Source organism: Mauremys reevesii, linkage group 6 (genome assembly GCF_016161935.1).
Source record: "Mauremys reevesii isolate NIE-2019 linkage group 6, ASM1616193v1, whole genome shotgun sequence".
Lineage (NCBI taxonomy): Eukaryota > Metazoa > Chordata > Testudines > Geoemydidae > Mauremys > Mauremys reevesii.
The window spans coordinates 120,133,556-120,264,686 of record NC_052628.1 but is presented as its reverse complement, the minus strand read 5'-3'; the positions used below and the strand labels follow the sequence as shown (position 1 = coordinate 120,264,686).

At 45.2% G+C, this 131,131-nt stretch overlaps 1 long non-coding RNA gene across 2 annotated transcripts; it reads left to right on the top strand.

The window, feature by feature from the left end:
- The first annotated feature begins 11,572 nt into the window (after positions 1 to 11,572).
- Positions 11,573 to 74,156, top strand: LOC120408536. 2 transcript variants are annotated; one of them, XR_005600763.1, is made up of 5 exons: positions 11,573 to 11,662; positions 17,646 to 17,879; positions 72,914 to 73,012; positions 73,600 to 73,672; positions 73,993 to 74,156. It is a non-coding gene; the product is annotated as an uncharacterized LOC120408536 (long non-coding RNA). The 2 variants fall into 2 exon arrangements; XR_005600762.1 differs by having other exon boundaries at positions 73,600 to 74,156.
- The last annotated feature ends 56,975 nt before the right edge of the window (positions 74,157 to 131,131 follow it).

Genomic DNA, 131,131 nt, shown 5'->3' with positions numbered 1-131,131 from the left:
TTTAAAAAGTACCTTTAGCACATCCTGAGGTGTCATTATTGCTATTAAGATTAAATCAATTAAACAAAGGGAAAAATTATTGCAGATGTTTTGCATCTCATCGGGTTTCTAAAGGCTATGACTTGCAATCACTATGACTTGGACTTTTGTAAACCCCATTTTATATTAAAAAATAAACTCGGCATTAGTTATTTGAGAAATTAGGTGGGGGGCAGGGGTTCTAGCTGCATTATCAATAGACTTTACAAAGTAAAAGTATTTAAATGTGTTTCTATTGATGAGAAAAACACATCAACCAGCTCCAAATTTGACACATGGATTCCTTGAGGAAACCGATCATGTGATCACTATCTAAAGGCACCGAGCTAACTCCAAAAGCAGCCGCTGTTTTGCTAAGGCTTCTAAAACGATTGCAAATAACGCTTCTGTTCTTCTTTGAGGAGCATTGCAGTGTACAACACAGGAACTGCCTCTCTTACTTGCTTTACAACTGTCTCAACCTCAAAGAGTGAAAATATTTAAGGTCAGTTGAAACATTCATTAAAATAAGAGGCCTCACTCTCGTTTTGTGCAAATAAAAACCAGGGTGTCTGGGGAGGAACATAAATCCTCGGAGCCCTCTAGTTGCACAGCAAACATTAAAAAGGGCTCCTTCCGTTACTGAAGGCAAGGAGAGAGCTGCCCTGATGCATCCATTTTTGTAGAGCTGGAGAGAGGCGGGCTTAGGTTATTTTTGCAATATTAAAATAGCCACCTCATTTACACATACACCCACTGATGCATGAGGCTGCCATGGCATCACCTAGTAAGGTTGCAAGCTGATAAGAGAAAAGGCACTAGCCATGTGGCAAGGGAATGGCAGGGACAGTAATCAGAGGCGGCCACTTTATGTTAACCCACATCTTTTCTGGCACGCCTCATTTCCCCAGTACAAAACTGCTAGTCTCTTTATTGTTGTTGCTGTCAGTTAGCCCTTGCATCCCAACTCTACAAGCTGCAATCTGTTTTGTTCTCCCCCTTATCCGATGTTGATTTCTCTCACCTTTGCACAGTTGTAAACAGGGGGAAATTTGCTCCATTCTGTGGGTTTAAGGCTGAAGCCAAGAGTAAGAAAAAGATCTGTATTTGTTTACTTAGATGCTCTAAGGTGCTCCTGTCCCCGTGCTCCACGCATGCCTGGCATAATGTCAACTTCCATCCAGAGTGCTGTAGTACAATACGATGTAACATAACCCACCACCAGCGAGCCAGGCAAAGAGGCCTTGTCTTCACTGCCAAATAAAGCTGTGCTTTTTACCTTGGGGTAACTAATGCATGCAAATTACCCCCAGGTAGAAACACTGTGAAGACCAAGAACCTGAGTTTACCTCTCAGCAAAACTCACTCTAGCCAAGGCCAGGCAGAGATGTTGGGCTGCCCTTGGCAAATTTACTGTATGGTTAGACTCAAGTGCTTGGTCTTTGCTGTGTTTTCACCTCAGGATAGCGCATATGTCTGAGGGAAAACACAACACCCTTCTTGGCAGTAAAGCCATGACCTTAGACACCCAAATCCTCCTCCCCTCCCTTACAACCTTCCCTCCCCGCCCCCAAAAAAGCCATCTGGGGGGGGGGAAAGCTGAGCTTTGCAGCATACCCTCAGGGGCATTCATCTGGGGCTATTTCTAAGCAAGAGAAGGGGTGAATTCCAACATGGGGCCAAGCAGGCCCTTCTCATGTAGGCCAACTGCACTGCAGCTCAAGCACCCAGCTGATCTAATGTGTGGTGGAACAGCACAGAGAGAGAGAGACCTATCTCAGATAGGCAGGTTCAAAGCCACCTGGGGCTTTAATGGTCCAACCCAACATTTTAGACTCCACCCAGAAGCCAGGGGAAGCCAGTGCAGATCCCAGAGCTCTGGTCTCTTACACTCAGGGTGACACACTTCACTTACCATGCATCCAGTCTACACTGGCTTCAGTTTTCACTCTCCACACTAATGGCCCATTGACTTCAATTGAAAGCTTCCCACTGAGTTCAGTGGGGTTTGGATAAGGCCCTAAATAATTGTCCTCAGAGAGCATTTCTTCCTGCTACAACAGAAGAGACCATGGAGGGTCCAACACTGGTCTCTCTCTGGCAGGGCCATGAGCAACCCGGGAATTGAGCAACAAATCAACAAAATGCCTTTAAGGGTACGTCTACACTACGGGACTATTCCGAATTTGCATAAACTGGTTTTGTAAAACAGATTGTATAAAATCGAGTGCGCGCGGCCACACTAAACACATTAAATCGGTGGTGTGCGTCCACGGTCCGAGGCTAGCATCGACTTCTGGAGCGTTGCACTGTGGGTAGCTATTCCGTAGCTATCCCATAGTTCCCGCAGCCTCCCCCCGCCCCTTGGAATTTCCGGGTTGAGATCCCAGTGCCTGATAGGGCAAAAATCATTGTCGCGGGTGGTTCTGGGTAAATGTCGTCAGTCACTCCTTCCTCTGGGAAAGCAACGGCAGACAAGCATTTCGCGCCTTTTTTCCCTGGATTGTCCTGGCAGATGCCATAGCATGACAATCATGGAGCCTGTTTTGCCTTTTGTGACTGTCACCGTATGTGTACTAGATGCCGCTGACAGAGGCGATTCAGCAGCGCTACACAGCAGCATGCTTTTGCTTTTGCATGACAGCAGAGATGGTTACCAGCCATACTGCACCATCTACCAATCCATAAATTGGTAAAAAGATGATCATGGCTACCAGTTGTTTTGCACCATTTGTTGCTGTCATAAGTGCCCCTGGCTGCTCTTAGCCAGGGGCGCAAAAGCCAAAATTGGGAATGACTCCCAGAGTCAATCCCTCCTTTTTGGTATCTAAAAATAGAATCAGTCCTGCCTAGAATATGGGCAAGTGTACTAGAGAACCACTGTATCAGAGAACCAGAGAGCACAGCTGCTCTGTGTCAGATCCTGCAGAAATTATGAGCTTTATGCTATTCACAGGGAGTGCTCTTGCAACAACCCCACCTGTTGATTCCGTTCTTCCCCCAGCCTTCCTGGGCTACTGTAGCATTGTCCCCCCACTTGTGTGATGAAGTAATAAAGAATGCAGGAATAAGACACACTGACTTGTTAGTGAGAAATGAGTGGAAGGCAGCCTCTAGCTGCTATGATAGTCCAGACAGGACAGTAAGGAGTGTGGAGGAGAGGAGCCCAGCATCCCTCTGCTAGTCCAGGGGCAATTGAATCTTTTTTTTTACACATGAAGGGTGGGGGCTGACAGAGCTCAGCCCCCTGTTGCTATGACAACAATGGTTATCAGCCATACTGCACCATCTACCAGGAAAAATTAGGGCCAGGCGCCCTTGATAGACCTCACCGATGCTAGTCAGCATGGTTACCAGCCCTTTTGCACTGCCCCATGTGCCAATAGGCTGATGATGAGGACGGGTACCAGTCGTTTTGCACCATCAGCCACCCATGGCGGGGGGGAGCAAGGATGTTGGTGTTCAGTGCTGCAGCATCGCGTCTATCTGCAGCATTCAGTAAAGATAGGGTGACATGTAAAAGAGTCAAGAGAGGATTGTTTTCCCTTTCACTTCTGGGGGTGGGTGGGGGGGTGCGTAAATTGCCGAGCTATGCCCTGACCCACCGCGGACACTGTGTTTGACCCTAGAAGCATTTGGAGCTCAGCCAAGAATGCAAATGCTTTTCAGAGAGACTGCAGGAAATGTGGGATAGCTTGAGTCCTCCAGTCCATGAGCGTCCATTTGATTCCTTGGCTTTCCGTTACGCTTGTCACGCAGCAGTGCGCTGAGTCCCTGCTACGGCGTCTGTCTGGAGATTTTTTAAAAATGTTTTTTAATTCGTCTTCTGTAACAGAGCGCTGATAGAACAGATTTGCCTGCCCTTACAGCGATCACGTCCGCATGGTCCATGCGGGAGCTCTTTCTTTATTTTGATTTTTAACTGCATCGCCACACATGCTGATCGGAGCTCCACACTGGGCAAACAGGAAATATTCAAAAGTTCGCGGGGCTTTTCCTGTCTACCTGGCCACTGCATCCGAGTTCAGATTGCTGTCCAGAACGGTCAGTGGTGCACTGTGGGATACCGCCCGGAGGCCAATACCGTCGATCTGCGGCCACACTAACCCTAATCCGATATGGTAATACCGATATTAGCGCTACTCCTCTTGTTAGGGAGGAGTACAGAAACCGGTTTAAAGAGCCCTTTATACCGATATAAAGGGCCTCTTAGTGTGGACGGGTGTGGCGTTAAATCGGTTTAATGCTCCTAAAACCGGTTTAAACGCGTAGTGTAGACCAGGCTTGACTCTCTGCTAGGAGTTGAGCAAACTGCTACATCACTTTATTTCACAGAGTACATATAACCATGCAACTATTATTTAATTGAATTGCAAATACTGTGCATAGTAATTGCTTGTCCCTGCAATTTACTTTACAATTACAATTTACATTACTAAGGAAACCAAAGATTATTTACCATGTATCTTGCATTTTTCAGATCTCATAATCCTCTACTTTACAAGACAGCAATAACCGCACAATGAATTACCCTGAGAATGCATGGTAATTACCATGTACTTACATGGTTAGTACCAAATAATATAATTCCAAACAGATCTATTTATCAGTGCTGTGAAATGCATGGCTCTTACTGGGAGTATAATATGTAGCATTAAAGAAGTTTAAGGAGCCTGGATAACTAGGAACACACATCTAACTTAGATTCAGTAATTGTTCTAAACAGGTTTATTGAAATATAATCTACTCTCTGTCTTCTTAATGTGCAAAATTGGTACACACAAATACACCCCTTATCCTAAGATCTTATAACAACAATGATCATGGCACTTGGTGAAATGTGGCTGAATTTATATTACTGTACTTTAAAAGGAAAATTGTTCAATTTTTAAAAAAAAAGAATCTTTCTAAAATTGGAGGTTTTTTCCTGGAAAAAACACTTTTGACCCATTGTAAAGTTCTTGATTTTTTCATTATTGTTAGAAACATGCAACCTGTTCAAATTTGTATTCCTATAACAGAGGAGGGCAATGATTACAAAGGGGACATGAGATGCTGACTGCAGGGAGAAGATAGAAAGCCTTGAGATGCTGGGGGTAATAAATTATTAGAATCAGAAGCCAAGGCAGGGGCAACAGCAGTCTCGAGAGAGCTATCATTTGGTTTCTGTGGAGCGCGGTGAAATGACAGTTCCTAATACATTAGTGAATAGGAGTCCCACATATTTTCCAGCTGGGCCTGATTTCCAGCTGATCAGCAGCGAGAATGGCAGCAAAGGTAGTTGTGCTTTAACCCAGCATATTGCACACGTCCATGCTTGTATTTCCTTTCTAAATTCACTTCTATTCCATGGTGGTGGATTTTCATTACTCCTCAGAACGAGTGTCCCAGTAAACAATATATGTTTTTGACTTATCACCAGCATAGCCTTCTTTATTCTAATGGGATGGAGCTTGAGATCACTGAGCGTCCTTGTGTTTGAGGCCTTGTCAGAAGACCTGACAAATAGCTATTACACCTGAGATCGGGTTTTTGCCTGATTGCTGACTGACAGTGATTTCTGCCAACTTGCAATAGATATGTAGATGCATCACATACCGCTGTTGATGCAGCTGTTTTAGACATTGAGGTATCAGGTTCAGTAGTTAATGTAGCAAGCTTGTCTGCCTGGATATTTGTTTCTGTAAACTTTACACCACTTTTGGCACTGGCCGTTATGCTTCACCTGGTCCCACATAAAGATAGTGAGGACATATATACCTATACCCCAGCGTGACTGAAGAATGTCCAGCTGCATTGATACAGCAGGTACACTTCTGGGCTTTGCTATAGGTAACAGACTCTACTCTGGGATTGGCTGACATGCTTCTTTGTATGCTGACAGAGGAAAAAATTAAAGAAGTGGCCACAGATAGCTGGCATTGTGATGCTATGTCCTCCATATATGCTCTAGCCTAACAAGTTATGGGACTGATGCAGGAATCACTATGGCTTGTGTTAAGCAGGTGATCAAAATATTCCCTGCTGGCCTTAGAATTCATGAGTGAAATTTTGACCCTTGAAGTCATTGGCAAAACTCCCATTGTCTTGAACGGAGACGGGATTTTACCCTACACAAGCATGGAAATGAAAAAGAGCTGAAGATGGCAGAGCCTGCAGATAGGAGATACAGGATGGTACCACTTTTTGCGTTCTAAAAGATGGACTGTCTAGGCTACTAGTGGTAGTGTCCTGAAATTCTTTTCAAGTCTGACAAAAAGCCACGTATCTCACATTGATTCTTTTCATCAAACCCGTCAGTGGGAAGGTCAGGCACAATACTGACGAGTTCTTTGCACTGTCTGGGGCTGATGTGACATGGAGGGGTAGATATCCATTGTATCACTGGTCTGCAATAACCGGTTTGGTGGAAAATGTATTTCTTTCAGGGGCAGTGTAGCAACTGTGATCTAATATTAGAAATAATTGGTTGCACAGATGCTATATTTCTTAGAGTGAGGGAAGAATTTATTTTGAGAGGTAGTTAACTATTGCAGCATTTTACCCATAGGAAATCCAGTATGCAGAGATTCGATGTGTTTTATGAAGGATATGAAGCATGGAGTGGGTCAGTCATGTATAATAAATAATATATTCGCTTCAGTGAATAAAGAAACTTCCAGATCATTCTGCATTATCTGTCGCATTCTGAAGGGGTGGGAAAGGTTCTTACTGTACATGTCCTCTCATTAAGGTGCCATTGCTTGTTCTAAAGCACAACAAGGAACGGGTCATGGTACAAATTGAGAAGCAGGGCTATCATTTAGAGTGCTTTGTTAGCGTTGCAAGTCAATAAGAATATGCCAGAAGAAAATTCACAGAGAGACACACAGAGACAATTTAAATTAAAATAGTTTGCCATAATTTACATTTTTAATTAAAAGCTTTTAAGGTTTAATTAAAAACTTTAATGAGTTTGCTTTATTGAAAATGCATTTGTGCTTGCATGATAAACCCAGTAAGATCTGTATTTAACTAGCTCCTCTCCCTTTCCCACACAACTCCTTTGATCCCCCCAGTTAAAACTGGAGAAGAGGCTCAAATGAACGTTGTAAAATGGCATCAAGACATTCTAAACTTTTTATCCATCAGCAGCTCTGGCAATAGCGTCCCCTAGCACCACTGGCTGGAAATGTAGCATTTCTGAAAAACCAGGATTACGGGCTAGCCTACACTACTACACCCACAGAGCCCCCTAATTGAGATGCAGCTTATCCCAGCATAGGGCGATCTTTTGTTGGCAGAGTTAACACATCGCCACAAACACAGAGTCCTGTCTGTAACGGTCTTGGGGTTCATTAAATAACAAACCCAGTGAATGAGAAAAGAATAAAACCTGAATAAAGCAAACTGGAGAGCAGTTGCTCCCAACCCCCGCCTCCAGGGCACATCTCCAAATTCCAATGTTCATAATACTGCCCCTTATGAGGGAGCGTCTCTAAATTATAATCTTCTACAAACATATCTCTAACTCTTCCCTCTTAAAAACAAACAAACAAATGAACTCAAATATATAAAACAGCTAACAACTATTTAATAACACATGCATTAAATTCTCAACCCAAGGAGTACATCTCCATAAACCCAATGTCTCTCCTGCCTAGTAAGGAGAGGTTACAGCACATCACTCTCGAGAGAGTCTTTACCACTCACTTTCCTCAAATAGCCATTCTCCAGGCAGGTTAGCAAGTCTCTGAGTCTTTCAGGGTGTTTAATCTCCCACTCTGATCTTTCATTAGAGTTGTTCTCTTGTTCCCTGACAGTTTCTTCTTTGTGCGCTGATTAAAAAGGATCAGTCAGATGGGAAATGCCAGCGTCCACTCTACTGTCAATGTGTTACTCATAAATACCTTTGATTACATCAAAATGTGTCCTTCTGGACTACATAATACCTTAGATTCACCTGTTCTTTAATGGTACCCCTTCAGCCCCAAGTATTAGAGGTATGATTCCTCCAGCACACTCTATCACCTAGGTTAAGAGATGGGAGATCATGGGCCCATTTGTCAAAATAATATTTCTACTTCTGCTTCTGATTTTCCTTCATCTTCTGTATGATTTCATTGTTATGAGATTTCAGCAAGTTATCACTAACTGGTAAATTACATCTGATTCTTCTTCCCATTACCAGCTGAGCTAGAGAAAAGCCATTCTCCAGAGGTGTACATTGGTAAACCAGTAACACTTCATACAAATCAACCCATACTGTCAAAAGTCTTTCATAAGGTTCTTTACTGTCCGTAGTGACCATTCCACAAGTCCATTTGATTGGGGGGTAATATGGACTTGATGTTTTGTGATGAAAATCCCAATCTATGGCAAATTGCCTAAATCTGCAGCTCATTATCACTAAAGACTTCATCTGGAATTCCATGTCTGGAGAAGATTCCCTTCATGCCGGCTATCACTGACTTACTATTAGCATTGCGTGGTGTACAAATTTCTGGATACAGAGAATAATCTGTGACTATTAAATAATCCTTTGATTGCCAGGTAAATAAGTCAGTGTTGACCTTCTCATAAGGCCTTTGTGGAACTGGGTGAGGTCTCAGTGGCTCTGCCTGTTGGCATGGCTTGTATCTCAAGCATGAAAAGCAGTTTCCTACCACATTAGTAATGTCATGATTGATCCGCAGCCAATACAGAACTTCTCGTGCTCGTTGTTTGCACTTCTCAATTCCTAAATGACCCCTGTGGATCTTCTGTAGCATTTCTTTTCAGAGGCTCATTGGAATTACAACCTTACTGCCCTTGAAAACCACCCCATCTATCACAGTAAGTTCGTGTCTGCAGTTCCAATAGTCTTATACTCAGAGAACAACTGCTTATTTCTTCAGGCCACTCTTTAATTATCACTTCTTTAAGGATTCCCAACGATTCATCTTTTCCACTTCCTCTCTCATATGTTGCAGTTTCCTGTTAGCTATGGGAATTGACTTTACAATCAAATCTACATAGGCTTGCATCTGTGTCTCTAAAGTCTTCTCCGGTTTCGTAGTGGGAGTCACTGCTCTGGAAAGGGCATCTGCAGTGAACATGAATGTACAGGGCAGGTAGGTCACAACCAAATCATACTTTTGCAGCTTTATCATCATTCTTTGAAGTTAAATCGCCTTCATGGAGCAGTCTCTCTTAACACATTGTCTTTAATGCCACAAATGATTCTATCTCTGGCCAGAGGCTCTGTCAGCTCACCAAAGGCAGAGGTTTTACTGAGTTTCCTTAATTCTGTGACATACTGTTCTATGCTGTCGTCAGTTTTTTGCATACATGTAAAAAATTTGTCTCTCTCAAAGGTGTCATTCCTTGTTGGCATGCAATGTTCCTCAAATTTAGTCAGTATTTTACTTCATGTTTTCTCCTTCTTCAAACTTAAAGGTGTCATAAATATCCAGTGCTTTCTCCCCAATAACATGCAAAAAAATCGATGATTTCACATTATCATTTTTCTCCTCTGCCCCTGTGGTTGCTAAATACAATTCAAATCTCTGTCTGAATTTTTTCCAGTTCTCTGCAATCTTGCCTGACAATTGCAGACTGGATGGAGGTTGCAACACACCCATTTTGGCCCCACCCCCTTCTTAAGCTAGTCAAGCTGCTATTGTGCTCACCAAATACATGCAAAAGCCTCTGTGCCTGGTGCTCCATGTGCTTCTCTGCTGCCTCCCTTTGTCTCTGCTTTCAATAGCAAACACAGGAATTACCACCAAAATGACTGCAGTTTCCTTCTCATTTAGCACTTGTGACACCATGTAACGATCGTGGGGTTCATTAAGTATCAAACCAGTGAATGAGAAAGGAATAAAACTTTAATCAAACAAACTGGCGAGCATCTCTGGTGAACTGCTGCCCACAACCAGGGGGTGTTCCCAACCCCTGCCTTCAGGGCACATCTCCAAATTCCTATGTTCATTATACTGTTCCTTATGAGGAAGCGTCTCTAAATTATAATAATCTACAAACATATATCGACACTTTCACCAATATAGCTGCATCGCCACAGGTGCTTGTGCCAGCGACTTGGCTTTAGTTGGGCTCAATTCTCCTTTCCTTACTCAGGTGAAGCTCCAGTTCAATGGAAATTTTGTCTGAGGGCTTGTCTACATGCAGAATTGCACTGGTTTCACCAAAGGGGTTATTTTAAATCAATTTAGTTTAACCAGTGCAAGAGACTGCATGGATATTATCAATATAAACCTGGCATATCGATTTAGCTTAAGTCAATTAAGGACAGGTTTAAGCTTTATGGCGCAGGCATCAGCACTCTTCAGTAACACCTCCGTAACAACTGCCCTGACTGCTGATCTGCCAAACGAGTAAGCTACTGAGTGATCACAATCAGGAGTAGTGAACTTCTGGATCACTTCTGGATCTGGTGGAGGGAAGCTCTCATGTAGGTGTTCCAGCAGGGCAGCTCCAGGGTGAGCACCACACAGATTTCTAGGAAAGTGATCTTTGTCCTCCTGCGGGTTCTGTCACTACTACTGGTTATCTGCATCGCTTCCCTGTCCCACCCGTCAATGCTAGCTGGCCAAGCCCAGAAGCAGTATCCACCAAGTGAAGCCACTCCAGGAAAAGTCAGCTGTTACGGGGCAGCAGTGGGTGTTTTATTTCAGTGTGAACACATGCTCTAGTCCTTGGCTCCAGCTGTCTGGCTTAGAGCAGCAGGTAATCCCTCTGCTGCTCCTCCTGCCTCCAGCCATCCCCCACCTCCCAAACATACCGTCTCTGGCAGCCCCCCATGACTCCCGCTCAGGCAGCTCTGATTCTCCAGCTCACTGGATCTCTTCTAACTCACTGGGTCTCTCCCTGGATCTGATTCTCTCTCGTGCTTTAGAGCCTCAGGTGCTGACCCACCCTCTTAATTGGCCAAATGGGAGCACCTGTCCTGGCACAAGTGTGCTGGACCTACTTTGGAGCCTGTGCCAGGCCGCCTTTGCACGCCACAATGCCTCCAGTTGCAATTCCCCCCCTGTGTAATTTAGAGCAACCTTAGGACAGCTCCAACTTGTGACAGCTTTAAACTGCACAAGGGGAACCTTCAACAGAGCCCCGTTAAGGCGGGAGAGGCCTCTGCATGAGCCAGAATCTGTCGAGATGAGTTTTCTTTCATCCTGCCTTTCGATTAGTGAATGGCTTTCTGGTGGCCAGGATAACTGGCTTTCTGGCTCAGTGTAAAGCCACTTCCCCAGTACAAGAGCACGACAAGGCAGCGTTTCGTTAGCATAACAGATCTAGTATTGATGTTTGTTGAGGGCTGCATGGATCTGCGATCTAGCTGACACCCACCTCCTCTTCCCCTTCCCCTCACCCAGGAATAGCTTTCAATACATTTTTACCCATGGCCAGGCTAATTTTAACTTCCACTCACGTTCGAGCAAAACTCCCAGATGAGCCCTTTTTAATGCAAAATGGACTATAGAACGAATCCTTGCCTAGCCACATAGAGAAGCCATTTAAAGCCTTCAGCACCATTTTTCTAACCAGCTTTCTTTGTCTTATCCTATCAGCAACTCTGGCTACACCCGCTCAGAAAATGGGTTTCATTGACAAGCCGAAGGTTTAAAGATGAATATGTTGAGGGAGGAATTTCCTTGACTGGAAGGTAAATATTTCGAGCCCAGCTTTCACTCCCTGTTGCACAGATTCCAACTCGAGTGAAGCCAATAGGTCTTCAAGAGTGTCAAGGAGAGCTGTACTTGTCTCTTGGGGACACTTTTGGGGGGGCAGTATTCATGGTGAGCACACAGCTACAGCCTACCAGGAGTGGAATGTTCCCTTGGGCTGATGGACACACAAGCTTAGTAGTGGGACAAAACTAGCTTTAATTTTCTTTTGTTGGCTTGGGGATGAAGGTGAGATAAACACAGCCGGGTGACCGAAACTCAAAGGGAAGATGTTGGCAAGCTCGTGCCTCTGAGGGCCAGTGCACACTGTAAGCTGCTTACCCTGGAAGGTGAATTTTAAAACCTAAAACTTGCACATGCTGCGTGCTCCTGGCACTGTTATCAGAGCGGAAACAGAAACCTCAGCTTCTGCAATGCACAGGACAGTACATTCGCTGCATCTATCGATAGGTTTTGTTTAGCTGCGTCTTCCGACACCTTTGCCAGAGATTTGTTTAGGCTGCCACATAGTTTGAGGGGATGCAGTAAGCAGGAGATAATGCAGTGCTCAGCATCGTGTCAGTGACTGAGGAAATTGCATAAGCACCTGTTTCTTATGCAGCTTGATCTAGTGGATCGGGCACTGGAATGGGAGTCTGGAAACCTGGGTTCTATCCTGGGGTTTTTGCCATTGACCTGCTGTTGACTTTGCGTGAGTCACTTCATCTCCCTGGGACTCTTTCCTCTCCCAAGCTTTGTCGGTATTCCAATGCCAGGTGCTTCAGAGGGAATAAATAGAACAGGGTAATTCCAGGAGCGGCGCCAGGGTTTCTGGTGCCCTAGGCAGAATTCGGGGGGCAGCATTTTGTGCGCTCCCCATGGGGCACACGGGAGCTTCCAGTTCCACTCCCATCGCGCTGCTGAAGAAGGACCCTCCACCGAAATGCCGCAGGCAACAGCAGCAGTCATTGAGCTGCTCAATTGCCTGCCACTGTTTTCCACTGCACATCGGCAGAAAGTCCTTCTTTGGCGGCGCAACGGGAGCGGAACCGGAAGCTCCCGTATGCCCCGTGGGGAGCACACAAAATGTCGCCCCCCGAATCCTGGCACCCTAGGTGACCGCCTAAGGTCACCTAATGGAAGCGCCGGCCCTGGGTAATTCCATCCAGTCCCAGTTTCTGGCAGTCAGAGGCTTAGAGGAACCCAGAACATGGGGTAGCATCCTTGAACATCTTGGCTAATACCCATTGCCCTATCCTCCATGAATTTATCTAATTCTTTTTTGAACCTAGTTATGATTTTGGCCTTCACGACATAGAATAATAGAATCTCAGGGTTGGAAGGGACCTCAGGAGGTCATCTAGTCCAACCCCCTGCTCAAAGCAGGACCAATCCCCAACTACATCATCCCAGCCAGGGCTTTGTCAAGCCTGACCTTAAAAACCTCTAAGGATGGGGATGAGTTCCACAGGTTGACTGTGTGTTGTATGAAGAAGTACTTCCTTTTGTTTGTTTTAAACCTGCTGACTATTAATTTAATCAGGCGACCCCTGGGTCTTGTGTTATGTGAAGGGGTAAATAACACTTCCCTATTTACTGTCCACACCATTCATGATTTTATAGATTTCTATCATATGTCCCCCCGCTACCCGAGTCATCAGTTTTCTAAGTTAAACAGTCCAAATCTTTTAAATATCTCATTGTATGTGTGACCGGTTGGATCACAGAAACTCCCTTGGGAGCTGCCACCTAATGTGCCAAAACTACTTCTACCCCTGCCTTCCCTGCCAGCTCGGGACCCCAGCACCCTGTCCTGCTGAGCCAGACACTCCTGTCTGCTCCAACAAAGACCCAGGGTCTGAATTACCTGCCCCAAAGCTGCAGGTTTACTGAAAGCAGCTGACAGAAGTGTTCCTGTCTTTAACACTCAGATGCCCAACTCCCAATGGGGTCTAAACCCAAATAAATCCGTTTTACCCTGTATAAAGCTTATGCAGGTTAAACTCATAAATTGTTCGCCCTCTACAACACTGATAGAGAGAGATGCACAGTTGTTTGCTCCCCCAGGTATTAATACACACTCTGAGTTAATTAATAAGTAAAAAGTGATGTTATTAAATACAGAAAGTAGGATTTAAGTGGTTCCAAGTAGTAACAGACACAACAAAGTAAGTCACCAAGCAAAATAAAATAAAATGCACAAATCTATGGCTAATCAAACTGAATACAGATAATCTCACCCTCAGAGATGCATCAGTAAGTTTTTTTCCTCAGACTGGACACCTTCCAGGCCTGGGCACAATCCTTTCCCCTGGTACAGCCCTTGTCCCAGCTTAGGTGGTAGCTAGGAGATTCTTCATGATGGCTCCTCCCCCTGTGTTCTGTTCCACCCCTTTGTATATCTTTTGCATAATGAAGGAATCCTTTGTCCCTCTCTGGGTTCCCGCCCCCTCCTTCTCAATGGAAAGACACCAAGTTAAAGATGGATTCCAGTGCAGGTGACGTGATCACATATCACTGCAAGACTTCATTGCCCACTTGCCAGCACACACATATACAGGAAGACTTACAGGTAAAACACACCCACCTGCAGTCAATTGTCCTGTTTAATGGGTGTCATCAAGATTCCAAACCACCATTAATGGCCCACACTTTGCATAACTATAATAGGCCCTCAGAGTTATATTTCTAGTTTCAGATACAAGAGTGGTACATTTATACAAATAGGATGACCACACTCAGTAGATTATAAGCTTTGTAATGATACCTTACAAGAGACCTTTTGCATGAAGCGTATTCCAGTTACATTATATTCACTCATTAGCATATTTTTATAAAACCATATAGACTGTAATGTCACAGTATGGAAGCTGTTCCATACCTCTGATCATTGTTGTTGTCCTTCTCTTTGCTCTTCCAATTCTAATGTATCTTTTTTGAGATGGGGTGACTAGAACTGTACACAGTATTCAAGGCATGGGCATTGTGATGGGTTCCCCCTGGGGTGCCACCTGGAACTGGGGTACCACTGAGCCCCCTTGACCCACCAGCCTGGGCTCTCTTTTACACTGTACTGCTGTGACAAACTGCCTCCAGCCTACACTTTCACTAGCATACATACAGGTAGGGACACATCCAGCTGCAGTTATATGCACACTCCCTGACTAGCCCCTGCATAGGAAGGCTACAGCCAAGGCAACTCCCAGCTCCCCAGGCACGTACCCCTTCTGGAGTGTAAACCCAAAATTATACTGTCTTGCGCTGCACAGGGAACTGTACAGCGTAAGCTCCTAAAATTCACCCCCTCCCTCAATGTGGAGAGGAATATGCAACAGCCTTTTGCCCCTGAGTTATGATTCCCACACACTGGTTCAGATAAAGCAAAAACAAATTTATTAACCACAAAAGATAGACTTAAGTGATTATAAGTGACAGCAAACAGATCAAAGCAGACTACCTAGTAAATAAACAAAAACACAATCTAAGCTTAATATACTAAAGAGATTGGATATGAATAGCAGATCCTCTCCTTAAGTGATGATACAAGCAGGTTGCAGATTCTTAAGGGCACAGAATGATCAGACACATAGATTAACATAATTTGGGGAATAGTCAACATGGTTTTTGTAAAGGGAAATCATGCCTCACCAATCTACTAGAAGCCTTTGAGGTCAGCAAGCAGGTGGACAAGGGGGATCCAGTGGATTTTGTGTATTTAGGTTTTCGGAAAGCCTTTGACAAGGTCCCTCACCAAAGGCTCTTAAGCAAAGTAAGCAATCTTTGGATAAGAGGGAAGGTTCTCTCATGGATTGGTAACTGGCTAAAAGATAGGAAACAAGGGGTAGGAATAAATTGTTAGTTTTCAGAATGGAGAGAGGTAAATAGTGGTGTCCCCCAGTGGTCTGTACTGGGTCCAGATCTATTTAACATATTCATAAATGATCTGGAAAAAGGGGTAAACAGTGAGGAGGCAAAATTTGCATATGATACCTAACTGCTCAAGATAGTTCAGTCCCAGGCAGTCTTCGAAGAGCTACAAAAGGATCTCTAAAAACTGGGTGACTGGGCAATAAAATTGCAGATGAAATTCAATATTGATAAATGAAAAGTAATGCACATTGGAAAACATAATCCTAACTATACATATAAAACGATGGGATCTAAATTAGCTGTTGCCACTCAAGAAAGATCTTGGAGTCATTGTGGATAGTTCTCTGAAAACATCCACTCAATGTGCAGCAGCAGTCAAAAAAACAAACAGAATGTTGGGAATCATTAAGAAAGGGATAGATAATAAGACAGAAAATATCATATTGCCTCTATATAAGTTCATGGTACACCCAAATCTTGAATACTGCATGCAGATGTGGTCGCCCTACCTCAAAAAAGATATACTGGAATTGAAAAAAGTTCAGAAAAGGGCAAAAATAATCATTAGGGGTATGGAACGGATGCCGTATGAAGAGAGATTAATAAGACTGGGACTTCTCAGCTTGGAAAAGAGATGACTGAGGGGGGATATGACAGAGGTCTATAAAATCATGACTGGTGTGGAAAAAGTAAATAAAGACGTGTTATTTACTCCTTCGCATAACACAAGAACTAGGGGCCACCAAATGAAATTAATAGGCAGCAGGTTTAAAACAAACAAAAGGAAGTATTTTATCACACAACGCACAGTCAACCTGTGGAATTCCTTGCCAGAGGATGTTGTGAAGGCCAAGACTATAACAGGGTTCAAAAAAGAACTAGGTAAATTCATGGAAGATAGGTCCATCAATGGTTATTAGCCAGAATGGGCCGGGATGGTGTCCCTACCCTCTGTTTGCCAGAAGCTCAGAATGGGCAACAGGGGATGAATCACTTGATGATTGCCTGTTCTGTTCATTCCCTCTGGGGCACCTAGCATTGACCACTGTTGGAAGACAGGATACTGGGCTAGATGGACCTTTGGTCTGACCCAATATGGCCCTTCTTATGGTCTAAATTTTAGGACTTAGGAAATTTCCTATCAAAATATCCCCCATGAACTGTTTGCTACTGACCTTCCTGGAGATGATCAGTAGCCAATATAAATAGTGAGTTTGATTCCCAGCCCTCACTTGCTCTTCAGTTACCTATGATGTAGCACTGAGCATATGGCTGCATATATTTGTTGACTAATAACTAGAAATAAAGGGTCATTACTATCAGGCAAGGGGGCTTGCGGATTTCCTCCAATGCTCACCACTCCCATTCTCCATCTATTGTATTGTAGTTAAATAAATTACCAAAATTATTGAAACCAGAGTAATTATATTTGCATTATTTTGACAAATAAAATATTCAGAATTTTGCAGAATTTTAAAATATTGTGTGCAGAATTTTTAATTTTTTGGCACAGAATTTCCCCAAGAGTAAAGTGTGGGATAGATTTACATCCCAGCTTGCTGCAAACTAAATGTAGACAAGCCCTAAGCTACTGAGGAGTTCTGCTAGTGCCCAGGCCCTAGCAAATTCACAAGCTTTTTAATGTGATTAAGCCACTAATGGAGGAAACACAGACCCTATGTTGCAGTGGCTGACGTTATTTGGAGAGCCGGTCGAAAAATGAGGAAACAATTTAGCAAATATTTCAAAGTTGCTTTCATTTTCCTGGGGTCAAGATGCACCCCTTTTCCATTTGTTCGCAAAGTTTTCTGCAATATATTTTAATCCACATTTTACCCATTTTTTTTCTTTGACGTGTTTATCAAAATTTTAATTTACAAAAACTCCATTTTCAGTCAGAAAACATGGTTTTCAGTAAATTAAAATGTCCGTAACAATTATGGTAAACATTTCAGTAAAAACCACTGTGAAAATGTCTTATGCTGACTTTTTGTGCGAAAATTTTTAGGTTGGTTTCTTTTTAAAGGCTATTTTTCTGTGAAAAAACTTTTCATGTGAAAAATGTCAATCCTCTTTGTGCCAATTTATATCACAATATTTTTTGACCTTCAGATGGATTTGGGTGGTGCTTGATCTGCAATGAAACTACATTCTTTTGAATTTGCCTTGACGATGATGACGGTGTGACTTCCTCCCTACTGGGAAATTCACCAATAAACCATGACATGAACATCCTGCCTTCCACCAACACTCCTGGTATCGCCCTTCTCTCCACCATTTAAACTCCAGTCTAAAGAAGTCTGATCCCCCCGCCCCTCCAAGCCTTTGGCAGCATCTTCCACCAAGGTAAGCAGAGATTCTGTTTTTCATTAATGTATTTCATTAATGTGCTGCCCGTTTACTTCCTAGGTGGAGGAGAAATGGGGAGTCTTTTTGCCTTCCATTTAGATCCCCAAAGTTCATTGTCTGTCCTCAGGGACAGTAAAATCCCACATCACTTGTTTTTTTCTGTGTCCTACTGATTTCATCTCCCCCTGTTGACTTTGTATGTAGATGTGTAACCATCATGTTGGCTTACAATGCTTAATCTCCATGTCAAACCTCTTTTGTCTGGCAGTAAACCTGCTTCTCCACCTCTGCTGTGCCACAGAATTAAGAACATATTTTCAGTAGACATACATCACTCCTCATACAGTGTCCGTACATACACTTCACAATGATATTGATCACCAGTGTGAGTCTTTCATTGAAGACCTCACGTGACAATCTTTGGTGAATGGGAATTTCCATACTAGGATCAGGATATTCTTGTCACCCCCTTGCCAGCTGGCATGGAGGTGTTTTTAGGTCACATCCAGCCAGGGACATGCTACAAGGACAGACATCCTGACCCTGCAGGGGCTCTGGCTATTACCACAGCAGGGTTCTCCATCAACACGACGTGGCTGGTTTTCTGCATCGTGGCGCAGCAGGGCATGAGTGGAAAACAGAACAGCAGCATTTCTACGTGGTGCTGGTGATGTGGGGCCTGAGAAACCATGGCCCCCTTTAGCAGCAGGGTCTGGACCAATCTTGGTGAGAGCAACAGCCGCTGTACAGTCTGCCTGGAGCAGGGCAATGCGTAACCACTCTCCCCCGGGAGCAGCCCTGAGAACACATGATGACTCGGAGCCACAATTCCTCCCCTGCTAGTGCCTTTGCTCTGGGAGGGCAGAGTCTGTCACCCTTCCCCGTGAGGCAACTTCCTCCTCCCAGTATGTGCTTAGCAGCTGCTGTGCATGTGGAGCAGCTGTGGTGGACAGGTGTAGGTGTGAGGCCAGAGTGGGGATTGGAAGGCAGGGCCTGGGGCTGCCAGCAGAGGGACAGTGAGCGGCTGGCTGCAGCGAAGAGCCGGCTCTGGTTTCTGTGGGGTTACGTAACTTTTAAGTGCAGTTGTTCAATACGAGCTCTGTCAGGAAGCAGGGCCTGCAGCAGAGCCAGGCTCCGGAGAACCTAACGAGCACAGGGGGCCTGTTGTGGGCTGCCTGGTTGGTTACCCCGCCGGATTGGCTGGAAGAGTCAGCAGACCGGCTCTTAAGCCCAGCAGCAGCAGTCTGGCGGCTGCTCAAAGAAAGGCTGCAATAGCTCCTGCAACTGCTTGTCCCCAGCCCTGCTGCTGTCTTGCCTCACTCCAGGTAAACCAGTCCTGAGCCTTGGTTCCAGTTGCTGACCCTTGGCTCTAACCACGGGGCCATGGGCCCAGCTCTAACCACTGGGCATGACCACCCACATCCCGGTCACTGACACCCTCGTAGCAATGAACAGCACTCTGCCCAGTGCATAGGAGGGGGTGGGGCAGAGCCCAGCTCCACCCATTCCTACCCCCCACCCATCTACCTCCCTACCATGGGGAGAATCAGGGAAGCCATCTCTGCTCTCGCCCAGGGCCAGAGTCTTTCTCTGAGCAGGGGCTCGACAGAGGCCCTGCTCCCTTAACTGCCCAGCACAGCGGAGAAGGGCCCATGACCATCCGGCCCAAAGGGAGAAACTCAAGTAACAAGAGGAGGTGGCAGAGAGATGTAGGCTGTCCCTCCAGTGTCACATTTCTCCCATGGCAGATGGTGTCCAACACAAGATGAAGGCAGAGGAGCCCCTGGGATTCCCAAGCTGCTGGGGCTTTTCCTTAATACTCTAGGTTTTTAATAAACCGCCTTTTCCCATCCACGTCAGTCCGGTAACTTTTCCCCTAGTGAAACACAATCAGCGTGATTTCCAAGGCCTCTGATCTCCACAGGCTGCAGCAGTCCCAGCCCTCTCTCGGCAGCCACACACTGCCCGCGGTGCTAACAGAGTGACTACACAGCCCGGGCGCACAATGAAAACCGTTCGCAGGAAGGGTCAGTGACATAAGGGCTTTGCTCAGGTTTCACGGGCTCCTCTGAAGCCCTCAAGTCGAGGATTTGTCTTTTGTTCCCATTTTATTTTGTGTGGAGCAGAAGGAAATAAACACCCTGGTTGGGAAACAAAACCCTGAAGGCGCCGGTGGGAACAATGGCTGGTGTTAAAGCTGCCATTCCCCCCAGAGAGGGGTGAAGTGCGTCGTGTAGAAAGGTGAGGGGCTACTTTCATCCCTGGTACAACTCCACCGCAGTCAGGGAGGTTACACCACAGATGGGCTTGCCTCAGGGTCTCCGTTCAGTCCCCAGCACAATGCCAAATTGTGTGATCTCAGAGCTAGGTACCGAGCTTCTGACCCCACAGGGGAGCTGTGCTGCCCAGCACCAGCAGACCGAAAAGTGCCGTTTCACAGGCTGCCTTCTGTGATCTCCCATGGCACTCCATAACAAATAACCTAGCTCTTATATAGCGCTGTTCACCAGAGCTCTCCAAGGGCTTTTCAAAGGACATCAGTCCCATCCGCCCCATTTTACAGATGGAGAAACTGAGGCACAGAGCAGGGCAGTGACTTACCCAAAGTCACCCAACAGGCCGTGGTCCATGCCAGAAATAGAGCCCAGGTCTCCTGAATCCCAGTCCAATGCTCTGCCCACTAGGACACAGAGCTGCAGTTTTTTAGTAAAGGTGACACATACAGCAGTGCTCTACCAAATGCAGAATTCAGCGTGGGAAGGGGAGCCATTAAAGGGCCTTTGCAGACATGGTAACTGCGCACATCACTGCAACAGTGGGGCTGAGCGGGGGTTGATGCTGGCAGTGGCAGATCCCCCTTCTACACACACAGCGTATGATAGTTAGAGATTCAGAACGAGACTGCAGCAATGGGAGAAGAGCCAGAGACTCCACAAAGTCGTCTAGGGACTTTGGGAATAGCAATTTTATTAAAGTAGAAGGCGCCCAGATGCTGTGATGAGGGGCAGAAGTACAAAACCATGTGACTAAGCATGAGGAGCCTATAATTCCCTAGTGCGAATACTGCTCTGATGGTCCCATGAGTGCAAGGCTGTAGCTAACAACGGTGCTAAGTTGGCAAGTCACCCCAGCTGCCCTCCACACTGGCCGTGGGGACTGGCCCCAAATGGATCAGAACACTCACTGTGATAAGGAGCAGCAGAACCCACCCTCTGCTGTGTTTGCCTCAAGCCCCTACTTGCCTTCCTTAACTAATGCAGAACTTTCTGCCCAGGTGTTTAAACTGAGCTGTGATGTAATTAAGCTCCGCGAGGTTTTGCTGAATGAGGCATGTGACTGGAGCTGGGGAATTGAAGGAGAGCAGCCTGAGGAGCCTTACTGAAAGGCTAGTTCTCACAGGGGGAGAAGTAAGGAAACGGGCAAGGGAAGGCACTTGGCTGAAGGGTAAATAAATGGCACAGGCAGTAGCTGTGGTTTGAACTGAGGTGGAAGAGATGATAATGATAATGAGGAGCAGTCATGGACCTGCAGGGCAAGGTGATTAAAGCAAGTCAGTTAATGGTTATGCAGATAATGGAGAAGCCTTTCAAAGGTTACAACACAGCTCCGGAGGGTTTCAGAAACTCTAATGAGGACGTCAATGAATAGCTAAGAAAGGGAGATCATTCCTTGAGGCAATACAGGGTGGTTTGCAAAAAAAATGTAGTACAGCAGCTAAGAAAATTTAGAAAAATATTATATCTTAGCTGGTGAGCTAACAATGACCTAACCGAGGGTTTCCCAACTGCTGCACCGTCAGGTGTGCCGTGGAATTTTGGAAAAGTCACTTGGGAGGAGGGGAAAAAATCTCATTTATTTTAGTGTCAGAACCAAATGGCATTTTGTGTTGTTGCTGTTCAGGCGTAGGTGTGAGAGACACACGTTACACCAGGCTACACTCAAATGTCCTTGCCATTCGCATGGTCTGACATGGGAGCCATGTTTTCTTGTCAGCCGTTAAGTTAGAGTGGTGAATTTTGAACTGAAGACTCAAAAACGGACAAATATTTGAAGAAAGAGATTCTGGGACCTCCACATCTACATTCATTGATGAAGCAGAATCTGAACTCAGAACAGTCAAAGCAGTGAGCTGATGTTCCTGTGAGAGTTATTTGCCGCTTGGATTGTCATTAATAGGGGATGCCATCTTGCCATCTTCCTCTGTATTGTGTGCGAGGGCCAACTCTCAAACCATGCAGTGGTGCCAAGTAAGTTCAAATGACACCTTACAAGCAAACATCCATATCCCTTGCCAATAAGGAGAAATATTTTTTCATGCGTTTGAAGGATCAGAATGAAAAATAAGTGCAAACGATGAAAGACTGTGTATCTGTTTCTGATAAAGTGCTGGAAGCAAGTGACTTGGTCGCTGAGCTTGTAATGAAGGCAAAAACGCTGCATATAATTGCAGAGACATTAATTTTACCACCGTGCAAAGAAATGGTGAGGGTAAGGTTACGTCAATGCAATCGCAGAAGTTCCCCTTTCAGATCATAGTGTTACCTGGCAACCTCCCAGAAAGAGAGAAACAATAGACACTCTACCTTCAGTGCGTATGCTGTGGGCATACCAGCATCAGAACTAGAAATGAAGGCAAAGCTCTAACAAATATATTAGCTCACAAGATAAGGGTTTAAAGTTCAGCTATATTTATTTTCACTTTTAATTCGCCTTTCTAATGAGTATAGTGACATTCATGGCTGCATGGGTCTCCATCATGAGAACTTCTTTCTAACCTGGAAATACTCTAACCTCACCAAATCATATGCAACCAAGGCACATGGCCAGACAGCTAGTGTGCGGAGATCGCTTCTTATTATACCAGACATGATTTGTGGAGAATTCTCCCCATTCCTGTGGTCCTGGACTGCAGTACTTCTCCACAGTGGGACCCAAGGCCTTTTGGAAAAGAAAGGGATACACCAACACAAAAACTTGGGGACACTTGGGCTGCAGGCACAAACCAATATGCTGGGTGTATATTATCTAGCAGCAATGTTAGAGTTAAAAAAACAAACCCACCTAAAATACTAGAAATCCTGGAAATCTGGGAGTAAGGTTACACCCTCACAACACATGACCAAGAACACTCAAATAATCACCATCACTTTAACTCTACCCTAGCACAGACTGCAAAACCCAATTTAAACCTAGCATGCCAGTAAAAGGGGATCAGGAAAAGCAAGAGAAGTGGCTGGGCATTTCTGCACATCTTGCTCACCTGGCTCCATTAAGGAGATCCAAGCCATTGACTCCAACGGATATTGGTTCATGGTCCTGGTGAGCAAAGTTCCCCTCCCCACAGTCACTTCCTGTTTGCAAAAAGGAGAACTTTAAGGCTCTAAATATGTGATTATTACATAGTGAGAAAAAGGCATAGGAATTTGTAAGGTGGAGACATGCCTATGCTCCTTATAACAATAAGGATGAGGAGAGCCTTGCTTACTGGAAATGCAATACCTGAATTGTTAATCACAATCTCTCTAGGCTGTTGGAAACCCAGGTCATTCTGAGCTATTGTCAAAAATAGATTGCAAAACAATTGTTTTTTTCCATCTGCATTTACACATTAAGCAGAGAATTCTCCCTGAGATACATAAGAACTTAAGTTTCATTAATGCTAACAGGTGTGCGGGTATACACATGGAGGGAGCGAGAGTTTAACTCTAGACTTGCAGAAGCATAAAATGAGGACTGAGAAGGTGTGGGCAGCTTTTAGAAGGAAGAAATGAGAGCAGAGACTTCTTTAGAGGGTGATGGGCACTTGTGAGCAGACTTGCCAACTCTTGCAATTTTATTGTGAGTCTTCTGACACTCAATGTTTTTCTCAAAGCCCCAGCTCCTGTAGTCTTGTGATTACAAGAAACCCTCAGCTTCCGTTTCTTTACAAAAGCAAGTGATTATGGAGAAGATGCTTGAAAACATGAACCCTGAAGGCTCAAAATCCAGAAAGCAAATAAATGCTTTCAACATTTCTTTTTTTTTTTTAAATCTTGTGATTTTTACAATGCTTGAGGTTGGCAATACCGTGTGACTTCTGTTTGGATCAGCATCTCAGAGTGCGGATATTTATCTCAAGTTTGTCCAAACGTATCTGAATGTCTTTGGTTTGCAGGTGAGGCTAGAAATCCTGTGAGATCAGGTTGTCTCAGGAGACTTCCTGATTTGAACCAGTTCTGAAATTACCAAGAAAAGTTTTTATAGCAGATTTCTGTACCCTTTTCTTCATTGCGGCTGAAAGCAGGAAGTGATCGAAAGAGAAGACCTATTAATGAGCTAGTCCTTCCCCCCTTCCAAAGGGCTGTTCTTTTAAATGTTGTCATAAAATGTGAAAATGGAACATACTTTTTCAAACTTAAAAAATAGTTCAGTTCTGGGTTGGCTGTCATTTGATCTGAATCAGTTTTTGCCCATCCCTAATCATAAGCTCATTAATGTTTAAAATTGAGAAGGTGCTATGAATAGAAAATGCACTTCCAAGTGTGCTAAAAGAAGTGGGAGTAGAAAGTGGAGCAGCTTAAAGAGCAATTGTTGCAAGCTCACTCGGCTTGGGAGAGATCTTTGCAAACTTAAAAGCAGCCAGCATTACATTATTCTTTTTAAATGATCTCGAGGACCCACCTGGAAAACTACAGTCCAGTTAGCCAGTCAGAAAGAACATTAAAAGTGCAAATAGGCAAACATTTGAAAAAAGCAGCATTTAATTAATAAAGCACGTGGTTTCAGGGAAAGTAGGTTGAGCCCTAATCGTGTTTTGGAATCCTCCAGGCTGTCACGGCTACTGTAGAAGACAGAGATTCAGTGGGAATCATGAAACCCTTAGATTTTCTGAGAGCTTTCAACATTTTGTACTAGGAGGGTAGTGTCAAAGGTGGAATGTGACAGAGCTAAGTGCCAACATTTGCAAATGGCTGTTAAAATCAGACGAAAGGGAAAGTAACACAGGATAGCCAAATGGGAGTCTTTGCAAGCCAGACTGATGTTTTCAGGGCCATAGCAGGGCTGACACTCCAATCTATGTAGAAATCCTTACAGTCAATTCCACTCTGATCATGGCAACCTCAGGAACATATGGTGAGCCCCACTTGAGGGAATGCAAAGCAGCTTTGACTGGTAACCAAGGGAAAGGTGTAAAAGCATGAGGCCGAGAAGAGGAAAAATCTCTGCTCCTGGAAATGTTGCTGTAGCTCAGGGAAAGCCAATGTCACTCACTGTGCAATGTGCAGTTGACAGTAAAGAAAGCAAAGCGGACGTTGGTTTGGATCGCTCAGAGCGTAGGGATGGTATAAATCAAATTAACACAGGTATTGCAGCACACTGAAAAGCTCCAATTACCTTTCCCTTTGAGCTCTGCCCATTTCATGGACATACAAGCCTATAAAATCAGCCACTGTGCACATGCGGCTGCGGCCCAGGAAATTCACTCTGGTGCGGCAGCCACAAAACCTAGTGCGCCATTAAAACCTCCCAATGGGAGAGATGCAGGTGGAAGAGAGCTTCACCATGATTAAGTGACTCCAGTAAGCAAGTGGAGGGGAAGGGATAGCTCAGTGGTTTGAGCATTGGCCTGCTAAACTCAGGGTTGTGAGTTCAATCCTTAAGGGGGCCATTTGGGGAACTGGGGTAAAAATCTGGGGATTGGTCCTGCTTTGAGCAGGGGGTTGGACTAGATGACCTCCTGAGATCCCTTCTAACCCTAATATTCTGTGAAGGGATGTTGCCACGATCATACCACACTGTACCTGCCTCCTGCCCCTAGGCAGGGCACATGAATTTACCAGTTCTGCTAGGGCCCTTCTGTGGGTGGGATGAATAGCAGCCTGGCTGCTTTGACAGCTGACTGCCTGTGACTCCCCACCTCAGCAAGGAGGCGCTCCCTCAGTCTGGGTGGCAGGGCATATGCAAGGGCTTTGTTTTCTCATGGTAAAAGACAGCCAGGATTCTCCCCCCCCCTTAGCATATGAGGGGACCCCACAGTCTCACAATAGGGCAGTGCCATCATCCCCACTGGTCAGGTGGGGAACTGAACACAGAGAGAGTAAGGGTCAGATTTTTAATGCTATTTAGGAACCTAAGGGAATTAAGCACCTAAACGCCTTCAAAATCTGTCCCTAAAGGACTTGCCCAAGGTCAGGCATGAGATCAAGGAATAGAAGCCAAGGGCCCACTCTAGCCACTGGGCCCCCTATACTCTCTGGTAAAATGAGGGGGAAAGCAGGAGTGACTTGGGCTTGTTCTCAGGACAAATCAAATGCCTCTTTTGGAGGAAATCTCTGTTCTGAAGGCTTGTGATGACTCCCAAGGGCAGTTAAATCAAATGCAGGCACTATCAGATATTACACAGGCTGGAATGTTGCATGCATGCAGCACCCAACAACCACATCCCTGTAGCGGGTCAGGCTGGTGGCTGACTGGCCTAGAGGTCAGGCAGTGGCTGCACAGTTCTCTTCAGTCTGCTCGTTCTAGAGGGGTCCTGCCAGGGCATATACAGCTGGCCTGTCCCTCCTTTGTGTCCCTTCTTCTCCTCTTAGGGTTCTGTCGGGGGTGGGGGGGAACAGGGGAGACGGACCTGGGCTCTCCCACTCCACTGGCTCCCCACCGAGGACCCTAACTCATTGGGCTACTCCAAGTTACACTCCCCCCGTGTGGCTTCCTACCAGGCTCTGCCTCCTGCGTTTGCGGCATAGTCACCGTCTTTGCAGTGTCCGTGTCCCCGCCCTCAGGGCTTCTCCTGGGTCCCCAACTCAAAACAGGGGGTGGGGAATTTGGATCATCACTTCTAGAGTGGCCTTACCAGTGCTGAAGTCACTCGTCCCACAACTCCAGGCATTGGCCTCACTCCCTGGTGCAGCTGGCACCTCTTCCCCTGCCCCCGGGCTACCGGTTACCCTTTAAAGCCACCCTCCACCTGGTGCATGCAGCTGAGAGGTGGGTGTGACGGATTGTCACCCCTGGGGTGCAATTTGGGAGCTGTGGGAGCCAGTGCGCCCCTTTAACCTGCCAGCGGGGCCGGCCTTTCCTACACTGCTCTGTTGGTGACTCTCAGCCTCTTGAGGCCTTGTCATTGCCCAACACAACAGCAGGTGGTGCCACACACCCAAACTGAGCTACCTGAGTGCCTTGCGCAAAGACAGGCAGGAGACAACAGCCAGCTTCCCAGCTCCTCCCCCCTGCACCCTTGCTGGAGTAGAAACCCAAAATTGTACCGTCTTGCACTGCACAGGGATCTGTACAATGTAAGCTCATAAAGTTCACCCTCCCCTCAATGGGGGAAGGATATGCGCAATACGCTTGTGTTAACCAAGCTGAGATTTTTCCCCAGACACTTCACTCAAAGGTACCCTGGTTTAGATAAAGCAAAAACAAATTTATTGACTACAAAAGGATAGATTTTAAGTGATTATAAGTGATAGCACACAGATCAAAGCAGATTTCCTAGTAAATAAACAAAACCGCAAACTAAGCCTAAAATAATAGAAAGATTGGATATGAATCAGCAATTTCTCACCCAGACTGATGATACAAGCAGGTTTTCAGATTCTCACGGCACAAGCTGCACTTGCTTTGCAGCTTGGGATCCCCAACCCCGTTCCAAGTCCTTTTCTTTTGGAGCTTCTCTCAGGTGTTGAGTTGTGGGGGAGTGAAGAACAACCGATGACCTCACTCCCGGCCTTATAGAGCTTTTCCATAGGGCGGGAACCCTTTGTTTTAAACTTGGTTCCCAGAACAGTTTGTGGAACAATACAGGTCCCCAAAATGGAGTTCAGAGTCATGTGGTTTGGTCACATGCCCTTGCGGAGTCAGAGCAGCCATTACTTACAGGCTGTCTGAAACATTTACAGGAAGGCTAAGTAATTCCGCAGCCCATTGTCTTTGTTGACGAGCCATTCAAACTGAAGAGAGTTGGCAGTTTTTCAAAGAGACATTATTAAGGGCATAAGAGCAAACTATTCCACTGCGTAGGAAAGATAGGAAGTATGGCAAGAGACCACCCTGGCTTAACTGGGAGATCTTCAATGATCTAAAAATGAAAAAAGACTCCTACAAAAAGTGGAAACGAGTTCAAATTACAAAGGATGAATATAAACAAATAACACAAGTATGTAGGGACAAAATTAGATAGGCCAAGGCACAAATTGAAATCAAACTAGCTAGAGACATAAAGGGTAACAAGAAAACATTCTACAAATACATGAGAAGCAAGAGGAAGGCCAAGGAGAGGGTAGGCCCGTTACTCAATGAGTGGGGGGAAAAATAACAGAAAATGTGGAAATGGCAGAGGTGCTTGCCTAGATCCACTGACTTCGATGAAGTGACTCTGATGACACTAGTTGAGGACCTGGCCCTCTGTGCTGACAAGCGGGGTCAGGTACTAAGGCAGTTAAAGCGTCCTTCACAAGTGCAGGCGATATCATCTAATGGCACAGAGTCACTTTTCATTTGGCAAAGAGTTCACAGGATTCTTTGCCGCTTTTACAGATCCAGACTAACACAGCTACCCTTCTGATACTTTTCATTTGGTTTGCCAGAGAACCTTGTTGCAGGTTGTTCTGTCCTTTCCATATTAGGAGATTCTCCACCCACCCCCATTGTCAGTGTTCTTTACCTCAATTTGAAATTCCTCTTTCACGGGTGAATCTAGCTTCATAGAATCATAGAATATCAGGGTTGGAAGGGACCCCAGGAGGTCATCTAGTCCAACCCCCTGCTCAAAGCAGGACCAATTCCCAAGTAAATCATCCCAGCCAGGGCTTTGTCAAGCCTGACCTTAAAAACCTCTAAGGAAGGAGATTCCACCACCTCCCTAGGGAACCCAGTCCAGTGCTTCACCATCCTCCTAGTGAAATAGTGTTTCCTAATATTCAACCTAAACCTCCCCCACTGCAACTTGAGACCATTACTCCTTGTTCTGTCATCAGGTACCACTGAGAACAGTCTAGATCCATCCTCTTTGGAACCCCCTTTCAGGTAGTTGAAAGCAGCTATCAAATCCCCCCCATTCTTCTCTTCTGCAGACTAAAAAAGCCCAGTTCCCTCAGCCTCTCCTCATAAGTCATGTGTTCCAGCCCCTAATCATTTTTGTTGCCCTCCGCTGGACTCTTTCCAAGTTTTCCACATCCTTCTTGTAGTGTGGGGCCCAAAACTGGACACAGTACTCCAGATGAGGCCTCACCAATGTCGAATAGAGGGCAATGATCACGTCCCTCGATCTGCTGGCAGTGCCCCTACTTATACAGTCCAAAATACCGTTAGCCTTCTTGGCAACAAGGGCACACTGTTGACTCATATCCAGCTTCTTGTCCACTGTAACCCCTAGGTCCTTTTCTGCAGAACTGCTGCCCAGCCATTCGGTCCCTAGTCTGTAGCAGTGCATGGGATTCTTCCATCCTAAGAGCAGGACTCTGCACTTGTCCTTGTTGAAACCTTATCAGGTTTCTTTTGGCTCAATCCTCTAATTTGTCTAGGTACCTCTGTATCCTATCCCTACCCTCCAGCGTATCTACCACTCCTCCAAGTTTACTGTCATCTGCAAACTTGCTGAGGATGCAGTCCATGCCATCCTCCAGATCATTAATGAAGATATTGAACAAAACCGGCCCCAGGACCGACCCTTGGGGCACTCCGCTTGAAACCGGCTGCCAACTAGAAATGGAGCCATTGATCACTACCCATTGAGCCTGATGATCCAGCCAGCTTTCTATCCACCTTATAGTCCATTCATCCAGCCCATTCTTCTTTAACATGCTGGGAAGAATATCATGGGAGACCATATCAAAAGCTTTGCTAAAGTCAAGGAGTAACACGTCCACTGCTTTCCCCTCATCCACAGACCCAGTTATCTCCTCATAGAAGGCAATTAGGTTAGTCAGGCATGACTTGCCCTTGGAGAATCCATGCTGACTGTTCCCGATCACTTTCCACTTCTCCAAGTGCTTCAGAATTGATTCCTTGAGGACCTGCTCCATGATTTTTCCAGGGACTGAGGTGAGGCTGACTGGCCTGTAGTTCCCCGGATCCTCCTTCTTCCCCTTTTTAAAGATGGGCACTACATTAGCCTTTTTCCAGTCATCCAGGACCTCCCCCGATCACCATGATTTTTCAAAGATAATGGCCAATGGCTCTGCAATCACATCCACCAACTCCTTTAGCACCCTTGGATGCAGCGCATCCGGCCCCATGGACTTGTGTTTGTCCAGTTTTTCTAAATAGTCCCAAACCACTTCTTTCTCCACGGAGGGCTGGTCACCTTCTCCCCATACTGTGCTGCCCAGTGCAGCAGTCTGGGAGCTGACCTTGTTTGTGAAAACAGAGGCAAAAAAATCATTGAGTACATTAGCTTTTTCCACATCCTCTGTCACTAGGTTGCCTCCCTCATTCAGTAAGGGGCCCACTCTTTCCTTGACTTTCTTCTTGTTGCTAACATACCTGAAGAAACCCTTCTTGTTCCTCTTAACACCTCTTGCTAGCTGCAACTCCAAGTGTGATTTGGCCTCCCTGATTTCACTCCTGCATGCCTGAGCTATATTTTTATACTCCTTCCTGGTCACAGGGTCTCAGGCTGTGACTATGAGGGGGATCCAGTCTTTATCCTGGAAGCTCTCCCATTCCCTTCAGTGAGAATCCAAGTGTGAGAGACTTGGAGGAAGGGTCAGATCCAAAGTCCATTGAGGTCAGTGAAAAGATTTCTATTGACTTCAATAAGCTTTGGATCAGGCTTTATGTTTTTGCAGGATGAGGGCCGTATTTTTTTTTAATGGAAGCTGAGAGTTTCCTCCACAAGGCCCACAGGTCAGCGCTGCTAACAAGGGGTTCACACGAGCCCCCACAATTCATTAGCAATCGGTCTCTGGGTTTACCAAGGTTTCCACTGAGATCAAACTGCCTGTAAAGGCTGAACAGAAAAAGACTCAAACCTTTTGATGAAGACAAACAGGAAGGCATCTTAGCTCTCCATTTCAGCTGGAATTTGTGTCTGGTGGTTTCTGGGGGGAAGGTGACGGGTTTAAAAGGAGTGCCAACAAAAGATGTAGCCTCTAAGGATGAGTTGCTGTTAATAGAAGTGAATTTTTAAGCCATGACTAAAAAAAAATTCTCTGACTCCACCTTGCACTCGCAGCTCTGCAGGGAGTGATAAATTCATTAACCTTCTACAGTACCCAGACATCTCTGCAATTAGAAACATACTCAGCACCTTGAGAAAGCACCTTGACGTAGAAATGATCTAACATTCACAACCACATTCAGCCATAATCCGGAGACCAGGGGCTGGCAATTTATACATTTCTATCTCCCCAGAACACTGTTTCTCAGAGTTGCCAGTAGTTTTCTCGGCTGAGGAGAGGTGTACAGCAGTCATTTTAGTTTGCATTAACGAGCAACTGGCAGACATGCATTAGTTTTCACTGATGACACAATGGACCAAAATCACTCCTCGTGACACCACTGGAGTTGTGCATTCTTACACTGTAGCTGAATTTGGCCCAAGGTACCTAATTAATTAAAATTAAAGCTAATTTCAGGCAGAAACATTCTCCATTTCAGACACTTTTTTATTTGCCTTTCTCATCTAATATAATGCAGCCACTCTGAAGAGCTGGCAAACACATGCACAAGTACAGGGAATTTCTGCAGTAGCATCTTTACTAAGGAAACCAAAGAAAGGGCATATCTTCCTCTGGATGAAATTCTGACCAGCACTGGGACAGGGAGAATGTTTCCCAGCCCAGTGTAGGCTGAGTGCTAATGCTGCATCAAATATCTGAAAATCAGGTAAGGAATGAACATACAAGTCAAATTAGTTATAGTGTTATGGTTGATTCAACATTATCATCAGGTCTCATGATTTCCTTGTCCTTCTTCCTCTGCTTCCAGACATGTCTGCTCTAAGACAAAAAGGCTTCAGGAAATACAAGGTTGATTATTTGAGGTAATAGCATGTTTTTATGTCCTCTGGCAATAGCATCTGAATGTCCTAATCATACAATTTTTTCTATCAGCTCTGATATCAGCAAAATTCTCTGAGCCTCATGCTCTATAAACTGCATGTAGTAGCTTTAGGACAACATAAAGGTAGTTACAGAATAGATACTGATTCAGCAGTCCGTCCCTATTCAGTAAAGCAGGTACTTTATTTTAGGCACATGCTTTCCAATGGGACTTAAGAACATGCTTAAAATTAAGTGCTTTGATGAATAGGAATGGATTTAAGCATGTGCTTAAATGCTTTCTTCAATGGGGACCTAGATGAATCATTTGCAGGGGATAATCTAGTCAAGGAATTTCATCCCTTTTTTCTGTTCGCAAATTGTCTGTAAACACCTTCCAGTTTTCTCCTATTTGCTTATTATTCACTGACTAATTTTGTGACTAGTTCTTTGGTCTGTAAGTCATCTGAGAGAGGTTCACTGCGGGCATTTGGAATTCAAACACTGTTGGTTAGTTTTGATTGGCTATTTAGGTCCGATGCAAGGTTTTTTCCCTGAGTGGATGAGCGTAACTCTAAAACTCAGGACTCCAGTGCAAATATTCCCATTTACAAATTCAATCTTCTCTTTCCCCAAACAGTCACCAACATTTCCTTAAAATTTACTGTTTCCTTGAATGATCCCGAGAGTAAAATTGTCAGCTAGATTATTTGTGGAAAGTGAATTCAAAAGGGCTATAAATAGAATCAAAGTGACTATGTTTAAATCTGCCATAGAATATTTATTTAAAACCTTGTTTTGCAATATCCACCCAGCCTTACTTACATCATCCTTTGGATTTAATTTGCAGACTACTGTGAATGGCATTTGGCGCACAACACCTATTATCAACAGAGAAAGCTGTTCTCCTAATTCCCCAATCGCTGTGTTAATTGGTACATTGAAGTTAGAGGTATATAATTGAGGCCTAGATCAGGATCAGGACCATATTCTGCTGGAAATCACTAGTGTTTCGGTAATAAAAGAGAATCTCATTGGGCCAGATCCTCAGCTGGTGAATAGCTCCATTGACTTCAGTGGTATTGTCATGGTAATGATGCTATGGTGCTGCAGGATAGTTCAGGTTGAGAGGTCATTTTTATTTCTAAACGCAGGTTCTTTCCAACACATTTTTTTTAAAAGGAGGGGAAGGGGCTGAAATTTATTGTGGATTCTTAGCAGCTAAATAGATTTTTTTAATATAATACAAATCTGTTCAGCTCTTATCTAAATGTGACGAAAGGCATTCGTCACCTGATATTTTTCAAATGCGGTTTGTTTGTTTGTTTGTTGTTTTTTTGAGCTCAGGTAACTCAAAAGCAGCTTTCTGTGAAGACTTTCAGAGTGGCACATAGTACATCCCCTCTTGAATGGAGCAGATATCTTTTTTCCTTTGTTTGAAGACATTTGGCCCATTGCGGGATCTTTGCTGTGACGCGCTCTGTTTCCTTGACATGAACAATGAATGATTGACTTCAGGCAGACACAAAATGGCAGTTTTCTATGACCAAAGCCTGCTTTGCAAATGCGCTCACGGCTTGTGATATGCTCTCTGTGGTTGATGTGTGACACACAGGGTGCCTAAGACAATGCAAACAGCCCACTAGCCTCCCATGTGATACTCAGCTTGTGTGCTAGAGTGAGTGATGTCAAACAAGGGAATTTATTATGGAGTTAGATGCTTCAGAGGGAGTGAGCAGAACAGGGGAATTTACACTGATCCATCCCCTATTGTCCAGCACCAGCTTCTGGCAATCAGAAGTTTAGGGACGCCACTGACCATCTTGGCTAATAGCCATTGATGGACCTGTCTTCCATGAATTTAGCTAATTCTTTTTGAACCCAGTCATACTTTTGGCCATCACAAGCCTGGTCTACACTAGGCGTTTAAACCGGTTTTAGGAGCGTAAAACCGATTTAACGCCACACCCGTCCACACTAGGAGGCACCTTATATCGATTTTAATGGCTCTTTAAACCGGTTTCTGTATTCCTCCCTAACGAGAGGAGTAACGCTAGTATCGGTATTAACATATCGGATTAGGTAGTGGACGCTGATCGCGCTGACGGCCTCCTCGGTATATCCCACAGTGCACCAGTGACCGCTCTGGACTGCATTCTGAACTCGGATGCAGTGGCCAGGTAGACAGGAAAAGCCCCGCGAACTTTTGAATATTTCCTGTTTGCCCAGCGTGGAGCTCCGATCAGCATGGGTGGCGATGCAGTCAAAATAAAAAAAAGAGCTCCAGCATGGAATGCGGGTGATCGCTGTAAGGGCAGGCAAATCTGTTCTATCAGCGCTCCGTTACAGAACAGAAGAAATTCAAAAATCATTTTTAAATATCTCCAGACAGACGCCATAGCAGGGACTCAGCGCACTGCTGCGGCAAGCGTAACGGAAAGCCAAAGAATCAAATGGACTCATGGACTGGAGGACTCAAGCTATCCCACAGTTCCTGCAGTCTCTGAAAAGCATTTGCATTCTTGGCTGAGCTCCAATGCTTCTTCTAGGTCAAAAACAGTGTCCGCGGTGGGTCAGGGCATAGCTAGGCAACGCACCCCCACCCACCCCAGAAGTGAAAGGGAAAACAAAACAATCCTGTCTTGACTCTTTTACATGTCACCCTATCTTTACTGAATGCTGCAGATAGATAGACGCGATGGTGCAGCACTCAACACAACATCCTTGCTCCCCGCCCATGGGTGACTGATGGTACAATAAGACTGATACCCATTGTCATCATCAGCCTATTGGCACATGGGGCAGTGCAAAAGGCCTGGTAACCATGCGTACTAGCATCGGTCAGGTCGATCAAGGCGCCGCCTGGCCTAATTTTCCTGGTAGATGGTACAATATGGCTGATAACCATCATCATCATAGCAACAGGGGCTGAGCTTCATCAGCCCCACCCTTCATGTGTAAAGAAAAGATTCAATTGCCCCTGGACTAGCAGCAGGATGCTGGGCTCCTCTCCTCACTCCTTAATGTCCTATCATGACATCTGCAACTTCCCTTCTCATTTCTCATCACTCTATTCTCACAAGTATTCCTGCATTCTTTATTACTTCATCACACAAGTGGGGGACAATGCTATGGCCCAGGAAGGCTGGGGAAGAATGGAATGACCAGGTGGTGTTGTTGCAGGAGCACCCCTGTGAATAGCATACAGCTCATAATCTATGCAGGATCTGACACAGAGCAGCTGTGCTCTCTGCTCTCTGATACAGTGATTCAGTGATTCACTTGTACACTTATTCTATTCAGGACTGATTCTATTTTTAGATACAAAAGGAGGGATTGACTCAGGAGATTCCCAATTTAACTTTAAGCTTTTGGCTAGCTAAGAGCAGCCAGGGGCACCAAATGGAACAGTGCAAATGGGACTGGTAACTGTAGCCATGCCCATCTTATTACCAATTTATGGTATGGTAGATGGTACAATATGGCTGGTAACCATCTCTGCTATCATGCAAAAGCAAAAGCATGCTGCTGTGTAGCGCTGCTGAATCGCCTCTGTGAGCGGCATCTAGTACACATACGGTGACAGTCACAAAAGGCGAAACAGGCTCCATGATTGCCATGCTATGGCATCTTCCAGGGCAATCCAGGAAAAAAGGCATGAAATGCCGTTGTCTCCCAGCGGAAGCGGAAGGAGACTGATTGACATTTACCCAGAACCACCCGCGACAATGATTTTTGCGCATCAGGCACTGGGATCTCAACCGGAATTCAAAGGGGGAGAGGCGGGAACTATGGGATAGCTACGGAATAGCTACCCACAGTGCAATGCTCCAGAAATCGACGCTAGCCTCGGACCGTGGACGCACACCACCGATTTAATGTGTTTAGTGTGGCCGCGCACACTCGATTTTATACAATCTGTTTTACAAAACCGGTTTATGTAAATTCGGAATAATCCCGTAGTGTAGACGTACCCACAGTATTCCCTGGTAACAAATTCTATGGTTGACTGTGTGTTGTGTGAAGAAGTATTTCCTTCTGTTTATTGTAAACCTGCTGCCTGTTCATTTTATTGGGTGACCCCTGGTTCTTGTCTTATGTGAAGGGGTAAATAACACTTCCCTATTCGCTTTCTCCACACCATTTGTGATATTATAGACCTCTATCATAACCCATCTTGGTCATCTCTTTTCCAAGCTGAAAAGTCTCAGTCTTATTAATCTAGCCTCAGACGGAAACCGTTCCATGCTGCTAATCATTTTTGTTGCCCTTCTCTGTACCTTTTCCAATTCTAATATATCTTTTTTTGAGACGGGACAACCAGAACTGCATGCAGTAGTCAAGGTGTGGGTATACCATGGATTTATAGAGTGGCCTGATGCTATTTTGTTTTAATATCTATCCCTTTCCGAAGGGTTCCTAGCATTCTCTTCACTTTTTTGACTGCCACTGCACACTGAGTGGATGTTTTCAGAGAACAATTCACGATGACTCTAAGATCTTTTTTGAGTAGTAAAAGCTAATTTAGATCCTATCATTTTGTATGTATAGTTGGGAATATGTTTTCTAATATGCATTACTTTGCACCTATCAACATTTAATTTCATCTGCCATTTTGTTGCCCAGACACCCAGTTTAGTGAGATCTCTTTGTAACTCTTTGTTGTCTGTTTTGGACTTAACTATCTTGAGTAATTTTGTATCATCTGCAGATTTTGCCACCTCACTGTTCAGCAGCTTTTCCAATCCAGTTCCAGTACAGATCCTTGGGAGACCTCTTTTCATTGTGAAAACGAACCATTTATTCTTACCTTTTATCCTGTCTTTTAACCAGTTACTGATCCATGAGAGGACCTTTGCTTCTATCCCATGACTGCTTACTTTGCTTAAAAGCCATTGGTGTGGGACCTTGTCAGAGGCTCTCTGATCACCCTTGTTCACATGCTTGTTGACTCCCTCAAGGAATTCTAAAAGATTGGCGAGGCGTGATTTCCTTTTACAAAAGCCATGTCGACTCTTCCCTTGCAAATTGTGTTTATCTAGGTGTCTGATAATTTTGTCCTTTAGTATAATTTCAACCATTTTGCCTGAAGTTAATCTTACCAGCCTATAATTGCCAGGATCACCTCTGGAGCCTTTTAAAAAAAATGGTATTACATTAGCTACCCTCCAGTCATCTGGTACAGAGGCTGATTTAAGTGATAGGTTACATGCCACATTCATAATTATTAAAGTGAGCCCCATCTATGTACAGAGCACAGATGAAAACATGATTCCTGCCTGAGAGCAAACAGTACAATTCACACTTGTGACACAGAGGGCCTGAGCCAATGCCTAAGGAAGTCAATGGAAAGGCTCCCGTGAACTTCAATGGGTTTTGGATCAGACACAATCATGCCCCAGAAGCTTCATTAATTTGTACTGGAAATGTGTTATTCATCATTTACCATTCACTACCCTGCATTTTAATCAGGGAACAGGAAATATCCCATGGGGTCAATCACATGCCAGGAATAGCCAATAATGAAAGCAAACAGTCTGCACACTGAAAGTTCAGCAGCCTGAAAATTATGTGCTGAACTCTTTAGCCAATACTTAGGAGTACCGAATACATTCACAAATCAGAAGAGCTTAGAGAATGATTCATGAGCCCAAAATAATGCTAAATTCATCACATTTTGGATTCACTGAATATTATTTACCCTACTTGATTCTCAAGAACACATAAAAGCAGTAAAGAGTCCTGTGGCACCTTATAAACTAACAGACGTATTGGAGCATGAGCTTTCATGGGTGAATACCCACTTCGTTGGATGCATGTAGTGGACATTTCCAGAGGCAGGTATATATATGCAAGCAAGAATCAGCATGAGGTTGATGGATTTCCACTCCATATGGCTAAATGCAGTGCCTTGCATGGTGTCAAGTATCAGAGGTGTAGCCGTGTTGGTCTGGATCTGTAAAAGCAGCAAAGCACTGCATTTAGCCGTATGGAGTGGAAATCCATCAACCTCATGCTGGTTCTTGCTTGCATATTTATACCTGCCTCTGGAAATTTCCACCACATGCATCCTACAAAGTGGGTATTCACCCACGAAAGCTCATGCTCCAATACGTCTGTTAGTCTATAAGGTGCCACAGGACTCTTTGCTGCTTTTACAGATCCAGACTAACACAGCCACACCTCTGATCAAGAACACATGTTCTCTATAATGTATTGTGATGGTATAATTTGCCTTGCAAATCCATTTTAGAGTAACGTATTTTGTTCTTAACAACAGTCCTCTTCCTACAAAGCGCATCTCACATTTTCTCTCTAATATTGGATGAGAGCATTGTTATCCCACAGTTAATTGACAAGGTGGGAGGAGGGATTTCAAGGTCACTTCTTGTATGGAGAAGGAGGAAAAGTTTAATGAGTCTGGTATAGTGTGTTACTACAGTCATAAGTGGAATGAAGCTTTAAGTAAGTTGGAATCACTGCTCCCAGAAGATGTCCCAATGCAGACTGTAGCATGAGGACATAAGCCCAGAGAGTCATGCTTTAAGCAGCAACTAGAGAGCTCCCTGACCAGGAACTTCCTACACGTATTAAGCTCCCTGCTGCAACACATCCTGGTCCTCTCTGGTAACTGTGGAGGACCAGGAACTCTATAACCATTCCACATCTTCCTTTCTTTATAGTAAAAGATTAAAATTTAAATTATAAACCAAAGTGTCTACGCACAACAGTACAAAATAAACTTCAGATTCCTTAAAATACTATGTCCCCTTATCAACTGCATTTCAGTAGTCTTGAGAAGCATTCTAAAGATCAAGTCTTTGAGGGGATCTGACCAGTCTTCCAGACCATGTGCTCAGTTCTGTTGAGTTCGTGCATGGAGTTCCCTGTGCGGGGACTCTTTTTCTGGGAAATATTGAAAATGAACTTTATTCCTCTGGAGGCCTTTTGGAGTCTCCACTAGATAGGATTTGGGAGTTTCTGTCATGTTCAAAACAGTTCCAAAAGTCTGGGAGCTTTTGAGCCAGACTTTGTTCCCTGGTCTCAGTTCAGGGAGTGTTTTTGTTCTGTGCAAACACTGAAGTTTTATTGTTGTAGAACAATCCAATTTTCAAACTTCCTTCAACTTGGGCCATGTAGATTTAAGTTGCATTGGTGCCACAGGTAAAGGCTTCCTTAGTTATCTTCCCATCCAACATTCTGTTGAGGTAACCCAGATGCAAACCACGTTGACCAACATGCCAGGAGTACTTTATACAGGTCCACTGATTTTTGCAGAAGTCTTTTTAAAGTCTGCATTGATCTCTCCACCTTTGTGTCTTTTCTCTTTCCTGTGTCAGTATTGCCTGATGCAGTCTCCCCTGTGCTGCTAGTACATAAGTCACTCTGCTATTTCTTTATGGTTTCTTGCATTCTCACTTTTGCCATATCTTTTCATAGTGTGAAAGCTGGGTCTAACTGAAATTGTGCTAATAAATTGGTGTCTCTTATACCAACAACTATCCTGTCTCATTAATTCTCCATCTAACATTTCATATTGGTAATGTTCAGCAAGACTATGAACTGTGCTGGTAAGAGTCTCAGCTGTTTCCCCTTGTTCCTGGCACCTCTTATTAAATTTGGCCCTTTCATACATAATATTCTATCTTCCTATGAAACAGGTATCAAAAGCCTCTTTTATTTTGAAGTATTCTTTCTGTACCGCTCATCTGTGAGGATTAGGACACACAGGATGTCATCAACAGCATCACACATGGCTAATATCAGGGTAACCTGGTATTTACCTGGTATCCTGGTGCTGTCTCTCTTAAACTAGAAGCCACCTAGAATTGTGCAAAGCTACAGATAAAACAAGGCCAGCTGCCTAAGTTGCCAAAATCAAACTTCTCTAATAGATGCATTGGTGCTGTGGGCTCCATTGCTGTGCTGAGGCAGGACTCTCCCTCCTTCTCACTGCAGCTTTCACAGGTCTCCTTCCTGATTTCCCACTTTCCCCACTCGCTCAGCACAGTAGCAACCTGGAGGTCTCTTGTCATAGATTCTTATTCATAGATTCATAGATTCTAGGACTGAAAGGGACCTCGACAGGTCATTGAGTCCAGTCCCCTACCCTCATGGCAGGACCAAATACTGTCTAGACCGTCCCTGATAGACATTTATCTAACCTACTCTTAAATATCTCCAGAGATGGAGATTCCACAACCTCCCTAGGCAATTTATTCCAGTGCTTAGCCACCCTGACAGTTAGGAATTTTTTCCTAATGTCCAACCTAAACCTCCCTTGCTGCAGTTTAAGCCCATTGCTTCTTTTTCTATCCTTAGAGGCTAAGGTGAACAAGTTTTCTCCCTCCTCCTGATGACACCATTTTAGATACCTGAAAACTGCTATCATGTCCCCTCTCAGTCTTCTCTTTTCCAAACTAAACAAACCCAATTCTTTCAGCCTTCCTTCATAGGTCATGTTCTCTAGACCTTTAATCATTCTTGTTGCTCTTCTCCGGACCCTCTCCAATTTCTCCACATCTTTCTTGAAATGTGGTGCCCAGAACTGGACACAATACTCCAGTTGAGGTCTAACCAGCGCAGAGTAGAGCGGAAGAATGACTTCTCGTGTCTTGCTCACAACACACCTGTTAATGCATCCCAGAATCATGTTTGCTTTTTTTGCAACAGCATCACACTGTTGATTCATATTTAGCTTGTGGTCCACTATAACCCCTAGATCCCTTTCTGCCATACTCCTTCCTAGACAGTCTCTTCCCATTCTGTATGTGTGAAACTGATTGTTCCTTCCTAAGTGGAGCACTTTGCATTTGTCTGTGTTAAACTTCATCCGGTTTACCTCAGACCATTTCTCCAATTTGTCCAGATCATTTTGAATTATGACCCTGTCCTCCAAAGCAGTTGCAATCCCTCCTGGTTTGGTATCATCTGCAAACTTAATAAGCGTACTTTCCATGCCAATATCTAAGTCATTGATGAAGATATTGAACAGAGCCGGTCCCAAAACAGACCCCTGCGGAACCCCACTTGTTATACCTTTCCAGCAGGATTGAGAACCATTAATAACTACTCTCTGAGTACGGTTATCCAGCCAGTTATGCACCCACCTTATAGTAGCCCCATCTAAGTTGTATTTGCCTAGTTTATCGATAAGAATATCATGCGAGACCGTATCAAATGCCTTGCTAAAGTCTAGGTATCCCACATCCACCGCTTCTCCCGTATCCACAAGACTCGTTAACCTATCAAAGAAAGCTATCAGATTGGTTTGACACGATTTGTTCTTTACAAATCCATGCTGGCTATTCCCTATCACCTTACCACCTTCCAAGTGTTTGCAGATGATTTCCTTAACTACTTGCTCCATTATCTTCCCTGGCACAGAAGTTAAACTAACTGATCTGTAGTTTCCTGGGTTGTTTTTATTTCCCTTTTTGTAGATGGGCACTAGATTTGCCCTTTTCCAGTCTTCTGGAATCTCTCCTGTCTCCCATGATTTTCCAAAGATAATAGCTAGAGGCTCAGATACCTGTCTTTCCTTTACTCTTCTTTTGAGAGAGGGATCCACTCACTACTGACTCCTTTGTGTCCTTGTGCTACATGAGCCATGCTTTAAGCAGCAACTAGAGAACCCCTTAACCAGGAAGCACCAACGTTTACTAAGCTCCCCACTGCAACACTCAACAACCACTCCCCACAGACAGTGATAGTTGTCCAGTGAACTGGTTACTTTCATTTGGTGCATTGTTAACCTCAACCAGTACTTCAAAACCTCTCACATAGTGTGACCCAAGACTGCAATGCCAACAGACCCCGGTTGTCGGCAGGCAGGATTGAACCGGGGACCTCTGGAGCTTAGTGCATGAGCCTCTACCACATGAGCTAAAAGCCATCTGCCAGTAGCAGATGCTGTAAAGCTGACTCATTTTATCTCTCTCGCTAAGTGGTCTCTGTGCCACTAGGTGGGACAGAATACCACACCCAGAAGGAGTATGGGTTACACAACTACATTACAAGAAATTCACTTAAGCTTTTGGAATCTCCATATTTATATAGATTAGTTGTGAGCATGGCTGGTGAACCAAGGATGACATACATTTCTAGACCGGCCTACACAGACTTTCTAACCCTTTTGAGATGTCCTTATCAGGACCAGGGTTCAGCAATATATTTTCTCCACTTACTTTTCTTATGATCATATTGCTATTGAAATTATCTCCAGCACACTCTGCCTTTTGAACAGATGTTTCATCAGTGTAAACTCTCAACATTTTTAACAGGTGACATGTGTTTTATGGTGCCATTTAGAGATGCTGTATTCTTAAACATAATCAGAGTGATTAACGGTTGTTTCTTATGTGAGCCTTTATTTTTTTAAGTTTGACATTTGAATAAATATTCTCTTTCACACCATAAAGTAATAATGAATGCAGAACAGAGCATCTCTAATCGGATTATGTGGCATATAAACCAATATTGGATCACCTATGTAGTCTAAATAAAACCATGAAAATATGCCTCCGGACATAAAAAGAGCAAACGTACATTTGTGTGCTAATCACTGACTCTGCATAGTCCCTGTAGGTTCTGATCAACTAGCATGAGTATCTTCTCCTGCTCCTCCAAAACTTCTCAGCATCCTTGAGGAGACTCACCTGAACTCTGGGAGCCTTCGAAAGGATCTCAAAATATATGTTGTGCTCCTTCCTCCACACCTTTTCTTTCTGAAGGGGCGTCTGAACATTCCCAGGGTTCAGATGTGCTGGGAAATGCTGAATCCACTCTGCTTTACTGTGTTCGTTGTCACCAAGCGATGATTTATAACGTCGATGCTCCCTCCCTTGTGCCTGGGACATCAGGGACAGAGGTGGCTTGGCTGCTTTCCTAATCCACAAGCACCATCAGCCAGCAAATGAGCTCGACTAGGGCAAAATCCGAACACTTTCACGTGATCACCCAAAAAGCAGTCAGGGCTGGATCCTACCCACAGTCGCTCAGACCCCACTCAGCTGCTCAGCACCCATGACTGGAGCCAGATTTTCAAAAGAGCTCAGCACCTAACATGCTAAACGCTTTTGAAAATCTGGCCTAGGGCCTTGTCTCCAACGGGGGGAAAGGGGTGTTCCTAACGTGAGTTAGCTAACTTGAGGGAAAATTCCAGCAAAGATGAAGCACTAGGTGGCCTTAAAGACAAAGGATATGGCTTCACTGCACAGTTAACTCAGACTTTTATCAAGGCATTACCGGTCGCTGTCCACTTTCCGACCACACACAAAAACCCCTCACACGGGTGTGTGGTGCTTTCAGCCTGGGCTAGCTGGTCCATCTGGGGCTTATTCTTATGCTTATGCTCAGGCTATTAACCTGCGCCCCCTGCAGCGTGAATGCAGGCTAAATGGTCAGAGTGCTGATAGTCCTCCAACGCCTTCCCACAATTCCCCCGTTTGCCGAGAAGGACAGACAAATTCTCCCACTATTCACTGGGAAAGAATCATAGAGCAACTCAGCTTAGTGCAGTGCTGAGACACATGGTATATGTCCCCAGAAGTCCAAGCAACACACACAGGGGAGAGCAGCACCATCGGGTCTGTCTACTCAGCAACTAGACGCCCACATCTGGCCTGTGCCAGCCGACTTGGGCTTGCACTGCAGAGCTGTCTCATTGCTGTGCAGCTGTCTGGGCGCAAGCTGAGGTCTAGGCTCGAGGACCCTGCAAGATGGGAGGGTCCCAGAGTTTGGATTGCAGCCCAAACCCAGATGTCTACACAGCAATGAAACAGGCCCAGAGCCCAAGCCCCGGAGCCTGAGTCGGCTGGCACAGGCCAGCTCCAGGTGTTCCTTTGCTGTGTAGACATACCCAGTGAGGACACCCTAACTCAGCACTGGCTCTGTGGTGTGGCTGTTCACACCTTTGCTCGGCCTATCCAAGTGCTCAGACCCAGGGGCAGATCACCCAAGTTAATTCTGCAGTGAAAACAGACTCTAAGAGGGAGCCTGGCGCTTACCTACACCTGCAAACATGCGAAAACTAAAATCTGCCTTGTCGTCACTAGGAGTTTATCTCGAGTTAGCTAACATGAGTTAAGAACACATCTTTTTCACTAGTGAAGACAAGAGCTTAGGACATGTCTAAACTAGAGTTTGTGGCACTTTTGGGGCTCACGTGAACTGACTGCCAGTTAACTAACACCTTTGTAAATGCCAGGCTAGACATTGCTGAAATATTTGGCCCTAGATACAAACATTTCTGGTTTACCCCAGGCTTCTGATCTCACTTGATTCTAAAGATGGCCAGAGTTTTAGGGCAGAGTGATCTCATTTCAGCTGAACCAGTCTTCCTATCCATAATAACCGTAATACACTGGCGACAGTACTAGGATGACCAGATGTTAAGAGGAAAATAATGGGACCGCCGCAGGAGGGGGCGGGTTTTTGTTGTTGTTTTTTAACACTCACCCGTCCAGGAGTTCGGCGGCAATTCAGCGGAGAGCCCTTCAGTCGCGAACGGTCTTCAGCGGTATTTCGGCGGCGGGTAATAAACCTTGGTGCCAAAGACAGAAGCACCCGCTGCCAAAATACCGCCAAAGACTGTCCACGACTGAAGGACTCTCCACCGAATTTCCGCCGAAGATCAGGAAACAAAATATCGCGACAAATGGCATCCCGACCGTACTCTAGTCGGGACGTAGGACAAACTCCTCAAAATCAGGACAGTCCCGATTTTATCGGGATGTCTGGTCACCCTAGATAGTACTTAGCGCACAGTCATGACATTTCCTTTGAAAGGAACGGCTGCTGTAGTGTGATATTAGAGCCGGAAACTAAAGCAGTTTATGATTGTTTATTTGTATCACTTTAGTGCCTAGCAGCTCGCGTCATGGACCAACACCCCACTGTGCTAGGTGCTATACTAACAGAGAACAAAATGACATCCATGTCTCACAGGGTTTATAACTGAAGTATACGAAAAGAGGCAACCAGTGGCTACAGACAGACAGGTGGGGGAGAGTCTAGAGTTTAGATAAAAGAGGAGGCTGCGCTGTTTATGGTAGATACTGAATTTCAGCACCCCTAAACCTAGTGTCCACAACCTTGGGGTGAGGAAATGTGAATGCAAAGTTTGGGGGCACCAAGTGCATTTCTGAGGGCCAAATGGGTCACTCTGCACCCAGTGGCTCAGTCTGCACACACAGTTACTGTCCACACACATACCCTATGCTTTGTGCATGAGAAAAAAATGTATGCGTAAAAGAAGCATAGGTGGAGTGAGGCAGAACTATAGCTCCCTCTTCTCCCCATCCCGAGGGGAGGAGCTGTTATTCTGACTGGCTCTTACGCAGGAGAGAAGGGGGTCTGTGGGTTCCTTACCACAAAAGGATGCTAACCTGTGACTGGTAAATTGCACTGAATAAACCTGCAAGGAAAAAGTAAAAGCGCATACACAGAGTGGAAATACATGTCTTGTGGGCCTTTTATAGCTAGTTAAGATGAAGGTCAAAAAATATAATGAAGGACAACACTATACCTCACCCTGCACGTCCATGCAGATGAGTGAGGGGGGTGCAAGGTACCCCTGCCTCCCCTGTGCAGACTACCCACCCAGCAGGAGCTGCCAGGCCCCCTATTGCACTGGTTGATTAGGAGTGAGCAGGGCCCCTCAAAGCTCCAGGCAGCACAGCTGAGCTGGCAATCTGCTGCTAGCGGAGTCCAGAGGCAGCTTATTTCCCCCAGATCAAAGAGGGAGCCGAGGAGAAAATGCTGACTGTTAGAGGAGAGTCGCCAATCCCTCTCTGCTCTGCTCCTAGGGCAGCATAGCTCCATGCTGCCCCGTGCTCAGAGCAGGTTACAAAGTAACAGTTGAGCCCAAAGTTAGGATAAAGAATGATCGTTTATTCCACTGAGTTAGGATACCATGGAAACAGAATTTTTATAATTGAAGGTATGTCATTGCTCACCCTGGCTTCCCGACGCCACAGGTTTAAAAGCAGGTGTTTTTGTAAAACAGACAGCAGGCGTTAAATGTATGTAAAAATCCAGTTGCAAAGTAAAATGGCGAGTTCCTCTCAATGTTGTTGGCTGGTCTCTGATGATGAAAAGCAAGACACTGCTGTCTAACCTTCCACAATCAGGTGATCTAACTGAAGACATCAGTCCAAGGAAGCATGTGAAAAAACAAGTTTTTTGCCACTTTGGCAAAAAATACAAACTTTTTTTTTAATGCAAATAACAGAGGAGGAAATAACCTTTTGGCATGTGATCTTTAGAAGAGGTCACTCCACATCAAACTCCCCTGGGCTTTGTCATGCGGTAAGAAACTGAAAAGTCCAGTTATTTAATTTCTGGGTTTTCCCCTCAAGGTTCTCAGTCAGATCTGAACTGAATGCAATCCACTCTGTGAAAACCAGTACATAAGTTCAACAAGATGAGAGAATACTGCTTCGGAGACAGAACTCTGCTATTAGAACTGCGACGTGTCTGTAATCTGAGTTGTATTGTACGTGTAAATTCAGTGAACGCAGATCTGACATCAGGCTTCACTTGACAATCTGCCAGAATTCTGACGCCTTCCAAACCGTGCACCTCTTTGGGTACACTAGTTATCTGTGTTTGTAGCAGATCTCCAAAAAAGGAGCATAGCTTGACCCAAATCAGGTCAAATTACCAAAATGTTGAGAGACTGATATTGATAGTTCAGTGTAAACTCAGGAGCCACGCCATTGGAGTCAATGGAGTTGCATCAATTTAAAACGAGTATGAGAATCAGGGAACAATGGGACCCACAGCTTACCAGATGTTCCCAGTTCCCAACGTGGCAATTAGATGCTATTGTAGATCAATAAATGGCAACTGACTTTTGATGGAACAGTGTCTGTCTCTGAGCCTCCTTAAAACTATTGTTAATTGTTATCTAAGTACAGGTACGTGTGTTTTTAAAGTCCACGGGGCCTGATTTGCATCTGGTATCTGCTTGATACTGGAGGCCATTAACTTCAGTGGAGTTATCCCTGATTTACACTGGTGTAAGTGAGATCAGAATCAGGCCCTTTGGGCTATATGTATAGCTTAAGAGCTACTTTATTGACTACACCATCTTTCTAAGGGCTGTAGCATTGGGAGCGCGTCCAAGAAGGAACCCATCCAAATGGCTGGCATCCACGGTTATGCATGTGGGATTGGGCAGAAGACAGAATTATTGAGGAAGGACGCCACCAGAGCAGGTATCAGAGGCGTAGCTGTGTTAGTCTAGATCTGTAAAAGCGGCAAAGAGTCCTATGGCACCTTATAGACTAACAGACGTATTGAAGCATGAGCTTTCGTGAGTGAATACCCACTTTGTCGGATGCACCAGAGCAGGGACTTCCGAATGGAACGGGTGACGAGAAGGCCAGCTGCAGAGGGAGATACCCATCCCACCTCTTCAGTTGAAGGGATTGAAAAGATGTCATTGAAAACAAACAAAAGACTTTTTTATGAGAATTTTCCATGAAAATTTTTGTTTCTTTCAAAACTTCATTTTTTTTCAATTAACACCCGTCTCCCCCAGTATTGGTTTCTGAGTTTCAAATATTCAAAATGTTTTGCTTTCTGGTTTTTCCCCTTTCTCTCTCTCCTTTTTTCCTGTTTCCTTATGGCCACCAGAAAAAATGGGAAGGGAGGAAGAGGGAGGGCACAGATAGAGATGGGGGCAAAACAGAAATATTCAAGGGACGGGGGGAGGGGTCTTTTGTTTTTTTCCTTATAAAACTGAAAAATTTCCACAGAAATTTGTGAAAGTAAAACTGAATTAAAAAAAATCCCATGAAGGGAAAAAAATCTGGTTGAGCAGCTCTGCTTTTTCAGAGATGGTGCAATGGCCGCGCTCCATGGACCTCTCTGAAGCCACTCTTGATGCCCCCTGCCACCAGGTTCATCTCTTCACACCCTCCACTCAGGTCAGCACCTGATACGCACAATCTAGCTCCAAGAGGGAGAAGCCAGGTGAAGGAAGACACTGGAGAGGGGCCCAAATTTGTAGCTGGGTTCAGATTCTGAAATGCTGGCTTGCCCCTCCCACAACAAAATTTCACTGGTGCTCATCTCTGAGAGTTTGGGGCTAGTCCATTTTTAGAAGACACCGCAGGCCAACCCAGCACTGTGAGGAGCAAGACTGAAATGTAATGCGCCCAAGAAATAAATACGAAAGGGTAAGCGGGTGCCACAGTACAAACAAATGGACGGAGAGCATAAAGTAGGATATTGTAAGGCTCATTTGGGAGGAGAGAAATAAGAAAAACATGGAGAAGAAAGATAAGCATAAATTATTCATTGACTGTGTTTCTTACTACTCCCCTGTATAGTAGGACTTCAGTTCCGATCATATATTTGACTGCTGAGGAGTACAGATCTGTAGTCTTCAGTCATTTTTATGGCAGTATTTATAGTGATCTCGTCACACCACTCTCTTTACTTTGCATTTTCATAAGAGCCATTTTATACCTCTGTCATCAAAAAGTGCCCCCAAATTAAAATGTAGCTGACAAGGTCTTAGCCAAACCGGAGTACATTTCTAGTTAGGAAATTTGCAAACAATCAGTTTGGATGTTGTTGAGTTAAAATTCTGAGCTATTTATTTGGGATTTGTATATTATTTTTAATATGGGCTTAAATCCTTTAAAAAAGAAGTCTATATGCAGAAACTGCAGGTAGGAGCTGTCCCTGGCTGAGCAGGGGCTGGCGTGGGTTAATGCCCCGATGCCTCCCTCCGCCATGGTAACCGGGTTTTGGGGGAGCTGGGATGCCACAGAACAGGGTGACACACATTTACTAGGCCCTCTTGCACCATTCCAGCAGTGTACAAAAGCCTGAAAATAGATGAAGGTGTAATTTCAGGAGACCCTGTTTTGCCACAGACTTCCTGTCTGACCCGTTAGCCTCTCTGGGCCTCAGTTCCCCATCTGTACAATGGGGATAATAGCACTGCCAGACCTTGTGAGCATAAATACATTAAAGATTGAGGCGCTCGGATACCATGGTAATGGTGTCTAGATAAATACCACCGAGAGAACCTGGCTTGGGGGGGGTGATTCTCCATTGCCCTGCCATTCACCCCAGAGCAATGCTGCCATTTTGAGCTGGTAGCCTTTCCCCACCCATTTTCCACGGGTGTGACAACAACAGGAGTTGCCTCAGGCCCAAATTGTTTATTTCTCCTTGTGTAGCCATTTACACTGGCTCTTTTCTATAATCTGCTGCTAGACCGAAGCATGTGTGTCATTTATTAGAAAAATTCACTTTAGAGTCTTATCGGGTTATATTCTGAGTACTGAGCTCACTTGTTAGTATTGGTTCATTGCCCACGTTCTCTCTGGTGTTGCTGGAAAAGACATGTATGGCTGTGTAGTTAGCACCACATGTGTCATGACACTGATTCTAAAGCTATTATCAACCGTTTGAATTGGGCAGGGGTGCAAAGCAACACATTGCAGGGAGAAAAGTTTTTAAAAGGAAAATAGGTGGGTGGTAGGGGACCCTGGTCTTGAATCCAGCCCCGGGGGGGGTTAAGGAAGCAGCTTTAGCCACCATGACACATGAATGCATTAGGTTACCTGGGAATGCACAGACTTGGGTGGGCCAATTTCTAGCCTCCCATGACCTGCTTCCTGAGTGGCCACATGGTCTTGACCCTGATTGGCTGGTGACTATATATAAACTTCCTGCTTCCTTTCTGGTACCTGATCCTTCCAGCCCCCTCACTGTACCTTCCCCTGGGATTGGCTCTCTGAGTGATTAGACCCTTTGTGTGAACTCTGACCACCGATCAAGACTGCCCTTTGACCCACCTGAGTCCATGGGAAGGCATGGTGACAGATTTAATCAAGATCCTTCTCCCATATCTCTCAGGCAGCTATAGAGCTAGCAAAATAATAGGTGTTTGGGTCATTGGGAAATTCTGAAAAGTCAGGAAAAAATTGTGATTTTATTTTAATTTTCAGAGGATCAAAATGTCAGAAAAAATTTTGTTTCAGGTGAAACAAAATGTTTTTTTTCCACTGAAACAAAACACTGAAATTTGAGTTCAAGTGGATTTTTTTTCAATTTCTTTAATGAATTTTAATGAAAGTTTGAAACAGCCATTTCAAACTGAAAAAAAAAACCAAAATATTTTATTTTGAAAATATCAAAATGAAGATTTACTGGCATTTTTGTTTGTTTGACAAGAAGAATTTGTTGAAACTGACACACATTCATGAAATGGTTGAGTGTTGGTGAATCTGCAACTTTTGCCTAAAAAAGTTTCAGCAGAAAAATTTTGCCCAATTCTAGGCAGCAGTATCTTTTCTGTTGAGCTCTGGGAGAGATTGGGATTCTCTGTCTGCCTCCTCATAAGTTACATGAGTGCAAATCCAAAGTACCAATGTACCAACACAGCAGTCAAGGCTAGGGAGGATTCCCCTAAACCAAAGAGCCGAATTCTCAGCTATATCAGGATATCCCTGGAGTAAGTCCACCAACTCTGAATCTTCAAAGATCTTCAAAGTCTGTCTTCCTGGAGTCCTCTTTCATGTTCCTTTTATAAGGGGGAGGGATAGCTCAGTGGCTTGAGCATTGGCCTACTAAACCCAGAGCTGTAAGCTCAACCTTTGAGGGGGTTGCTTGGGGATTCAGTTAGGGATTGGTCCTGTGTTGAGCAGGGGGTTGGACTAACTGAGGTCCCTGACAGTCTGTGATATTATTTTTTTTCAGGAGAGGGCTAGCTCAGTGGTTTGAGCATTGGCCTGCTAAACCCAGGGTTGTGAGCTCAATCCATGAGAGGGCCACTTAGGGATCTGGGGCAAAAATCAGTACTTGGTCCTGCTAGTCACAGCACAGGGCTGGACCCAATAGCTTTTATTTATTTGGAGGGGAGGGATAGCTCAGTGGTTTGAGCATTGGCCTACTAAACCCAGGCTTGTGAGTTTAATCCTTGAGGGGGCCATTTAGGGAACTGGGGTAAAAATCTGTCTGGGGATTGGTCCTGCTTTAAGCAGGGGGTTGGACTAGATGATCTCCTGAGGTCCCTTCTAACCCCTAATCTTCTATGAATCTGGCCCTTTGGTTATACAGGAGTCCTCCACCAGTCCCCTTTGTCTGGTCTAAACTGCAGAGGCAGCTCTGTAGGTCCAGGGCCCACCCACCACTTTCATGCAGGACCCATAATACCAGATAGACTCACCTCTTGTCTTTCATTTTACCAAAGAAGAAGCAGATGTACATGGCATGCTGGCCAATATTAATTTTCTTAACTATTTTTGCAGAGGGAAGTGCCATCAGAGAAATTCACTCTTCCAACCTTCTTTGGCCACTTGATTTTCTTTCCTATTTTATTGGGTTTTACGTGGTTTTGTTAGTTTTTTGATTGCTTGTTTTAATGCTGAGTTTTATGTAAAATGCCTTGAATTAGAAACTGAAAAGTTTGGATGTGGATCCAGGACTTTGGTTTGAGCCTATTTCTTCCTAGAACACCAATAATGGACAGGCACCAGGGGCCAAATTCAGGACTTGAACGTATGCTGACAGTAGCTACGATAGGTTCTGCACATGTGCATTCAAAGCAGAATTGGGATCCATTCAGAGAAAGCGCCAGGTGCTCAGCTGGCATAAACTGGTGTAACTCCATAAATGTTAATAACACTACTGTGATTTACACAAGCTAAGGATCAAAATGGGCTAAATGATTTCACATCTAATTCTTCAGACAGTGCTAGCAGTGGTACTCCGGAGATTTACCTTGTTATTTCTGGACAGAGACATTCTTGCTGTTACTGGTTTTCAAGGTGAGAAATTTAGCTTGCTTTAAGAGCAGCATTTCAAAAGAAAAGTGAGGGGAAAACAAATGGCAAATATTCCTCCCCAAGGTTCACAGTATTTACTAAAAAGCAGGGCAGAGCAACCTTCACGCCATGACAATATCATCAGAACTTGGGTTTTAATCACTTGTATTTTTATTGATTTGAAAACCAGATGCTAAATGTTAATCTCTACAAGCCTCCCAGCCATATGGGGATTTAAGACATTTTTAAAAATAAGCTGGAGCTTTCATATTTGACAACATGGTTTCCGAATGTGCGTGGCTGGATGATTTTTTATTTATTTAATGAAATTCTTCTTTTAATAAAATTGAATTCCAATTATTTTAAAAGCAAGCCCCACCCAGACACAAGCTGACTTCCCTTTTCTATGCACATCGTGCCTCGAAATCAGGAGAAGAAAAGACAAAACTTTTGTTTTTGTAAAATTTGCAGCTCAAAATCCCAATCCTCATTCCCTTGGACAGTGTCAGCTGAATCCAATGATGGCTCTGGCCTGGAATCTTGATATTGATGATACGTGTTGCTCTCCCCAATACTTGGAAAAGCAGATCTCTTACTCATTCTCAAGATGTCAACTCCCACCTCCGATCAGCCCAAGACGCGAGCCTCCAATGCTCAAACAAGCCCCTTTGTGTTTTCTCCCATGATGCCCCGCACACTTGGGAGGAGCTCCATGTAAACATCGGCAAAGTCAACTTATTGTCCTCCTTCAAACTCTCCTTTGCTGTAATGCCTACACAACCTTGACAACGGTTTGGCTTCTGGTGTGTTGACACCGTTGGCTGTTATGCTGACCAATAGAGTCTCATTGTGTCTTTGTACTCCCCCCTCTGTCTGCATCCAGGTGTTGTCTCTTGTAGACAGTCAGCTCTTTGAGTCAGAGACTGACTTTCTGTTCTGTATTTGTACAGCAGCTAGCACAACGGGGTCATGGTCCATGGATGGGGCTCGTAAGCACGGCCACACTATAAATAAATAAACAACAACAATAACAACTTCAACTTGCATGATCTCTGCAGTCCATTACTGCGTTTCAGGACTTACACGCCATCGGGTGACTTCTGCTCTTTTATAAATGTCCCATCTTGGTGTCCTCAGCTGAGAGCAGACTCTGGCTGTGTGCTCAAAAAATTCAACAAGCATTTCAGCTCCATTCTACCCAACCCTAAAATTAGGGAGGATGCAGGTCGATAACAAGGGGAACAGAAAACTGAGTATTTTGAGATGTCTTATTTGTTCTGCATTGACTGCTTTAAATGTCATGCCAGTACTGGCCTCCTGGATGACCTTGGAAAAGTCACTTCACCTCTGTAATCCTTCTTTTCCCCACCTGTAACCTGGGGACAATGACACTGACCTCCTTGGTGACGCACTTTGAGATCTGTCAATGAAGCGTGCTATATAAGAGCTAGGGATTTATTATTTGTTATTATTAGCATTGCCTGTAACTCTGTGACAACGCCCTGTGGTCCTGCTACCCAATGACTCTTCATCCTGGTGCTGTGAATCTTTTTATTACTTGTACCACAATACAAATGTTTAAAAAAATAGAATTTTGGCATTCTCCTTATGACCCCCCCTTCCTACTGCCTGCTGCCCCCCAAAACAGGCAAAGGAAAGTTGCTCACTAATAATTGCATCCATTGTAGCCTCCTCTTCCATGGTCCTACAACAAAGACCGTCGAGGCAGTTGAGTTTATTGCTCCACTTACCAGACAAGAGTTGTGAGTGTGGCTGTCTCTCCAGGGGATTCAGTGCACTTCCCCTCTATCCAGTTAACAAAATTTAGAGCAAGAGTAGACTAGAGGAACAGAAATGTTGTAAGAAGCAGCTTTTCTAGAGCAGGTGAAAGTGGTGCACAGCATGGGAGGAGAGATGGTCACCTGTGAGCAAACTTTCCTTGCTGTTCTCTTTCTCTTCTCCCTTCCTATGACAGGGACAGTTGGCAGGTCTGGCAAGCAATACCCCAAGGAAGTGAGCTGACCTAATTGTGGTACTTGCAAAACCATAGGGCCACAGAAGGCACCTTGCAGAGCAGGGACTCCAGCTCATAGTGCTTTATGAACGTGAGGGCACACCTCTGAGACGCCTACGACACCTCACCACTCACTCCTGAGGAAGCAGAAACACTTCCAGTGTGCAGGCTGCATTGCGCCAGGACCCAGGGACGTGGGTGGTGTCTGTAAGAGCACTCAGAGCCACACAGTTGTGTTTGGAGAGAGGGGATACCAAGGAGGACAGAAGGGCTGTTTGGGGCTCAAAGGTCCAATGTCTAGTGATTCTTTGTGTGACTTGTCATAGGCCCTGAGAAAGGTCAGCCCTGGCTTCCTGTCAGCGATGCTGGGTGGGCAGAACACCAAGTCGGAGGGGAGCGCGTCCTTTGATATTGAGCGACAAAACACTGACCTCTACCTGAGAGACAGGAAATGTTCTGTCTGGGTCTTCGGGAAATCTGTGAGATATAGGAGGCTTTGGCCCATGGGCCTCTACCCCTCACACACTGTTCCAAGGATGGCTGAGTGTAACTGGGAGACAGTCTGAGGGTGTCAAAGAGAGGGTGAGGGTATGTTGGAGACAGAGTTCCTTGGTTGGGCCTTTGGGGCCCAGAGTGATGAGGGACAGGAGGGCAAAGGATTCTTGTCAGGAGATGGCTCTAAGACCTGATCTACATCTTGGCCAACTCCAAGAGGGAAATAGGTCCAGATCATGATCTTGATAGCCCAAATCTGGGATCTCAGGAGAAAGGGTTAATTCTGAGGGAGAGCCAGAAGGACTCAAAGGGAGACAGCAATTGCAGGGAGTAGGGGGTCCCATAGGAGGCTGAGCTCAAGCAGGCCATATGCCAGGCAGAGCCGCCAAATCAGCAGCAGGCCTGCATTTCAGGGGCTGCAAAAGCAGGAAGGAGAGGTTTATTCTAGAGCTGCATGAAAGATTTTCATTGAACAGAACATTGATGGAAAATGGTGTTTTAAAGCAATCATAAGGTTTGTGAAACATTACTTCAGTGTGCTGATCATCTGGTTCTGACCTCCTGCATAGCACAAACCAGAGAACCTAGCTCTATAATCTCCTAAGCATCCCGCCCATAACTTCTGGAAGAATGACATCCAGTCTTGGCTTAATGCCTGAAGTGATGGAGAATCCACCATGTCCTTAGGGAAGGTATTCCAATGGCTAACTATCCTCACTGTTAAAAAATTACCCCTTATTTATGTTCTGGATTTGTCTATCTTCACCTTCCAAACATTGCCTGTCATTGTGTCTTTTTGTGTTAGATTAAAGACCTGTCTACTATCAGAAATCTCTCTTCCATACAGATACTTATAAGCCATGATCAAGTCATTTCTCAACTTTTTCTTTGATAAACTAAATAGCTTGAGCTGTTTAGTTTCTCCCTTTAAGGCAGGTTTTCCAAACCTCTGATCATTCTTGTAGCTCTTTTTCTGAACCCTTCCAAATTTGTCATAGAATCACAGGGTTAGAAGGGACTACAAGGGTCATCGGGTCTAACTCCCTGCCAAGATTCAGGATTTGTTGTATCTAAACCATCCAAGACAGGTGGCTATCCAGCCTCCTTTCGAAAGCCTTTAGGGAAGGAGCTTCCACAACCTCCCTAGGTGTCTGTTCCATTGTCCTACTCTTCTTACAGTTCGGAAGTTTTTCCTGAGATTTAATCTAAATCTGCTGTGCTGTAGTTTGAACCCACTGCCTCTTGTCCTGCCCTTTGTGGCAAGAGAAAACAACTTCTCTCCATCTTTTTATGGCAGCCTTTCAAGTATTTGAAGACCACTCTCATGTCCCCCCTTAATCTCTTCTTTTCCATATTAAACCTACCCAGTTCCTTCAGCCTTTGCTCACCTGGCTGCATTCCATCCTTTGATCATCTTTGTTGCTCACCTCTGGGTCCTTTCTAGTTTCTCTACTTCCTTTCTATACATCAGTGACCAAAATTGGACACACTACTCCAGTGGAGGCCTAACCAGCTCTGAGTAGACCAGTACAATCACCTCCTGTGACTTTCATGCTATGCCTCTGTTAATGCAACGTACAATTGCATTTGCTTTTTTTGCAACGGCATCACATTGCTGACTCATGTTGAGATTGTGCTCCACCACAACTCCCACATCCTTCTCATTAGTGCTGCTGCCAAGCCAGCTATCCCCCATTTTGTAGTTGTGCGTGTGGTTATTCTTCCCTAAGTGTAGCACCTTACATTTGTCTTTACTGAATTTCATTTAGTTGTTTGTAATTTAGTTCTCTAATTTATCAAGATCCCTCTGAATTTTAGCTCTGTCCTATTACTGTTTTAAAGCAACTGCATTTAGGACCAACTTCCAAATTGGTGAAAACTGCTGCAACTGCTAGTGAAGTCTATGGGAGTTAGCCCAATCTACACGAGAGCTGAATGGGGACCTTTGTCTTTGTGTGTAGGCAGGGCCCTGTTGAAGATCAATCAGTTCCTGCTGCCTGCCTAAGCAGGGCCCTGGAGCTCAGCAAAGGGCTTATCAGCAAAGGCTGCAGCATCTTGGCACCTTTTCTCCTCTCTCCCAACCCCTCCCAGAGAGAGGAGGGCAGAATGCCTCTAAGAGGTGCCCTGTACCCAGCTGTGAATGGGTTGTGGGATAGCAGGAAGTGGGCAGACACATGAAGACATACCAAGTTTGGGGGAATGCAAGTAAGACACTGTATCATGTTTAATTCATTATGCTAATGATATAATCGTTGAAGAAACGCCCATTAATTCCAAATAGAGACTGAACACCTTTATTATTGCCCATTTAGTAGAGGTGCTGCAGTCAGCCTACGGTGCTCTCACTAATCATGCTTGCCAGTTTTTCCTTCAGCAAGGACACCAGGAAGTTGATGGCCAAGTGAATTTTTTAAGTTAGTTTATCCTCATGCTTGACAGTCACATCTAGACAAAGCACCTTTTTTATTTGAAACTTGATGTTCTCAGGGCAACCCCTCCCCTAGCTTTGCGTCATCTGCAAATTTGCTCAGCACGCTCTCTATTCCTGTATCCAGGTGATTAATAAAGATGTTAAACAACACCGGACCCAGAACAGATCCCACTTGAGACCTCTGTCCAATCCAACATCAGTCCATTAATAGTTACTTGCTGTTTGCAGTTGTTTAACCAATTCTGTATGCATTTAAGGATAGTTCTGCCGAGCCTGCATTTCTCCAGCTTACCTATCGGAATGTTGTGGGATTGTCAACAATCTCCTTGAAGTGTGAACTCCAGAACGGTACAGACTATTCCAGGAATGGTCTCAGCAGTGCTGAACATAGAGGTAGTACAACTTTCCTACTTTACTTGATTTACCCCTGCTTATTCCTCCCAGGATCGCATTCACACAAGAATCACACTGGGACCTAATGTTCAATCGGCTCTCTGCCATGACCCCTAAGTCCTTTTCAGCCTCACTGCTTTCTAAGATACAGTCCTCCACCTTATAAATGTGGCCTACATTCTTTGTTCCTTTTTCGTATACAGCTGCAGAAGTGAATTACAACCCCAGCCAGCAGCCAAACATGATTAGCATTTCCCTACAAATAACATACAGCTAACAGAATCAGTTCTGAGAAGGGACATCATAATTCTGCTGAACATACTGACAGTACCGAAGGGATGACCAGATTACAAAGGAAAGGGTTCCCGACTCTAGGATGTACCATGGCCCAGATCCTCAGCTAGTGTAAATCAACATAGCTCCATTTACTTCAGTGTTAATAAGCCAATTTATAACAGCTGACGATCAGGCCCAATGCATTTTCAATGCAGAATGCAAAGGTTTATCTATAGCACTCCCATTATAACATCAGTGTGAGTAACTGCTAAATTCCTGTGTGCTGCTTTGGGAATACATCCCTAGGTTATAAGTTATAACACCAGCAACATATTACAGGAGATAGCAGCGCAAAGAAAACACAAACAGATTTGGCATTTAAATCCTCAGAAGAAGAACCAGTGAATAAGGCTGACATCTGTTAACAAGAAAAGAAACATAAGGAACTTTTCTAAGGATTTATATATTTATATCTGTCTGGCATCATTCTCATTCCAGTCATGTTCATCTTCAGTCTGCTCCGTTGAGAGTCTCACATATGCCCCCATGGTGGTGAATCTGTTTCCTCTGACTACTGGGGTGCATCAGTTGCTATTACTCACTGCTTGTCTATTGGGAGGTCCCAGCTGAGATCAACGACCCATTTCACTAGGCGCTATATGCAAATACATAGTTCACTTCCTGTATGGAGAAGCTTGCATTTTTGTCCCAGGTGACATGTTTCTATCTCTACACCAATACCCATGGCTTTTGAGATGTTGGGGTATTCTTGTGTGTGCATAGGTGGATGTGACCATCATAGCTGGAAAACTCAGGCAGGCTGCATACTGCAAAAAAAGCATTCACAAGCATTCTTTGGAACGCTAAACAGCTGTTTGGTTTACCCATCGTCCTACTTCTTCTTCACCCACTGAAGGGGTCAGCAACCTTTCAGAAGTGGTGCGCCGAATCTTCATTTATTCACTCTAATTTAAGGTTTTGCGTGCCAGTAATACATTTTAACGTTTTTAGAAGGTCTCTTTCAATAAGTCTATAATATATACCTAAACTATTGTTGTATGTAAAGTAAATAAGGTTTTTTAAATGTTTAAGAAGTTTCATTTAAAATTAAATTAAAATGCAGAGCCCCCCGGACCGGTGGCCAGGACCCAGGCAGTGTGAGTGTCGCTGAAAATGGGCTTGTGTGCCGCCTTCGGCACGTGTGCCATAGGTTGCCTACCCCTGACTCACTGTTTGCATAAGGCTGTTTGTTCATGCAAATGTTTGGGGATGCCTGTGTACTGTGATTATTTTATTACAGTAGCACCTAGAGGCCTCATGCAAGACCAGTGGCATACTGGCCTGAATGCTCTACACAGTCCCTGCCTCTAAGAGTTTGCAATCTAAATAGACAAAGGGAAAACAGAGAGGTGAAGTGACTTATCCGCACAGCAGGGCAATGGCAAAGAATGCAGATCTTCTGAGTCCCAAGCCAATACTCTGTCCACTGGACCATGCTGCTCCCACAGCAGCAGTGAGTGAAATTCACCTGTGTGAAGAGCGACCACCCATAGTTATGGTTTCAACTCTGCTGAGCAGGCATGGGGTAGAGGTTTTAAATGGCTTTACCGCATTATTGAATGGCTCCAGGGGCTTCTCAAAGGCTGGGTGAGAAATCAACCCCAGTATCAGTGGGGCTATAACTAATAGGTTCCTGTTCCTAGCAACATCTTCCTTATTGGTATGAAGATGATCTGAAAGCTGAGAAAGAGGGAAGTAAATATTTCCTCTCTAGCTCCCTGTGATGGGATGTACCAGGCCTTTCATGGCCCCCTGCTCGAGGCCTCATAGTCTTATCACACCCTGCCCCAGGAGAGGAGCAGTGAAGGTAGGTCCTCCAGGCTTGCCTAGAGAGGCTGCATAAAAGCAGCCAATCAGAGCCCAGCAGGCTCAGATAAAAGGAGCTGCCAGGCCTGAACAGGTCAGTTCCTGGCTGGGACCAGAGGACAAGGGAGGATGTTCCTTGCTTGTCACGGGAGTGTGAGAGAGAACCAGATGACACGTTCTGGCGGCATTTGCCTCCAGTGAGGAGGAAGAGAATCTGACAACTTCAGCCCTGAGGCCAAGGTGAAGAGAAAGGGGCTATGTGGGGAAAGTCCCAGAGCAGGGCTGCCCAGAGGGGGAGGCAAGTGGGGCAATTTGCCCCAGGCTCCCATGAGAGTTTTTCGGGGCCCCTGGAGCGGGGTCCTTCACTCATTCCGGGGTCCCTGGAAAACTCCTGCGGGGCCCGGGCCCCTGGAGCTTCTTCCGCTCTGGGTCTTCAGCGGCGGGGGGTCCTTCTGTCCCGGGGTGGAAGGTCCCCCCACCGCCGAATTACCGCCAAAGCGGGGGGCCCAGACCCCCTGAATCCTCTAGGCGGCCCTGTCCCAGAGAATAGCAGCAGCAAACTGGAGACAGTGGTATGTGCTGCTGTTTATAGTGGAGTAGTGGGTGAGCCCAGGTTTCCCCAGGTCACTGGCAAAATGGCCAAAGCCCCAAGAATGTGACAAGGCTCTGTTAGGAAGCCCAAGTGAAGGGCTGGATCTAAGGGGCCCAGAGATGGGGCTGAAGACCCTGGTGAGGGTTGAGTGTGTTGAACTCTTTGGAACCGCACAAAAGATTCATCCATTTGATTGTGTGGCTTGACTGGAGGGCTGAGCCACTGAAGACCTACCAAGCAAGGTTGACAACCTACAGGTGATGCCAGGGGCAGGAAAGATTGAAGTACCATGCCCAGCCAATAGGAGGCACTCAGGAGGTGAGTGCGGCTCCATCACATTCCCACATAATAGAAATCTTGGGATGAGGCTACCCGGGCTAATGTGTGCACTTGGATGTATCTTCACAAGTGAGCTGTACTAAAATGGGAGCATCAGAAGCTGGGCTAATAACTTTGCTGTAGTTGAAAACAGGACAAACCAACTTTGACAAAATCGTAGAAGTAACTGGTGTCTGACAGTGAAACTGATTTTGTTCCTAATTTCCTCCAAATTAACTCTACTAGTAAACTATTATTATTTGTATTACTCTAGCAGAGTGATTCCCAAACTTGTTCTGCCACTTGTGCAGGGAAAGCCCCTGGCGGGCCAGGCCAGTTTGTTTACCTGCCGCATCTGCAGGTTCGGCTGATCGCGGCCAGTACGTTCCTCGGCCCACGCTGCTTCCAGCAGCTCCCATTGGCCTGGAAGAGCGAACCGCGGCCACTGGGAGCCACGATCAGCCGAACCTGCAGACGCGGCAGGTAAACAAACCATCCCGGCCTGCCAGGGGCTTTCCCTGCACAAGCGACGGAACAAGTTTGGGAACCACTGCTCTAGCACATACATGCCCTAGTCATGGACAAGGATCCACAAGGTCATAGAATGCAAGAAAATTGATAGACATCAGACCAGTTCCTGGGTTTATGCTATGGACAGACTCAGTAATGGGCTTGTCAAGATAGACTGTGATGCAAATTATGCAGCTGAGACAAAAATCCATCTAACCCTCACATCAAAATAAAGACCTTGGGAAAGCATGTGTGGAGATTAAGGAAACATGAGCAGGTAGGTTGTCGGCATCTGCCTCCCATAGCTCAACACAAGGGGTTCATAGTGCAATACGAATAACGAAGGGCTAGAAATTGTTGATACACAAGTGTTTCAGAGCGTGTAGTAACCATTTGAAGGCAATGAAGTGTGATCTGGGGAAAAACAGTGAGGGCACCATTCAGGATGAATGTTTGTTAGCAGAGAGAATGAAAGCTGTCCAGGAAATCCAAAGGAGAAAGGATCAAGGCCTTTGCTATTTTAGGACCGTTACAATATCTGTGGTGTAGACTAGAGGAATAGCGTCTATAGAATCACGGGTACTGGTTTCATATAAAAAACAACTGGAGGTTAAGCTAAAGGACTGAGTAAATGGAGGCAACCACAAGGGCTTCTATATAAAGGAAAGAGTTGGAATATTTTTTATTTGCCTGAACTCAGGAAAAGAGAGGAGTGTACAAGTTTTCCATCTACTTAATGATGCCAAGTTTCATTTGATGAAGGATGACAAACATATGTTTCCACTTCATCCCATCAAACACCTTCTGTTCTTGGCATCCAGAGATGAAGCCAGTAATGGATGAGAGCAGGTATTAGCCCAGTTTATAACTTCAAAGTAAATCTCTGGGTGTTGTCGGGAAGATAACAATTATGTATGAAGACCATTTGATCAGGCTGAATAAGCTTAGTTACAGCTTTGTCAAGTCTTTCAGACACAATCTTCACGAGAATATTAAAATCAACATTGAGCAATGAAGTAAAGTGAAGAGAAGCATATTCTTCAGCTGCTCTTTCCTCTTCTCAGGGAATAAATTAGGGAGAGGATAGAGAAATGAAATGAATTATGAAAGGATCAAGAGAGTTACTTCAGCTGCTCTGCTGCAGCAGGCACTCATCATGGATTGCTCTGGGATGGGGCTCATCAGTATATAGGCACACTTTCAGAAAGTATTGAAGTTGGTCAGTCACGGTGCACCAGAACCAAAGCCCCCTAAGTCAGAGGAGCCTTTCCATTGGCTTCAATGAACTTTGGATCAGGCCCACTGCCAGTTCTTTCACTGAGATACTGTTCTGCAAGAAAAACATTTTGTGAGCCCTCAGAAGATGCTATTTCTTTAGCACTGTGGTATATTCCCTGGGGGGGAAGGAAATGGGAATGGTGGCCCTAGCACGTTCCTTCTTTTTGCTTGGGCAAAAAGACCTTCCATCTAACTTGACTCAGCTAGTCCTTGGACATCTGGTGAACCTCTAATGTAGAATCCATCTGCCTCGAGACTTTTCTTACGTCACAAATCTACGATACCCTCATTTATCTCCTTGGTAGTGAAACTCCTGGATCCTGTAAAGCGTATCCATTTGGAATTGCTTTATGACTTCCAGGAAAGCTGGGGGTTTTTAATTAAAAAGTTGATCTGTATGTTTCTATTGGCATTTTAGTAGTTAGTTCTTGGCCATCTAAAGAAGACATCCATTTGGGGCAGGATCCTACACCTGCTGAAATCAGTGGCAAAACTCTGACTTCAGTGGGTCAGAATCAGGTCATTAGACCTTTCTATCTTCTCCTTTTACCAGCGAGATTACACTAAAACATGGTAGACCTGATTCTAACTCCCTCTTCAGCAGTGTAAATGGTCTTTAAAGTGCATGCAAATGTAGTTCACATCTATTTTAAGTGCTCTTTTCACTGCCGGAATGGTGTAAGTGGGAATTAGGTACTCTTTGTTTCTTGGCCTGACTACACAACATCAAAAATGATTGGGAGCCATTCCTGAAATATATGCGTCTTGCTTAATGGACCAGATAACCCAAATATGTTCCAGTGTTCAATACAGCAATTTTAATAGTGAAAAATCCTTCATTTTGATCTTGTTGATAAATGCAAAGTAATGCACATTGCAAAATATCATCCTAAAATACATGCAAAAAATCAGGTCTGAGCAAATATTTGCTAGATCTGCTGCATACCAGACCTCTGAGACCAAGTTCCTGTCTCCTCACCTTATTCCTGCTCCTGTTACCACACCTTGTTCTTGCTTCCTCGCTGTAATTCCAGCAACTGACTCCAGCTTGACCTTTGACGTGACTTGTGACTCTGATTCTGGCTTAATCCGTGGCATGCTTCCAACTCCAACCCTGGCACTGACCCTTGGCGTGGTTTCTGACTCTGGCTTTGACTTTTGGCACGACTTCTGACTGCAGTCCCGACTTTGCCCTGGCTCTGACCACTAGATCAGACTGCCCCGATAACCAGACCTGACAGCTTGCTCTGACCATCTCTGTCTCCCCTGGGACTGGTTGCTGAACCCTCAACTAAGTATGGACACCACCAGGGCTCTCACCCTGCCGTCGCCTCAGGGCCCTGTGAGACCACCGGAGCAGATTTCTGCTTTCCAGGCAGAAAGCCACAAGCTGAGTATCAAGCACTGCAGCAACAGGTGACAAATTACTGCTTGCAGGAGCAATCTAAAGCACAGGAGACCAGTCCCCAAGTCCCTCTGCCAGAGGGATATAATGGCACCCGCAGTAAATTTCATGGGTTACTTATCCAATGCAGGCTCCTGTTTATGCTCTGCCCTCAGGAGTATGTCACAGATTGAGTTAAAGTGGGACTATTACTGAGCCTGCTTATCAGGGAGGCCCTGGTGTGAGCCTCTCCCTTTCTAGAGCAGGATCACACAGTGTTCACCAACCGGGACTCATTCTTACAAGCCTTTGCCACTGTTGACCATAACCCTCCCGAAGCCCGCACAGCAGAGCCTGCCTTACGATAGCTTCAGCAAGCCCTGTGGTCAACCCCTTCTTATGTCACCCAGTTCAGCCATATGGCCATAGACATTGCCTGGAACAATGCTGCACTCCTCCAGCAGTTTCTGTCTGGACTTTGTGAAGAACTAAAAGATCAGCTGGCATGGATGGACCCCCCCCACACACACCAGTTTAGGAGCTCTACCAGCGTCCTGCACTTATCGAAAGCTCAGCCCTCAGGCCCAAGTGAGCTTGACTTCAATCAAGCCCAGGGGCGGCTCCAGGCCCCAGCACGTCACCGGGAGGGCGGCAGGCAGGTAGCCTTCGGTGGCATGCCTGCGGAGGGTCCGCTGGTCCCGCGGCTTCAGTGGAGCTGTGGGACCAGCGGACCCTCCACATGGAGGTCCACCGGAGCCGTGGGACCGGCGACTGTCAGAGCGCCCCCCGCGGCATGACGCAGTGCTTGGGGCGGCGAAATGTCTAGAGCCACCCCGATCAAGCCCATGCAGACTGACATGGTATGGCCCCAACTATTTCCAGCTAAGCAAGAGTGCAGAAGGCAAGAGAACCACTGCTTCTATTGTGGAGAAGCAAGCTATGCAGTATCCAGTTGTCCTGTCAAAACCCCTGCTAATCAATGACAGGGAGAAGACTACTCCCACACTCAGTCAGGGTCCTGAGCCTGGGTACCACCTTGGAGAAACCCCAAGATTATGTTAAACCAGGAGTTTCTCTTCCACCTCCCCTTTGTGGGTTCCCCTGCAACTGTGGGTCCCACAGATCAAGCAGGCCTTTCCCATACAATGGGCCTTGATTGATTCAGGAGTGGGGGACATTTTATGGATTTTTCCATGACCCAGGTCCTCAGTCTTCCATTATGACCCAAGTGGAAGATCTGGTAGAAACAGTAGATGGGTTTCAGTGGCTTCGGGTCTAGTTACACAGGAGACTACACTGCTGGAAGTGGTGACTGGGGAACACTAGGAAGTCCTACAGATTACCCTTATTTCATCTTCACATGTCACACTGATTTTAGGAGCACCCTGGCTAATCTGTCATGACCTCCATATTCTATGGTCCCAATGCCCCATTTCCTTCCTGTCAAGCTTCTATAGGAAGAACTGCCTTCCCATTCCAGAATTTGGACCCCTAGAAACCAAGGCAGAGGATCCCACTACAAGAACCCAATGTTTTCCCAAATGGCAGCAACCCTGTCAGAGCAGAAATGTCAATCCTGCACGATAAACCATGTATTCCAGTGAAATAGAAAGACTACATGTCTTTGAAAAAGGCAACACAAGTTCACAACCCTCCATATCATGTGCACAATTGCCCCATCGACCAACAGCCTGGAGCCACAGTTCCATTTGGGCACATATATCCTATGTCTGAACCAGAGCGAACAGTATTAAGAGAATATCTTCAGGAAAACCTAGATAAAGGTTTCATCTGCTGCTCTACCTCCCCCTCAGGTGCCTTAGTACTCTTTGTAAAACAGGATGGCTCTCTGAGACTTTGCATGGACTACAGGACACTTAATCACATAACCATATGCAACCGGTACCCCTTACTGTTAACCTCAGGGCTCTTGGACTGAATACAGTCCGCTCTGGTGTTCACCAAAATGGAACTTAGAAGAACATATAATCTTGTTTGAGTCAGGGTGGGGGGACGAGTGGAAGACAGCCTTTAGAACTAAGTATGAACACTGAATATTTGGTAATGCCCTTTGGACTCACCAATGTGCCTGCCACTTTCCAGCATCTGATCAACCACATATTTCAAGATATCTTAAGCCAGTTTGAGTTGGCATAATTAGACAATACATTAATCTGTTCCAGTAATCAAGCAATCCATGACCACCATGTCCATGAAGTTCTCACACAATTGTGCCAGCACAGCAAAACTGGAAAAATGCATATTTGAGCAAATCTCTGTTGAATATTTGGGGTTCATCCTGTCACCAGATGGAGTACACCAGATGGAGTACAGATTGACCCTCAGAAGGTATCCACAATTCAGGAGTGGGCAGAACCCTGGAGGATCCAAGATGTACAAAGGTTCATGGATTTGCCCATTTTTACAGGAGGTTTGTTTCAGACTTTTCAAAGGTCACAGCCCTTATAAATGCCACCCTCCATAAACTTGCAAGGTTTCACTGGTCATCCAGGCCTACCAAGCCTTCAAACAGCTGCGCCAGTGCTGGTCCAACCAGAACATGCCCAATCCTTTATCCTTGAGGCTGACACCTCTGATGTAGCCATTAGGGTAGTATTATCCCAAAGAATGGGCCCAAGCAAGAGATGCATGTGTGTATTTTTCACGAAAATGTACCAAATATAATTACAAAATAGCAGAGAAGAAATTACTCACCATCAAGGTTGGATTTGAAACATGGCAACTCTACCTTGAGGGAGCAAAACACCCGGTCTCAATCTTAACAGACCATAAGAATCTAGAATATCTATGATCTGCCAATGTGCTGAATCAGTAGCAGTTACGTTGGGCCCTGTTCTTATCAACATCTGATTTCACAATCATGTACCGTCCGGGCAACCAGAACAGCAAGGCCGATGCCCTTTCATGAAAATGAGAATATTTTACAGAACCTGCTAACCCTGAAGAACCACCCATTGACATATTAAAGTTATGTCATTTTGTTTGTCCATATCTTTGGACTTTCTCACTATGCTTCGAGCAGCCCTCCCTAATGACCCTTTTTTAAACTCGTAACATTATCCAAGGAGGGTCTCTCCAGTACCACCATATGCCACTATTCCTGGGTCCATGACCACCTTCATATCAACAGCAGCCTATACTTCCCAACAGTTCCCCAAGAGTTGAGGTACTGCACATAAACCATGATGCATCCTGGGCAGGTCACTTTGGACAATCCAAAACTTCCCATCCTGTACCCTTTTCATTTCAGTGGCTCCAAACGTGGGATGATGTCTGATCCTATGTCAGTCATCCGGCAGCACAAACCCCCTCAGATGGATGGACAGTTGGAATACATAAGAACATAAGAACGGCCATACTGGATCAGACAAAAGGTCCATCTAGCCCAGTATCCTGTCTTCCAACAGTGGCCAGTGTCAGGTGCCCCAGAGGGAATGAACAGAACAGGGAATCGTCAAGTGACCCATCCCCTGTTGCCCATTCCCAGCTTATAGCAAACAGAGGCTAAGGACACCATCCCTGCCAATCCTGGCTAATAGCCATTGATGGATCTATTCTCCATGAACTTATCTAGTTCTTTTTTGAACCCTGTTATGGTCTTGGCCTTCACAACATCCTCTGGCAACCAGGTACTCAAACAATACCTGTGCTTCTTCCTGAACCACTGTCAAGATAACTGGGCTGTATTAAACCCGCTAGCTGAATTTGTTTACAACAACACAGAGCACACCTCTACCCAATCCAGCACCTTCTACTTCACCTCTGGTTTTCATCCTTGTTTCCACCCCTCTATACCCTCATCCATAACGGTTCCCACTGCCTCTGATTTGGTACAGAGCACTCATGAAACCAAGCCCACCTATCAGAGCACTTGGAAGTGGCCGTGTCAGCCTACAAACACCATGCTGACAAGCACCACCAAAAAGCCCTGCCTCTAAAAGTAGGCTAAAAGGTGTGGCAGTCCACAAAACACCTACAGACCAATCAGCCTGCACACCAATTAGATTATCAGTATGCAGATCCCTTCACCATTACTCAGCAGATCAACCCAGTGGCACATGCATTACAGCTCTGCCAATCCTGGAAGATCCATCCTGTATTCTACATCTTCCTCCTAAAACCTTTCCTTGACAATCTGTTCCCCAGCCAGCGCGCACTACCTCCACAAGGCCGTGAGGAGTACATCGTCCACAACATTCTGGGATCACACATGCATAGAAGGACCCTCTATTATCCGATTGATTGGGCGGGTTATGGGCCTGAAGAACACTCGTGGGAGCTGGCTTGGATATGTACACACCCCTGACAAAGTTCAGGCCTTCTGCAGGAATCATCCTGAGAAGCCTGGGCCCATGGCATCTAGGGATCACCCTCGGGGTGAGTAGGTGTCAGGTGTCACAGCTCTCAAACCCAGGCTTGTGGGACTGTCACAGCACCACCAGGTCAGATGAGGGAACTGCACCTAACTGCACCGCCAGAGGCTGGACCCACTGACTCCGCTGGGTCAGGTGACTAGCTGCAGAGTGCTGATTGGAAAACACCAGGCATGAGGCTTTTTGTGCCTATCCCACTCCTCTTAGACCACATTCTTGCCTCCTCGCTTGGTTCCTGCTCCTTGCTCCTGTTACCACACCTTATTCCTGCTTCCTCGCCCTAATGCCAGCATCTGCCGCCAGCTCGACCCTTGGCGTGATTTGTGACTCTAACCCTGGCACTGGCCCTTGGCGTGACTTATGACTCTGGCATAATCTGTGGCATGTTTCCAACTCCAACCCTGGCGCTGAGTGTTGATGGGGCTCCTGATTGACTCTGGATTGCCCCTTGGTGTGGCTCCTGACTCTGACGCTGGTTTTGCCCTGTGGTGTGACGCCTAACTGCGACCACCCCTGGCTCTGACCACTCGGTCAGACTGCCCTGTTACGGGCCCTGCCAGATGCACAGAGGAGAATGGTAGCTATGTAGAATGTTCCCACATGTGCGCATACATGCACATCGCACAGCTGTCTCTCTTCCCTCCCCTCTCCCCGAGTGCTGCAGGGTAATCCTTCGTGCAGGGACAGGGGAAGGAGTCAGCAGAACAGCTGCTGTATGTGTCGTGCTCCCCAGTAAGACCTCCAGTACCTACAATGGTTAAAGCATTGCTAGAAGCAGCAGTAACCCCCCCCCTCCGTGCCTTTTTAGCACAACACACAGAAGTTCTGTGGCACGAGGAGCCGGGAGAAACACGTAGCAATACTATCAAGGCACGGAGGTGGGTTTCTACAGTGCCACGGGCCAGGGATACATGGGGTTATCCTACTAAATCCACTCCCCAATTGCCCTAGAGAGAACAATGCAACAGGGCACCAGCAGCCCAGGAGCCATGGGGCAGTCCTTCCTTTCCATGCCTCTTCATGTGTAAAAAGCAGGATTTGGTCCTAAGTGCTGTTGCAAATGAAATACGCCATCTAATTTGCAGGTCTCTCTTTTCCATGTTCAGAGTCTTTGCAGGTGTGTTACCAGCAATGGCCTCCCTAATTAAAATCTTGGCACGGTGCATAAACCTGGTTGTTCTCCAGTAAGGTTAGAAACGCGTGGTTAAGAAATAATCCAGCTGGTATTGAAAACATGTAAAGAAGCCTTTGAAAATGAGTGTGTTTGCCAGTATACAGGTTAAATCTACTAGCTGTATTTGATCTACTCATAATGGAACTGCCCTTGCAAAGTAAGATGTCAATCCAATTAAAAGGGAAATGTCTGGCTGATCCATCTCCTAAACAATTTAGCATGTTTCTTTGAAGCTAAACAGGCCTCCTGGAGAACAGCCATGTGTCCTTAACTCGGGGTTGTATTGTACCTCACTGGTAGCAGGATTAACCCACTGATGTTCCAGGCCAGGAAACCAATTGATGGGGCACTTGTCTAAATATCTCTGGTACAATGACAATTATCCTGCTTCATCACCAACACCGGCTGATGGGTCAGCATTTCTCATCCCTCTGTGGGATGTTTTCACTAACCTCTAATTATCTAGCAAACTTAATAAATGACATAAGTCTCCATGAAAGAACAGGCATCACAAAATCTGGGCTATTCTGTTCAGCAACGTAAGATGCTTTTTCTTCTCTGAGTATAAGTACTTGAGCGAAACTCCTGCGCCTGAAAGGATGAATGCCACCATGACTTTAGAGTCTTTCCTTCAATAGTTACATGCCGACGTTTTGTGTGTATAAAACTTAAGACTTGGTTAAAAAAGCCTTAAGGTTGCTGTGATGTTGTTACGGTTCAGAGTGCTTCAATGGTGTCCAATCAAAAGCAAAAATATTGTTAAACTCTCTTTACTGAAAATCTACAACTTAAAGAAAAAAATTAAAAAATCTGGAAATTTAGCAGTTCCTGGGTCCAGCCAGTGTTTCATTGCCATGTAATTCTTCATCACCCATTATCATCCCACCCCATCTCATCCCCAGCCTTACCCTGACCCCCTGGTTTTGTTCTGTAATGGGAAATATGCTGTTGGCTTTATACATTGGGGTTTTTTTAAGTGTGGGGTAAAGATTTCCGAAGGACTCTGGTCCCAAGTCCATTAGAAGTGTAAAGTTGCTTACAGTTTCTCAAAGTGTGATGCATGGCTGAAGGAGAAGGATATTTTTACCAAAGGAAGTGGAATGACTTGTGTTACAAGGCATGTTGATTATATGGTGTTGGAAGGGTGGGTATGGGAAAGGCTGCGCGGCTTTCAAGATTTTATTTTTATCTCTGTGAACTATATTGTGTGGGAACGAACGTTGTGTTTTGTACTGAGCAATGGTGTGTGTGTAAGTGTTCTAGCACACTGGAAATAGATCCCTTGATTAGGAACAGGGCTAGTACTATGTTGTTTTAAACTTTGCATATATTTTTGCACATTTTAGGGGGCGAAGTTAGGTTTGGTAGGAGCCACTGAAGAAAGCTGTCTGTAGCTGTCAAATCCCACAAGGGGATTGACATTAGCTCATGGGCAGCTGGACCGTCCATGGAAAGGCCCCCCATCACGTCAGTGTGCATTGGATTGGGCCCAAAATCAGCAAGATGTCCTGATTATTTATTGGCTTAGGGTTGTCTACACCACAGTGGGAGGACTGATTGCAGCTCATGTAGACACATTCGTGCTAACTTTAATCTAGCTAGCACAGCTAAAACTAGCAGTAAAGACATGCACTTCATCATGAGTTTCAGCACAGGCATTCAAGGACACCTAGCACCCTGGGTATGTCCTTGCATCCCCAGCCCACACCAGGGTCCATGCCACTGCATCTTCACTGCTATTTGTAGCCATGCTAGCTAAATTGAAGCTAGCAAAGGCAGGCCTACCCCAGCTGCAGTCGTGCCTCTGACTGTAGTGCAGAGAGATCCTTAGTCTCATTGAAAAACGGGTTGTTTTTATTACTTTTATCATTTTAAAAGCAGTTACCTATGAATAAATGTCTGATTCTCGGGAAAAAATCAGACCAAATCTCACTATAAAAATTATAAAGGATCATCCACTTAATAACCTTATGGAAAAGTCCGATAGAATCTACCAGTGATTACACCAATATAAGCAACAAAGAATCCTGTGGCACCTTATAGACTAACAGACGTTTTGCAGCATGAGCTTTCGTGGGTGAATACCCACTTCTTCAGATGCAAGTGGTGGAAATTTCCAGGGGCAGGTTTATATATGCAAGCAAGAAGCAAGCTAGAGATAACGAGGTTTAGTTCAATCAGGGAGGATGAGGCCCTGTTCTAGCAGTTGAGGTGTGAAAACCAAGGGAGGAGAAACTGGTTCTGTAATTGGCAAGCCATTCACAGTCTTTGTTTAATCCTGAGCTGATGGTGTCAAATTTGCAGATGAACTGGAGCTCAGCAGTTTCTCTTTGAAGTCTGGTCCTGAAGTTTTTTTGCTGCAGGATGGCCACCTTAAGATCTGCTATTGTGTGGCCAGGGAGGTTGAAGTGTTCTCCTACAGGTTTTTGTATATTGCCATTCCTAATATCTGATTTGTGTCCATTTATCCTTTTCCTTAGAGACTGTCCAGTTTGGCCGATGTACATAGCAGAGGGGCATTGCTGGCATATGATGGCATATATTACATTGGTGGACGTGCAGGTGAATGAACCGGTGATGGTGTGGCTGATCTGGTTAGGTCCTGTGATGGTGTTGCTGGTGTAGATATGTGGGCAGAGTTGGCATCGAGGTTTGTTGCATGGGTTGGTTCCTGAGCTAGAGTTACTATGGTGCGGTGTGCAGTTACTGGTGAGAATATGCTTCAGGTTGGCAGGTTGTCTGTGAGCGAGGACTGGCCTGCCACCCAAGGCCTGTGAAAGTGTGGGATCATTCTCCAGGATGGGTTGTAGATCCCTGATGATGCGCTGGAGGGGTTTTAGCTGGGGACTGTATGTGATGGCCAGTGGAGTCCTGTTGGTTTCTTTCTTGGGTTTGTCTTGCAGGAGGAGGCTTCTGGGTACACGTCTGGCTCTGTTGATCTGTCTCCTTATTTCCTCGTGCGGGTACTGTAGTTTTGAGAATGCTTGGTGGAGATTTTGTAGGTGTTGGTCTCTGTCTGTGGGGTTAGAGCAGATCCGGTTGTACCTCAGTGCTTGGCTGTAGACAATGGATCTTGTGGTGTGCCCGGGATGGAAGCTACACGGCTACCCCTCTGATACTTTACACCAATATATTCCATAGAAATTACTCAACCTCTAGGATTTAATATATTTGCTATGAAATTTTTTAAGCACCATCTAGAATTTAATGGAGAATCATATATCTCTGCTATAGAACTGGATTGCTTAGATTGAAAACTGCACAGAGAAGTTACCATTCCCTATGAACTGAAGTAGGAGTTTCCCATAAGAGGAAGATAGACAGCATCGAAACTGGGAAATGGCAAATAACCTCAAGAAACACAGCAGCAATAATACATCAAAAAAGTCTTTGGACTGAATTCTTCTCTTGGATTGTGACTGCAACTCCCATTGACTTGAATGGCAGCCCCATGCACTCATCCAAGGACAGAATTTGGCCCTTTATAAGGTCAGACTGAACCTACTGTGCCACGGTGCATTTAAGATGGGATAAAAAAAACCCTCCCAGACAGTTACATGATTTTTTAAATGCCAGTCATGGTTCAAATTCTTCCTTCACTCGTGCTGATGCAGCCCGACTGAAGCCGATGGACCTACACAGGTAGAATTGATCCCTGTAGCTGTATTTCCTTTCCTAAGCAGATGCAGATCCACTTCCCATTCTCTCAAACTTTTCAGAGGTTGGGATCCAAATTTAGATGTGGATCCAAGCTGAATCGTTCAGACCCTGTCTCCATAAATTGGCTCAAACAGGAACTCCTTGGGGCAGATTCTCAGCTGGTGTAAATTGGCATAGCTTCACTGAGATGCTAGGAAAATTGACACTCATTATATATAGTCACCCCAAATCTTTGGAAAGCTGTGATTCAGATCTGACTCCAGATCCAAACTCTATGACTTGTGCCTATTGCTAGTCCTAAATATCATCTTGAATCTACCTAAGAACATATATACAGAATGGGTCTTTATGAGCAGAGACATGCACCCAATCTGCGACCAACAACAAGTACTACGAGAGAAAGACATTTGAAATTAGGTGATTTCTTTCTTTTGTTCTTACAAAATTGCCTCCTAGCTGCATTTATTGTTATGACTATTTGTATTGCAGGAGTGCTTAGGAATCCAGCCAGGGACCAGGACCCAGTTGTGCCAGGTGCTGTACAAACACAGAAGAAAAAGACAGTCCCTGTCTCCAAGAGATAGCAATGTAAGTATGGGTCAGCATTTGGTGTGAAGTGCTGCCAGCCACAGTCAATAGGCTGATAACAGGTCTGGGTAGCACAGCAGGAAACCTAGCTCTGAAATGAGATGAAGAGGAAGGTGTGAGTTTGGACATCAAGAACGCTCCTGGGACTACCAAGGAGCAGCCTAAGAAGCTGCTCGCCTTCCCTAAGTAATCCCAAACCAGGAAATGAACTGTATTATTTCATTTAATAATTAAATTATTTTAGGGTTTACTCTCTTTATTATTCCCAAAGCCGCACCACATTAGAGTCTGCCTTTAAAATAAAGTAGCTGAGCTCTACACACACAGAAAGCAGAATGAGTTTCCCTAGCAACAAAAACCATGGGAAAATTCTGAACCCGGCTCCTGCATGCTCAGGTTTCCATTCATTGCAGTGTGTTTTGTATGCTGGCTTGCCAGAGAAAAACTGGAAACCTGGCATCCAGCACAACCTCAGCAGAAAATCTAGAGCAGAGCAAACAGCTGTGCGAGCCATTCCCTTTGTGCTGTGAGGAGCAGGCGATGCTGTTGTATTGACTATGGTGCTGTGTGTTATGTTTCTGTTGCAGTTGGCCTGCTTTTCACCTGGAGGACAACTGTTAGCTACGTGAAAAGATCTGACGCTGAAGTGGACCCTGTGTTGTAAGAAGCAGAGCTAGGAGCCTCTTCAAAAACAATGCAAAAAAAAGAAAAGAAAAGAAACCCCCTAGCACTTCTGGTTTGTGGTGTAGCTCTGCCCTTTTGTACACAGGAAGAGCACAGGGACTGCTAATCTGGTCTGGCAGTGCTTCGTGCTGTAGACTGCATGCTGTGGCCCTTTCTGGGACCTATGAGCTTTAGGGATGTGGGGTTGTTTATTGAATGTTTCAGGGCTAGATTTTCAACGCAGCTGAACACCCAAGAGTTCCCAGTTAGGCCCATTCTTCTTTCTTCTAGCTCTTATAACATGAGGTCTATTTCAGCTTCAGATCTCCGTTAAAGAAGTGTCCAGATTCCAGTGTAGGCACCTAACTCTGAAGCAAGCAGCACCCATGGAGAACAATGGAGGATCACCTCCCCTGTCCCTCCCACAACCCAGCTGAGAACAATGGGAGCTGCTTGGTTGCTGGGCTGTTTTGAAAATCTGGCCAGCACTGTCTCTTCTGCTTTGGTTTTGGCTTTTATTACCTCTAATACACAAGTAAAAGAGAAGATATAGTTTCACAGAACAAGATCCAATGATGAAAGGAAGAAATCTAATATAAATATATTTGTATTGAACACCTTATAGTACAATGATAAATCCTTTATGGCTGTTTTGTATTGCTTCATTCTATTTCTTGCACCTTCTGTATAAGGAAGAAATAGGGCCCATTCTTATGCGACATGACATTAATTAGTTATCTTCAAGATTTAATAGTTTCCAAAAGGGACTTGGATTATCTTTAGATGTCTGAACCATTTGGTAGCCAGTAGATTAATCAGTCACACAAGTTGCTGCTTCTGGTAAAGCTGTAATCCATTTCTCTGCTGTAGAATTCTTCCCTTTTCGTCTCAACATCTGAGCAAATTGGTTTCGTGATCACAACGCACATCGCTTCTAAAGTACAGTATAAAAGGGAGCAAGTATGTTCTCCCTTTCATAGTTCTAGACATCTGAGAAAGGACCAGCATGAGATTCAAGTAGCTTGCAGCCCACTCCATTTATATTCAGCTCCTAGATTTTGCAGTACATAAGCTTTACGCCTCCTTTGCAACGCCCAGATTCTGTTGGTGCCAGGGGGGCCAGGTCAGTCCCAACATAAATCACAGCATCCTGGGGACTGATCTGATTTATGGTGCCCCCCAAAAGCTGCCTGCAGTGTCCTACAACCCAGAATGGCCATAATGCTGAATGCTATGACCCCGCCCCAGCTTGGCACACTGCCTCTGCTGAGGGCAGCGATGTGGGGTGCTTATACTGGATCTATGCAGCATCTGCATTGGGGGAATTCACACCCGGTCCTTTGTAGCCCTGTTACGGCCCCTATACACCGCTGCAGATTAATATAGGGCCCAGCCTCCTGCTCTGTGCTGAACACCACTAATGATTAGGAATTTACTCTGGAGGTGTGCAGAAAACTTCCTGCGTGTATTTGTATTGAAGTGTTACATACCCAGAGCCAGTGTCTCCCTCTCTCACCCCTTCTCTTGTCACCCTCCGTGGAACTGTTGCCTTTGAAGGCACAGCAGCATTACCAAGGCTAAGCAGCAGTGCAATAGCTAAGAGCCAGACCGTGAGTAAGAAGGGCAGGGTTTGGTCCCAGGAAGCCCGCGGCCTGGGAAGTAGGCTGCAGTGCAGCTGAGCTGCTGGAAGACAGTGCTTCTCCTTCAGCTTTTCAAGTTATCATGAGCTTCTGGGGCTGGAGGGCCCAGGTCAGTGTAATTATTACCAATTGAAGGGCCTGGCGTCTGCCTTGGACAGGAAAGGAGAATGTTCACAAAAAGGCAGGATCAGCCCCACTGCTGGATGTGCGTCACATGTCCCCTTCTGTGCCCGATTCACTGCGGAGGTGAGTGTGTTACAGCTGCTAGAACAAGAGCCTGGCTCTTTAACTCATGCTGTAGTAATTCAGGCTCCCAGTTCAAACCCGTGTCAGTCAAGATGGTGGCCATCACCACTGCCCACAGCCTAACATTGGAAATTTGTCCATGGGGCAATTCATGCTCACATTCCTTACTGGCTGTGCCATTGCCTTTCTCTCTTCCTGGCCCTCCATCCTACCCAACAGGGGGTTCTCTTTTCTCCCTCCCTCCCCCTGAGAAATGCATGGTGGGGAAAAAGAGGGGGCACAGTGGTGGTCCATTTCTCTCTGATGTCCCCACAAAGTCAAAAAATGGAGGAGGGAAGGCAGAGCGGGAGCCTGTTCCCTTTATGACAAAGCCAGACAAAGTAGCTCACAAAGTACTAGCCTGTCTGGAGAGACCGGGCTGCTTCCAAATCCAGGCAGCTCCGCTCCAGAAGGAAGCAAGAATCAAATCACTATAAAGTAACATGAACCAATAAAAACAAAAAGAGAGAGGGAGAGAATCAAAGAGTAGGTATCCCAGGAGATGAAATCATCAAAGGAGCAGATTTACAGGTGAGTCGTTTTCCCTTCTACAATCATGCATCCTGTTCGTAAGCAAAGGCAGGGCCCCGTGCCATTATTACAATGGAATCATCTCAGACCATCTAGTTTGCAATAGGAAATATCCTCTAAGCTTCTCTCTGATTGTAGGTTGAGTAAGAGCACAGAGAAATACGGCGTTAATTGTTTAATGTCTTTTTGTCCTGTAGTGTTAATTATGCGAATTTCCCCTTTGTGTTTTTAGAAGAGTTATTGTCCAATCACAGGTAATCAGACCCACATCTATGGGTCTATGCCTCAGCATGCAGAACGTAGAATTATTTGCATGCCTGCCCTGGAGAATGGCTCGCCTGCAGGCATCTATCTTGCGTTATAATAAAGAGTGCATTCACAAATGCTTAAGAGTAAATTAAGATTCTGTAATTTAGAAAGAAAGAAATGTTACCTGTCAATTCTGAACCTCAGCGGACAAAAAAGAGTCAGAATCGATAGAACTTCAGGCAATTCAGGGACCCCTTTAATTTGCTGCTGAGAAAATCCCCTTTCTCCCCCCCCCCACCCCGAAGCATCTAATAAGCAGTCAGAGTACCCTGCAAAGAAATACTCTGTGCCTCTCTCTCTGTGTCTATTATATTTCTGGGGTGCTTGTCATCACAGGACCCCTGCACTATCCAGTTCAGCTTATTTAGCATTCAGCATATCCTCATCTTTCCATGGTTCCAAATTTGGAGGATTTTTTTTTGGTGGGGAGGAGGAGTCTCTCTCTAATCCTCCATCTTCTTTTCTCTGCTGCTCTCTTCCTCCACCGCTCATTATTCTTTTAAGTCCTGCTGCCCTTGTAGGGTTTTTGATCTTGGTGACATTATCAAGGAGGACTTTAGCAAAGAGGTGAGTCTTGCAACTAGATGTGAGTCAGGCAGTGGGTGGGTGAGAGGGAGGGGCTGGGGTCAATGGGGCAGGTGGAGGAGTTAGAGAAGGATAGGTGAGAAACCACTCTCATTGCGGGAAAGGGAGGAGGGGTGGGAGGGAGATCCCAATAGATCATGTCTGCCTTTGAAGAATCTAGGGAGGGGGAGAAGGCTGCAGGGCTGGGAGCCTGCGAAGAAGTAAAGCTGTTCTCATTTTAGCTTTGTTTTGAATTGAAATGTCCATTCTGCTTTGGTTTTCAAAACCCCAAAATATTTTGCTATCCCGATTTTGGGTTTTTTCTCTTTCTCTTCCTTTTCTCCTGCTTTGCCCCTTTTCCATGGGGAAAAATAAACCAAAATGTCAAGCGAGGGAGCTGAGGAGGAGAGAGCAGGTGGGCAATGCAGGCGGTGGCAGTGGGCTGAGGTCAGGAACTCAGAGACTGGCAGATTGGAGGAGGAGCAGTGTTTTCTGAAGGCAATGGGTGAAATCTTGGCCTCATTGAAGTCAATAGCAAAATTCCCATTGGCTCGAATAGGATCAGGATTTTACCCAGTGTTGGGTCAATGGCCATTGTGATGAGTAGGAGAGTAATCCAGGACTGGAGGTCAAGGAGGGAAGTGAGGGCAAGAAGCTGACGGGGCATCAATGAGGAAGTTGAAGCCACCCAGGATGAGGGTGAGGGATCACGTCGAGCAGAAGTGGAAAAATCAGCTGCCTACATCAGAGCGGGATGTGGTGGGGGAGGAGCTGAGAGAATAGAAGGTGACCGCTACACAAAATTGTATTTCAAAATCAGAGATGCTGCTCGACCATGTTACAACACATGAACGCTGCTATTGCGATGCACAGACATTTCACAGACTTTAACCTAGCAAATGTCTATTTGAAAAATGATACCTTGATCCCAGCTTCAGACTTGTCTGGTAGCTTCGAGCACAATACAAGTTGTAAACTCCTGAAAACTAGATCTTGTCCTGTAAATGATGATCTTAACTATGTGCAACCTCTGCAACCTCAAGGCATGTGGAGCAGACCCATTTATTTCATTGGAACTATTTGCATGAATAAGAACCACTCATGTGAGTAAGTGTGGTAGAATTAGGCCCTCAGTTCTACCTCTTCAAAAGGTATTTAGGTGCCTGACTCCTAAATAACTTTGAGGATATGGGCCGAAGTCTACAGCACAATTGCAAGAATATTTTATTAAACAAGCAACATATACTATGTAAAGGTTTTTCCTAAGCCTGTGGTTTCTTGTCCAGGTTATAATATCAAAATCAAAATGACCTTCTTAGTGTCACCACTAATTTCCTTAGAATAGATCCTCCCAGCACAGGGTCTGAGCAATGGCCCTTGATTTGAGTGGGAGAAGAGCTGGTCAAAAAAAAAATTTATACATTTTGTTCAAAATTTTCTCTGGATTATTTTTGTGGGAAATTTTCTTAACAGATTTGCTTTTTGTTTTGGGGCAGGGGGAGGAACACTTCTAAACTTTTTTCCACTGGAAAAATTGAGGACGGGAGTAAAGTGCTAGGAGGAAATGAGGGTTGGGTTGGGTTTTTTTTCCCAACAAAACAATTTTTTTCAAAAATCTGTAGCCAAAAATGTTTGACTTGCCTGCGGTGTGTTCTTGGCCGGAAAAAAATTGTTAATGGCAATTTTTTTTTTTTTTAGCAACTCTGCGGCTACCTCTACACTGGCACTTGAGGTGTAATTTCCAGCTCAGCTTCACATACGCACACCCTAGCTCTGATCAGCCGAGCACACTAAAACTAGCAGCGTAGCTACTGCAGTGCAGGCAGTGGGACAGTGTAGCCCCGCTCAGTCCAATCCCGCCTGGGACCCTCGGTACGTACTAGGGGGACTAGCGCAAGCTGCTGTTTTTAGCATGCTAGCTCAACCAAAGCTAGCACATACGTCTACCTGCGCTGGAAATTACACCTCCAGCTTCAGTGTGGATACCCCCTTAGCAGAAGTTACTTGTCCCACTTTGCGAGGGGCAGGGCAGAATCAGGTCCCTTATAAATAAAACTGGTATCTCCTGCATAGCAACCTGACATTCCCACTGTGCTGGTTGGGAGCGTTGGGGTGAGACACGTTCCCATCCCAGCCAGGAAAGGGTGAACAAGCTCCTGTGGGCATAGTCAGCTCAAACCAGCACCGGTGGGGCTTGTTCTGCCTGCAGAAATGCGGCTCCTTATAAGGAAGGATCCAAACCTGGGGAGGAGCAGCACTCAGAGGGAAGTGAAGGTAGAGCGCAGAGCTGCTAGAAGCCACAGCGTGGAGACGGCTGACAAATAAAGCTGCTGAGGAGCCTCTGTCCCCTGGACTCTCGATAAGGAGAGGGACCATCTTTACTTTATTTCTTTCCTCTTTGAGTCAGGGATGCTCCCCCAAACTTACCCCTTGCTCAAAGATTTGTACTCCATAAGCCGTACAAGAGTAGCGGGGTGAACACAGACTGATTAAGAGCAACAGGACTGTTGTCCTTTCCATGTAGATTACCAAAAAGACCTCAGAAGACATGGAGGGAATTGACCAGAGACTCATAGCCTGAGAAACATGCTCCCACAGCGAACCAACTCTGTAGTAACTCGGAAAGTGTTAAGTATCAGAGGGGGTAGCCGTGTTAGTCTGGATCTGTAAAAGCAGCAAAGAGTCCTGTGGCACCTTATAGACTAACAGAAGTTTTGGAGCATGAGCTTTCGTGGGTGAATACCCACTTCGTCGGATGCAAGTGTTGGGGACAGAGTAAGTGCATAGCTGCGCCCCCAGGGGGCGCTCTAGAGGCACGGCCTATGACAGGCCCTATAAAAGGACAGGAAAGATACCAAGACACGTGACTACTAGAAAATACAGTCCATAGCTTAACGCCTGCTAAAAGAAGAATAATGCAGCACTACACAATTGTCTGGTGCATTATTTAGTTGGGGCAAAAGAGGCTGTCGTTTTCCACTGAAAAATCATAGACTCATAGACTTAAGGTCAGAAGGGACCATTAAGGTTGACCTCAGATCGGCAAAGGACGTTGGACTTGTCACACTGCTCTAGTGTGACAAATACAATTTTTGAACACTTCAATATACCTCGTATATCATGTGCCCATCCTGGTAGCACCCGATAAAACCTTCCTACATGCCAGATCTTTTATACAATGGAAATTGTCCTTGAGGTTCTTCCCCCCAAGATCTTACAGTGAGAGGCACCTCTTGTCTCACAGACGTGTGCTGGCTACTCCAGTTTATGGTAATTGCAGTTTCCATATTCAGAATCACATTGTGGGGAGTGGGGGAAGGAGGCGATTTCCTTGTAATTGGAACTTGTAAAATGACACGTTCCATTTCCAAGGGCTACTTATTGGCAACAGCAAACAGAAGACATCATCCTGCACATTTTGTCCTGTGTCGTCTCTCTGACTGCAGCCTGACATGCAATCCTCCCCTCCCCCGTTGCCCTTCTTCACTGCCAGCCCCCAGCACTGCAACCAGCTGCTATGGCCAGTCACGAGGTGAGCGTGGCAGCAGCCTTAGCCAGATGTCAAGCCATGGAATGTATTTTTCTAGTACAGACATCTGTATCTTGGTATCTTCCCTGCCCTTTTGTGATGCTTCTTCTCTGGCTGGGTCCTAGCAGCTAGTTAGCTCACATGAACTGCTTGGAAGGGAAACGGAGAAGAGGAATGAGGCCGGGTCACTTTGTCTCACCTAATCCTCCTGGAGCCAATTTGCTTTCAGTCACCCGGCGCTCGAGGGCAGTTTTTCATGTCAGAGTTGTGAGCATAGGGCTGTAAAGCTCGCATGGACCATGTTTAGATGTTCTGGGCTAGTGGTGCTCATCTGTTTTTGGTATAAATCTGCATCTGATAGCCTTGGAGCTATGACTGCATCTGAGCCAGGTCATGCTTCTATTTCCCCATGGGGAACCAGGCGCTTCGGTGGCATGAGCTAAGAGGAAGTCCTTTTTTTCTTTCCTTTAGAAAGGCTTGGATGAGGCTTATCCAAGTCTTTCCCTTTTGGATGATGCATGAGAACTACAGGCAGGGGTGGGGAGGGGAGAGAGTCCATACAGTTAGATGATTTACTAAGGAAAAAGGACGTTGGTATTTAGGAACAAGACCTACTGAGTTAGCAGACAATGGCCAACTTCACAAAAGCTTGGCATTTACTGTACATAGTAGGGACAAAATCCTAGGGACCAGAACCTCAACTAGTGCAAATCAGCACAGCTCCACTGGCATCATTATAGCACAGTTATACCACCTGAGGATCTGGCCCTAGGAGTTCACAGGCAAGCTTCGAAGAGAAGTTCCAGGTTTCACTGTTTGACCCCAAGCCTCTCCATATGTCCCAGCCCCTCTCCTGGAGCCAGTGTTGGGTGAAGATCCTTGATTCCCTGTGGACAGGAGCGGGGGTGCCACTGTTCCCCCCACAAGCAAAATCTCTCCTGACCCTCTTCTCTCACCATACGTGCGATATCTTCTGGGCAGAGCGGGGCCAGTGCCATAGAGGCCCCACTGCACAAACGCATAGGAATGGACAGCATCTGCCGCAAGTGGACACAGCAGACAGGAAGGATTGCTATGCTCATTTTACAGCTAGGGAACAAAGAGATCAAGGGGCCTGCCCACAATCACACTGGAAGGCTGCTGTGGCACCAGGAGGAGCAGAGCCCAGGTTGCCAGCATCCCGGTCCACCGCCTTAACCACAAAACCAGAGCTCCTTGGAGCCATCGTTTTTCGGGGTGGAAAACTGCTCCTCCCTCATCTGCTGTCACTGAGGAGCCAGCATGGAGGCTGTTCCCCCACTACATCCAAAGAGAGGGACTTGTGGGACCAGGAGGGGAGTCTTGGTGGTGGCTTTGTCCTGTTTTAATAAACTTCATAGTTTTAAAAGTAAAACTCCCATCTCTCCCAATCACCGGTATCCCAACACCCTAGGCAGGACACCCACCCAGAGGGAGACACCACTGCCATTCACATGTCAGTGGCTCTGGCACTGCTGTGGGGCAGAGGCATGCTGTGGTTTCACTGAGTGAAGGGGAAATTGTGTTCCCAGTGGAATCCTTCTCAGCCCTGTCTAGAAGCAGGGCTTCAGGACCATGCCCTCTCACTGGCACAGAGCGCCCCCTTCAGGTCGTGGTGCACTGGCCATTGTGGAAGCAGGGTCCCCTCTCAGTGCTAGATGGAGGTTCTGCCTGCGTGCAGAGCAGGTTGTGGCACATAGCATGGAGCCAGCCCCCTGGGGACCTTTTTATGAGGTGGTTGTGGTTCACCTGCACTTTGATGAACATTTCGCAGTGACTCCAACAAACCTGAAATCCATACCATATTTGACACATCAATGCTCTCATATGAGGAAGCGAGTATTGATGTTTCATTTAGTGACCGTCACAAATTATCAGGTCAATACCATAACCCGATAATTGCTGCCCAATGTGCAGGACACTCAGGGACCAAATGAAGGTATGGTATAAATGGGAGCAATTCCACTGATTTCAAATCAGTAACATGTACAAGAGCTTACAGGATTTCAGGGGCATCACACCCCCTTTCACCAGAGCTACCTCTCAGCCGAAAGAAAGGTGTTTTATTACTGAGTAGAGTACCAGAGTCAAAAGGAGATTCCAGAGGATTAATGCAAAGGTAGAGGGGATGACTAAGGTCCTGTGTGCATCAGAGAGTTTATCTGGTGTAACCTAAGATGTGAATTTAAACCACTCCAATGATACCTGTATGACCCCTCCCCACCACATCTGTGTGGACACTGCTATTTCAGGTTAGCTGATATCACTTGGGAAGGAGTTTAAGCTAAAACAAAAAAAGACACTCCAATACTGCAGTAAGTATGTCCACACAGGGGGGTTATACTGATATATCTGTATAACTATATTTGGTTTGCTGGTTAAACTTCACTATGCAAGTAAGCCTTGTGGCCTGTCGCCCCACAGCTGTGGTTTTCAGCCTGTGGTCTACAGACCCGGGGGGATCCAGAAACTATGTTTAGGATTTCCAAAGAGCTCTGCATCTCCATTTGAAATTTTTTAGGCATCTGCAAATAAAAAAAGATTGAAAACCACTGCCCTAAAGAGTTGTGTAATGAGGCAGTTGCTCCATGCCTGGAGAACAGGGGTTAAAAGCAGCCAAGCTAGGCTGATTGGGGAAGCAGCCACAGCTGTGGCCAAGCCAGTCAGGGCCCAGCTGGCCCTGATGAAAGGGCTGTGGGGCCAGGAGAGAGGAGTCTCTCTCCAGCCCTGGAGGGAGAAGGGCTAGCTGCCTCAGAGGAAGGTACCTGAAGTAGAGCAGTGCTGGGGGGCTCCACTCTGGTAAAACCCCAGCCCACCTTGTTGAAGGCCTACAGAGGTACTGGGGCTAACCCCTTGCCAATGATGAGTGGCCGTTACAGACTGCGGTCTGCCCCAGTGAGTGGGGGCTAGATGATGTCTGGCAGTAGCCACTGAGGCAAGGTGGGCTTAGAGGGTTGGGGGTTCCCCTGGGAGGGGAGACCCAGTGTGTGGATCCTGCAGCGGGTAGAACCCCAAGATAAAGAGGCACCAGGGTCCAGGAGGGACACTGGGCCTGAGGCAGGTGAGACACTGGCCAGCAGAGGGTGCTCTAATTGGTCTAATTCCCAAGATGACCAGCAGGAGGCGCCGCACCGGTGAGTCTTTGCTTCCCTACAAGTAGAACGCTCACTACTGACATCTATTGGTGGACAGGTAGGAGAGCAGGGCTCCCTGGGGTGGGAGCTCTCTGCTGCCCCCTGTTGGTGAGCAACAGCAAATGACTGCATGGGCCAAGACTATGCCTGAAGTCAGGGGTCACCTATGGTGAACAGAAAAGGTGTTTCCTCCCTTCTGTGGGGAATGGCTGTTCGGTGGGGATCATTAACATGTTCTATGTGTGTCTGGTCTTTCTCAGAAGACTCAGAACAGACTCCGCTTTGAGACAGTTGACAGCTTTGAGGTGGTCAGGGGAGCTGAGGCAGGTGGAGATCCTGAGGCCTCGGGGTTTGTCCACACTGCAATTACACACCTGTGGCTGGCCAGTGCTAGCTGGCTTGGCCTCGCCAGGCTTGGCCTGAGAGGCTGTTTAATTGTGGCATAGGTGTTCAGACTCTGGCTGAAGCCCAAGCTCTGGGACCCGCCCAGGTTGGAGCCCAAGGTCCAGCCTGAGCCCAAATGTCTACACTGCAATTAAACAGCCCTGCCACCCAAGCCCTGCGAGCCTGAGTGTTTAATTGCAGTGTAGCTAGACCCACGGAGAACAGCAGCCTACCTGAGAGACTGACTACCCAGTAATCAAAGCTGAAATCAGCTGGGTCAGGTGGTGGAGCCCCACAAACTGCCTGGGCAGTAGTTCCCACAGGGGGACGGGAGACTGACCTGCCAGACAATAAACTGTAAGGGAAGTGGCTAGACTGCATCAGCCACTCACAGCTGCTAAAGGAGGATGGAGGTTGGGGCTATTATCAAGACATCTGGGGGAGCTTTTTGACTGATTACTTGCTGGCTTTCCCAAGCCTATCCTGCTGTCCCCTCTCATTAACTTCTCTTTGTTCAAACCCCTGGACTCTCTGCTCCCCCATGGAGAGGTATTGACTCCCAAGGTTTCTGGATGGAGGCTCAAGCTGGTGTTTCACTTTTCAGAAGGAAAACCTAGAAACCGGAACCCAGACCCTTTTTGCTGCCAGCAAGACCTGGCAGAAGGTTTACAACTGTGCAGATAAGGCCTGAAGCACCTTGGAAAAGATCTGTGTGCCCAGACCTCGTGTTCCCAGACGGCTTCCAAAGCGGTGCTGTCCTATCCTGCAGTGTGTGACTAGGGCTGGCAGAGCTTTCCTCCAAGAATGTGCCTTTCAAAGGATTCAGGCTGCGATTGCCAAAGAAGCCAAAAGCGATTAGGCAGCCAGCTCTCTTTGAAAAATCTGAGCTGGCAGCTTTTAATATGAATCATAGAATCATAGAATCTCAGGATTGGAAGGGACCTCAGGAGGTCATCTAGTCCAACCCCCTGCTCAAAGCAGGACCAAACCCAACTAAATCATCCAAGCCAGGGCTTTGTCAAGCCTGACCTTAAAAACCTCTAAGGAAGGAGATTCCACCACCTCCCTAGGTAACCCATTGCAGTTCTTCACCACCCTACTAGTGAAAAAGTTTTTCCTAATATCCAACCTAAACCTCCCCCTCTGCAACTTGAGACCATTACTCCTTGTTCTGTCATCTTCTACCACTGAGAACAGTCTAGATCCATCCTCTTTGGAACCCCCTTTCAGGTAGTTGAAAGCAGCTATCAAATCCCCCCTCATTCTTCTCTTCTGCAGGCTAAACAATCCCAGTTCCCTGAGCATCTCCTCATAAGTCATGTGTTCCAGCCCCCTAATCATTTTTGTTGCCCTCCGCTGGCCTCTCTCCAATTTATCCACATCCTTCTTGTAGTGTGGGGCCCAAAACTGGACACAGTACTCCAGATGAGGCTTCACCAGTGCTGAATAGAGGGGAATGATCACTTCCCTTGATCTGCTGGAAATGCCCCTACTTATACAACCCAAAATGCCATTAGCCCTTTTGGCAACAAGGGCACGCTGTTGACTCATATTCAGCTTTTCGTCCACCGTAACCCCTAGGTCCTTTTCTGCAGAACTGCTGCCCAGCCATTCGGTCCCTAGTCTGTAGCAGTGCATGGGATTCTTCCGTCCTAAGTGCAGGACTCTGCACTTGTCCTTGTTGAACCTCATCATATTTCTTTTGGCCCAATCCTCTAATTTGTCTAGGTCCCTCTGTATCCTATCCCTACCCCCAGCGTATCAACCACTCCTCCCAGTTTAGTGTCATCTGCAAACTTGCTAAGGGTGCAGTCCACACCATCCTCCAGATCGTTAATGAAGATATTGAATAAAACCGGCCCCAGCACCAACCCTTGGGGCACTCCACTTGATACCGGCTGCCAACTAGACATGGAACCATTGATCACTACCCATTGAGCCCGACCATCTAGCCAGTTTTCTATCCACCTTACCGTCCATTCATCCAGCCCATACTTCTTTAACTTGCTGGCAAGAATACTGTGGGAGACTGTATCAAAAGCTTTGCTAAAGTCCAGAAATAGCACATCCACTGCTTTCCCCTCATCCACAGAGCTGGTTATCTCATCATAGAAGGCAATTAGATTAGTCAGGCATGACTTGCCCTTGGTGAATCCATGCTGACTGTTCCTGATCACTTTCCCCTCCTTTAAGTGGTTCAGAATTGATTCCTTGAGGACCTGTTCCATGATTTTTCCAGGGACTGAGGTGAGACTGACTGGCCTGTAGTTCCCTGGATCTTCCTTCTTCCCTTTTTTAAAGATGGGCACTACATTAGCCTTTTTCCAGTCATCCGGGACCTCCCCTGATCGCCATGATTTTTCAAAGATAATGGCCAATGGCTCTGCAATCTCATCGGCCAACTCCTTTAGCACCCTCGGATGCAGCGCATCCGGCCCCATGGACTTGTGCTCATCCAGCTTTTCTAAATAGTCCCAAACTACTTCTTTCCCCACAGAGAGCTGGTCACCTCCTCCCCATACCGTGCTGCAGAGTGCAGCTGTCTGGGAGCTGACCTTGTCTGTGAAGACAGAGGCAAAAAAAGTACTGAGTACACTCGCTTTCTCCACATCCTCTGTCACTAGGTTCCCTCCCTCATTCAGAAAGGGGCCCACACTTTCCTTGACTTTCTTCTTGTTGCTAACATACCTGAAAAAACCCTTCTTGTTACTCCTAACATCTCCGGCTAGCTGCAACTCCAAGTGTGATCTGGCCTTCCTAATTTCACTCCTGCATGCCTGAGCAATACTTTTATACTCCTCCCTGGTTATTTGTCCAATCTTCCACTTCTTATAAGCTGTTTTTTTGTGTTTAAGACGAGCAAGGATTTCACTGTTGAGCCAAGCTGGTCGCCTGCCATATTTACTTTTCTTCCTACACATCGGGATGGTTTGTTCCTGCAACCTCAATAAGGTTTCTTTAAAATACAGCCAGCTTTCCTCGACTCCTTTCCCCATCATGTTGTTCTCCCAGGGGACCTTGCCCATCAGTTCCCTGAGGAAGTCGAAGTCTGTTTTTCTGAATTCCAGGGTCTCTGTTCTACTGCTCTCCTTTCTTCCTTGTGTCAGGATCCTGAACTCGACCATCTCATGGTCACTGCCTCCCAGGTTCCCATCCACTATTGCTTCCTCTACTATTTCTTCCCTGTTTGTGAGCAGCAGGTCAAGAAGAGCTTTTCCCCTAGTTGGTTCCTCCAGCACTTGCACCTGGAAATTGTCCCCTACACTTTCCAGAAACTTCCTGGATTGTCTGTGCACTGCTGTATTGCTCTCCCAGCAGATATCGGGGTGATTAAAGTCACCCATGAGAACCAGGGCCTGTGATCTAGCAACTTCTGTTAGTTGCTGGAAGAAAGCCTCGTCCACCTCATCCCCCTGGTCCGGTGGTCTGTAGCAGACTCCCACCACAACATTACCCTTGTTGTTCATACTTCTAAATTTAATCTAGAGACTCTCAGGTTTTTCTGCAGTTTCATACTGGAGCTCTGAGCAGTCATACTGCTCTCTTACATACTACGCAACTCCCCCACCTTTTCTGCCCTGCCTGTCCTTCCTGAACAGTTTATATCCATCCATGACAGTACTCCAATCATGTGAGTTATCCCACCAAGTCTCTGTTATTCCAATTACATCATAATTCCCTGACTGTGCCAGGACTTCTAGTTCTCCCTGCTTGTTCCCCAGGCTTCTTGCATTTGTGTATAGGCACTTAAGATAACTCGCTGATTGTCCCGCTTTCTCGGTCTGAGACAGGAGTCCTCCCCTCTTGCAGTCTCCTGCTTGTGCTTCCTCCCGGAATCCCACTTCCCCACTTACCTCGAGGCTTTGGTCTCCTTCCCCCGGTGAACCTAGTTTAAAGCACTCCTCACTAGGTTAGCCAGCCTGCTTGCAAAGATGCTCTTCCCTCTTTTCGTGAGGTGGAGCCCGTCTCTGCCTAGCAATCCTTCTTCTTGGAAGACCATCCCATGGTCAAAGAATCCAAACCCTTCTCTCCGACACCATCTGCGTAGCCATTCGTTGATTTCCACGATTTGACGGTCTCTACCCTGGCCTTTTCCTGCCACAGGGAGGATAGACGAGAACACCACTTGCGCCTCAAACTCCTTTATCCTTCTTCCCAGAGCCATGTAGTCTGCAGTGATACGCTCAAGGTCATTCTTGGCAGTATCATTGGTGCCCACGTGGAGAAGCAGGAAGGGGTAGCGATCCGAGGGCTTGATGAGTCTCGGCAGTCTCTCCATCACATCATGAATCCTAGCCCCTGGCAAGAAGCACACCTCTCGGTTTTCCCGGTCAGGGCGGCAGATAGATGACTCAGTCCCCCTGAGGAGAGAGTCCCCGACCACCACCCTCCTCCTCCTCCTCCTCCTCCTGGGAGTGGTGGTCATGGAACCCCCATCCCTAGGACGGTGCATCTCATGCCTTCCAATCAGTGGAGTCTCCTTCTGCTCTGTTCCCTCAGATGTATCATCCACTCCACTCTCTGCACTAGTACCTGCGGAGAGAACATGAAAACGGTTGCTCACCTGCATCTGTGTTTCTGGTACATGGATGTTTCTGGTACTCTTTCCCCTTCTGGAAGTCACATGTCGCCAATTATCCTCGCTGGCCTTCTGTCCCCGCTGCGTAGCCTGCTCTGAATCTTCAGAACATTGTGCCCGCTGCAGCTGATCCTGACATCTATCCAGGAAATCCTCATTTTCTTTTATGGAACGCAGGGTTGTTATTCGTTTCTCCAGACCTTGAATCTTCTCTTCCAAGATGGAGATCAGCTTGCACTTTGTACAGACAAAGTCGCTTCTATCCTGTGGAAGGAAGACAAACATGGCGCATCCTGTGCAGTTCACAACGTCAGATCGCTCAGCATCCATGGTCTCTTCCTTCTAAGAGCTTCCTTACTTGTGGCAGACGCTACTCAGAGGAACCTGCAAGGGGGGGCCTCAGTAGGCTCTCTCCAGGCGAACTCCCAGGCAAACTCCTTCTGTTTGCCTCTCTGCTGCTCAGCTGGTTCGCAGCTGACTGCCTTTTTATAACAGTCAGGCCCAGCTGGAACAAAGCACTCCCAGTGCAATAGGTGTGGTGTATGAAAACCATGTTAAAATGAAAAGGGGTCGCTTTTAAAATGAAAAGGCCTGCGAATGGGTTGGGTTGGGTTGTGACACACTTTCCTAGGAGCAGCTTGCTTTGTGTCTGTCCACCTGCCTTTGGGTTCTTGTATTAGGGTTCTGGATTCTAAGAACTAACGTAGTGTTACACTGCAAGCGTCCATCAAGAGTGCTTTAGCGTGTGCGCCCGTGTCCGTTCTCTCCTTCCATCCCCCAGGAAAGATACACTCTGCCCACATCTGAGCTTTGCACGGTGGCTCTTTTCATTGCCTGCTTTAGAAAAAAACCAAATTGAGAGGGGACTTAAATACCAGACAGGGAGTCCTGGCCTGAAAATTCTGATATGGAGACACCCTGAGGCTTCTTTAGGTCTGGGGTTTGGAATTTCAAGCCAATTTCTAAGAAATATAGGGAGAAGGAGAAAAGAGAGGGAATTCCCCATGACAAACTTTCACCATTTGAGAATTCATTCTAAGAAATGTTCTTCTCATGCATGAGATTATCCATACAGATAATGACAAAGGGCACATCAGACCAAATCCCTGCAGTCCTTACCCCACCCAAACTCCCACTGATGAAGTGAGAGATCTGCTTGAGTGTTAGAGAGTACTGCCTAACAGTTAGAGCCGGCAGGACTTGTCCTGTGATTTCATCCTTGGGGATCTGTTCTGTCTAAGGTGACCAGAAGCAAGTGTGAAAAATCGGGATGGGGGGGTAATAGGTGCCTATATAAGCCAAAGCCCCTAAAATAGGGACTGTTCCTATAAAATCAGGACATCTGGTCACCCTTGTTCTGTCCTGGTTTATCCTGTGTTTATCTCTGTAATGTTGTATTAAACACAAGGAGCCAGTCTCCACCCTCATGCATAAGTTGTGCAAGGCCAGCGACACTGACCATCCCAGGGGTACACCCTAAATCAGATTTATGCACAGAATCAAAACCTGTAACCTGCCTGGATAGATGTGAGAGACAGGGTGATTCTGTTGGGGAAAGAGATGAGCAAAGAGGAGCTCCGTGTAAGCTGCCAACAGAAGTGGGTCCAATAAAAGAGATTACCTCCCTCACCTTGTATCACTCTAATATCCTGGGGCCGACACGGCTACAACAACACTGCAAAGGACAAAGTGAGTTCTGTCGAGCATTTCAGTCCCATGGCAGGTCACACCGTAATTGGCATCAACGGGTGTGGCCAGAGGCTGTCACTTTCGTTGCCTATGTAGAGTGAGGCTCAGGTGGCTATGGCATCCTTTGTCTGTGATGTTTGCAAAGGGAGCAATGAACTATTTTCTATTCTTATTCTGGGTCAGTAATGATCACCGAGTCTTGCTCCCACTGAAAGAAGCAGTGAAAATCCCATTGACGGTGCAGGATCAGACCTTAGAAGCAAATGGCAAACACATCAGCCCCAATAGGAAATGGCTTCAGGAAGCTTAGATCTGAGTTGTGGAGCTGAATAATCTGCCTACATGGGAACAGCTACAGTTGAACTCTACTGTACATACAGGCTAATAATGCTAAACTACTCATTTCCCTTCCCTAGGGTAATTCCCCTATAAAATAGAAACCTTTTGTTATTCCGTATTAGCAACTGGGACTTCAGAGTATTACGTTAATGAGGCTTTTTGGAATGTGAAAACAGGAGCTCTGGTATATTGTTGGATTAAAACAAGTAATGGCACCTTGATCCAGCACACAAAATACCAGGAGGTTGAGGCTGGCTTTCTGGCTGCTCCTGTCCAGTGCCCTGGTGCAGTACAGTCGACTTGTCACAACGATTGCGGTGAAAGGGCTTTGCCAAACGAATGGGAAATAATGTGCTATGATCTTTAACTAAGAAAAAGAACTCCCCTGTATTGTGTTGGGTGGGGGTTTGTACCCAATGCTGGAGAGAGGAGGAAAGGAAAACAGTGTTTGGGATTTCTTGATAGCGTCTCTTTTTTTTATATAATTCCCCCACCTCCCCCCAGGAGGATGGATTAAAAGGACGACTATATTAAGTAACAATTACTTGAAGGAAGCCTGGGTTACAACTGTGTGATCCAAGGTGTTGTCACTTTTAGATGTCAAGGGGTGTCTGTGTCTGTGTGTTACACTTCAGATGAGTCTGTCAAAACAGAGCAATATTGCAGAACTGACTTGGCTTATAAATTTGCCATGGTATCGCACTAATACAGGCTCAGACGTGGCGGGAGCTGAGCTGGACGCTTTGTACCAGTCTAACAACATGACTAATAAAGGTTTATAAATATCTCCTGTTACTGGGCTGTGCATGGAGACCCTGAGAGTTCCTCATTAGATTTCCTGTTTGCCCTAGCAGACTGAACAGCTTTCAGGCCCGTCTTCAATAACAATATGAACTATCAGGGATACTGTGCCACATCCCATCCCATTCACTTTGGGGGGTTTTTGTCTTAAGACGTGGGAGAAATTTAAAGGACTTCTCTGATCTGTGCCCAGGAATATCTGAGTACAATAAGAAAGCCATGGGGACAATCAGGCCAACGATTATATTTTACCAAACTTCATTCAAATGCCATGGCCTTTCCCTGCTTCCTTTCCTGTCAGTGTTCATTACTGAGAGGCTGTATTTGTATGGAAACAGACGCTCTTTTTTTTTTTCTTTTTTTCTAATCAGCCTAGTACAGTCAGCATTGCCACCCACCATCCAGCGTCTGTTACATCACAAGTTCCACGCTGCTATAACAATGTGAAGGAAGATTGATTAAATACAACAAGGAAGGGGAAGGATAGCTCAGTGGCTTGAGCACTGGCCTTCTAAACCCAGGATTGTGAGTTCAATCCTTGAGGAGGCCACTTAGGAATCTGGGGCAAAAATCAGTACTTGGTCCTGCTAGTGAAGACAGGGGGTTGGACTCAATGACCTTTCAGGGTCCCTTCTGGTTCTATGAGATAGGTATATCTCCATATATTATATTATTTTGGGCCAGATTCTGCTACCTGTAGTCACATTTTATAGCAATGTACTCCACAAGTGCTAATCAAATCAATTGGACTCTTTCTGGAATAAGGTGCTAGTCAGTGTGAGTAAGAATACTAGGATCGAGCACTTCACATTTATGTAAGTTTGGAATCAGTGCTGCAGTTTTCAATAATGCAGTGACCAGAGCTGGTTAGAAAACTGGCAAACTTTAATTTAAAAAAAAAATTGCCAAAAATTTTCCATAGAAATGTTTAGAATTTTCAGCCAAAAAAAAAATTTTTTTAAGCCTATTGTTGGCTGAAAACTGAGCACTTCTATTGGGAAATGCTACTGCATTGCCTCATAGGCACTGGACTTCAGGTGCCTATGCTCCTCTAGGGGCTAAACTTTCTGCCCCCCACCCTTCTAATTTTGGCATCAAAACCATTGAAAATGAAACTTTCCGCATGATTTTGATGGATATTTGCTCCAAAATATGCCAGGTTCAACCATGGGCGTAGTTTGGGGGAGTGCAGAGTTGGCATTCCCCCTCCCCCGAAACTGAGAGCCTCAGGCAGATGTGAAATTTCCCACCCCACACATGAGCCCCATTGGCCTGACCTGGAGCTGCCCACCCTTCAACCCCAAGTCATTGGGTCCAACAGTGTCACTTAATTCCCCCTTTTTCTGCAGGAATCACTGAGTGACCTCCATGAGTTGTGTTATGTGAGATTATCAGAGTGGCCCTCTGGCCTTCAAATCTATGAATCATTTTTGCTGGAGGGGGGGTGGAAATTTTCATATCTTAGCAAAAAATGTTGTACTAAATGGGCTCATTTATGAGTCTGTAATTAAACTTGAAAAATCCAGTTTTCAAGTAGTTTTGAATTTGATTGCAAATACTTCACGCGTACCTGCTCTGCGTCTGTCTTCCTCTTTCACACCCAAACATTTGTATTTCTCTTTTACTTTGTATTAAAGACAGGGCTGTCCAATGATTTAAAAAAAATAATTGCAATTAATTGTAAGATTTTTAAAAAATGGCGGCAATTAATCACACTTCTAGTTGCACTGCTTTATATTTTTTATTATAGATATTTGCACCATAGAAAAGATAAACAAAAGAAATAGCATTTTTCAATTCACCTCAAGTACTCTAGTGCAATCTTTGTATTGTGAAAGTGCAACTTACAAATGTTGAATTTTTTTTATATACATAACGGTTTTGTTTTTGAGTGCAATGTAAAACTTTAGAGCCTACAAGTCGAAGCATCAAGGGGCATAGAAATGTTTAGCATATCTGGCATGTAAATATCTTGCAACACTGGCTACAACAGTGCCATGTGAATTCCTGTTCTCACTTTTGTAAATAAGAACTTATCTCCTGTAAATGTAAACAAACTTGTTTGTCTGAGCAATTGGCAGAACAAGAAATAGGACTGAGTGGACCTGTAGGCACTCAAGTTTTGCATTGTTTTGGTTTTGAGTGAAATTAGATAAAAAGTAGAATTATTAGTTTTTCAGTTGCACTTTCATGATAGTGTACCACAGTACTTGTATTTGTCAATTCACCTCATACTATTGTTTTACAGTGCAAATATTTGTAATTAAAAATATAAAGTGAGCATTGTACACTTTGTATTCTATGTAATTGAAATCAATATATTTGAATGTAGAAAAACATCCACAAATATATTTAATTGCTATTCTATTGAACAGTGTGATTAAAACTGCAATTAATTGTGACTATTTTAATCTAGTTAATGCAAGTGATTAATTTGTGTTGCATTAACTGCATTAATTGACAGCCCTAATTAAAGAGAGATGGTCTGAGACTCAGCCCAGTTTGATAGTACAGTAAACAAAGAATCTGTGCCTGCTTTTTAATGGTATGGTCTCAGGTATCAGTGATGTGAAATACCTGGGGAGCCATCTAGAATGAGATGCAAAAAAAGACTGTGTTCTTGTCTGTGTAAAATCAACACAACTGTGTCAACTGCATGGCTCAAACCCTGGCCCTTCAGTGCTGAAAGCATAAGCCTCTTCCACCTATATTAGTGTTACCCAAAATTGGGCCAGCTAGTAAGCTTGGGGAGGACTAATGACCCTCCAGAGTTTAGCAGAAAGCAGCACATTTATTAGACTGATAGCTAAGCTCAAAAGAAGGGGTGCATGTGGAGGGGGTGTCACACTCACACTCGCATATTCACGCTCCCAGGACAAGCATGGTACTGGAGATGTCAGGATGTCCCACAGCGCAGCGATGGACAATGTGATGAAGGTAAGTCTTCCCGAGGCATGATGGAATGCAATGCAGCGAACCATTGGCCAGGCAGTCTGGGCGAAGGGCCTTCACGGGAGGTACTAGCTTGTGAGTGCACTGCTGAGCACATGGCCCCTTCCCCTTTTAAGGACCTGCTCCTCATGGCCTGCAGCTAGAGATGACTTGGCCGCGTCTGGTTGGTCACACTCCACCTCGGGCAGTGTCCATGCATTGGGCGTGTGATCACTGCCTAATCAGAGTGCCAGACACCTTGTCTATCCAGGAGCTCTTCTGATCTTCCAGCTGTTCAAGCAGCCCATTCATCCCACAAGCATTCCAGGTGGGAGGCGGAGGGGGAAAGCCACTTCACAGGTATTTAAAGAGGGAGAGGAGACAAAAGGGAGGGAAGGTGTAACAGACCTTTTGAGCATACCGGTTATACAGATCACTGCTGCTCCTACAACATAGAGGTGTGAGTTTTTTAGCTGGCAGCTGTAACAGGCTCATTAACCTTTTCTGTGCACCAGCCACTAGGGGAGGACAAAGACCCACAATCTCTTAGGGTGCAGTATGCACCCAAGTTTCATGAAGTGACTTTCTCCTGGTAAATGCACACACCTTCTTGACTTCACACTAGGGAATAGAGATGCATGAAGCTGGAGCTTGTGATGCAGAAATGAAATCTCTGCCCAGTGGCACATGACAGCAGACAGAATTATAAAAGGAAAAATATTTCTTCCTCACTTCGTATGTCTTTCATGCTGAATGTGCTGTCAGTGCAGCTGGCAGTGCTGAAGTGTTGGTGGTGACTATTTTCCTAGGAACCTGTACACCACTGTATCTCATTAAGAGTTAAATTGAAATAGCCTTTACTCAGCCAGGCAGGAGAGTCTGGGGAAAGAAAGTCCCTCCTGCAATATGGTGAGTGGAACTGGGAAAAGAGGGTCAGGTTTCAGGAGGGACTTCCTTTGGTGGGGCGCTAGGAACTCAGGCATATAAAGGGGGGGAGAGGGGCAGTGAGACAATCACAGGACTCAGCGTGTAACACAGGCCTCTGTGCATGCTCAGTGCGGATTTCTCTCCTGTAAGCCTGCTTGCCTGCTACAGCGGTTATTGCTAAGGAGACAGCTCCCCGACTCCACTGCTCAGGTTGTGACTAGCTGCAGAGGGGAGGGAGGGCCAGGGCTACTCATCTGAAACTGTCCCCCCCACCCCCACCCCGGCAATGAGCAAGTGGGTGAGGTGAGGGCAGAGAGGAGCAATGAATGGGAGGACCTCTGGCTGCACCTGAAACCTGCAGGAATACGTCCAACCAAAATTGGCAACCTGAGTCGCACCCCTTTACTAGCCTGTCGGAGTGGAGCTGGCCTGGCACAAGGAAGCTCCATGGGGAGCGGTGAAGTAATTTACACATACACACAACATTGGGGCTAGCAGCGGAGGAATTATGACTCTTGAGTCACCATATGTTCTCCAGGCTGCTCCTGCAACAGTTTAGCTGTGCACCACCGCTCAGGGCGGACAGAATTGTCAAGTTACTGCGTAGCCCCAAGACAAGCGTGGTTCATCCCCAGCAGAGTGTAAAAAATTCCCACAGCCTGGATATAAACACATTGCAGGGTCACAGTTAGAATGAGCCACACTGGCACACTGGTTTAAAAGGGTTAATGTTGTTAGTCTGGCAGGTGAGAGACAAACTCAACTGACTTGGTATTGGTAGGCTGATGTGGCAAAGTAACTTTTTCCAGGAATGGGGGAAGCTTTAGCCTGTCACACTACCTGCTCTTTCTTTCTCTGAGTTTCAGCTCATTGTGCAAGAGATTTGAGCTGGGAACGGTGCACAAGAGAGTGTTTTAATTGCAGGGGGTCTCCATGCAGGGTCATGCAACTCTTCCAGAATGTAACTATTGATTCGGATTTGTAGTCCCATTCAGTGAGTGGCTTGGATACTCTGTAACATCACACATCACTAAGGCCTCGCTGCTCAGATTAGCTAGCAGATAAAACATCAGAATGAGCCTTGGACTTTCTCTCTTCATTTTTCAAATCAAAGGGTTCTGAGAACGCACCTCTGTGTGTGGTGTCCGATGTGTCGAAAGCAGATTTGCAAGGCCACATTGTGCTACTGCTTTGGTGACAGGTGGCCTTCCAGATGAATTTTATAGGATTTCTTCAGCCCAATTGGTCTCTTGCCAAAGGTGCATAGGAACATCTTGTCCCTACATGAATTACTAGAGGCTTTTAGTAGAGTGGCATCTCTTTGATCTTTTTTTTTAAAGAAACTTGGATTATTCCACATATTAATAGATGTCTTTAAAATCTGGCTTTGCATATGTTCCAGCCTAGAACAAATTCTACCAAAGATGGTTTACACCATTGTGTGTAATATTTAGTCAACGTCTCGAGGGCAAGTTCCCTGAGGGAAACCACGATACTTTGTTAGTTGCTTGAACACTCAGCTCAGGCTTGTGGAAACATCAAATTCACATTGGGCTTGCTCACAGGGTTAACTGATATTAGCCCAGGGATTCCCATACTATAGTTATGTCGTCTCATTTGCATAGTTACTCTGGTAACTTGATACCCATTCTTAGACTGGCCAGGTAGGCGTTCAGATGGACTCTGCATACAGTATATTCTAGTATTTGTGTTACCATAACACCTGGGAGCTTAGCCATGGGCCAGGACCCCTGGTTGTAGGTGCTGTGCAAACCCAGAACAAAAAGATCATTCCTGCCCCAAGAGGTTTACAGTCTAAATACGTCAGGAGATGGATATAGGCAGGTGATGGGGAGAGGAAGAACAAGGAGACAATACTGCTCAGCATGATGGGCGGTCATCTCTGCATACCAGCTGCCTAAACTGTTGCCACATTTTGTGTAGGCATTCTGGCAAAGCAGGGTTTTGAGGGGATTATAATATTGATAGACTCTTTTAAGAATCTAAGAAAGGTTGCAGAGTTTTGCAGTGGGAAGAATTAGCTGCTAACTTTGGGAGCTCCAAGTGTTTTCTGACAGAACTAAATGACTTCTTGTTTGCTCTTTTATGTAAAATGGACCTTACTGGTCGTTTTATCCTATTGCACAGACTGTTTGCGGTCACGTCTGGCTAAGCACTCAGGAGCGTTCTGCATACACTGTGTGATGCTCAGCTCTCCAGAGATACTTCTCCAAGTTGTGCCTTTTCCACTTAGGGTGACCAGATGTCTCAATTTTTATAGGGACAGTACTGATATTTGGGGACTTTTTTTATATGGGCTCCTATTACCCCACCACCACCTCCTGTCCCGATTTTTCACACTTGCGATCTGGTTACCCTATTTCCACTTCACTCTTCTATCTGATTATAAAGCCCCCTAGGCATTATGGTCTGTACACACCCCAACAATGAAGGGTTTCAAGTGGGAGGAGTAGGTCATCACGGTTCACCATATGCTGCTGCAGATCTGACCTTCATGTCATCCCCACAAGCCACTTGAAGACTGATGCTTCCTGGACACTGTTTCCTGGAAAAAATCAAGCTTCATTTTAGAAACCTTCAGGCTTCAGCAATAGGCAGAGCCTATAGAAAGAGTCAAAGGGGGAGCATTAGCTATCGGGAGTTTGGGTCTCTAAACAGACTGCTTTCTCTCAGCTCAGTCCCAAGCCCACTCTTCCAGAGGCTTCGGATGGAGCCTGTCACACTACCTGCTCTTTCTTTCTCTGAGTTTCAGATCATTGTGCAAGAGATTTGAGCTGGGAACGGTGCACAAGAGAGTGTTTTAATTGCAGGGGGTCTCCATGCAGGGTCATGCAATGGTACTTACGTCACAATGTAAGGCTTCTGCTAAGCTACAGCTAGCACTTAGGGAAAGAGCCTGCTCCATTCTTTAGTCATCACGTGGGAAGCAGAACCTTTCTGGGGAAGGGTTTCCAGGGCATTCTCTACTCTGCTGGTGCTCACTGTTGAATGAGACCCCCACACTCGCTCTGCCTCTGGCACCTGCAGAGAGCTGCACACCTGCAGGAAATAAACCACTGTCTCGACTCCCAGCTTGTGCCAAGAAACTTATCTTAACGTAAAGCACTGGAGGGATAGCAGCTGCCCTGTGATTTCTAAATGGCATCAGGAAATCAGCAGCTTTGTGTTGACAGAAAGGATTATTTATAATGACACAAGAAGCCCAGACGTTTTCTAGCCCGTGCGGCAAATTTCCATTAACATAATGGGATGTCATAGCACTCGAGGTTGTGTGATCCTTTGGAGTTTACATATTTGCAGGGAAGGGGGTGTCAATTTGTTGTTGACTGTTTCTATTGGGGTAAAATCGATCCCAGGGGTAGAGTGTTCGCATAAGTCCCACATAGTCCTTGCGTGGAGCCTCTGCCCAGAAGAGCGAATTTCAACACTGGTCCCTCTCGCCCCCTTTTAAAAAGTTTGCACCAACCTCCTTCCTGTAAATTCCTCTTTAACTGGTAACATGCCCCCCTCGCCCTATGTCTCCATTCCCTTGTCAAATCAGGATCCTGCTGCATCTTCATTGTCAACGATTTGACTGTTTGAATAAGGAGCACAATGATACAATAGCGGCACTATAACCGTGCCATAAGGTGATAAGTGATCAGCCAGTTAATGACGGCTTGCTCAAGGGGCAGATGGGGACAGCTGATACTTTATAAATTGTACCTATTTAGTCCTTTGTCCCTAACTTTTTGTGTGTTGCTTGTCTGCATTGTCCCTTTTGGCCAATATTTGGGGCCTTGTAGGTTTGTTTCCATTAAGAGGAGAAATGGTGTATTTTGGGGTGCAATCCTGTTTATTTCTGAGGGATATGTTTGCCTGAACACAGGAATAACAAACAGCAAATAGTTTCCTTGCTCATAATTTCCAACCCTGCTCCTCCCATTAGTCCTGGGTCCCAAGGAGCTCTGTCTCTAGTCCCTCTCAGGGCCACACTCACCACCGCCTCCTTCCCTGTCGGCTGGCTTTTTCCTGGTTTTCTTTTGCCTTTCTTCTTCTCTCTCACATGCACACACATGCACATGCAGCTAGCCAAACAATCCCTAGCCTCTGTGTTTGCAATTAGGGAACCTCTCAGCCTTAGCATCTAATCACGTCTTGCCATGAACCCCATTGCTTTGGATGGTAGCTTCTGTTTCCAGCTATCTCACTACATAAAGGGGCTTAATTGCTCCTTCTGTTTAGCCTGAAAGAAGGATGGTTAGCACATACTGTGTTTTTAACCAGGTCTGTGATTGTCTATAGCTCAAGACCCTCTTGACGGCAGCCGTTAACATTTTCCAGCATAACATTGCTCAGATTGCAGGCTCTTTTGGGAAAGGACCCTGTCTTCCTCTATATTTGTATAGTGCTTAGCCCAGTGGGGGCCTGATCCCAGTTGGTCCCTATATAGACATTACTGCAATATAAATACTAAATTGAACAACAGTAATCAATGAGTAATAAATGCACTCACAGACTTTAAGGTCAGAAGGGACCATTATGATCATCTAGTCTGACCTCCTGCACAACGCAGGCCACAGAATCTCACCCACCCACTCCTGTAACAAACACCTAACCTATGTCTAAGTTACTGAAGTCCTCAAATTGTGGACTTCTGAAGTCCTCAGAATCTTCTAAAGACAGTCATTGCCCCCAAAAGCACTCCTTCATCATGGCAAATCCCAAAGGGTGTGGCCTCCTTACAGTGGTCTGACTGTATATTCAATTTATGTCCATCACTAGCAATCTTGTCATGCCACCGGAGCTTTTGGTGCCCATGTGATCACTGGCCAGGCAGCCGCATTCCTTGGAACACATGCTTCAGGATTCATTGGTCTTTCATTCTAATAATATGTCCACACCAAGAAAACTACTGAAACTGAACCAGTGCTGATGGGGGGGCAGCTTCTGGGTTTGGCTTCGAATATCCTCATTTCTGATCTTGCCCTGCCATTTGGTATGGCGCAGCTGATGGAGATCACGAGAATCAAAACCGTCAGTCTGGTGTTCTTCAGTCTTTCTCAGTGCCCACATCTCTCTTCCATACACTAGAGTTAGTAAAGCTGTGGTTCTATAGATGGGCGGCTGTGTAGCAAGCTTGATGCACTGCATAAAGGAGCTTAATTGCTCCTTTCTTTTAGCCTGGAAGAAGGGTTTCACTTGTGCAGCCACCCATGGAGGCTAGAAACTAACTTTTTTTGGTCTTTAAAGAAAGCTGAGATTCAGCCATGTCTTGATTCCAGGAGTTGGGGCTTTAAGAAAAACACCCAGTATTGCAAGATTTGGAAACTCTGGGCCTGGCAATCTGCAGCTCTGTCCTCTCTGCCCCCCCCCCCCCCACACACACACACACACACACAGGCGGGGATGTGGCAGAGGACTCAGTGGATTTAAGGAAGTCAGGATTGGGGCAGCCATTTGCAGTGTTTTGGATGTATGCATAGCTTGCAGCCAGGCTTCAGCCCATACTTGGAGGACATGCAAAAGGCTGCCCCAGTGGCTAGAGTGGTGGCCTATGACTCAGAAAACCCAGGATCAATTTCCTGCTTTGCCATTGACTTCCAGTGTGGTGCTGGCGAGGGCCCTTAGTGTCTCTGTGGCTCAGTCCCTCAGCTGTAAAATGGAGATAACCCTGACCTGCCTTCCCAGGGTGCTGTGAGGTTGAACACAATACACACGCACAAACACAGTGATCGTGAGATGCTCAGATACAGTGCTAATGGGGGCCATATAGGTAGCTGAACTAGGCTCTGCATCCAACAACTCCCACTGAGGAACCTGAAACAAGCAGACAGATTTTATGAGAGCTCCACTCCCAGGCATGGCTGGTCTGTGGAATTTTATGGTGCACATAAATCTGCCTTTTAACCTAAATTGCTGAACCACATTTTTTTTCTATTTCTGTGCTACGCAGGGGTGCTGGAACAGTTTTTATAGTGGGGGTGCTGAAGACAGAAACACTGTATTTGGGTTGTTATTACTACTTCATGCCGGGGGTGTGGCAGCACCCCAGTTCCAGCATCTATGGTGGTACAGTGAAAAGTCCAATAGTCAGCATGGTTCTGTACAGAAGAGACGCAATCTCCTGATGAAAGCAGCAAAGAATCCTGTGGCACCTTATAGACTAACAGACGTTTTGCAGCATGAGCTTTCGTGGGTGAATACCCACTTAGTCGGATGCAAGTGGGTATTCACCGACGAAGTGGGTATTCACCCACAAAAGCTCATGCTGCAAAACGTCTGTTAGTCTATAAGGTGCCACAGGATTCTTTGCTGTTTTTACAAATCCTGACTAACACGGCGACCCCTCTGATACCAATCTCCTGATGGAAAATTTGTTGGCTTTGTGGGGGGGGGGGAGGTGGGAGGTTTACGGTGACCAGACAGCAAGTGTGAAAAATCAGGATGGGGGTGGGGGGGGGGGTAATAGGAGCCTATACAAGAAAGACCCAAAAATCAGGACTGTCCCTATAAAATTGGGACATCTCGTCACCCTAGTGTATGGGAGCTGGAAGTGGGTTTTAGCCTACGAAAGCTTATGCCCAAATAAATTTGTTGGTCTCTAAGGTGCCACAAGGACTCCTCGTTATTTTTATATTGATTATAATGGCTTTGACCTCTGGGCTCCTTTCTAGAGGCCAGTATCTGATCATTCATATTTTGCGGTTTATCAATGAAGTATCACTTACAGCTGGGCAAAGCCAAGGCCTTGTGGGTGTGGAGTTCTACCATGGTGGTCTGGAAGCATGTCGCATATGGGTGTAATTAGTGACACAAAGTGCAGGGCAGTGGAGAATCAGATCATCTGTTCTTACTCCAGTGGGACCTTTGCTGTAGGACCAAGGAAACACTAGGTCAGGAGTTCAGGATTTGTCCTGCAGTTAGTGTGAAAGTGTGTGATGTCACAGTTGTGTTAATGTGTCTCTTCAAGCTGCTCAAGTTTAAAGCCAAACTCAATGGAAGATTTTTAGAAAGGTATAAATAGAAAACCTCACGCAGAGTATGTTCTAAGGAGCCGCTACGTGAGTGTGAATGCTGCTCTGTTCTGCTAACAACTTCTATTTGTTGATAGACACAGAAAGCGCACACACAGAGAATCACAACCATCCGCCTTCGACCAGCCTGCATGCTAGAGGACTTGCTAGGGCCTGCAGTAAGGGTGGGGCTCACTTTCAGGTTTCCTGTCTCCTGAACCTGGGATCATTCTCCAAACCTTATACCTTGTTTCTTACTTAAAAACAAACAGGAAGGTCTCTTGATTTTATAGAAAGTGTGGAAGCTACGTGGACACCAGGCCGCTCTTTATTATTCTTCGCTTTTAAAATTCTGCCTGAGTTTGATGCTCAGCAGGGGCTCAGTTGTCTTCAGGTTCTTTGCCCATGGAGTGGAGCCCTGGAGACTGAGGCCTGGCTTTTACCCATTTGCATGGCCGCTTTAGACACATGCATTGCAGCTTGACTTCAGCAAGAGCGCAAGTGGGCTAACACTGCGTGCTCTTGAAAATCCCACCCTAAAGTATTAGTGCATCTTTTATCTGCCAGGGGTGAGCCCATTTTGAGCACAAAGATACACCAAGTTGCAGCAGTAATCAGGGTATCTGCCCGTTAGATCTATGTATGCCCATGAGCTTGATTTGCACATGCACTCCTGACTTGCCTGCCACCATCTTTGAAAATCAGACCCATCTATTTGAGCTGTCACCTCTGAGTTAAAGGAACAGGAACACTTATTTGTGCCCAGAAGCTACATCAGGTCACAGCCCAGCTTCTTAATAGGGCCCTCAGTTCCCTTGACAAAGATGGAACTCTCTGGGCTGAATATCTCCACTGTCTCTATCTGCCTGTGTCCAGAATCCTCCAGGTCTCCCACCGGCCAAACCATGGTGGAATGCACCCAGTGATGATGAGTCTCCTCGATTCCTGCCTGATACTGAACTAAGCGAAGTTGGGATTGAATTTTCTGGGCTGTGTAAGACATAACCCTCAGCCTGCTTTCACCCACAAGTTAGGCAGTAGAGGAAGTCTTGGAGGGGAGATGGCTTGTCTTGGGTGGGGAGACTACCATCACACACTCACCTCCTTTCTCTGAGCATCTCCTACCCTTTGCCTCAAAATATATAGGCCTGCTTCTGACTGACCCAATGCACCCCACCCCTCGGTGCTGTCTTTAAGTTAACTGGTTTTCATTAAGGTAAAACCAAAGGCTGAATACTTCCCAAGACAGTTGACTGGTGGCAGCATACAGCACTCTCTCTCTTTCTGAAAAAGTCATTGGCTGTTCAATAAACTTAAAGAAATAAGTGGTTACCTTTAAGAATGTTGCTGGTAGGACTGTTGGTTCGTTAATATTTACCATGGTCCTTAATCTCCTATTTCCTCCCTTGCCTGTGTGTCTGCTTAGCTTATCGCAACCTTGGGCATAGTGCCAGAATTTGCACTTACCCTGACCCTGTGAAATCTCTCTACATGCCTGCCTTGCTTATTGCAAATTCCCTTTTTCATGTTCTTCCCGCATCCCAACTTTCCAAACGGCAAAAGGCCAGAATATTCTAGGCAGAGCTGACAGTGACACCCATTGTAACTTGGCCACATTTAACCATTTGGGTAGAAATTTTCCATCCTGGGTGTCTGCCTTAAACTGATTTCCTTCCTCCCGAGGCCAGGGGGAAATGCATTGTTTTACCCATGTTAAAAAATTCTTACAACCATTTCATTGAGAAGCATTAGCCCCTCCATCTTTGAAGCAGATACTTGAAATCTGGTAGTGGGTGCTGCACGGAGCTCAGAGAGGTGCCTCTTGCTGTCCCTGTGAAAATTCTGTTTGGCTGAATGATAAGCCTCTGAACTTTCCCCTTTGCACGTGCTCCGTACAGCTGGTTAGATGCTTGCTGCTAAAATGTTTGGCCATGCTGTCCGCTCTGAGCATGCTCCAGCCCCAAAGCGCCCCCAAACTGCCAACTGCACTGAGTATGTTCCTCACCTTTGCTGAGCTCCTGACAGGAAAGGCCCTGGAGCAGAACTCCAGATGTGGAGGCACAATCACACCTTTGGCCTGGGGAATATGCTCGGGGTTCAGAGCCAGGAGGAGACCATGAATTCTCGTCTCCCGTCTTCTAGTGGCTGGTGTTAATTCTATACGCTTCACAGGTTTTATTACTGAGCAAGGCCCCACACCTGTTCTTTAGGAGACAGGCAACTATCATTGGCTTATTTTACAAACAAGGTAATGGAGAGTCTCATTCACTCAGCCACGTTCCCTTTCAGCATGAGTGTGGCAAATGTATGTGCTTAGCTGTGCCACCAGATTCTATAAACCACTCCCCTTCGCAGCCAATAGTAGAACTCAGGGCTCCTGATTCCCAGCCGTCTTCTGCTGTCAAAGTATGTCACATTGTCCTCTAGTGGCTGGTCCACAAGGAGGATGATAACCTTCTACTACTGCCATTTACTCTTAGCTCAAATGATAGGTCTGTGCTGTGAATCAAAAGGTCCTTGGTCCCAACCCTGTTGATGCCCTATAGAGGGGGATTACTGTGGTTCTATATGATGCAATTTCTGTTTTTCTAGTTTGCTTCTTTTTTTAAAAAAAAAAAGTATTAAAAGAACATTAAGGCTGCCAAGTGAAGCACTCCAAAGTTGCCCGTGCACCCTGAACGTGGCCCATTTGTGCACTTGCACTATGCTACAGTCTTTAATTATATGATCACATACTGTTTAGTCAACAGGACCCTCTGCCTCATTCAGTACCCAGGATGGACAGTGAACGAGGCAGCTGGTTTCAAGAAGAGAGAAGATGTGGTCCTGCGACTGAAGCACTGGTCTTGAACCCACCCATCCTTCTCTCAATATTGTTGAGGGTCCTTTCTTCACATGTGCAGGCTCATCTTGCGGATTCCTTTCCCTATGCGTTAGTAAGTCATTTCCTCTCTTTAAATCCCACCTTACAATATAAATTTGTTTTTACATGCTGCACCAAGTTTGTTGGAGCTAAATGAGTCATGGGTAAAGTAAGTTACTGTAAGTCCCATGCAATAGGGTGTTTATTGGACAATTTGGAATGTCTTTGTTTCAAAGTGAACAATAAACAAAACTCAAATTTCAGGCAAAGCTCTTATTCAATCCAAACACCAAACTTGCTGCTCTGAAAATTACCATGGGAATTTTATCAAAGAACGTCTACGCATTAACTTTCTTTAGTTGCATCCCTTTGCATTTGGCTGGGCAGAGATGTAAAACAAGGATATTTCAGACTCTTCATAATATTGTGCAGATTTGCAAAACTGGAAACCTAAACTGCAGTTGTAAACTCTATCTGTGTGTGCAAACAGGTAACTGAGCATCTAACTGCCTATTTCTATACACAAGTACCTGTTTGCATGTACAAATGGGTGTTCGGTGGGTGAAATTTTGCTGTCCATTTTGGAAAACCTTAGTCTGTGAATTTGTACAGGGCGAAGGAATCAGGTGAAGAGTGTTGCCACACCAAGGTATATCAAACATTATGTGTTTACCCATCCTGTCTGGACAAACATCCTCATAAACAGAGACACCATGCTGTTGACTGTCTCATCCACTGCATCATTATACTATTGGAGCTGGGTTCTTATTGCAGTTGCATAAGTGTAAACCTGTGTAACTCCATTGTACTTTACAGACTTACTCCAGATTTATACCGGTGCAACTGAGATTAGCATTTGGCTCCTGCTATACTCAACACAAAGCAAACCCTTTGAGTCCCTGTTAGGGGCAATCCCCTTTAAGTGAGATCACCCATCCCCTGCTCATTACATGAATATGAATGACGGCTGTAGGAGGATTGTACCTGTCTTATTCCTGTGAGGCAGGGTTCTGCAGCAAATAGAAGGTGAGATGCGGCAGAAAAGGCCATGGCTCGTGGCTGGCTCCCTTGAACTATTGGCAACAGCAAAAGAGCTGATTTTCTTAACCCTGGCTCTCCCATCCCCTCACTGAGCAACCGAATGAAAATTAGCAAAGTGACAACCCAAGGAGGGACACAATGTGAGGAACGAGCCCTAACAAAGTGTGGGAAAATGTCTTTTCTGAAAATCAGTTTTGTTCCTTTGTTTAATACTCAAACATTTCCCCTGTCAATGATTTACAGGGCAAGGAAGGGGAAACAATGGGAGGTCTGTCTCTGGATATGGAAAGGAAGCAGATCACTCATCATGAAGGGCTCTGGAAATCACAGAGAAGCTAGAAGGCACAGTTGTTCCGTTGATCATGGCCAGAAATGGCCAAGTCCACACAACGGGATGGGGTAATTAAAAACATCAACAAAATGGATGTTTTTCATCTCTAAAAATATATTTTAATAGCTGACAACCTGACCTCAGAGGCACATATAAAACCTGGACCCATGAACACAAGCCAGCCTGAAATTTCCATTTTAAATGAGGGAAAATTACTATGACATAATACCAATACGCCACCCAAGCCATGCTTTTTTCCTTAGGCTCAAATTACATATGTCCATGAGGTTTAGTTCAAACCGACCCCAAAATTACCTCCTTAGGATCTTGATTTATTTCACATACTTACTATATAATTGAATCCTCCATGTTTTTTTCACAGAAAACAAAGATATCTTTGTCTGGAGGGTTTTTGTGATGAGACTTAGATGGGCCTTACTTATGATGGAAAAACAGTGGTGCTTTAACAGAACTTTCTTCAAAATAAAACTAAGAGGCTGACGAGGAAATTGCACTTTAAATATAAATACTTGGGGTTAAAGATTGATTCAAACCCCTGTCAGTAGCAAGGGTATTGGGAATTGAGAGCTATTTTAGTCACAGTATTCCCAAAACACAGCCACATCAGCATTTCAAGGTGGGGAAATGAACATACAAGCATGTCTCTCTTCCTCAGTCACACAATTCAAAGACTTTCCTATTCTGCAATAGCTTTCCAGCTGCAGGTTAGACTGAGGCAGTGTCTGTCAGGACACTACCCCAACATTAACCCAGAGAGTACGAGCCTTCTGGTTTGGTAGATTTAGAGATTCGGGGTTTTTAATGAAGTTTCTAGCCTTCCCAGTGTGAAATAAAGAAGTATTGCCTTACTGAACCCTCTGCATAAATTAATAGAAATAAATAGGTCTGATGGGGTGTTTACTCTGAAACATAATGATGATTTAAACATCATTATCCCCAACCCCTAGCATTTAAAAATCATGACTAAGGCCACCCAAAATCATTTGATTTGCGTAAGAATCATGCAACTTTAAACAATAACAAATCTTGGGTTCTTTTTATGGGTTTTGAGCCTCCAGGGAGGCTGTTACATTTCAAGCTTTTCTCTGTAGTCACGAGGGTGAGAAACTTTACTTTTTCCCCACCCAAAGAAATCTGAGATTCTCATGCAATCACAAGACTCCAGGAGCTGGTGCTTTGAGGGAAAAACCAACAAGGCTCAAAATAAAACCAACAAGGCTCAAAATAAAATAGTGAGAGTTGGCAACATCAAAAAATGAACGCTGTTAGCTATTGCTGTGCTGATCATTTCAGCAGAATCATCCAGTTATTCTGGAGTCATGGAAAGAGCTTGAATAAACTGATACACTTTCTTTTTCCCCTCAGTCTGACCAATGTGCACAGTTTATGATCAAAGGAGAGGTCTCTCTCAAGATACTTTTGGGTGAGATCCTCCATTCCTTCTTTGCCAGAAGATGGGGACGGGGGCAGGGGGAGATGTGCATTTTCATCAGTACCCTTCTATAATGAGTATGGGGTTTTTTTTTTTGCAAAATCAACCAAATTCCTCTGCAATGTCTGAGGGCTTGTTTAGATGGGGAAGCTCTACCAGTATAAGGTAAGGTGTGAATTTAAATGGCTATAATTCTACTGGTATAACTCACTGGGTGGACACTCTCTCTTCTTTTGGTGTAAGAGTGACCTTTTTTGGCTTTGCTTATGTCACTTTGAAGGGGGTTTAAACTAAACCAAAATTAGCCACTTTTATTCCAGAATAAGAGTGTTTATGTTGGGAGTTATAACCAGCATAACTGTATCAGTTTCACTATACCAGTATTACTGGGAGACAAGGGCTGATTCTTGAGATTTAAGATCGTTAACACACCACAGGGCTTGGTTTTGATCGCATTTTCCCACCCTGCCTTTGCTTCCGCAACACTTTAATTAAGGCCTTTCTAAAAAGATAGCTAGTTATACTCCTGTGGAAAGTCCAATGGGAGTCTGAAAAGGAGAGTGGTGAATAGAGGTGGGTGAAATTTTGGGGACAAAATTTTTTTGTGACTGAAAAATGCAGATTTGGCTTGACTGAAACATTTCACAAATTCATGTCAAATTTGCCAAATTGTCTTGGTCCAAAAAAAAAAAAACCCCCTAAAAAATATTGAAATCTGTCATTTTGACGTTTTCTACATGAAACATTTTGACTTTTTTCATTTTAAAATGTATTTAAATTTCATTTAAAAAATAAACACCTTTAAACTCACTTAGGATTGAATAAAACATTTTTGTCTGACCCAAAAACAATTTTTGTTTTTTTAAATTCCATGCGGCCAACAATCCAAGAAGTCGGTTATTTGTACAGCTCCGCTGGTGCATAACAGGCTGGTCTGTGATTACTCATGTCAGGTTCACCCTTGCAACAAAAGCCAGCATGAACTTTAAATGGTCCTATAGGCACTGAATAAAATCCACTAGAGCTTATTTTAAGGACAACTCTTGGCCTCGGGACAGCTCACTCCCAATGGACTGTAGTTCATAGGAAATAAATGGGAATCCATCTACATAATAACTCTATTGAGTGCTTTGCCTCAGGACTGACCAAGCCTGGAAACTGAATCATGTGTCATTGCTAAAAGGGGTATTTTCTGGGTCAGGGTAGAGGTCAGTGATGCAGAAGCTCGAAGAGCAGCTCCCACCATCCTCCCCGGCTTGTGTATAAACCAGATATCCGCTTCTAGTGCTGCTTTCATCAAGCAAAGGAGTGATGCAGTCACAGCTTCCTTCAACCCATGGGGCTATGACAGGTTTTATTGTACAAGGAAAGGGAGTAATGGGCTTTAATGTGATCTGATTTGTGTCAAAGCAGATTTAGGGGAAATTATGTATGGGAGCAGGAAGCCAGGCGTAGGGTTAACATTGGTTAAAGATTCCTATCCTGGGCCTTCAGCCAGGAAAGCTCTAACCTGCAAGTTACTAGGAACGATAATGGCTGATCTGGATCTGCAAAGTCAGTCTAGTCTGTGACTGTAAGATCTTCTGGGCAGGCACTGAGAGCAGATTTTTAAAGGCATTTAGGTGCCTAATTCCCACGAATAATTGCCTTTTAAAAATCTGGCCGAGCACTGTGTATGCTGCTGGCACGTAACAAAATGGTGATAATCATTCACTAATACATTACTGGTACACTAATAAAAATAATTAGAATTTTTCAAACTCCAATTTTATTTTCATTTTGATTCCAGATTCCCAGGAGGAATAGGCCAGTACCTGTTGGCCCTGAGTTTTAAACAAGTGGGGTACATTATTGCATGCCTCATTTATTTGTTCAATTACCATGATTGAGCAAGCACACTGGGAAATTGTCTGCAAATTATCATAGTTCGCCATTTGCATGTACTGGAGAAATGCCTGATCTGCCTACCTAGGCTCATTGATTGTTTAAAAATCAGGCCCATAATATGCCAAGTGTTTAGCGTGTGCTGTAAATGGAATAAACCATGTCTGGATTACCCATGTATAATTGGACCTAAGGAGCATATGATGTATCCTATAAAAGTAGGTTCAAAGCAAACCCCTTCCTGACCACCATCTCCCTTTCCATTACTTATAGTTCACTGTGCTGTGTTCTGTGGCACTGCAGTTACCTACAGGTCCATTACACCGATCATTTTTGGCCACATAACCCTACGAGGAAAGCTGCTCTATACCAATGGTAAACCACAACTATCTGTGGCTTGAGGCAAATCTTCATCTTACTGAGAATACTGTACACAGAAGCCTGTGGTTTAGCCCAGTTTTGTCTTTGCTGATAAGAGAGATTTACCATAAGCCACAAGCAGTTGTGAGCCTTGAATTTTGCAGCTGTCACATACAGACATTAATCAACTAAGCTTCATAACTTCATGTGAGGTAGAAACTGTGAGCATGATTATCCCCATTTTACAGATGAAGGGATTGTGCCAGCAAGAGGTTACTAATATACCTAGCTCTTATGGCGCACTTTGCTTCAGTGGCTCTCAAAGCGGGTTACAAAGGTAATCAATAGCAGTACCCAGTTTTTACTGACGGGGAAACTGAGGTGACTTGACTTGCTGTGTGACTACTGGCTAAGCTGGGACTAGAACCCAGCACTTCAGAGTCCTATCCCCTCAGCAGCTCTGCCAGGGACTTGCACAGCCCCTGACAGCAAGTCCAAAAGAAAGTGCAAAATAGAAACCGGGTCTCCCACATTCCAATTTGTTTGTGTAGCTAATCTGGTTCCTCTGGATGAATAGTACTTTTGCTTCAGTTTCTCATACAATAACATTTAATTACCAAGGGCCCTGTGCTCCCATATGAGCAGCTCCCACTAAAGTCAATGGGCCATTGAAGCCCTGTATACAGTATCATAGAATCATAGAATCTCAGGGTTGGAAGGGACCTCAGGAGGTCATCTAGTCCAACCCCCAAATAGGGCAGGGGGGTCAGTGCATTACTAGTATCCTGCAGTGGAAGAGTGGAGCCCCTGCAATTTCCTTATGACATTGACACTGAGTAGTTCTAACATGTGGCAAGCCATGAACAGAAATAAATACAGAAAAGGACAAACTCACTGCTGGCATTGCTCCATTGGCTTCCTTAGAGTTAGGGAAAGATCTGTGCACTAGTAATTGTGAGCAAATGTAGAATGCTACGCACACTAATCCGTGTGATGACCACAAACTGGAGCTGTCCTGTGCTATGCTCCAACAGCAACAACCTGGCTTCGTTGACATAAATAGCAAAACTTCTATTGATTTCAATAGAGCCAAGATTTCACCCCAAATATTTAAAGGATATCACAAGGGTTTTTTTAAGCAGAGAAAGATTATTTTATAAAGGCCCACATAAAATGTTATACACGCCTTCGTATTTATCATTCAGATTTTGTAGAGAAAGAGAACCCTGGTTTACCCCCAAACCAGGTCCGTCTCTGAACTGAATGAACAAGGTCCTGTGGAGAACAGAGCATTTCATCGTGTAATTAAAGACTGCATCATAGTGCATACACACGGTGGGGAGGGCAACTTAAGGTCACACAGGCAATCTTAATTCTGGCTTTTCCTAACTTTTGAGTGTTTGACTTTGCATCGTTAATAATGTTTTTAATATAGTTTTTGTGTGCGTGATTGTACATATATAGTGCTTTACATTTTCCACAGCAGCTTACAAACATTAACCATGTTAATTAATGTTATTAATGTCTTTTGTTAGAGCTAGTTAAAGCATAGTTTATAGGGCATGTAAGCAGCTAACTATATTCATGTTGCACTAGATTGGCCCACAGAGAGAGAAGAAAAATATTTAAAACTCATAAATAGTTCAAACAAAAACCAAACCCCTCCAGTAATCGCTTCCTTTACAATCTCCAAATTCTGTAAATTGACCAAGGCTGTCTGGAGGGAGGAGGGGGAGTGTAAAATCTCCCAGCAGTAGAGCAGAGCACATCTGGCGCTTCTTGGGGCAGCCAGGGCTGAGAGTCACCTCATTGCCACCTGCATCTAGAGTGAGGGCGTCTTGTCAGTGCTAGCTCTTAACACAACCAGCCTGCAAGGCTCTCAAGCGACCTCCTGGTCTGTATCAGCCTGGCCTTTGTCCTGCAGGTTGAGAATAAATTCACCTCAACAGGGCCGGCTCTACGGGTTTTGCCACCCCAAGCAGCACACCGAATTGCTGCCGCGGACGGCAGGAGCAGTCCGTGTGCCCTTAGGGCGGCTCGCACGTTTCTGCGGTGGCGGCAATTTGGCAGCAGCTGAACATAGAAGCTGCTGTGCCCCCGGGGAAACGCGCCTGCTGCCCTAACGGCACAGGGACTGCCCCTGCCGTCCACGGCAGCAATTCGGTGCACTGCTTGGAGCCGCAAAAACACAGGGACTGCCGCCCCTTGCAGATTGCCGCCCCAAGCACCTGCTTGGAATGCTGGTGCCTGGAGCCGGCCCTGCACCTCAACTCCCAAGTCCCTTCCAAGTGTTCCCCGGTGGTTCCCAGCCCCTGATTCTCTGGGGACTCACTTTCACTCCCAAACCATATGGGCATCATTTTCAATATAGCTACCTTATTCCTTCAGTATTACCCGTATGCCCAGGTCACCATCTTTATGCACCTACGTCCCATGGAAAGTCAACAGGATTTAGGCTCTGAAGTGCCTATGGGTTTATGTACATGGTGCATTGGTGAACACCAGTTGGGGTGTAAATTCTAGTCCTCCCCAGCATATTGCATATCAGTTGTCTGTATGAACCCTGCCAGCACATGCTAAAGTTCCCTAGTGCACGTTGACGTCGTACTGCTGGGGCTATGTCAAGGCGTACTGGGAATCTTCCCGTGCGTGCCAGCAATCTCCACGTGGCTAGTTAGTGCATGACATGCTGGTGTGCACTAGAATTTGCACCACAGCTGCTGCACACTACCCCCGCCGTGTAGACAAGCCCTAAATCACTTTTGGAAAGCGGACTTATGATCCTTGGTCATACAGGTGCTTTTGAAAATTTTACCCCAGATTATAACTTCTTTCTGTAGAACATTATGTAGTGACAGATTGTGCTGCTCCTACTCCGCACACTGGTGAGCAGTTACTCATGTACTACTTGTGGAGTTATTATTATAATTATTCATTATTAGCTATTAATTTAACATTTACATTGAGGTAGGCCCGTCAGAGCCCCAATCTACTAGGTACTGTACAGACACATAGAGTAAATGCCAGTCCCTGAGCTGAAAACCTATACTCTAAAACAGGCATAACAGAGAGAAATCAACAAGTGGGTGGGGGAATATAGGATAACAAAAACAACGTGATGTGCACAATTCTTAGCCATTCAGTGTCCGTTGTCCTGTAAGATACTATTTAACATGAGTAAGGATCTCAGTCTACCCTTTGTTTTTACTCAGCCAAACACCCATTGAAACCAATAGGAATTTGCCTTTCAAAGGACTGAGTAAAAGTGAGTATGACCGTCCAGAATTTGTATAAGTTAAAATATTATCACACGTGTTGTGCCACAGCTGGCTGCAGATCTGAGTCACTGTATCGCCCAGTCCCAAGTGTTTAATAGTCGTGAATCAGCCCCCCGAAATCATGGCTTTAAAATCATGAGATTTTAAAAGGAAGAAAAAAAACCCATGTTGGTTTCTTTTTCTTTGCCTGTTGGATTTGAGCTGTCGGGGTTCACTCAGATCACGGTCAGAAGCTTTTCTCCACAGCCCTGAGGACTAGAACTTACCTTCTGAAGTATTTCTCCGGGTGGGAGAGGAGCAATTTCAAACACTGAGAGGAGCCAAAAGGGGGTGACTGAAAACAGCCCTTTTGCTCTGCCCCTGGTGAGGGTCACTCACTCTAACGAGGAAAGAGGGAAGACCACCAAGGATGCAGCAGCACTGCCATGACTAGCTCCATGAAAACCGGTGGGCCTCCCCCTCCAGAGAGCAGTGAAGCCAGTGCCAAAGAACTTCACTTTGTAGACATTAATAAGCTTATCCTTGTAAATTAAGGGGTTGGTCCTGCAACATGCTGAGCACCTCATCTCCAATGAGAGTTGCAGGAGACTCACAGCATCAGGCCCTTAAAAAACTGGGCTTCAACAGAGGTACTCCAGTTCATACCAGCTGGGGATTTCGGTCGCGGTTATTAGGAGTGGACCCCAAGCTGCAGTGTTTGGATTTAGTTTTCAAATCTCCGAGTGTGGGAACGTTCAGACCTGGAAGTTTGGTTCATCCCATTACAGAGCTAAGGATCAGCTGTAAACCCGGGATCCAGACCCAGGTTCAGATTCCAACATACTCCAGTGTCTGGAGGAGATGAGTTTTGGTTCAATCCCAGCTTTAATTAATAGGAATCTTAAAATCATCCACTCATTATCCATCTACAGTATTTAACTCTATGACCTAACGAATTCATGAGCTGACCACTCACAGTGCAAAGGAGTATTTTCTGTTATTTAATTGAAATTTACATACCATTAACTTCATTGAATGAACCAACGTTCTCGTAATATGGGCCAGTGTGAAAAGGAGGGACGGATTCGTTTTTACTGTCCCCGTCATAGGCTCATACTCCCACACAACAATCTTTTATAGATACAGGTTAAAACAATGTTAACAGACTGTTATAGTTTGAGGTGGGGTGGGGGGACCTCAGGACATTTGTGCTATCCCTTTCAAAATTGTAAAGTCCCAGGTAAAAATCTTTGAGATGGATTTAAAATAGAGAATATAGAAAGTTTTTTATAGTAAATATCAAGGATAGAAATGAAGGATATTCACAATTAATGTTGAAGGTCTCATCTTCACTCTAACTGCCCCCCCCCACCTACAGTTAGAAAACCTCACCAGTTACAAAGCACAAGACCCCAAAGGAGATTGCGCTAATTGTTGTACACACACATGAGCTGAGCTAGTCCCTGCCCCCAAAGACTTTGAGATCAAAATAGACAAGACAGAAACAGAGCAGGAAAGTGACTTATCCAGCAGCAGAGCTTGGAATGAACCACACTGAATTTCCTCCATGGCCCCAAAGGGTTTGGTACAAAGCCCGTCAAACTCAATGAGGAATGTTCCACTGAGTTCATTTGGCTTTGGCTCGAGCCCTAGATGAATCCCAACAATATGCTTACTAGTTGCATGATGAGAGAAACTGCACCCAGCCATCACAGCAGGAAAATACTTGAGTTTCATCCAATTGCCTGCATTTCCATCCATGACTTAGGGCGTATGGTGGATTTGCCATTTAAAAAATCTCCACCATGCGGCTTTAAGCCTCTGAAATAGTTCTGTGTGTAAGACTAGAGACAAGCCAGGAATAGGGTGCTAGCAGCTAGTGAATTTCCTCAATGTTCAGGGTGGTACTTCCGTTTCAACAATAACTTGCCTGGGAGGAGGAAATAACTATGTGAATATATTTTTGCCAGACCTTCTTGTATCTTTTTTAGTGTTATTTTCCTTCCTACAGTAGAATTTATAACGGGATGCAAAATCTACATGCAAAAACAATATCCGAAAAGCGTAGCAAGGCAATTGAAACATCCTTGTAAAGTCGGTCTTACTAAATAGCGCTGAAACTTGGAGACTTATTAAGGCCTTACTATCTAACCCCCAGGTTTTCATCAACAGCTGCCTTAGATAAATCCTCAATATCAGATGGCCAGAAAAAAAATCACAAATGAAAAACACCGGAGGAGGACGAAACAAAAACCAGTAGGACAGGAAATTACAGAATGAAAACGGGGATGGCTAAGGCATACATGGAAGAAATATCTGAACAACGTAATAAGACAGACATTAGACTGGAACCCCCAAGGCAACCAGCAACAAGGTCAGCCAAGAATATCATGGAAACACACAACAGAAGCAGAACTGAAAGGTAAAACTGCTGCAGGAGACTGGCAAAGATGGAAAGCAGTGGTGAAGGCCCTCTCCTCCACATGGAAGAGAGGCATGAGAGAGAAGAGAGTAGCCACAACTGGAGTTTGCCACTGGAATGGCTTTTTTAGCCCAGATCCATATTACTGAATATAATAATCTGCCCCAGACCTACAATAGAAGATAAAAGAAGGGATGTCAAGTGACAGTGTTGGTGTTTACATTGCCTGGTTTCAGAGCACAGTGTCTCATAGGGTGTATATTCAGATTTTGGGTGTTTCATTGCTTCCTGAGCTCAGAGTGCAATCCCATTGGTTAGTAAGGACTTATGCAAAATAAATAAATATACAAAGTACTAAATGATATTTTTAGTTTCACATCCAATTCTTAAAATGTTAGGGCCAGATCCCCTGCGTGTATAAATCGGCCGAGCTCCATTGAAGTCCATAGAGTTGCGTTGCTGCTCCACCTGAGGATGTGACCCTTAATGTTTATATTACCATAGCACCAGTACCCACCGGAGACCCATTTAGATGCAGATACCTGAAGAGGCTCCGCTGAAGTGCTCACCATTTAGGAAGATAGCTTATTGCATGCTACTAATATAAGAGTATAGATTAGCTACAAAGTCTAAGGGAGTAACCTGAGATCACAAATTTAGGAGGAGGAAGGTGGTGTTACCTGTAACAGGTGTTCTCTGAAGGGATAAGTTGTAATAAATCTGTCCTCTGTAGTCTGTTCCCTCAGTGCCTGCTTGGCAGGAACTCCCATGGCATCAGAGTTTGGAGGACAACTACTGTCCCTTCTATCCACAACAGCAGTGTGTGCTTCACTGCTCCCCAGGAGTCTAGCAGCCATTAGCGTCCCTAGCTGTCAGTTCGTTAGCGAGAGAGTTAATGAATGTAAACACGTATCTCCAAATCTATAGGGAAGGTGCAATACTTGGACAACTTGTATCTTTGGAGAACAACAATTATAGATAAGCAACTACTTCTTCTCCAAAGGTGCCGATTGTAATAGAACCCTGCTCCTGACCAGAGATGTCTCCCTAGCAGAAGGGGGACATGCAGAAGGTTGGACCAAAGAGAAATCTCCAGACATGGCTCTTAAGCAGCATACTGATAACACAGACCCCTGTGTGCCAAGTATCACAACCCCATGAGCTAATGAGAGAGACGTTCCTCAGCCTTGAGGCATGTGAGGGCAGGAGAGCTGGGCACGCAGCCTGAGCATTTGCTGAGGAATCCAAGAGGGCAGCCTGGACTGGATCCAGAGGGACACGTCTGGATAGAAGAGAAGGGTCTGTGACATCATTTTATAGCACAGCGTTCTATCCAGGAATAACAGCACATGCTGACTCGGGGACTGACGGGAGGTGGTTTGCACCTGCTGGGGCCTGGATTGGCCCCTGGAACAGGCTAGGATAGCCCTGAGAACCTCCCTCCTTCTGGCGTTTGCAGCAGCTTGGCAATACCAGAGCACAGAATACCTTTTCCTACTCCAGCATGGCCCCCCGTCCACCACAGAACTCCCCTGACATGAGGGCTGCAGTGGGGGTGTCCCCCGCACTGGCGGTGTTCTCCAGGCAGGACTCTCACCCCCAGGACTCCAGGGCTGTCAGAAAAACACCCAACATCATATGACTCATGAGAATTGGCAACTCTCCACCCCATCCCAAGCCCTGCTCCTGGAGAGCAAACCCCAATGACCTTCTCCCACCTTCAGCTGTCTTGGTCTCCTTTTACTTGGTCCCCTTTGATTTTCTCTCTGGACCATCTTGTATCCATTTCTCATACTCCTTCCCCTGCCCTGCTCCCCTTGTTCCCATCCTCTCACTGGGGAATTGGTTTATTTCCCCTAGAGTTGGGCTTGAACCAAAACCTCCAAACTATTTAGAGGAAGATTGGGCAAGCCAGAATCCAAACTTACATTTGGATCCAGTTTGCACCAGGCCCCTATTATTATAGAAACCTCCTGATCTGAACATGCACAAGCTTGAAAGCAAGCTCCAGATTTTGTGATTTGGGCACAACCCTCCCTTTTCCAAAGCTGATCTTTGTTTTCCTTTGTGATCTTCCTTTTATCTTTTTCCAGCCTTGGCCCTTTAACCTTCCTACGCTGTTGCCTTGCAGTCTTGTAATATTGTATCTTTGCTCATTAGTAATATTTCAAATACCCTTTTCTTTGCCTCTTGTATTACTTATGGTCTCATCCTGCCAGTTTAGGACTAGAGGAACAGCAAAGCATCCAGAATTCTCCTTTCCCCTCTTGTTGGCTGAGTGAGCTGGGAAAATAAGTAAGGTGGTCCAGAGTTTTTTCCTTCACTTGCAGCCTTACTGATTCCAAAGGGCGGTGGTTTCAGGAAGTGCATCTTAAGGGACTGACCAAATTGTAGCAGCGATGCCAAAGTTGCACTGGCTGTCAGGAGATCTATAAATATTATAGCGGCCACATGTTGCAAGCCACTGAGCGTAGGATCTGGCACTAACAGCTAGACACCTGACAGAAATTAGAACAGTGAAAGATAATGTCACACATCATTAATCCAACCTCATTAGAACTTTGAGATTGGAATCTTATGAGCCTCCCAAGTTAAATCCTTAAAAATGAAACTAAGGTTCAAGGTTCTTATCCCTCTTCCTTGCCTTCTTTCCGTTACAGTTGGATCTGAAGGACGGACTCATGCACGTCTTCAATGGAGGTCCAGGCTGGTGAGGATGCCATGTACGTGACCCCATATCAGGACCAGGACTGGGCAGGAGATGGTTTTCCCATCCCCTGAATGTTTTCAAAGAGTTTGAAATCTTTTTCCACCTCAAATTGGGGGAAAAGGTTGAAATCTTGAAAACTTTGCAAACTAAAAAAAGATTTGTCTGTTTGTTTCACGTCAATTGAAACATTCGTTTTGATTTTGACCTCTTTTCTTTTTTAATCTCATTTTACTCTAAGTGGTTTAAATTTTGAAACAAAAAGTCATTTTGAACAGGAAAAGCAGAATTTTAGTTTTGAAAATGTCAAAACCATTTCAAAAGAAATATTTTGACAATTTTGAAACTTTTTATCTATGTTTTTTCCAGTTCGGAAATTCATTGAAACCAAATCTCTTTTGGAAACAGTTTTAGTTTCAACAAATCAGCACATTTAGACAAAAAAAATGATTTGCTGAAAAATTCCAAACCAGCTGTCATCAGGATCAGAGTCTTAAATGATATTTTCCAGTTATAGGTGATTGGTGATTGATTAGTTTTGACTAAGATGGCTGGATCATGTGAGATGACAAGAACAGGTAGTCACAGGACAAAGACCACAAGGGCGACCTAGAAAAAGGTGGTTCGAGGTACTGAAGGAGGACATGATGAAAGCTAGTGTCAGCTTGGAAGACACACTTGGGAAGAACTCTTGGAGGCAAAGAACAAGAGCCACCGACCCCGGTTGACATGACAAGCTGAAGAAGTATGGTGATAAGTTTCACAAGGAGTCCTAGTCGATGCTGTTGGTGGCTCATCACTTGGGATTTTCAAATGCCTCTAAGCGATTAGGAGCACAAGTCCTACCAAAAGTCAGAGACTTGAGCTCCTAAATCACATAGGAACTTTTGAAAATCCCACCTACAGTCACATAAGTAATAATTAGAATAATAAGGTCAGGTTCTGATCCTCTGACTCATCTTGAATAGCACCTTCCTCAAAGTCAATGGGACTGATGCAGAGTGAGGGACTTGTGACCTGGTGTGCCTGGGGCAGCCCTCCGTAGAAATACCAAGGTCAGGGCAGGCTGCCAAAGGGAGAGCAGATATTCCCAAGACTGGTGGGTAACACTGTAGTTAAACTCCCCAACCAGTCACAAACTGTGCTTCAGATCCCCACTCTGGTTATCAAGAAGCAAAAATAAAGGAATCACACAGCCCCCTTCTTGCATTCCAGTTCTCTGGCTCTCAGTCAGCACAAAGCTCCAGTACAGTGAGAAGTTATTTTAAAACTCTGCTCACTATACAAAATGTTCTTCTGACTCCAAAGGACCAGCCACATTGCCAGGTCAGTATTAGATTGGAAATACCACCCAAAGTACCACGCTGCCGGCCAATCCTTTAGTGTCTAAAACTAAAGGTTTATTATAAAGAAAAAAGAAAGAACAAGAAGAGTTGTTAAATGGTAAAGCGGTCACATGCATACAAAGACCTCAAAGTGCATATGTATCAGGTTCTTAGCAGTATTAGTGAGTTTGCTGGCTTGGAAGTCCCTCTGGAACACATCCACAGCTTGGATGGGTCAGTCAGTCCCATCAGAGCTTGTTCAGAGCTTTGGTTTGTAGAAAAGTTATTCCAGAGGTAAGAAGCAGGACTGAGGACAAAATGGCGATGATGCAGCTGCCTTTTATAGTCTTTTTCCAGGTGGCTTGTACTTCCTGTGTCCCAAACACAAGCTTCACAGCCCATGGCATGGAAAAGCCTTAGGCCCTGTCTGCACTGCCACTTTACAGCACTGCAACTTTCTTGCTCGGGGGTGTGAAAAAACCAACCCCCCTGAGCGCTGCATGTTTCAGCGCTGTAAAGTGGCTGCACTGGTAGCTACTCCCCTTGTGGGGGGGGGTGTAGTTGTGCCATGACTACACAGCCATGTTAAGCGGTGCCAAGATATGCCCTTAGAGTTCTGTGCACCGGCATGCCCCTACCAGTCCTGCTGACTCATAAGGTGTAGCCCCTGGCATCTTTCAATGGGTTCTTTGTACAGCTGAGGGCCCTTGATGGGCCATCGGCCAGGCTAGGCAGTGCTGATGCCAATCTGTCTGGGGGTGTCACCCAGAAACAGCACAAGTTTGGAAATACAGATATACCCTACATAACTATAACTCACAATACAAAGGTGATACAAACATATTAACAAGATCATCATACTTGGCAAATCATAACATTTTTGCAGATACCTCACATGGCATATCTGGCATGATTCATTGCAATTTTATAATATTGGTATCAACAATACCATTAAGTGCCTCACATATTCCATACAGCATCACAGGGTTATCCAGTGTGTGTAGGGGGATCCGAATCTGGCCCCTAGTTTTTAATGGAAAATGCCAAGATCCATTCAGAAGGCTAAATCTCACACTTGATCCCTGATGTAATTTGACCTCATCTTCTGCCCATCTCTTTTCAATGTGATTTATTTTCCTGTATACTAAGTTTGATGGTCCTAAGAGTAAGTGCCTGCTCTCAGCAAATCCCATTACTTGGATTTCACTTTTTAATGTCCACCTTTAATTTTCTATGGATGACTTTTCTATTTGCACATGCTTGTAAATCTTGCTCGTTTCTGAGTAACCTTCTGTCACATTTGAAGTTAAATTGTGTTTAGATCATCTCCAATGCTGGATGAACTGTGGCCAGTCCAGTGACTCTAACAAATTAGCAAGATCTTATTAGTACGCTCAACTGCACTTTGTTTTAATCATGTTTATGCTCTAATATGTGTAAAATTTGCTGGCCCCTGTCCCTGAATATCAGTGACATCTGCAACTACTTTAGCTCAACATTAGTTCTGTTTGTACATATTAAATTCTAATGTATTTTCCTAGTGTGTTTTCAAATTTCGATTACTGCCTACACTGTACTATATTGGTTTGGCTGTAGCTAAGATATCTTTATAAATGACACAAGTGATTGCTAAGCAGAGCTCTGATTTCTGAGAACTTTTCCTGCAGAAACATGTCAAAACAGAATAAACCAGTCATTTTATATTGTAAAAAGTCCCGCAGCATTCTGTTATTTACTTGTTTCTCCTGTATTATTAACTTCAGGAGAGAAACAAACAGAGTTAGAATTGTTAAATAGTCTATTAAGGACTCCTTGGCAATGTTTCCTCCAGAGTAAGGGCTTGAAACTTGAGGTCTGGACCAAATTCCAGTTGGAATGGATTACATTCTGCCTGTGTGAATTCCCCCCACCGTGTTGATGGGATGAGATAGCCCTGCACTTCCTGCCCGAGGTTGTTTGGCTAGGCTGATGTGCATAATTAAACAGCTGCCAAATTCCACTGCAGGCCACATTTCAGTTGACGGGATCCTTCCATTCTGTAGCGGGCAATGGAAAGTTCGTCATTAAGAAGTCAACGTTTGTCACCAGTCACCATGCAGAGATACCTCAAATCACCCAAGTTGATTTTCCAGCTACATCTATGCTACAAGCGTAGGGTGTGATTCCCGAGCTCATGCACACACGCTCATGGTAACTGTCCTTGAACTAGGGCGAGTATAAATAGCCGTGTAGTCACAGTAGCAGGGGCAGCCGCAGCGGAGGCATGGCTGAGAGAGGGTGCATACCCATCAGTTTCAGGTGGGTTTTTCAGCATGTGGAGCATTGTGGGATAGCTTCTGAAAGCCAGCAATAGTCAATGTAAGCAATGCGGTGTCTGCACTGATACTGCATTGACCTAACTACATCATGGAGGTGGAGTTATGAAGTCAGCATAACAGGCAAGTTACATTGGCAAGAGTGAAATTTTAGTGTAGACGCTTACACGGTTAGGTTGTCATAAGCTGCTTTGCGTTAATCTAATGCTATAGTCAGGGCCGGTCCTAGACCAAATGGTGCCCCAGGCAAAGAATATCTTCAGCACACCCCTTTCCATTTGTTAAATTTTGGGATACCTTACAGCACCCTGAGCCCAGCACCCCCCAAGCCTGGCACCTTAGCTGGTCACCTGGATCGCCTGCCCCTAAATACAGCCCTGTCTGTCATGTAGACCAGAGTTTCCACTCAAGCTAGTTATACTCATTGATCGCTAGCATGAGTTATGAGTACGTGAGCAGGGGAATCCCACCCCTAGTTCATAGTACAGACGTAGCCTTTCATAGAAGCTATGCATTCTACCTGCTGATAGCCTCAGATAGCTGATGGCTTTTTATTAAAACTGGACAAATAAATGATTTTTCCATTCAGGAGCTGAACTGAAAAACCAAAACAAACACATTTCAGTTCAGTTCAAACAAAAATGGGACTTTTTCAAATTTTCTCACAGAAATGAACCCTCCCCCCTCCAAAAAAAAAATCATGTGGGGTTGAATTAGATTTTTCAGTTGACCCAAAATAAATCTTTAAATATTGCTGAATTTCTAAACAAAACATTGTTTCAAAATGAAAAGTCAAACATTTTATTTCAAAGTGATCAAAACAAACCATTTTGACTTTTTTTTTTTTGCAGGGAAACAAAAAATGTTTTGTTATCAGCCAAAACTCTGCCAAATTTGACCCAAATTCACTGTTCCCCAAAATGCATTTTTGGGGTAATTTACCATTTGCCAAAAAAAAAATTTCACTCAGCTCTACTTTTTACTGGCTTTTGGGATAACGTGTAAGCATGTTGGGATTGCCGTGGGTGAAAAGTGCTAAATAATTGCAAAATCATCACATCCATATGTTTCCCTATCTATGTTAATTATTGTGACAAATAAGATATTTTAGGCATCCATAGATATTTTATTTCTACAGCAAAGCAGGAAGTCCATTTAGATCCATGTGCTCTTTTGAACTGGCACTTGTTCCTCCCGGTACAGTATATGTAAGTCTTCTTAAAATCTGCTTAGGTGACTCAGCCCTTTTATTCCATATAATACCTACTCTGCACTTAAGGAAATTTCACCTACATTCCTCTGCAGACTGACCCTGACATACTGTAGCTTAAGTGCTTGTAACTGACAGATGCTTAAATAGGCTTGTGGCATGTACAGCTCATTCGCTCTTCCTTTCAGGATCTTATGTATTTCAATAATCTCCCCCTTGGTGAAGAATGCAGATGTGATTTCAGTAACCTTTACAAATAGCTCAGATCCTTGACTGCCTGCTCTTTGCTGTATCTTCCCTGACTTTTTAGGTAATGTTTTTCTCTTTTGTGAGCAGAATATATACACAATATTCCAAAGATAGGCTCCTGTGTACAGGACTGGGATATTTCTGAGGGTTTTCTAGGGTCATTCTGGTTTCCCCCAATCAATGCTTAGTGTCACACTAAAAGCTGTATGTCCCGGTGTGGCCTGGTACCTACCTTCCTTGGGCACTTTTCAAAATCCCAGCCCTCCAGATCACATCCTGAAGGGGGTTATTTTTAGGGCAAGCTGTGTCTCCTTCACCCTTACATTGATATGTTGACTTGTAACGTGAGCCCATTGTAGTCAACGAAGGTTCTTCCGTTAATTTAACTGGGTGTTGGTTACCACTATTGCCTAGCTCTGACACAGCCCTTTTCATCAGCAGAATGCAAAGGCTTTACAAAGAGCAATATCATTTTATAGATGGGGAAACTGAGGCACGGAGTGGGGAAGTGACTTGCCCAAGGTCACCCAGCAGCCCAGTGGCAGAGCCGGGAACAGAACCAGCATCTTCTGGCTTCCAGTTGAGTGATCTCTCCACTAGACAAAACTGCTTCTAATCCCAGACTCTAGCACAACCGAGAGAGATAAAATTACTCTGACCCATAGCAAGCTAAGCTCTCCTTCCCCCCTCTCCCCCCACACTAGTAACAGAGGCAGGTTCAGGTTGGTTTAGGGATGAAGACTGGATTTAGCTCTCAGTTTATCCAAACCATCTCTGCCTAATTCCCTCATAAATATATGTATTAAATGTCCAGCCTTTGCTTTGTTTTGCAATCTTTTGTAACTGACTTAATTAACAATAGCATACATAAAAGCCACTGAGGAAATAGAGAAATCAGATAAACATCAACAAACAATAGAATTTAATGTAGCTTATGTGGAGGAATCATCAAGGCGAGAACATTTAATACTATCTCAAACCGAGCTAACTGAGTGTGAAAGATCATAATGATGAAAGGGGTGATGGCACTGAGCAAAGATCATTATCCATATAGCTTCAAAAACATGTTTTTAAAAGGATAAATACCAAATGAAACCCAATTGGAGAGTCTAAGGGCCCATCAGGAACTAATCCCAAAATTAAATCTCTTTCTCAAGTTCAAGTATCTGGGAATTTGATTATTAAGGGTAGACTGTACCCTGGTCTTCTACAACTGAGCAAAGGCACCCCCTAGCTTGTTTGGTCTATCTGGATTTTGGCCCCAAGACTGGTGTAGAACACAGCCCTGGCTTTCGGGACAACCTGCCCTCTGTGTGGAAAGTGGGCGGGGAGAGGACAGGTAGTGGGTGAAGCAGGGCTCCGCTCCCTTACTCACTGGCTAGAACTGGTGGCTAAGTGTCAAGTTACATTTCTTTGTTGTTGTTCTGCAGATCTAAAGGGAATCTTGGGCGTGTTCTCCTCTGAACCACTCCATGGATCTGAGGCCAGCCCTGTGGGCTTCCCTTTGGATGCCCGCATTCACCCAAGAGGGATAGAGATCCACCCTCTACATAAGACAGCCATAGCACAGAATCCAGAGGATGATGGCTTTAGTCCTCTTAAGCTTATCAAACCTCCCCGGATTTTACAGAGTGCAAAGACAAGATTTTTTCTTACATATTACAAGCACCAAGAAGCAGAAATAAATGAAGGAAATGCCTGATATAAAATTAGATTAGATAATGTAGGTACATATTCTGCATGGATAGAGGGTAAGGCGCTGCTCCTGCATTTCGCTGTGCTCAGTGGACTTCAGCACTCCGTCTCTGGGTTGCTCGTTGCATAGAGTAAGGCTGGCAAGATCAGACTCCAAGTTCCATATCTATAAAATTACAGGGCACGCTTGCAATTTGGAAATACAAATTGTTCTCGTCCACCTCAGTCTTCCCAGGACACTGCGTAGTCACAAATGTTTCCAGTTGATTATTCCTCTAGCATACAAGATTTCACATTTGAATATCAAGTAGGGAATTTGTCCAGTGATCAATATTTAATGGGGAGAGGTGCTGTAGGATGCTTTTTATAGCTGTTTGTGAGCTATGAAATATTTTGTGCTTTTATTTACTTCTTCTGCAACACTTGATGAATTGAAGCCAGATTCTGCCACCTTTACTTGTGTTGAGTAGCACCTTACTCCACGAGGTGCTACTCGGTGTGAGTAAAGCTCGCATAATCTGATCCTTAAATATAATGAAGGCAGACTCAGTGTCAATGTTGCTGTGGTAATTATTTGGCATGTAATCTACTTCCATCTCCTTGTAGATAGGCAATAGTATTAGTAGTAATATGGTAATGCAGACTCCCAGTCAAGACCCATTGTCCTAGGCACTGTCTAAACACATCATAAGAGACAAGCCCTTCCACAAGGAGCTTACATTCTGAACAGGACAGAGAAAAGATAGGTTAGACATTACAGAAAGGAAATTAATGTACCAGGAGGGGAAGAATAAATGTGAAACACAAATATTGATTGTGAATGCCATCCACTTGGAAACCATTAATGCTGAGAAAGACACAGGTGTGTTGAGGCAAAAAGGCATATGACACTGTGGGGTTCATTTACAAAAGACACACGACAGGCCAGAAGGTGATAGCTGAAACTATCTTCGAACAATAAAAAACATGCACCCCTAATACCATGTGTGAGCAAGAGCATCTAGCAGGAGGCTGTACAACCACAGCCCAGTTGTGTAGGCTCCAAGGTCATTCACTTTCAGGGGGCTGGCTTTATCAACAAGGAAAACACCAAGAAGATATAAAGATCGGCTCAAACTTTCTCCTCTGACTTGACTGCTCCGAGGGCTCCTACCAGAACACTTGTCAGCCCACACCCTAGATCCTCTGTCCCCACAGAGCCACTCCCACCTCCCTTATATCCAGGAGGATTAATGAACAACCTGCATCAGTACAATCCACTTAACCCATTCCCAGGAAGATCGACAGGATGTGGGGAGGGGGAGGGTATGATCCTGTTACAAGGAGTTATGTAAAATAACAAATGGTCATGAGAAGGCAAACCAGACATTCCTGTTTCCCCCCACTCCTCTGCTGTGTCTGGTGTCATTTAGATTGGAAAATCTTTGGGGCATACACGCTGAGCTGTATCTTTGTACTGCGATGTGCCTAGCATGCTACCAGGCACTGTGAAATAGTCAGCAAGCAAAAGCATCCTTTGTAAGATGAAGTGAATGTGGCATTAGCACAGCACCTGATTGGGCAGCAGGTGACAGTGCGCAATGTCTGTGTTAGGAGGAAGTGACTCCAGCAGAGAATTTGGCACAGGTTCATAATCATCTCAAGGCCCAAACTACGTACTCTTCTGGCAGTTGTTTTACAGGCCTTTCTGCTGCTAGCTGCAGCTTCGTAGTGTGAGCTGGGGTTTGGCCTCCATAGGCAGAGCTGCCTCAACCCTAGGATTCAGTGGCTTGGGTCTCCCAGTTCCTTGCTGATACAGTCTCACACCTATCCCTAACGTCTTGTCTCTGGTGTGTGTGTAACCTCAGGGGAATGTTAGTAGGAGCTGAAGGAGGAGAAGTGTATTGCAGCTGGGCCAGGGAGTTCTCGGGGTGTTATTCCACTATATATTTGTGCATGCATATTTTACAAAGAACTCTGCGCCTGGAGCTCTGGACAGGTACTCGAGAGAGAGAGAAAGTTAATAGATCTTGTGTCCTGGCGCTCTCTGCTCCCATTGTCTTCACGCTCACACAGACTGCTCAGCGACCTTCCTTTTGAAGGTACCAGTGTGTCGCATGCAGCCGTCCCATTCACACGGTCATTCAGCTTAACTACCCCTTCTCCCAAGGGATGTGGTGGGGAGGGAAGTCTCTCTACACAGAGAGCTGCCTTTATCAGGCCCACCCACCCTCTCGCTCTCTCCTGCTTCCTCCCTTGCCCTGCCTTCCTGTGCTCTTTTAGCCAGTCCCCTTGTTAATGGGCTCACTAGCTACTACTCATTTACCCCAACCTGATCCGGTGACAGGAACTCCTCTCCTTATTCAGGCCTTCCTCAGGGGCCTACCTGGTTAAACAGTGGCCAGAGTGCTGGGTCAGTTGCTGATTCCCAGCATCTCTGCCACAGACACGTTCTTCCAGTTCCATCCCCAGCACCTTCAATCCACATTATCTCATGAAGGAAAACACATGGCCTTGATAACGCAGCCACTTAACTCCAAGTCACCAGAACACACAAAAGACCTCATTCAGTAACTCCATCATTGGACACAAAGGACCATGTGCCATGACCTACATCCTGTGCAGCGCTTAGCATGCATTTGACACTAGGAACATGGGCACTGCCAGACAGGATCAAACCTGGTGTCCACCTAGTCCAATATGCTTTATCTAACAGTGGCAACACCAGATGCTTCATAGGAAGGTGTGAGAAATCCTGCTGAAGCCAGTGATGGGTTAATCTGCCTACCGGAGAAGCTTCTTCCAAACCCTCAATAGTATAGGCTGTCTTAGGCCCTAAAACACGGGAGTTTGTGGTTGGGATTTTGAAAGGGGTCTAATAGAGGTCAAATCAATGAGAACTGGGCGCCTAACTCTTTAGGCTGGATTGCAAAGCCCAGCCAAGATCCCTCCCAAACATTATATTTTAAACCCCTATTATCATAATTCTGGATGGTCTCCATGTCCAAGCAAATCTTGGATCCTTTCTGGAACCTGCCAAGCTCTTCACCTCAATGACCTCCTGTGGCAGGAAGGTCCCCTGTATAACTGAAACAACATGTTAGGGAAGACAGCAGATGCAGATCTTCATGCACTGTACATTGGCCATACTGGCCTCCTGATAGAGACACTGCTGTTACAACATACCTTTATAAGATACCTACAAAGAGCACTAAGGGACAGCTTTGTAAAGGTATTTAATTCCCATGGGAGTTAGGAGCCTGAATGCCTTTAAAATTCTGGCCTTCTGTGTTAGCATTTGCTATATCTGTTCATACATACCTTGCCCCCAGAACACCAATAGTTCCACACCAGAGTGAGCAGAATCCCCTTTTGCACATCTCTGCCAAATCCCCAGTGCATTGGAAATTTCATTGTTGCTAGTTCGGTGCATTGCTGCCTCTTCTAGAAACGGCTCCCCTTAGAAAATTTAAACGAATAATGCCTCGTTTTCTTTCTTCAGCTACAGGTAATCCTACCGTAATATTAAAACCCATATAAGGCTGCAAATGTCCCAGGATTACACCACATTATGCATGTTGAAGCCAGAATCAATAACTGGTAAAGACAAAGTGTCATACATGAAATCTGGAAACACACTGAGGCTAGTTTAATAAAGTTTGTGCAACAGCTTCGCTTGAGGAATTTCAAGACGCAACACATAAGCTGCTGCCTGCGGAGAGGCCCAATATAAACAAGCCACTCCTCCCCCTGCAACTGAGCTTATTAGCTTGGAGAGCTGTAGTATAAGGAGCAAGAGAATATTTTTGGAATGCTCTCAATTAAGTGACAATCTAATAGCCTCAGACTCGCAGCAGACAGCAGGGGACGCTTCAAATGAAAAACCCTCCTGATCATAAATGTATCATCAGGGGCGGCTCTACAAAGTAGGCTGCCCCAAGCAGCGCGGAGCGCTGCGCCACCCTTCCCCAGTCCCGCGGCGGGTCCCCTCTTCCCGCGGCTCCGGCATCCTGGGGAGGGCGGCATTTGGCTCCGGTGGAGCTCCCGCCGGCATGCCTGCGGGAGCTCAACCGGAGCCGCGGGAAGACGGGACCCGCCGCAGGCATGACTGCGGCAGGTCCGCTCGTCCCGGGCTCCGGTGGACCTGCCGCAGGCATACCGGCGGGAGCTCCACCGGGGCCAAATGCCGCCCTCCCCAGGATGCCGCCCCAAGCGGGCGCTTGGCCCGCTGGTGCCTAGAGCCGCCCCTGTGTATCATCAGGCAGTTCTATGGGCAGGTGGGCTTCCTGGCTGACTCGATCATTGCTCGTTGAGTGGGTCTACTAGACAATATGGTAACTATGTCTATGTTAACAGTTGTCAGAGTATAATCTTAGGGTCTGTGCTACCAGTAACAAGTAATTTCCAAACATCAATTGACATAGAAGATCCCCAGACTGTGGGGCCTGTTCTTTCACTCTGTTGGTCTGGAAGAACAACCTGGCAGCCTGTCTCTGAGATGGGAAGCTGACTTTGCCCACGCGCACGCCAAAGCTCTGATTTTATGTGGGTGGAGTGGAATTCACCTATAGCAGGGAAAGCATTTCAGCCCCAAAGTGTATATCGCTAAGGGACATTTGATTCTTTATTGCAATTACATTGGCCTTTGTGGCACATGATATGAAATTGCAGAAGAAACCGTAGGATCATTAGGATAAGGAAGTGTCTTGGAATGGTCACAGAGTCTTAATTTTCTTGTGTTTTGGGCCAACGTTGGGCAGAATGTTTTGTGCCTGCTTTGGGGGAAGAGGGATCCATATGAACAAAATGTGATGCAACATACTTAATACACACACCTCCGGTGTTGGGCATGACCAAGTGTTTACTTCTCTATGACGTCTTCACAGTGATCAGTAGCCACTAAATGATGCTAAATTTGTCTGATGTGCCAGGTGCTTTTCAGCTGCTAGGATTCAGGGTGTGTCGAGTTTCCTCGAAGTCTGTTTCTAAAGAAATGGACATCACTTAAACTAACACTATAATCACCCTTTTCCTTTCCAGTAATTCTAGGAAAGCTATATGTGATTAGAGCTGGTCGGAATGCTTCATTCAAAACACTTTAATGACAAAAATGGCTTTTTTGGCATAATGAATGTTTCTGTGGGAAATATCTGATTTTTGACTAAATTTGAGGTGTTTAGTTGAAAAATGAAAATAAATTTTTTTAAAAAGTAATTGGGCTTCAGCAACTGAAAATCAAAAAAAAATCTGTCAAATTAAAAGAATTTCATTTGCCAAACACCAAAATATTTTTTTTCCAATAAAAACCTGAAAACTTTTGATAAAACCAAACCAAAACATTTTTCTTTTCCGTATTAGTTCCCAGGAACAAGAAACTTTCCTTGATCTGTTTTCAGTTTCTGCTTTAATCAGAGTCAGAACTGGAGCACTAGCAGCAACAATAGAGGGTTTTGATGCATTTCCAACTGTTGCTCACAACTTTCAGACATTTTCGGGCTGAAATTTTCAAGGCCTGGTCTCTTGTTGGGGGTGAATTTTGTCAGAAATTTGAGTGAAAATGCTTCATCCATCTTCGTGATCATGTAGAGTTACAAAAGAACAACAAAACCTTTCCATGCTAATAAAATCATTGTGATATTTTTGGACTAGCTCCGTTGCTGGAATGGGTGAGGCTAGAGAGTGAAATTGG